Genomic DNA, 144,179 nt, shown 5'->3' on the forward strand with positions numbered 1-144,179 from the left:
ACAGAAGCCGAGTCATTTGCAGAGAACTGATGTTGTAACTTCTCTGAGTACAAACGTTTGGCTTTTCTCACCTCCTTTTCAAACGTGTACTTCGACTCTCTGTACCTGGCTCTGTCTCCACTCCTGAAAGCGACCTCTTTGTCTGCCCTCAGCCCTCTGAGCTTAGCTGTGAACCAGGGTTTGTCATTGTTATAACTCACCCTGGTCTTTGATGGAATGCAGCTGTCCTCACAGAAGCTGATGTAGGACGTCACAGCGTCTGTAAACTCATCCAGAGAACTGTTCGCAGACCTGAAAACATCCCAGTCAGTACAGTCCAAACACTCCTGGAGTTTCTCCACTGCTTCACTGGTCCATTGTTTAGATTCCTTCACCACAGGTTTACAGAGCTTCAGCCTCTGTCTGTATGAAGGAATCAGATGGACCATCAAATGGTCCGATTGGCCCAGTGCAGCACGGGAAACGGCGTGATAAGCACTGCTTAGTGTGGTGTAACAGTGATCCAGTGTCTTCTCCTCTCTGGTCGGACATTTAATTAATTGTCTATATTTGGGGAGCTGGTGTGAGAGGTCCCCTTTATTAAAGTCACCAAGCACAATGATAAAAGAGTCCGGGTAGGTCCGCTCCATGCACAGGATCTGGTCGGCGAGTGTGCGCTTATAATGTTTACTGTCCAAGCTGGTAATATTACCATTTAAAGGAGCATAAGGCAGGATAAAAAACATAAGGCTCCATAGTGACACGAAGGCCGTTAACACTAGAAGTCCCAGGGATTTCTATATCCCCCCAGAAGTCCCAGAGCAGGGTCAAATGAACTCTAGGACCAAACTGACGACTCTGATGGCTACAATTTGCATCTATTCATTTGTAAATGAATCACCTGAGAAATCAGCAGGGGGGAGAGCCTGACTCTAACAATGGAAGTCTGGAATGTTAGGGGGAAGTGCCCTGGAAGCTAAAGTCACAATGCCCCGTTTATTAACTCGTTCTGCTTGATGCTGGGGGAGAACAAACACAGACTACAAACATTGAAAGAAACTGAATCACCTCTTCCAACACACCTGATTCAAATGATTATCAGGCTTCTGCAGAGCTGGATGATCATTTGAATAAGGTGTGCTGATTAGTGGCCCTCGAGGACCGGAATTGGACACCCCTGGAATAGCCTATTGTCATGCAGCCTTTTGTGCTGTGGGGAATAAATAGCTGGCTGCTTCCACCTGCTGACACTCCACACTTATTCTACTCAAAATGCAGAGAAGACTTACCACTCAAGAAGCGTTGGAATTGATCCTGAACAAGGCAAACCCTTGTGACTCAGATGGAGAGGACATAAACCTTCAGCCAAATTCGGATTCGGACTCTGAGCTGTCTTCAGGTCAGATTTCCCAAACATCCTATTTTCATTTCCTGACTTTATTTTTTATTTAAAACCAAACAAAAGAATAATTTGAATTTGTTCACATTGCAGATGACGAGACTGCTCCTCATCTGGAAAAGAGAGCTCGATTGGAGAGTGAGCCAACAGAGACGGCGAAAGATGGCACAGTGTGGCATGAAGAACATGTGGGTACAATTCTCCGTTTCACTCCAATGGAACCGTACGCTGCAGATGGAGAGCCAACAGCAAAGGCCAGAAGAAGAATCAGGAGTCGCCTTCAGAGCTTCCTCTGTTTCATTACTGTTGGCATGCTTCGTACCATTCAAGAATGGACTATTCAGCATGCACGGCAAACGGAGCAGACGGACTGGTTCATGATCCTCCATGAACTAATGGCATTTATTTCTGTTATTATTTTGAGGGGGGTGACCAAGGTTCCATCTCTGCGTGACAGCTGGTCAGCATGCCTGGGAAACCCATTTATCACTGGAATTATGTCACGAAACCGTTTCCAAGACATCATGCGTCACCTACGATTTAATGACATGTTTACGCGCAGTGAGCGAGTGCAGACAGATAAGTTTGCAGCAATTTCGGATGTGTGGGGATCGTTTGTTACCAACTGCATCACATGCTACAACCCTGGTCGACACATCACAATTGATGAACAGCTTTTCCCATCGAAGACTCGCTGCTGTTTCCTGCAGTACATTGCAACAAAACCCGACAAATTTGGCATAAAGTTTTGGGTGGCTTGTGATTTGAAAACAAAGTACATCTGCAATGTCCTCCCATATCTTGGAAAGGACCCCAGTCATCCCAGTGAGGAGAGACTTTCTGAGAGTGTGGTGATGAAGCTGATGGAACCATTTATGGACAAAGGCAGGACTGTCACCACGGACAATTTCTTTACATCACTGACACTTGCACGACGACTGCTCAGCCGGAAAACCACCATCCTCGGGACAGTCAACAAGATTCGCCGGGAAATTCCTCAGTCAACTAGAAAGATGGACCGCAAGGAATTCACCACTCAGGTATGTTGTTGGTCTTTTTATTCCATCAACACCTCTGAGTGTGTCATTGTGTTTAAAACCGCTATAATAACAACAATTTTTTCTTTTTTAGGTGTTTTCCACCACTGGTGCCACGCTGACGGTGTATGCGCCCAAACAAAAAAAGACCGTCTACATTCTCAGCAGCATGCACAGCGTGGTTGAGACTGAGGAAACCATCAAAAGGAAGCCAAACACCATCACCCAATACAACACCACAAAGTGCGGAGTGGATGTGATGGACCAGATGGTGCGGGAGTACAGTGTGCGCACAGGAACACGGCGATGGCCAGTCGCCGTGTTCTACAACATGATCGACATGGCGGCACTCAATGCACATCTGCTTTATCAAGCATGCACCGGGGTGCAGGAGAGACGGGTGGACTTCCTGGTTCAGCTAGCAAGAGAGTTGGCTAACTCTCATGTGAGTGAAAAGAAGGCACTCAAAGAGCAACTGTGCCAACAACAACCGCCTACACCTGGCCCTGGGAAAAGGGCTAAGTGTCAGATCAACCATTGCTGCAAGAGCAATCGCGCAACTGTGCGATGTGTTCATTGCCACAAATACACATGTGGCAAATGTAGGAGAGAGATACCGTGGCAGTGCCAAGTATGTCACGAGTCTCAATAAGAGGATGAAGGAGATTCTTCTAAATATGTGCACAGTTGCTTTGTTATTATCATTATTTTTATTTATTTATTTATTTTTTTTTACACAAATAAAAACCATTGAAAACAAATCACAGTTGTTCTTTTGCACATTTCTCACACCACACTGTCATTAAAAATAAGTAATTTTTGTGTTCTCTTTGGGTCAAATGACACCTCTCTGGGTTTTATAGGTAAAAAGTTCATTTGACACCTCTGTGGGACTTCTAGTGTTAAGGTAGCTGGAGCCATCAGCCAAGCTTGGAAGCAAAAGTGTGAACCGTCCCCATGTGTGCTGTTCTGTCTCTTGTCTGTTCCCAGCGTGTGAAGCTTTACTCTGCGCGTCTATGTGCACCGGCGGCGGATCAGTGATTAGCAGCCTTTATCAGTCCACGACTGACAGGCGGAGGTGTTGGTTTGTTTTCAGTGCTGCGGCCAGTTCTTGCTCAGAAGTTTAAGTTCTTGTCAGTTAGTCAGCCTTTTCATTTAACCTGTGCTGTGTGGAGTGTGTCTGCATCCACGGTTTGAGAAAGTCACCAGAGTGACGTCAGAGAGACTGCTGCCAGTTTTGCCTGGTCGTGACACCGATACTGTGACACGGTTATTTGTTTGCGCGCCGTTCACGTGACTGTCTACTGCAAGACCTTTGCGTATCAGAGTGTGCCACGTGTGGATTTGCTTTCTTGTACAGAAAAACTGACAAAGCTGTAACCTGACTAGTTATTGCTTCCTTTTGATGAATAAACACGGCCCATCATGCCCAATACAGCTTCAGGAACACATGACCAAATCATTGAGGGCAGGGGAGAGTAATTACTTACAGTGATGATGAGATCCTGCACTCCATTCATTAAAAATGCAAATACAACCAGGGTGGCCATTTTCTGTGTGACCTTTAAGCAACCTCTCCGTTTACAATACACAAGAATTATGCTATACAGTGGGGCAAAAAAGTATTTAGTCAGCCACCAATTGTGCAAGTTCTCCCACTTAAAAAGATGAAATGCCTGTAATTTTCATTGTAGGTGTACCTCAACTATGAGAGACAAAATGAGAAAAAAAAAATTACATTGTGGGATTTTTAATGAATTTTTTTGCAAATTACGGTGGAAAATAAGTATTTGGTCAATAACAAAAGTTAATGTAAACTTGTAACGCTTTACCGCCCCAACGTCACTTGACAGTAACTAGTACTGTAGCGCAATATTTCTCTAAAGAAATAACGCCGTTACCGTTACAATATGGTGTGTTTGTAAAAAACAGTAGAAGAAGAAGCATTGTCAGCATGTTTCTGTTTACATCACGTGCACCAATCATGGCGAATCAATGCAAGAGGAGCACGAGCTTCTCAGAGTGGAAATACGCGCATTATTTTTGTCTCCAAAAGTTGCATCAGTGAAGTTAAGCTAACGCTGCAGCTGGATTTTAACGGACTGGTCAGTCAAACTATTGCACGGTATGTTGTTGTAAATAAGAAGCCTGTTGCTGCTGCTGAGTCACTGCTAACATAAGCTCATTAGCCTGATATGTTTAGCATTGTGTAGCTGAGAAAAATGCTGTGAATTAGTTTTTCCACATTTATTTTTATAAGCATTTTCAGCAGCAGAATGTGCCGTGGAATACGCACAGCTTACTTTACATTACTGCGCTATGGCTGAAAAATTACTGTTTTAATTTTGGAGCAGCTGTTTTGTGCTTTACTGTATATGGTGCATTTATGGTTGTTTTATAGCAGTTGATCAACAGTGGATTATTATATTATTACAGCACTAATATGAAGCTGTATGGACACAAATGACCCAAAATAAACAATGCATTCTTTAATTCTAAGTAACTCAAAAGTTACTTTTTTCAGTAACGCATTACTTTTTGGTGTAAGTAATCAAAATAGTAACTGAGTTACTTTATGAAAGAAGTAACTAGTAATGGTAACTAGTTACTTTTTTCAGTAACTAGCACAACACTGGTCTTCACAAGGTTTTCACACACTGTTGCTGGTATTTTGGCCCATTCCTCCATACAGATCTCCTCTAGAGAAGTGATGTTTTGGGGCTGTCTATTGGGTTGAGATCTGGACACTGGCTAGGCCACTCCAGGACCTTGAATAGCTTCTTACGAAGCCACTCCTTTGTTGCCCAGGCGGTGTGTTTGGATCATTGTCGTGCTGAAAGACAAAGCCACGTTTCATCTTCAATGCCCTTGCTGATGGAAGGAGGTTTTCCCTCAAAATGTCACGATACATGGCCCCATTTATTTTTTCCTTTAAACGGATCAGTCGTCCTGGTCCCTTTGCAAAGAAACAGCCCCAAAGCATGATGTTACTACCCCCATGCTTTACAGTAGGTATGGTGTTCTTTGGATGCAACTCAGCATTTTTTCTCCAGTTGAGTTTTTACCAAAAAGTTCTATTTTTGTTTCATCTGACCATACGACATTTGCCCAATCCTCTTCTGGATCATCCAAATGCTCTCAAGCAAACTTCAGATGGGCCCGGACATATACTGGCTTAAGCAGGACACGTCTGGCACTGCAGGATTTGAGTCCCTGGCGGCGTAGTGTGTTACTGATGGTAGCCTTTGTTTCTTTGGTCCCGGCTCTCTGCAGGTCATTCACTAGGTCCCCCCGTGTGGTTCTAGGATTTTTGCTCACCGTTCTTGAGATCATTTTGACCTCACGGGGTGAGATCTTGCGTTGAGCTCCAGATCGAGGGAAATAATCAGTGGTCTTGTATATCTTCCATTTTCTAATAATTGCTCCCACAGTTGATTTCTTCACATCAAGCTGCTTACCTATTGCAGATTCAGTCTTCACAGCCTGGTGCAGGTATACAATTTTGTTTCTGGTGTCCTTTGACAGCTCTTTGGTGTTGCCCATAGTGGAGTTTGGAGTGTGACTGTTTGAGGTTGTGGACAGGTGTCTTTTATACTGATAACAAGTTCAAACAGGTGCCATTAATACAGGTAACCAGTGGAGGACAGAGGAGCCTCTTAAAGAAGTTACAGGTCTGTGAGAGCCAGAAATCTTGCTTGTTTGTAGGTGACCAAATACATTTTACAGAGGGATATACCAATTAATTCATTAAAAATTGATGTTTTTTTCTGATTTTGACTCATAGTTGAGGTATACCTATAATGAAAATTACAGGCCTCTCTCATGTTTTTATGTGGGAATACATGCACAATTGGTGGCTGACGAAATACTTTTTTTCCCCACTGTATGTACCTCACTATAGCGCTTTTCACTGCATGAGTGGAGTGTTATGTATTGTGTTGTGTATTGAATTAGTAAGAAAGCCCATTGGCGTATTTTGCACAAACAACTGGACTGCTTAATATATATACTTTACCACATCTGCTAAATCTTTTAAACCACGTGGTATCACTTCACAGCACATCGTAAGGATAGACTCATCTTCCTCCACCCACTGCCATCAGTATCTCACCAGCTCAGATACACATCAATTAAGTGGCCAAGTTGAGGTTTATTTATGGCTGTAATTGGGAAACACCTCTTTAAATTGTTTGTTCCAGAATAGGGCCTCCTATGGTGGTACAGTTTGGCAAGATCTGGGCATTTTTTGGCCCATGTTTTGGATGCCGGATGCTGGCACCAAAATAACTGTAATTTTTTACTGTATGTGGGTCAAGTGCAAGTGGGTTGTGTGGCCCACAACAATTTTACTACTTTTGGGCTATTAAAAGTAACACAAAGTGCACACACACATCTATGTATCAGCTCTCAGTGTAAGAGGTTTAAGGTTTATCGGCTGTATAGTACAGTAGTAAAGACATTGACCTGTCAAACAGTAGGTTTGAATCCCACCTGGGGCAACCACCATCCGGTAATGGTCCTTACCCACCAGGGCCTGTATTCACAAAGCTTCATGGTCCTCGCAGAGAGCTTCTAACTTAGCCTACTATTTCATAGCAAGGAATCATAGCTTAAGAGTGATTTTGGGAGTTTCTGAGAGCAACTCTAAGCAAGGAGGGGACAGAAAATGTTACCTTACTGAGGAGGTGTGGTTGGCCCATTTGCTAGGCATGATGCAGTTATCTAAAAGCTGTGATTGGTTGTTCAAAAAACAAAAAAACAGAAAAAAAAAACATTGCACTCCGTGCTCCTAGATGCATGGACAGTAAAATCAACTGACCAAAGACCCCAGGGAGGCTTGAGCCCTAATGTCACCCCCAAACAACTACACACAATAGAGTAAGTGCAGAGTAGTTCATTGTCAAACAGCAGAAAATTCTAAACAGCCACTCGCTACACAAAGAACAGTGGTTTAAATAATGTTCACCCATTTTCCCAAAGACTAACACGAGTGGTACATCATTTTACAAAACAGTGTACACCCACATCCAGACATCGCTTAAAGAAATCCATATACAGCATTACTCCATCACAACCTAAATCACACCCAAACACACACAAAGTAGCATCAACAAAACAAATCATTCCATGCACCTTATTGCATTCAGAGAACATGTTTGCTGTAAAGCATGTGGCGAGTGATCCAACAGAAATTGGACCCCATCCATAGAAAAGAAGCTTCACTGCATGCTTCATCTAAAATACCGTACAAAGTGCAGCAATTCAGCAACAATCTACCTGCATACACTAAAATTGCAACAAGAAAAACCTTTACAAACCTTTGATGTGGAAGACAAGTTTTTCTGTACAAGTTCAAAACACATTAAAAAGTGACAGTGAGGAAAACTATAATCTTTTGACTAAAAATAGTTTTAGGTTCGAGTAGACAAACTTTTGCATCATTAGCAATTTTTCACATAAACCTTTCAGCATGAATACCTTCTACAGGCAGCATGTTTCAAAGAATGGGGTTTATCCTAAAAACAATAGGAGTGTGACGCTATTTGGAATAGAAACAATCAAATTCCATTTTACACAATAAAAAAGGAGTCCGCTTATGGAGCATGTGAACAGGCTGATGGTACATTCTATTCAGACACCTTAGAGGATGTGGCGTTACAGACAAGATGAATGTCAATGAATGTGCACAGAAATCCTGACCTCCTCCCAAAGATAGTATTAGTGGAATATGTTCAGTATAAAAATATATACTCTGACTTTTGGTGAACGTTTGCGGTGACTTCAATGATCAATCAATCATATTTCACAGGATGTTTTTGTTGAGAACAATTTCTAATGGAGGTAATGACAGCATGTGAATCTTTTAAGATCTAGGGCCATCCCCTTCCGCAGGTATGGGTTTCCATAGTTACAAAACCTCATGTTTGAGGAAAAAGTAAGCAAAGAAAACTAAAATCTGATCACATCCAGTCAGCCAATTCAAGCTACTGTAATGAACACACCATTTACATTCAGTTTGAGTGACAGCATTTTTGATTTCATGGAAAATGTTTCTCTGTATAAAGCCTTCAGGTTGAATCGTGGTGGCAACAGCAAGCTGGACACCACCTAACCACAGCAGAAGCAATATATGTTTTCCTTTAGGGTGTGACTATAGGAACAGGAAAAACTATCCTGACAGAAAAGTGTCCTTTCGGCATTCTGTTACCTGAAATGGTTTTTTTTTTAAATGGTAGTTCAGGGAAAATACCTCTTTATGGGATATTGATCATGTTGTTTGCCACTACAATCATTCTTCAAACTAAAAAGCAAGCCATTCAATGGTTTAACTGGTTAATTGTCATTGTTGGAAAACCTCAATTTCCATTTGGGCTGTCCAGAACAAAAAACTTATTACCACACTAAAACTCCACTTGAACACGTTGATTGCTTGACCACTTCTTCCTTTTGCATATTTTCTACAGTCGTGTTGTGGGACGGCCTTTAGGGGCCACATTCGGATGATATTCGAATAAACTTGAAAATCAATTCTACTTGATTTACTGAAACGTATTGTATGCAAAATTCTGTATTTGACTTACTAGTTGTCTGAAGATATTCTCTCAGTTAAATATTGCCAAAATAACTAAGAGTTGATCATTTGAAAGGTTTCTCTCAAAGCCATTGAATGTGGGCAGTATAGATACCCTGACTTCAATCCTCAAACACACAACGAGCTGTAGGCTTGACTGTACCAAGCTCTGCCCACACCCCTTAAAGTGCTGAAAGTATCTAAAGATGCACACATCACTGTGAATGTAACAAGACCTTTGTGGAGTCCAACAAAATGTGATTTTGTCATATTAATGCTTTTTAACAAGCAAATCTTCAGAATGTATAAATGTACAACTTGTAAGTAACAAAAGGTGACATGACAGCGAAATTTAGCAAAAACATTCAGCAAACAGTCTTTGGTTTCAGTGAACACTCTGATCGAGCTCCTTTAGGAAACAAAACATTGAGATAGAATCCCTGACAAGCACCATCATGATTTAATGCAACCTTTAAGTCGTTAAGTCAGCAAAAAGGAAAACAATTGGGTAATCTGGTTTGGAATTTTAAATGGGAGTCAGGTCTGACAGACTGATCCTGAGTCACTGCGAAGGAATGTAAATGATGCTAGTATTGGAAATAAAGACATCAAACTTCCTCCTTTTATGCAAAAGAAAATAATACTCAAATCCCATTTCAGTAGGAGATGGAAAAAGAAGTAAAGAGTAAAAAAGCATGTACCCTCGGAAGCATCAGAGTAAAGCCCTGCGGTAATTAAGGCAGTTCCTATGGTAGAAATGGAAGAAAAGGGCGACACTGATCCCTGCTATTCACAGAGAGCTGTGTGACAAAAACTCCTCGTCACTCAGTTTGTGTTTCAGTCCTTTGACAGCAGAGGTTCCTGATACAGCACACAATCTGATCACTTCCTGGGAGGTTAAAAAAAAAGAAAAAAGAAGTAATTGTGCAGCTGTTCATTTCTTCCCAGACTTCATGTAGGATGGTATAGCTCCTCGAGCTGTCAGGCCCTCGAAACGTTTGTAGGTGTAGTTGATGAAGACCCAGTCTTTGTTTTTTAAATCAGCCTCTGTCTGATTGGACACCTGAGTGGCTGCACAGACAAAAAAAACAAGACGCCCATTTAAATCCCTTTAGTTCCGTCTTCACAGACACTACACCAAATATAAGAGAATGTGGTAACATACATGCTGGTGTGAGGATATCCGAGTCAGGGAATTCATCAAAGTTTGAAGTGTCATCAATGCTCTTGATGTTTATGGGAATGGCAGCAGGTCTCTCTCTGGACGATGTCAATGACAGTAAAAATGAAAAGGCTTCAGTCAGTCACTATGGCGGCATATAATAATTTCACAAATAAACTGTTAAAAAGTCAGAACATCAGTCTAATATGTGCAATTAAAAGTATATCATGCTGATTAAGAAATGTCCAACCTGATATGGTCGTAGTCCACCCCCTCAAAGAAAGGATTAGATTTGATCTCTTCCACTGCTGTAGCACCAATCCGGTGTTCTTCCTCACAGCAGAACCTGAACACAACATTTTCTTTTTAGTATGCAGAATGTTTTCACACAAACAATCAAAGTGAGTAATCTATACTAAACAGATTACCGGCATTTTGTTCCTTATTTGAAGTTTTACATAAGCATTTTATTTAATGTTGAGGGAGGACATCATGCTGCTTGAAATAAGTGTGTACATAAAACTTTGAAGTAGAGCCCGACCAATATGGGATTTTTAGGGCCGATGTCAAAACCAATATTGTATTTATTTATTTATTTTTTTTGAAAGAAGAAAATCAAATATATACAGTTGTGTGCGAAAGTCAGGGCACCCCTTTAAAAACAGCATATTTTATATATTAAAGTTATATTCATATTTACTGTCTCTCTGGTATATGGGAAAAAAAGACAATATTGTCAGGAAACATTAATGCATAGTTACATTTTATTTTATAAATTGAACAAAATTACAAAAATGAAAAACATAATTTTGGCATGTGCAAAAGTCGGGGCACCCTGAGAGTTTCAAAGTGTCATTCTTTTTACAAGCTCAGACCTCTACCAGCTCATTGGTCCTGAAGCATGTGTCAACAATTGTCATTAGGGAGTGCCAGCTGGTGCCAATTGGAGGGTTTCTTAAATACGGCGACTCCACAAACCTTGTACAAACACTCAGCAACCATGGGTTCCTCTAAGAAGCTGTGTAAGACAGAAAAAATGAAAGTAATTGATGCCCACAATGCCGGGGAGGGCTACAAGAAGATAGCAAAGCGTTTTCAGCTTGCAGTTTCCACAGTGCGAGGCATAATTAAGAGATGGCAGGTGAGGGGAACTGTGGAGGTCAAGAAGAAATCTGGAAGACCAAGGAAACTCTCGGAGAGAACAGCTCGTAGTCTGGTCAGAAAGGTAAACCAAAACCCACATTTGACTTCAAAAGACCTCCAGGAAGATTTAGCAGACTCAGGAGTGGTGGTGCACCCTTCCACTGTGCGCCAATACTTGCACAAACAAGACCTTCATGGAAGAGTCTGTAGAAAAAAACCTTATCTACGACCTCATCATAAAATACAACGTCAATAATATGCAACAGAACATCTACAGAAGCCTGATGACTTTTGGAAACAAGTGCTGTGGACTGATGAAGTTAAAATAGAACTCTTTGGCCACAATAAGCAAAGGTATGTTTGGAGAAAAAAAGGAGAAGCATTTCATGAAAAGAACACCTTGCCAACTGTTAAATATGGGGGTGGATCCATCATGCTTTGGGGTTGTGTTGCAGCCAGTGGGACAGGAAACAAACTCGGGTGGAGGGAAGAATGGATTCAATTAAATACCAGCAAATTCTGGAGGCAAATATCACAGCATCTGTAAAAAAGCTAAAGCTGAAAAGAGGATGGCTTCTACAACAGGATAATGATCCTAAACATACCTCCAAATCCACCATGGACTACTTCAAGAAACGCAAGCTGAAGGATTTGGAATGGCCTTCACAGTCTCCCGACTTAAACATTATCGAAAATCTGTGGGTAGATCTTAAAAGAGCTGTGCATGCAAGACGTCCTAGGAATATTGCAGAACTGGAAGCCTTTTGCAAGGAAGAATGGGGAAAAATCCCAAATAATAGAATCCAGAGACTTGTTGTTGGCTATAAGAAGCGTTTACAAGCTGTGATATCTGCCAGAGGGGGTGTTACTAAGTACTGAAGGTACTGATGCTGTAGGGTGCCCCGACTTTTGCACATGCCAAAATTATGTTTTTCATTTTTGTAATTTTGTTCAATTTATAAAATAAAATGTAACTATGCATTAATGTTTCCTGACAATATTGTCTTTTTTTCCCATATACCAGAGAGACAGTAAATATGAATATAAATTTTTAAATATATAAAATATGCTGTTTTTAAAGGGGTGCCCTGACTTTCGCACACAACTGTATCTGATGTATCTGCCGATAACTGATGTGATATGATACTGATATGATTCAAGACAAGGAATCAAAATGCTTTAATCAGCACCACTGTCAACATAAGATATTAAACGGATAAATCAAGAGACAAAATGTACAGTAAATAAATACAATCAACTTGTCCAATTCTACCAGTGTTCTAATGTTGGGTGTCCATGGCTAGGATGGTAGGGGGGTTGTCTTCTGATGGAGAGGTTGGGGGTTCGATCTCAGTGCTATTCCTGTCTGTGTCGAAGTGTTCTTGGGCAAAATACTGAACCCCAATTGTTCCCAATGTTTCACTAGTGCCTTGCATGGCAGCACTGTCCCATTGGTGTGCTAATGAGTGAATGAGCTGATATTGTGAAGCACTTTGGGACTACCTCGGTGGTAATAAAGCGCTATAAAAATGAACTCCATCGACCATTTGTAATTAATACTTCAGATTCAAAAGTGGCAGGTTATAATGCAGAATGACAGAATTTTTATGCAGCAAAAGAGTTGATACATTAAATACAATAGCCCATTTGACTGATGTCGATTAATCTGCTAAAATGGACCTGATTAATTCTCTTCACCAATTAATGGTTTAGGTTCTACTGTGGTGTGTTCTTGCCTGAGGATTAGGTCTTTGGCCTTCTCTGATATAGGCACTTCTGGAGGGAAGATAAGAGTCTCTCTCCAGTTCATCACTTTCCTGTAGGTCTCCTGAGGCGTCTCTGAACAGAACGGTGGGTAACCTGCAACCACATACCATTGAAAAGTCATTACTTACCATTTATGGCCCAGCTGAAGCATGTCTGATTTGTTAGAGAGCCTGTACCTATTAGCATTTCATACATGATGACACCAAGGCTCCACCAGTCACAGAGCTTGTTATACCCGTTCTGCATGAAGACCTCAGGAGCAATATAATCTGGTGTTCCTACTGTAGAAAAAGCCTGTGTGAGAAGGAGACAAGCTTTTTAAACTTCACTAATGGGATACAGTTCAAAGTTAAAGATAACCTAAATAAATCCAAATCAAATCTCTATTATTTTAACAGGATTTGATTATTCATACTTTAAACAGAGGTACATTGCTAGAAAAAAATGTATAGTACAAAAATAAATAAATCCACATGTTTAGATCTGTGTGGTTTACCATCGGATGTCTTCATTTTGTTTACATTGGGTTAAAGTCTCTTTTTGTATGACACAAAATCATCCCATAAATACAATACATTCAACAGATTCTGCTTTGATAATGCTAGTCAGATAGAGCTGTGGCAGCTTTAGTTGAATTTAAATATAGTCATACAGGGTCCTCAGCAAAGCTCAAAAATAATATGAGCCCGTTTTGACCGTTGAGTTTAAGAGGTGGGTATACCCAGTCCCATCTCGCAGCTTTCCTGCATGTTGTGAATGCATTCTTGCTCCTATACCGATAAAAGTTAGTAAATCTTTAAGAGCGAGTCTCATATTGAGTATCTAACTACATTCAGGTATGTCGATGGTAACAGGGGCCTCATGTACAAGAGGTACATACACCCAAAACTGTGCGTACGTCATAATCCTCTCCAAAATCCTGAAACTGGAGTGGGCGTGGAAATGTGTGGTCTTTCACGTCAAGTCCTGAGGTGGCGTACGTACGTTTCTCCATAGTTGATGCTTTAAATTCTAATTACTTCTTAGGCACACTACCAAAATAATACAATACATTCACACATTAACCTCTGAGCTGCTGTTGACATGCATCATTTACACATATTTTGTGAGTTAGTTTAAATTTTTTTTATCTGTCTAACGTGAGTCAGACACATGTTGTTCACTACCTGTCAGAGCTCTGTGAGCTGATCTAGTACAGGTGGTCAGACGTCCTCAGAATAACAGACACTTACATCCGAACACTTTAACGCTTTCAGTCCAGCCATCATTAGCAGCCACACATACGCACACACACTCCAGACTGATCACTGCGACCGACCGGTGCGGTGTGTGCTCAAGTGTGTGTTTGTGTCACGGGGGAGTCGTATCGAGCAGAGGGGGCGGTGGGGTTGGCGATTGATGTAAAGGTAAGCGGAATTCACTTTTATGGATCGCTTTAATACCAAAGAGTTTTACACAAGTCATATTTATCTGTTACACATCCATAGCCTGTTGGATGATCGGGATGTCACATTAACACATTAGACACATATTAAGCCTGATGTGTGCGATCAGAAAGTCATATTTTGCAAATATTATTTCTTATTATTATTAGTAGCAGTAGAGCATATTACGTGTCTTCCTTAATCCGCTATCCACTTCTTAACACAGACAAGCATTCAGTGAACAGTGTGTGTCTGATGAAGGGCGGTCAGCCTGAAACGTCACGTTTTTTGGTGTTTATTAAAAACTGAAAATGGGAGCCAACTACGCAGTGGTGCGAACCTTCGTTTCTTCTTAGCATTTTTGGACCTTTTTGATCCAGCACACTGCCTCAAGAAAAAGGGAAGTGTGTGTTTTTTGTTGTGCTACATGATCTAAAAAGTTTTAAAATCTCTTTCCTGTGTCACTGGTGGTAAGAACGCAGCTTTTTCTGATTGACCCAGAGGGGAATCCCCGTGACGATCTCATTTCAATATGATTTTCATATGTAAATGTGGGAGTGGACAGGGAGGGGACACGTGTGCTCACATTTGCGTTGATTCAGACATTCAAATGATAGGTGCGTGAATCCAGTCGTACTCACAGATTTAAACATCTGAATTTTTAAGAGCATACGCCTGTTTCTGGATTGAGACGTACACTTTTTTCACACCATTTTATAAGCAAGTCTTTGTACATGAGGCCCCAGGTCCTTAAAACTTGCAGAGGCAGTATTCCACTACAGTATAGTCTTGGTGACCTCCCTTTAGTCAACCTTTGAGACGGAAGAGCAAGTCGAGTACTAATTGTGGCACGTATATGCAAACCATTGTTGAAGTGGACAAACTACTAGTGTGCTTGGGTCAAAGAGATGCCATTCCTAAGCTCTGAAAGGCCTTGCACCAATCAGTGCACTAAAGTGTCTTTGTTTTTGTCTCAGTCCTGGATAAAATTGCAGATGACAAAGTACAAAAAAGCCTAGTGGAAGCAGAAAAGCTGAATAGTGTCGACTACAACTGTACCATTACCACAAGGTGGGAATGCACCACAAGTAAGAACACTTACTTTTCTTTTGCCACATTCTATAAATGTATACTCATCATAATGCCGTGGTCTGGCAGGTTTTAGATCTGTGCAACCATTCAGGCCAGGTTTTGACTCCCCTCGTGTCGCGGGTGTTAGAGAAAAAAAAACTGACATTGCTATTATTTTTAACTTTGCAATATACATTGCGATGAGAAAAAATACAGGAATTTTCACTGCATGACTTAAATTGCACTGCATGTTGCACTGCACTGCTGCCATCTTGTGGGACAATTAACCTGCACTAATTTCTCTTAACTTTGAGTGCCTGAATGCATCACTCTTCCATACAACCTTCAAAGGTTTTTTTTTTTTTTTTAACGTTTGGTTCACAATGTCCAGTGACTGTGCCAGTTCAGTTATTAGGGGATGTTACCAGGGATGGTCAGTGCACAGTTCTGCCACCCGACTGCCGCTTGTACTGGACACACACATACATTGTAATGAAGATGTTCAAACGATATATTGTGCAGCCTTAACGGGTGGCAATGTTTAAGTTGAAATGTGACACAAACACTGTTATTGTGTTGTTTGGTACAGCCAAAAATAATGTTAATACCAGCTGCCTCCTGTTCCTCTTCCAGGTCTCTGCTTTTCTCTTGGAGTTCATGTTCTGGAAGGCTGCAGAGATATAAAATATGTAGGATTTTTTTAATAACAATTATAGAAGAACATTAGGTGAAAACTAATCCTGACAATCGTGAAACTTCTAGATGTTTAAAAATAATTGGAAAATGGAAAGCAACTCATGTAGTTGGATAAAGGTTGTAAAGGTAAAAATGACAGACTGAAGTTTCCATGAAATTATGGTTAAAAGTAAATTACAGATGCATCATGAAAAACTGGAAAAAGGTTTGACCTACTTTGTTTACTGAGGTCACTGGGGAGGCTGTGGTTCAAATTCTTGTAGAACTCTGTCCGATGAGCCCTCTTTAGTCCCGTGCACAGACCAAAATCAGACAGCTTCACATGCCCCTGACAACATAAAGAGCTCGAATTACACACTCAAATTGCAGCACACACAGAAGTTTAATAAAGAAAGATAATAAAATAAATTAAACTGTAATTTCAGTTTAAATTGGCACTGAGTGAAATGTGTCCAAATAGGAAACACAGAGTAGACCATATGAGAATGATATAATTGGTCAATATGAGGTGTAGGTGGTGTTGTTCCCCCATACGGTAACAGCAGTAGAAAAATAAAACCAACAGTTTCCACATTTCAGGCACAGGAAAAAGATAACACAGTTAGCAACATTTGGATAGGAACCAACAGGTTTTTTTTTTTTAATTGCCACAATGGTTCACTGATTGGATGTGCTCTGGATCCTGGGCCTATTTCCCCCTTTATTCTAGGGCTGCTAGTTTTGGTAGTTTAGTCGACGAAATTGGTCGATGCCGGTGACAACGACGGCATCGACCAAATAATTTAAAAGAAAAAAAACTTATATAGGTGATAAGAATTAAAGATCAATATAATGTATTTAATGCCTAAACATGATTCTATGTCCAGCAACAGCTCTGTGAGTGCATGCTGCTCTGCAAAAAAAAAAAAAAAAAAGCAAATTGGCACCACAAAAAGCCAAAACTAAATATTTATCTCTCTTTTTTCTTTCTCCTCGTCCTCCAATGCACCTGCTCATTCATTCTACATTTTTTTTTTGTCGACTAATCGCTACGTGTGCCATAGTCTTGGTCGACCAACCATATCCTTGGTTGACTACAGCCCTACTTTCTTCATATTTTTCTCTTCCTAAGATTTGCAATACATTGGACAAGACAAGCTTACACAATGGCTGCAACGTTGTCTTAAGTTTCTTTGAAAAGGGACTCTGTAACAGAGTGCTGCGACATCCGCCCAAGCACTGAAGCCGAACGTGGGGCTTGTCGCTGGTATGAAGTTTCTTCAAGTCTTAGAGGAAAACAGCTTAGCTGTCTCTAATATATGTAAAGCAAAGATTTCCATCCACTTTCAGACCGGCTTTGTCCTATTTCAGGGTCATGGGGGTCTTCTGGTGCCTATCTTTCTGGTTCACACTGGGCGCTAGGCAGGGGGCAAAGATTCCCAGAAACAGGAAATTATCTTCAAGTTTCACACCTGAAGTCAAAATTTTAAAAATGTCAAAAGTGGAGGTGACATTTTCTGGTTTCAAAGAACTGTCATTTTTTTATGTCTTTGTTATATTTGTGCTACATAACTTGAAGTCGTATTAGTGCCATTAATCGTTATATACAATATAGTTATATAAATATAAATGTAAACAAAAACAAGGTCAATTAACTAACATCGTGAAAAATACAGTAGCAGTTGTACAGGTTGAAATGCAATGTAATTGCCGGCCTATAGGCCTCTATTTTTTTATTTAACATTGAAAGAGTGGCTAATATGGCAGAGTGGTCTCTGTGTGGATGTTTCAGTGGGAACACATTTATCCAATGGAGCCAGCTGTCTGGAGGCAGAACTGTGTACCGTCCCTCAACTGGCATAGCCACTGGACACCTCTGTGAACCACATGTTTAAGAATGAGCTTTGGAAGTTACACTCGGAGCTTTAGTAACACAGGACGGGTGTGATGTACCCAAGTGTCTGAGAGGGAGGAAATTGCATGGGAGCGAGTGACTACAGATGTCAAATATTTGTTTTCATTCTGTGAGAATAAAATAAAAATATACCGGTAAGAAATTAAAGTTTCTGGACCAGGGTTGAGGGCTGGTATGTATTTACGGCAGGATGGCGGTTAGAAAAGTGAACGGGAAGGAGATCAGACGAACAGAGAGCAGAGCGGGAGCTTTGTTAAAATGACCATAAAAAACTACATAATGAGGGGGAGTGATATGCAGACATAGGACAGTGAGGAGGTGATTCCACGTGTAGATGGCAACTTAACAGTTGAAACTCAGCAGAACACAGTGAATCTCTGTTATTCTGAACCTACCTGTATGTTCTGATTGGCTGAGTCGTTTGAAAGGCACCCTCATTGGCCAATAGTGTGCCAGATAATAAAAGAGCCGCTCTATTGCCTTAAGAAGGTAACAAGCATCATTGCATCGAGCCAATTGGAGGCTGTGGTTTATGTGACAGAGCGGCCTATTTATGGATTTTGCTTTTACCTGAAAACAATGGCATGCAGGCCCTAAACTCACCCTAGAGTCTAACAACAAGTTGTCTGGCTTGATGTCTCTGTGGATGAAGCCCAGCTGGTGGATGGAGTCGATGGCCAGCACTGTCTCTGCTATGTAGAACTGAGTTGCCTCCTCTGTCAGTGTGTCCTTCTTCATTAACAAGGTCATCATGTCTCCTGAAGCATAAAAGCAGACCTAATGGTTCAAAAAGTGTGATGAAGTTTGAGAAGCTGTTTCAAAAGGACCAATGTGAAATCTTGCAGCTGCTTCATATTGTGATCCATTTCATTTTTAAATCCATCCACATTTAATTTAAACTGAAACTGTTCTTTGATCTGTGGCATAAAAAGAGCAACGGGAGAGACTTAATAAATTCTCAGGGCATGCCATGAGAGTGCCAAATGAGTCTTCTATGCAACATAAGCTTGAACTGGCATAAAAAGATGCATGCATCTGTGAGCGAATTCTGGAAGTAAAATGTCTGAACAAACTTTTGGGCAAATTTTTCCCGGAATAAATTCTTACCAAAAATATTCTGGATCAAAGTCACTGGTGCGACTTGTTGATATAAGTTGTGCCACTTTGGGCTTTTTCTCTCATAAGGGACAGCTTGTGTATTGCTAGTGCTACCAATACACAAGCTGTTTTTACATTTTTGCTCACTAAGAAACATGTGCTAACATTAAAAAGGTTATCGTGACAATTTCATAATGCTTACACACCTTCTTGTTTGATATCCATTAGTTTACCCTTTGGAAATACATAGCACTGATAATGTACCTCCAGGTAGAAACTCCATGATGAGGTAGAGGTTCATCTTATCCTGGAAGCTGTAGAACATTTTGACCACCCACAAGCTGTCTGCCTCTACGAGGATGTCGCGCTCAGCACGGATGTGACCAACCTACAAAAACAAACAAGGCCAGGCATATCCTTGAAATATTATTCTTAATAAATCAGCAGAGCTTTTGTTTGTCACTCACTTGCTCCTTCTCCAGCATGTCAGCTTTGCGGAGGATTTTCATGGCATACACATGGCCCGTGTCTTTTTTTTGCACAAGTCGAACCTAAAAGCAAACAGAGACGCTCCTTAAAACACGTGAAAAAAACTTTATTCATTTAAAGTTAATATAGAGTCTTTATTTGGAATTATGTTTCCACAAAAAATTACTGTTTCTAAGTCCGATGATAGTTAAATAAGCTCTGTTGGGCACAAATTAAGAATGTCACTGGCTCAACCTAACAAAATATTGCTCTACTATGAGTCAATCATTTTACTTTTTAGGGCCATGTACACACGTAGCCAGGTTTTTGTAGAACTGAATCCTCCCCCTTCATTTGGAAAAAGCTTGAGGCCACACTACCTCGTTTTTAAAAACATTTCCATCCATACCTAACTGCATGAGTTTGTATTAAACGCATTCATAAGCATACCAAACCTCTAGGCAGCAGTAGTTCCCCAAATCCTATCCAATCAGAATAACTTTCCGTCTTCATCTGACTTCTCCCACCAGCTGGTAGTGTGTCCAGGTCTGATCCAAAATTGGCATTGGCGTCTTTGACAAGGGACATGCTTTGGATGTGGAATAATTATCTGGTGGAAAATAGCCGAACCTAAGTGCTCCTTCGCCTGTGAAGCACGCAAAAAGTGCCTGGACAACTGTTCTCAGCAACACAGTATTTAGGGCATCCATGCTGTTTCTGAACATAAACACGGGTCTCACATATGTAAAGCCAGAACAGTTTTTGTCGCAGGCAGTGACATTTTAAAACTAAAACCCCAGTTATATTTAGCCACACGCAAACAAATAAACATAGTTTCCGCAAATCTTCACCTTAATAGGTTTTTAAAATGATTGTTTTTAATGATGTAAATCTGCAGTTTCATGTGGATTATAGGCCCAATTAGGGCTGGGCGATATGACCTTTTTTTAAATATGTCAATATTTTCAAGCTATATCGCGAAACACAATATACTGTATGTCTCAATATTTTGCCCTTGCCTTGAGATGATGCTTTGATGCATACAATCGAACCAGAAAGGCAATACTCAATATATATTGATGTTTTCTCTGTGATGTAATTGGGGTTTCCCCTAACTCAGGGGTCTGCAAATTGTGGCTATGAAGCCTCATGTGGCTCTTTGACTCTTTTGCAATGGCTCCCTATAACCTTAAAAAAATATACTCTGCCACCGTACTACTTCACCTCCTTGCACCTGTGGCTAACCTTAAGTTTTAAATCCCTGGTAAGATAACTAAAAAAAAAAGTATTTTGGAAGAAAATAGAGATTGTAATTGTGTGGGGACAGATTCATTAACATGCATGCTTGATATGTGGCGAAAAATGAGCAATTAGCATGTGTTGACAGACATGATCATGTGTTATCAAATTCAAGTTATTATTTGTAGGCCTACAAAGATATTAACTAAAAAAAATAATGTTGTTCAGATAGTATTACTTGATTTAATTTTAACTATGTATCAAATTTAATACACTGTATTGCCTTCATTGAGAAGGTATTTTATCGGCTCCGAGAGGACTTTAATCCAGATGAGATGAGGCAAAATGGCTCCATGGAGAGTAAAGGTTGCAGCCTGCTGCCCTAACTATTATAGATTAGCGTACCTCTTTTTTCAGAGGCAAACCCTTAAATGAAGGTAAATCAGTTAAAGCCACATGCCAAATGTCACACAGGGACCTTTATTAACAGAGATGTAGAGAACAATATCAGCATTTATAAAATAAATGGTGTGCATTTGTGCACATTTTAAAAACAACTTCGGCTGACCGAAGTGCTGTACAGTTTTTATATAATAATTAGCCATCAATTGTTTACTTATTACTGACAATTGTGAATTTATCAGATACTATTATCCAACGTGGCATACAGAATTTATAAACAGTTACAACTACTAACACGCACACATACACGCGCAGACACACGCGGCGCGCTGTAATGATGGCCTTCTGAGGACTGTCCCTTTAAGGCCCAAGGTAACGTAAGGTCAGATTTGAGTCAGACCCGCCTTCTTCCTGATTTGTACTGAGCGCATTGAAGGAGCTTTATGTTACTCTTCTGTTACCGTCCCATTTGAACAACATATAAGCAGTGTTTGAGCATCCCCTGCACACAATAAATGTGCAGTGTGACGGTAATTAGTTGTTTGAGTCCTGTTTATAATGTTATCAACCCCACGGAGACCTCCAGATCTCTACAGCGCACACATACTTCTGCACAGTATTTTACTGAGCATGTCATAGACTTTCTTATTATGGGAACCATGTTTTTAGCGATATGGTAAGCCACAGCTTTGGTAATATTATGCCACTTTTCACTCGTTTTTTCGTAGGGTACACCATGGGCCAGTGAGGCTTGCAGCAGGGTTTGTTTTGGCACAGCAGGCTGAGGAGGATTTATGGTCTGGGTCACAAGTGTTACACGTCATCTGACACACTCCTCGTAGTGCACTTTATAGAGGGTTTGTTGTGCTCAAACCTTTTAGTTGAAACTGGTTTTCAACATTCCTTACACAGCACACTTTGCTGCAGGCCAAACCATTTCCAAATTATTGAACCATAATTCTTTTTTTTACTAACCAACTCTTCGGTGGCGCGTGTGAGAGACACGGACACGGGAAAAGGAGAGGAAGAAGAGGTACGGACTTGCGGCAAATGGAAATAAATGTATTGCTATTTTAATGCAAAATTAACTATCGATAAAAACAATATTGTCCCGTGTAATATCGCACTTATAAATATATCGATATAAATTAAAATATCAATATATCGCCCAGCATTAGGCCCAATCGTAGAAAAATATCTGTGTTTTGCGAGATCCACTGATACGTAAAGAGAAAAAGGCAGTAGTGATGATCACACACACCTTTGTATACTCAGAGCATACAAGAGACAAATCAAATATGCAAAAACTAAACTGATTGTGATCTATACTGAAAAAAAATAATAAACTCACTAACAAAGGCAAACCAATTAAACACATACATTACTTGTGTGGCAAAAAAGACAATGTTTTACCTCCCCAAAAGCTCCTCGACCAATCACCTTCAGCGACTCAAAATCTTCCAGACCCAGCCGAGTGCGTTTCAAACGTAGAAACTCTGTTTCCTTCCTGGCATGCTCGGAACGCCGGATACGTTTCTATTCAACACAGACACCAATCAATGTGGTTTTTTCTTTCCTTTCTCGTTATTTTCGGTCTATAAGGCGCACTTAAAATCCTTTAATTTTCTCAAAAATCGACAGTGCGCCTTATAATCAGGTGCACCTTATGTATGAAATTAATATGTCGAAATGTTTTAGTACAACTTTGGGAAACTATGAAGCTGCACTGCTTGATGGATTTTTGGCGCTTCAGGGCTACCGTAGTCAGACGCCTCATGGAGTGATATGTACAGTACCTGTACTGTGCTTCAACATACTGAACTGAAAAAGTGAGTGTATTGTTCTATATTTTGAGTGTTAAACCTGAACAATGTTGAGAGTTATTGTTAATGAGTTGAATAAAGTTTGACTTATCAGACTATTTTGTTTTGCTTAATGCGTCTTAATAATAACAACAACAACAACAAACCGGTGCGCCTTATGTATGAAAATAGACCCAGTCAGACCCATTCATTGATAGTGCGCCTTATAGTCCGAAAAACACGGTACTTTATCCTCAATAAATAAAAGAATAAAATTGTATACTTAAGATAAGAGAGCACACAATAGCCTAATGACCAAAAAACTAAAAGCCATAACTTGTGGAATTCTTATGCATTATCCATAAATATTACAGGGGCCAGATCATGACAGGGAAATAAAGTGAAGTTTTAGTGCTTACCTCTTCATCAGCCAAGCCCTCATGATCCATCACTTTCTCCAGCTTCTGTTGCCTGATACACATGGACACATTTCAACATTATTGCTGCCTGTTGCCACTAACAATTTAATTGCATTTTTAATTGCAATTTTCAATAAAACTGCATATCTTTGTAATTTAACGCTCTGGGGCCGACGGACGCGGTGTCGTGTACTGATCACATGATCACCAAAAGAGCAGTGTCCTTGGATCTCCTTTTCAACCCGTGTTGAAAGTGCGGGTGTCAAACTACAAACCAGTCTTTAAATCATGTTGATAGGCCAAATAAAAGTGGAGTTATGAGGAAAAACATGCATGTGATTTTTTTGAGCTGCAGGAAGACCGCTGCAGAGCGCTTCTAAAACGAAAGCGAAAGTGTTGTGCAGCAAGCAAGAACAATGCTGAAACGTCACATTACAGCTTTTTCCTATTGGTTGAGATGAAGAATGCCATTGTCCAATCAAAGTGTCCACATATAGCGGGCATTTTGTTTTCAAATGACAGGTAAACAGAGACGCACAGAGACAAAGAAAGAGAGGGTGAGTTGAGAGATTTGAGTAAATAGCGATTATTAGTGTGATTTGACTGTTTAGTTAGTGTGTAGTGAGTGAGACTGGAGTGTAGTGTAGTGTAATATATTTGTTTATTGTTTTATATCAACACAATGGGGCACAAATAATTGGTCTCTCTCTATATTTGTTATTCATACTTTTTTGTAAATAGTTGTACAAAAATGCCTGAGACATTGCTTCCATTTCACTGTAAATAGCTATAACTGTGTTTTTTTATTCATCTGTATATAAGTTTTTGAAATATATAGTTTAGATTTGCTACACAAGCAATAAAAATGATTCGTTAAAAATGTTTGTAAAAAAAACCTAACTTTTCCCACTCAAATTTGAGCTTTTATAGTGGTTTTAGATCCACTGTGATAATATTGTATGCCATATTAAAGAAAATGCTTCAGACATTTGGGAGGTTTTCCTGAAAGAAATGATATCAAACAAGCAAGGTTTATGTATTTCCTTATATGAAATATAGAGGTAAAATCAAACAGTGAAAAATCAGCAAAAACGCCTTAGGCTCCAGAGGGATAAGAAAAAGCTACTTGCATATATAAGCAAAACCATCTAATTAGTGTTTTCTGATGTCCGTTGACATCAGAATACTAAGATTAGTGCTTGTGTGACAGGTTGAAAAGATGTTACATTTTCAGTTTGTAATAGGTAGAATATGATTGTTTTAACTAAAATGTGTTCAAATGCTTGTGAATATTTATATTTAAACAATAGAGGAAAGCAGAAGAAATTATAATTTAAAAATATCAGTAAATATACCAAATATTATTAATATTGTTTCTGGTTTGTTTTCAGTAGTTTTCTAGTGAGAGAAGCATGAAAAACTTGTTCATCAGAAGGAAAACTAGAGGTGATGTCAACACCTCCTTTGCGGTTTGGCTGCTGAACTATACAGCATTGCTTTATTAAATAATCATATGCAGTCACAACATGTAGCCATGTGTGGAAGTTACCTCATCTCTCTCTCTTCGTGCTGGGCTATGAGGTTACTGTAGAAGTTCTCCAGGGTCACTTTAGCCATGGTGACCCGTTCCTTGGTGTGGTTACTCATGGATGAGCATGAGCTCTGTCCAGTCATCGCCATGCTTTGGCTGGAAAAACAAGATATTATGCCACAAATATTAAAGGCATGTCAAATACTTTCTACTGTGCCAGTCTGACCAATGCATTTTTGTACTCAAAAATAAAGTCACGGTTTGAAGAAATTAGCTTTAACTATGTATGAATTAGGGATGTCCCGATACAACTTTTTCACTTCCCGATACGATACCGATATTGCAGCCTTGAATATTGGCCGATACCGATCCAATATCAGCACGAATCATACATACTTTTATTACTGATTATGTAGTGTGGAATGTTAGAAAAATCTTGATTAAGTGATGTTACTCAAACAGAGAACAATAGTCAGCAACAGTAGGTATGAGGAAAAACTGACCCATTTATAACCAATATGTAACCAATATATTCGACTGAATATTGCAAAAATGAAACATGTCAATTGGCCTTTGTTTTGGGGAGTTCAAAGCAAGGCTGAATAGTAGCATGTGACGCAATGACGCAACCAAACAACGTGCAGTGATTTAGAGTCAGAAAAGTGTGCGCGCGTTGCTGCAGAACCAGAGAAACAGGAGCAGCAGCTCCTCCTTTCCGCACACAAACACAGCCAGACTCTTTCCTTTCCACTTACCGCTCTCCGTAACCGCGTAAAAGTTGGAAACCATCCAATCCCAGAACCGAGTCTGTTGCTAGTGCTGTGAGCCACAATTCCATAAAACATCCCCATTGTTTCCTCCTCAGTTCACAAGCGATGTCGAGTGTCGCTGCATAGGCTGGTGTAGCATTAGCCAGGGCTCTACACTGGTCGCACCAGCACAGAATTTGGTCGCACCCTTTCTTTGAGCGGGGTGGGGGGGTGGGTGTACACCATAGTCATGCATGCTGATGAATACAAAAATGTCTTCTCAATGAATCTGTTCCCACACAATTAAAATCTCTATTTTCTTCCAGAATAGTGTTTTTGTTGGTTTAATTATCTTACCAGGGATTTAAAACTTAAGGTTAGCCACAGGAAAGTTGATGGTCTGTAGATGTTGCAGGAGATGAAGTAGGAAGGTGCTGAGTCATTGTACAACGTGATTTATTTTAGGTTAACAAATTGTTATATCTTGATTTTATTTGTCATTAATAACCTCTGTAAAAAAATAACTCTATTTCAATAATTGTTTTTTTTAAGCTATAGGGAGCCATTGCATAAGAGTCAAAGGGCCACATCAGGCCCCAGAGAAGGGAGGGTTCTCCAGCTCTGGTTACTCGCAAGCATTAGCCATGATGTACACGGGCTGCACATGTAGCTTCAGGCAGATGTAAACACACGCAACTTCCGTTCCGTTCCGGGAACTCACCCGGGCACAACCCTGTACCCTAACCAAACGTCCTGTACCAAAATATATAAATATAAATACATGTACTGTTACACCCTTACTAAAAATATATTCTAGACTATTTATGCACTATTAGAAAAAACTAGTAAAAAACTTAACAACTGAATTCAATATTTGATATTATGCGGTCAAGCGTTTATATTTAATTCGGCTTCGGCCACAAATTTTCATTTCAGTGCATCCTTACATTTTAACCTTCAACATAATATCTACAGTATTCTACAATTGAATAAATATAATGTAATATATATCGTAGATTTTAGATGCAGTCCGATAAAATCCGATATTCGTTTTCTGGCTGATGTCGGACCGATATCAATATTGGATCGAGGCACCCCTAGTATGAATAAAAAAGTTATATATAGTAACAAGAAGATAACAACTCCATTTTGTTTTACAAATATGATTTATAAAATCTTAAGTACCGTACATCTTCTATACTTTACCCAACAAATATAATGTGTTGCAAACAGACAATGTCTTTAGTACAAATAGACCTAGAGGGAAATATTCAGCCAAAAGCACTAAGCAGGTTTTACTGTTTGAAATGACAGCATTTTATCCCACTGTGCAAATACCCTCAGAAAAAACAAATATTAATGATTATTCTATGAATCAGCTGAGGAGAACGTTTGCTCTTTAAAACATTTTTAAAAATCAGCATGTCAAATATGTCATATGATACAATGTCACTCAACTGAGTTCCAAAAAAGAGGAAACTATTATGGGACCAATTTAGGCACAAAAGAGGAAGGAGAGCTGCTGCAAAACATTTATTGTGACAGAGCTGTTAGGACGTTGGGGAATTCTACCTTGAGCAAACAGTGATGTACAAATGCTCTGTGTAACTCAATTACAAGATGGGCTTCATTTCTGAATTATGTTTTTAGGCTTTGACAAAAATAATAACTTAAGCATGTGCCGTTAATTTAATGTGTTTGATAGAGTAAGAAATTAGCGAGGGCCACGAGTCATTTGGCCCTCAGTTTAGCCATAAATGGCCACAAAAACCTGGTTCCACTTCAGTTAGCTATTGTAGCTTTTTAATGAAGAATATTGTAGTGTTCATGTATTCAATTTCATTTGTGTTTGTAAGGAACCTGTATACACTTTAAGTTGGGAATTTTAGTAACACTTTATTTGAAATTTTATACATGAGGCTGACATTACGCTGTCATTATTATGAATAATGTGTCATAAATACTGTTATTAAGTGTCATTTGTTACCCTAACCTTATCCCCCTGGATCCATCTATCTAACCCAAAAAAATGCCAACATAGCTCCAAAGGTGTCCTGATTTAGTGAAAGGTGTCATAATTTAGTGAACGACACTTAATGACAGCCTTCAGGACACCTTATTCATGCTAATGACAGATAATGACAGCGTAATGTCAACCTTATGTATAAAACTTCAAGTCTTTGCAGGATTTTTTTCTATACATCTTACTTTAGTTTCTTTAGAAACTGTAGGTATATTAAACTTCCATTATACTTTTGTTTGCATTGCTGTTTTTAAAGGTTTTGTTTTGTGCAATATTTACAGGCGGTTAAGAGCTAAATAAACCCATAGTTTCACTACACCTGTCTTCTTTCTCTGATAGCTATCGTTCTACCTACAAACTTCCCTCTGAAAAAAGGGTGTGCTTTTCATTTATTTGCATTGGCAGAAGCTACTGTGCATTTTAATCTATAAAAGTATCCAAGCTGTAACCCGACCAGATACATTTATCAGCAGCATCGTCAGACAACCTGTGTGTGTGTGGAAGCTATTGAAGTTATTTTAAAGAACAAAGTCAGCTACAATTACCAAAACGCTCTGTGTAGTACCGACAGCAAGTGAAATGTCAGTTTAGTGAAAATCAGGTTTGGACTATTACAGCTAGGGGTGTCCTGATTCAATATTGATATCGGTCCGATATCAGCCAGAAAATTAATATTGTATTTTATCGGACTGCATCTAAAATCTCCAATATATATTATATTTATTTAATTGTAGAATACTGTAGATATTATAATGAAGGTAAAATGTATGTAACCAATTGGTTAATAATAAATAGGCCAGTTTTTCTCATACCTACTGTTGTTGACTATTGTTCTCTGTTTGAGTGACATCACTTGATGAAGCCTGTTCTAACATTCCAAACTACAAACTAAGTAATAAAAGTATGTATGAACTGTGCTGATATTGTATTGTATTGTATTGTATGGTATCAATATCGCCATCATATCGGAAGTGAAAAAGTTGTATCGGGACATCCCTAATTGCAGCACAATAACCATATTTGCCTGTATAATAACTCCATAACCACTTTAATATTGTAAACAGGGACATCGGCAAGCAGCACTGCAAATTTAGATCCAAAAATTAATTTTACATTATGCTGAATATAATCGGATATTGTTGCACAATAGATGTGATAATTTATCCTGTATCAGCCTCTTAATGATGTAAAATTTCAGTAAACAGTAAAAACAAACAGTTTATTTAGCAGCCATACAGTGTTCACACAATAAGCTGCTGTGAATGATATTTAGATATTCCTTTTATAATAATTTAGACAAATGGTTGGTCACACATTGTGCATTTGCCGTGTCTAATATGGTTGCAAACGTTTTTCCATTTCCCACAACTTACCTTAATGATAGTGACAGTGTTGTCAGTTTTATATCTGTGTAATTTGAATAAAAAAGTAGTAAACACACCAGGCATGGAGCAGTTAGTTATCCTATAGTTAATGGCGACTTTAAGAGGAAGTCATCATCAAAACAATAAAATGATTACACATCTCACAACTGAGTAGATGTAAATATCCTCAAATGTAGTTGGAAGCTTAAACGTCTCAAGTCACACCTTGACATAAATAAATAATAGAGAAACTGTTGCTCAGTTATTGTTATGCACCGAATTCAAACATGAGAAACATCTCAGACGGCCACAGAGCCATCGTACAAACACCAAACTAACTACACCTGAGCCACAGAGAGAAAACACATTACTTTTATTCTTCATAATACGAGTTTGGATCCACAGCTGCTGATAGCATTCAGCTAGCGAACAAACCATTAAAGTTAAAGAATGCGTCAAGTTCGACTACAAACCCATAAACTAGCTCTCACAATGACAACTATCACTACAGTGACAACAACCATTCTTTCCGCAGTCAGTAAACGTACATTGAAATGAAAACGTCCGGAATATCTCTATGTTTGAAGTTCTCCAAAGCAGGCTGCTAAGTGAAAGTTAGCTCATACTTAGCCACATTGGTGCTAAAACAACGCGAGTTGTTTAATTTTAACAGAAATAACATCCAACTACGAACTTCCACACTCTGTCTCGTATAAAACTACACCAGTAAAGACTTTGGTCGGGACATTTTCCAGTACTTTTCTTCCTAGTTTATAAGTTAATCTTTGTTCGCTCACCTTGATCGTAGGTGCGGTATGTGTCGTCTCTTCCTCTGCTTTACACAAACACTGTGTATGTCACCTTCACTGTGGACTCAGTACCTCCCCTAGTGGCAGGGTCCCCTAACTGCTACTACAACCACATCTTTTTTATTTTCCCCTCTTCTTTAATGGTAAATACTCATTGTAAAACAACAATGGCAACAACATGAATATATGTCTATATTACAAACGCTCAAAGGGTCAGAATAGACAAAAAAATATTTGTTAAATGGACATAAACAAGAAAGAGATATGTGTCAAATAATAAAAAAAAATACATTAATAATTCAAATTCATTTTGAAAAAAGTTTCTGCGATGCTGAAAAAATGAGCAAGCAGGTCAGAAAATGGATGCATGAATGGACGGATAAAAAAGAAGACTAAAAACAATAAATAAAAAAACCCCCCAAAAAAACCTAAACACTAGGGGGTTTACATTCATCTCAGTTCATCAATGATATTCCGTGAAGTTCAATTAAAGAAGGAAAAAAGGGACAATTCATTGTGATAAGTATGGAATGACGGTTTGGTTTTTAGAAATAATTTGTGCATAAAAAAAATTCCCATCATAATAACATTTAAGATATTGTGCATTTGTTTTTTGTTTCAGATAAATCCAAATATAATCTCTTTACTGGGGAAGTCCTGGAGATTGGGAATCCTGGGGAAAAGAAAAACCAGTAATTCCCACAAAGCTTTAGAATAATCACCATCAAAGAGGTGTTCTGTAGTTTAAATATTTACAAGACAAAAATAACAACTGTTATCTTCTATTCTAAAACGGTGTCTATAAGAAATCATTTTTAAGAGTAAATGCTAGTGAAGGTTTTAAAGTGAACTTCCTTTGCTTTTGGTGGAATAGGAAGTTATAGTTAGTTATGTTTTTGTTTTTTTTATTTCATCAAATGAGACTAGAGATGATATAGAATTTGGACGGGTTTTTAAAAGGAATTGTGACATTAAAAAAAAAGTGTCTTATTTTACTTTTTGGAAATTTGCATTTTTTGAGGAAAATAATTTAATTTAATAATTTGATGATTAAATACTTTTAGTGAATTCTTTATTTTGTATTTGCTGTTCTAGGAATAACATATTACCATTATCATTAAGTAAATGCATCAAAGACCAAACACCCTTTTGAAACCATGTTTGAGTAACTGATATATTGACGATTCCACAGAGAAGTGTTATGTGTGCTGTAGTTGTGTTTGGAGATTAGTTGTCAGTAAAGCAAAACTTGATTGAAGGAGGAAAGATGTATTGGTAATTTTTTTTCACATTAAAGTCACAGGCAAGTAAGTGATAAGGGTGCAGTTGTCAAAGTCAATGGCATTTAACCCACCATCCTTAAGTTGTTTGATTAAATTACCTTATAGTGTTTTCTTATTCCATATTAAAATGAAATTTAATTGATAGATAGACTTTATAGCTGGTATTCACAAATCTCTAATTACATTTTAGTAATTTGTCCCTAATAATGCATTTTTCTCTATTATATTTTTTTTGTCATTTGTATGCCTCAGTATTTTACAGTATTATATTATACAGATTGAGTGTATTGCAAGTTTTTAAGAGCAAGATCTCACATTTATTTATATTCAGTCGAAGACTTCAAGCCTTGGACAATGTCTCAATAATTTGGAGGATTTTATCTAAGTTATTTAAAAATAATTGTGTCGTCAGCTAACTGGCTAATCAATAGCTCTGTACTTGCAATTGAGAGTTTACCTAAATCAGCATTTTTTGATCAGAATCAGAATGTTTTATTGCCAGTGTTGATGAACAGAATTCACAACTAGGAATTTGCTTTGGCTTACAGGTGCTTAAAAAAGGTGCAATAGCAAACAATAGAATAGAATAGAATAGAATAGATTAAATAAAAATAAGGCATGCAATAATACATTCTTGATAATAATATAATATATATACTAAACAAATATAATATAATAATATATACAATAAACATGTCATCAGTGCAGGTTATTAAGGACATGATTTATAAAGTGAAAGGGAGAAAAGCATGGGGGAAAGAACACAGCCCTGCGGAGCTCCGGTGTTTATAATCCGAGTGTTCGAGACGTTCTTCCCCAGCCGCACGCACTGCCTTCGGTCCGTCAGGATGTAAGTGATCCACCTGCAGGTGGAGTCAGGCACGTTGAGCTGGGAGAGCTCGTCATGGAGCAGGGATGGGAGGATGGTGTTGAAAACAGAGCTGAAGTCCATGAACAGGATCCTGGCGTAGGTTCTCAGGGAGTCCAGATGCTGCAGAATGGAGTGGAGGGCCAGGTTGATAGTGTCGTCCACAGACCTGTTGGTCTAGATGTATGGAGGTGAGGGACTTGAGGTGGGAGAGGACCAGGCGCTCAAATGACTTCTTGACTACAGATGTGAGAGCCACAGGTCTGTAGTCATTAAGTCCAGTGATTTGGGTCTTCTTTGGGACAGGGATGATGGTGGAAGATTTTAAGCAGGCTGGGACATGGCATGACTCCAGTGAGATGGTAAAAATGTCTGTGAAGACTGGAGCCAGTTCAATAGCACAGTGCCTCGGGGTGGCAGGTGAGACACCATCTGGGCCACTGGCCATTTTCACGTGAAGTCCTTTGATCAGCCTGCAGACGGCTTAAATAAAGATGGACAGCATTTTTTTTGCAGCTATGGAGAGAAGAGCAGAAATTTAACACCCTTGTTTGATACCTTTGTCTATTTAAAATATTTGCGATGTGCCATGGGGTAAGCAGACTAAACTGCATGTATCATTGTACAGAATTTTAGTGATGTTAATACATTTAATTCTAAAGCCAAAACACTTAAAAGCCTGGAACATAAAATTGTTATAGCATATCAAAAGTCCTATAAAAGTCAAACAGTAAAATAAAACCTTCATTTTCAGTTAGAAAATTATAATCAATCAAATCTAGAACAAGACAAAGCGGTCTTTTAAGATACCAGACTGGGTGTCAGAAATTATTTGGGTTTTCCCAATTTTAATCTATTTGCAAAAATGTAATAGTCGTTATTTAGGAAAACTATGGGCCTTAAATTATCAACGTGAGCGTGGGTCTTTTCAGGTTTGGGAATCATTGGGAATCAAGAGTAATCATTCCTTGTTTCATAGTTTGCGTGAGAGAGTCATTCTGTATTACTTTTCAATGAATTTCTATCACAAACTATTTAATGTAAAACCAAAATAATTGATAGAAGTTACAGGTTAGGCCATCACAGCAAGCCTTTGTCCAATTCTGCTATGATCTCTGCCTCTCATATAAATGACAAGGTTTTTGTCATTTATAGGGATTAAATGTTATTAGATAGGTTTGGAGTATGATGATATGTACAGTTTATTATAGAAAGAAGAGATTTTTCAAGAAATTAATCGAGGATCAGAGCAGAGTTGACCATTAATATATAGACTGCAGTTTATTGCATTTTTTTTGTTGTCTTTCTTGGCTGAACTTTTTTCACCAAATTCAACCCATTTGACTCACAATCGAAGGTAAGCTCATTTTGCCTTTTTCCTGTATAGTTTATCAAGAGAGCATTGAAGAATGCTTTTTTGTTGTTTGTCATTATCTTCTGTAAGATGTTTGGAGAAAATCTGATTAATTTCTCTTACAATTTCAGTTTTTTTTTCACTTTGATTGGTTAATATCTTACTGTGCTTAATAGAAATCCCTTTTATCAATATAACTTCTTAAATTCTTAATGGCTTACTAATTGTTCGAGAATGGCATTGCAATGGCTGAAGCAGCTTGTGTTTACGCATACTCATGCATATGCATGAAGTCACAAAAAACCAGCCTGTTTTTAGGAACGGTCGGAAACTGCCTTTTCAGTGGCAAAAACTCAAGAAAATGGGTGAGTTTGAGAAAATAAACCTGAAATACTATGTAGTTGGGCTTCTTAGAACAAATGGAGATGGGTGAAAAATAGCATAACCTTTATGCACACAGATAATACAGTGGCCATTGTACATCCATCATATGAATGATTATTTTGTCCTGAATTTTTTTGAAAAATATACCTGCACCAGCTGATTTGTTTGGAGAATGTGAAGGATAATTCTGATTATACCAAAAAATGTAATCTGCTTCAACAGTGTGTTTCTTGCAGCAAAATGCAATTGGTTTTGTAATTTTTGCAGAACAAAAATAAAGATTTTCTTTTAACATTATCTCTTAGTCCCCAAGTTTTCAAAGATACACAACTGAAATTTAAGGGCAAAAAACATATTAATTAAAATGAAATAAATAATATTAAAAGCAAACAAGAAACTGTACTTTTGGTACTGTAAGAGTTTTTAAAAGTGCTAGGGAACACAAAACCCCTTCAACTGTATCACAAAAACACACAATTCTTCTTTATGAACATGAGGCACCAACAATATAAACTTGTGGGTTGATGCTACCATATAAGGTTACATTGCTAAACACTTAGCAAAAAAATAGAATGGTTCACTATACCTTTAATGATCACAAGTTTTAAACAGTCAACCTGGGAACACTTGCAGGTTCTGGAATCCTTGGTCATCCTCCAGAAGGCATCATGGTGATGTCGCATGGAGAACTGGATATTATCAAACGCTGCTTCCCGACTTCTTTCTTTCCTGGACGATGCATTGTCTACTGTGATGTCCAGGGATGAAGCACAATGTTCAGCGATTTTTGCATTGTATAGCAAGGACTTCTCTTCAGGTGACCTCATCATTTTTTTCCTTCAAGCCTTGAATTTTCAAATTTCAATGGCATTTGTAGAGCTTGATTTCCAAAACTCTCTCCTTCAGATCAGCATTCTCTTTGGCAAGAGCCAGGACCTCCTTCTAAACTAGCTTAGCTTTAGCAACATAGTTTTCTCTTCTCCATTTCCAATGGGTTAGAGTAGAATTAAAAGTCTTAGAAAGTGTGTTCTGTAGTTGGAGAGCAGAGACAAAGACGTCACCAAGCTCAAAACTGAGGTCTAAGTTAATATTTTGGGAATTGTGAATTATAGCTAAGGAAAAGCTGTTGTCCCGACTGCCATCTTACCGGAACTGCTATTAACCAGAAGTTTTTTAATTGAGAATAGAGAAGCTCATCACTTGAGCAAGAATGAGCGTTACGCCTGTAAAATCAAGGTCACTAGAGCTCAAGAGAGGAAAAGTAGTAGGTTTGACTACCATCACATTTTTAGTCCTTTTTACAATGTCCTACTAACCACCACGTCTGGGCCAAAACAGAGATAACCTCCTGTCTCCAGTGTCCAGAATGAGGATCCCTGGAACAAATCCTCAGCAGATGCCCTAAAGCCCTTGGAGAAGGGCTCTATCGCTGACGTAACGACCAGGTGCTTAGGGCAGTTGTTGACAGAAAGTTCCTAACCAGAATTACATCTATGCGTCTCCAACTAAATATGATCATCATGTAAATTTCCACCAATTAGGTGATTATTCTGGAGCTCACAGTGTCCTGGGAAGAGCGTATGGAGGAGGCCAATGAAAGGAAGTGGCCCACCAGTAGCTGGTGAATAAGTGCAGGATGCAAGGCTGAAAGACTCGCTGTGAACCTCTGGAGGTGGGCTGCACAGGATTTTCAGGGCAGCTCCACTGCAAAGCTGCAGAGAAAGCCACAAGATGGCTTTGGATCAAGAGAGCAGATCTGTGGGCAAACGCTGCTGGGACACAGGCCGTAGTGGGGTCGCCTGGGTGAGGGTGTCTGATGTTGCAAGACCCAAAACACCCAATGACCACAGGTTACAGCACTGATGATGTGTCCCAGCGCATCTGCAAGAAGTATCTTTCACCCAAACTTTGTTTAAATTCAAACAAAACGGGCATATTCCGATATCAAGTTTTAAAAATATAGACATTATTCCCAGAAAAATCTAAGTGCTTAGGACAAGCTCCAAGTTTCCATCACGACCAAAAATATTAAACTTAGTATCTTTCAATGACAATGGTAAAATCCCGGAAGTTACCTTGACAAAAAAAAAAATTCCAGCTTCTTAGCATAGGAAAATGGACTGAAAACATCAGTCCATCATTGGTGACAACTGTGTTTGATGCAAAAACGAACAATTAAAACCTATAAAAAAAGTCCCCATTTTTCATTGATTCTGTTTACTGTAAAATATTTTTAAATGTTTGCATCCATGCTAGGACTTAAACTAAATAGGTCTTAAACATCTATAAGCATCTACAGATTGTCATTAATTTATGAACCTCACATCTTGCTCACACAAACTTTATATATGCAGTTAGGTCGGTGTCATTGGTCAGCTAAAGTTGGCCTCAAAATGACATACTGACAAGTGTGGTTCAGTCTTTCAGTAGTGCATTGTTCATCAAGCTCGACATAATTTGATGTAAATTCAAAGCCAAACTAATTAAAAATGTGGTATTTAGCTACAAGGTTTTAAAAAACAATTTATTTGAAATGATTCTTCCTGCTTATCGACAGACTGAGGATCAGGATGAGAACCGATACAAGTTTAAAACCCTGTCATTTCATTAGTGAGGCAGAGACTGTCAGTAGCCCAGACACAGTAAATTACACAGTTGTACCTAAAACAAACTAAACCAAAGTGTCACAGAAAAGAAAAAGAGTGACATTCAAATCAGTTCCAATGTACTTATAGAGCAAAAATCCTAATGCTGACCCAGAAGTCTAATGTCTCTTTTTCTCCCTCTTCTTCCTCTCCTGATGTTCCAAGATTTTTTGGTGAAACACTCCTGCAGAGAAGAAAACTGTTTGAATCATTACGGTATAAAAAAAAAACAAACAGACAATCTCTTGATTGTATGAGCCATGTTGATTGAATTTGCAAATATAGGCATACATCAAATTAAAAGTGCAATTCAACTAGGCCTCTGGACTTAATACAGAGTGATGTAGCGACTAGCTCACCCTGCTGTGGTCCAGGCTGCTGCTGCTCCACCTCCTGGATGAACAGGTCAAACATCTGCGTCTGGATGAAGTTCTTAACAAAGTGCCGTGTGGTCTTTGATTCAATGGCTTTGTAGAAACGTCTCTTTTCAAACACGCCTGGCTCTCCAGTGCGACTGTATTTCACATACGAGGAAAAATGGCCCACGGTTTTCACAAAGAAAAGCAAGAAGGCCTCCGACACCACTCGGTTCAGCTCCTCCTCCGCTAACAAGTGAAAAAGAAATAAACATGGTAATGCATTCATGTTCATTTTCAGTGGAAAATCACTCATAAAACCTAATCAGCTAAAGCCCAAAAATAAGTTGTATCACAGTGTGCACTTACAATAGGTGAAGTAGTTACGCTGAATATTCATTTTGTTGACAAATAATTTTTTATCATAGTTTCTGGTAAAATCCAATTTCTCCCTTAAGAATATCATTAATACAAAGAAAGGCAGGGTCAATTAAACCGTAAGCAAGTCAAATTACATTCTCAACAAATTAATCCGAGGAAAAATGGTCTTTGGCTCTCATCAAAAGTAAGTTCATCCTATCATTTGTTAATTAAGAGGTCGGGGCAAGTTATTGTCAAAAGTCTTGACAAGATCGTAACCGATCAAATCAGAAGTAGCATCATGTAGTCTGTGGCGCTCCTAGAGCACTTTAAAAACAACAGTTGTTCAAAGTACTTTACAACAAAAAATACCAAGCAAGTATTTATCATGAAGTCACACCCACCGAAAGGTGACTAGAAGATGAAATGAGTGAAGTTTTGCAGGACTGAGATAGAAAAAATATTCAAATTTCAAAGTCAATTTTCCTTTAAGTGTATGTACACCCTAAACCATTTTTTTTCTGCTGAATACATCTATGATTAGGCATGAAGTTATGTCACTCCACATTTTAGTCTAAGTATCTAAATTTATAATTTTTAGTTGTAAAATACGAGAGACTGCCCTCTATGGGATGAACACTGCTATGGCAATTCAATTTTACCACTGACGTGATTAGATCAGTGACATCACTACCTGTCACTGTTGGCCCCGCCCCTCCTATAAAAGATGGAAGGAGGGAGTAGTTTCCTCTTTTCACAGCCCCCAGTGAGCATTGATTAACAGCTCCATGTGGAACTGTGCAGCGCTGTGAGGCGGGGCTGCTGTGACTGGGTGTGTCTTAACTACTCTATGTCCCCTTAGTGAAAGGTCAGCACTTAAAGGGGTGGATTCACTAAAATCTGAAAGGGTAGTAAACCAGGTACGTCCCTAAATCCTTTGGTGGAGCCGTTTGCTCACCTGCTGTGTGGAATTCATTAACATTGCGGCGCAAATAGGTACGCTTGTAGACGTGGTTGAGGCCGCCCTATTTAAATCAACATTTTGCTTGTTCAATGTGGAGAGGTGAGTACACAGAAGCACAAAATGACATTTGAAGAAGTTAAATTTGAGGCAGGTGGACTCCTCTGTCTGCCACACTACTAGTCATGTCACACATCAAGTCCATCCGTCCCACAAACCTAGACCCGTTTCAGTTTGCATACCTAGCCAACCGATCCACTGAGGATGCAATCTGTTCTGCTCTCCACCTGGCTCTTACCCACCTAGATACCAAGAAGTCTTATATCAGAATGCTGTTCATACACTTTAGCTCAGCATTCAATTTGATCGTACCACAACAGCTGATCAGGAAACTGGAACAATTGGTCCTCAACTCATCCTTCTGTAATTGGTTGCTGGACTTCCTTAGTGAGAGGCCATAAGCAGTATGTGTCGGCAACAACATCACGAGCACCATCACACTAAGCACAGTGGGCCCCCCAAAGATGTGTGCCTCCTTTTTAAATTAATTACATAAGACCGCCCATTTATGCACGGTGGGCGTGTCAGTTGTCTGGATGGGAAAATATGCGTAAGAGAAACATGTTTAACTGTAAAAAAAAAAAAAAACGCTTAAGCGCAAACGGGAGAACAGGACCAATGGAGCCTTGTGACAGCTTATAGGAGGCTTTTTCACTATTTAGATGAGAATGGCACTTTGAATATTTATGCTTACTTGATGCTTTTCGTTTTGATTGAAGTGCCTCCAATATTTCACTTTGAAGCTTTGAGGGCAGGATAGAATCTTCATCACCAATCTGGAAAAATAAAATACAATCGATTATTATAACATAGTGTTTTATTTCCAACTAAAAGACTAAAACATGTTTGTTGTGAAAGGAATTGCTTCTTACTGAAACAATGAAGGTCTTCCTTTTATTCTTAGAAAGATCAACCACCAGCAGCTGTTTTAGACAAAATAATCCACATTAGTGCTACCATTTTTAATGCAAGCACTTTGTTTGCTAGCCCACACTAACTTACATCTCCCTGGTCAGTGACCTGGTCTAATAGCTGCTTCTGGACTCCCAGCAGGTAGGGGGTGGGTGCCATCACAACATCTATCAGAATTTTAGGAACAATAGAGATGAAGGTGTGCTGCCAGGTGAAAGGGTAAAGGAGGGCTGCCACAGCATGAATCACTTGAGACAAAGTCCTGGTGGAAATAAAAAACACTAATGATTTAATCATAAATGTAAAATTATCCATACAGCATGTCATAGTTGAAGGCTGCAGGCCATTAGAGCATCTGATAAGCCCATCGAATGATTTCGCTCAATGTGAAAAGTTTCAGGAGAAATGTTCCTATGCAAAATTTTCATGAGATTCTAAATTAAAATTCACCTTTACTTTGAAATGACCTGTTGACCTTAATAAAAAGAAGGGATTTATTAATTAAATAATGTGGTTTACCCTAGTTCTTCTGCAATGAAAATGATGCGTCTTTCCAGGACAGCAGCAGCAAACACCAACAGCACTTCCTCATCTGTCAGGCAGCCAAAGAGCTTGGCAAAGTTGACGTGTTCCAGCCAGGAATCTAATGGCCGAGTCAGTCTGATGATCTGGTGGAGAGTCACCACTGTCACAATATGTCAACAGTGATACCAGTAGCTCATCACTATAGTGACAATCAGTTTCAACTCTTAATGATTTAATCCTACAAGTAGGGCCTCCGGATATTACAGAATTCACTTCCTTAAATGGCAATATCGTTATTTTTCTTTCTTGCTTCATAATCTTTTTAAAAAAAACAAATCAAGTATAAAATTACACAACTTTTGGAAGTTCAATAGCCAGTAATGACACCCAATAAATCAGAAACAACATGGGTATACTGAGGCGGAAATGACACAGAAACGGGTATATTAGTGTATGAAATGAAATTTGGGAAAATTTGAAATGGAAAATCTCAGGCTAAATACAAGTTACAACACCTTTACTCTTTAATGACTAGTTACCTAAACTTTACAATACAAGGCCACCATCTTACTGTGTATTAGGAACAAGAGCTTCAAGGAATAGAAGTATTTGTCCTGCCTTTATCTAAGGGCCTTTCACTTTACTGAGTGCAATAGCTAGCATAACTGAATACCTATGATGATGAATAGGAGCTGTTGCAACATGGTGCATGATTCTAAAGGGGGAAGAGCTTTGTTGTCTGCCAAAGGGGCAGGTTCAGACAACTCCACATAACCACACCCATGTAAGGGATCTCATTATAGATCTACAGAGGAAATCCAAACAGGTTTCAATCTAAATGAAACAAAACAAAGCCTACAATACTACATCTGGTGATCATAAACAGTTCAACCTGAATGGTTCACATTGTGAGGGGACGTTTGATGATTGGCTGCACACTGACATAGATCCACAATATCTTGACTATCTGCATAAAAACAACCCATGTAATGTGTAGATTATCATATCCCTTGCTAAAACTAGACTTGTGAGGCTCTAAAGTGTCACTGATACCTGGTATAAGGTGTAAGCGGAAAATCAATGATTGATCAGGTAAACATTTCCTATAAAACAAGCAAATCTTTAAATTGAGATGTGAAATTTAAAGACCAAGTCAACAGCTTCAACTTATGAACCATTTTTAATTAACAAGTTTCTGTTCAAAATGTGGCCTTACGGTCTTTATAAATACAGATTATGAATAAAATTAATTAATAAATGTTAACATTTTCCTGCTGAAAGAGGCAACTCGGATCAAGGATAAGCTACATAGTTTGAAATAATTGTTAGGTGAATGGTACGAATCAAATATATGGTGCAAGGTGGTAATGGACCTAAAATGATCTAGCACTAAAGGCCACATCTTTCATCTGCTTGTTCAGAAGCTAATGTGCTTCATCAATATTTCTGTTGGACGACAATTTATGGCGAGCACTTTGTGCTGGCTGGATTCTGTTAATGCCATTTACCAAAATCTGTAATTCATTCTGCAATGTATCAACGCCTGTCGATCAGAAAAAGCAGTGGCCTTTCCAGCAATTTTTGTGTTTTTAGGCGCACTCTCAAATTAGGAGGCCCAAATGAGACCAACATCAACTATTATGCTGTGTATTCTGGGCAGGAGGTAGGATTTGGCGCTGACCTCAGTGCCTGACTCAGGAATGAAGCTTTTAATCTCTACTGTGTTTCCTGGAGCTGGGAATGGAGCCTCCCTCAGCTTCTGCATGAATGGATGGATCATGGCCATAGAGATTTGTCGTCGCTTCTCCACCTCGTCAAATATCTGCACCCACAGTAGCACAAAAACAGAACAAAGACAAGGAAAAGGCGGGAAAATAAAGGTCAGGAGAGATTGCAAAGTAGTAACTTTATTACCAGAAACAAAGATTGATACATGCTCTTCTGCTTTCCTGACTCCTCCTGACCCTATAATTCATGTGTACCAAAGTTGCTGTTGATTCAAACGATGCTTCAAGTCGCAGACATGGGTTATTATTGGACATCCCTCAATTAACAATAGACACTTGTCATCAAATGATACAGTTCAAATTTTTTTTTTACATCTTGACACTGTCAGTGTTAACTTTGACAGCACATTTTACTGTACATTAGTCTTTGTTTTGTTCTGATGATAATGTAGTTTAATTTTAGTATTTTAGTCATTGGAATTCCCTTTTCTTATTAGTCTATTTTCAACCAACTATATTAAAAATAATCATGTTTTAGGGCTAAACAATAAGGCTGTTTTAGGACTAAATAATACCCTGTATTATTATCAAACTGATATTATTTTCTCAAAGAGAGATTATTTCTGATGGCTCATTTCAAGTCCCACCAGTTCAATTTTTTTGGCCTTGCCTCAAAGTCAGCTATTGGTTGGACAAAATAATTACTAATTATTAAACTTATTTTAGTCTGTTAGACCATGTTCTTCAAATTTTTCCCTTTTTTGACCAAAACATCATGCAGTTATTGATAGTTTTAGTCGTTAGTTGTAGTCAAGTTACTTAAAGTCAATACAGAAATATAGTTGAGGAAAACTACCAACATTTTTATTTAAACACCAGACAACAAACTACGCTATAAATTAATTATAAAATAACTTTTATTTATGCTAATAGATAATGCATCGACTCAAAAATGCTATGTTTTCAGGACCCAACATCAAGTTGAAATAACAAACCATGACCCAAACTCAGGTAAAAGTGAAACTTTAATACTAATAAATGAAAAATATGGAGATGTTTATACCTGAGATAATACAGGATATAACTTCAGAGAGACAGAAGAAAAATTCACACTCTATTTACAATAGTCAAAACTCATTTTCCTCAATTTATGACACCTAACTATAAACCAAAAAAAAAAAAACAAATTAGGCAAAAAGTGCAATTTATAGAGGAAAAGCTATTTAAAAAGTGAATAAAATCAAAATATTTCATTAATTTGCAAAACTGAACTTTTACTGACAGAACTGTGAAGAGAGAGTACACCTTCAAAAAAAGAGTAAAAGCCTTTTTTTCTTTAACTGTTGAGAAACACTGCACCAAACCAAACCAAAATGCTTACAAAAGAGGTAAAGTGATTTAGAAGTTGGATCTTTTTTACTGGGGTTAATTAAAATGATAAATTCATTGTAAAACAAATGTACTATCATCTCTTATTTGCAGTTAGTTAATATGATGACTGGTTATAACTAAAAAGCTCTGTGAAGACTTCGTAACCTCTTGCAGTCTTATTCTAACTTGATAAGACATAATTTAGCTTGTGAATTTCCCCTCTGGGGATCAATAAAGGTCTGTTCTATTCTATATGAACTCTGTATAATTAGTCATCTATTTATGTGTATTTTATTGTACAATAACAGAAGAAACACAAAGGTTACATTTTGTATACAAGGTGATTTGGTTAAACTGACCTTGGAAAAGAGGCCGAAACATGCCAACTTACTAATGATACAGTAAGCTTCAGGTGGGCGGGCTCCTCTCCCTCCCGGCTGTGAATTGAAAAAAAAAAATGAAAACAAAATATAAAGCATTTTTAAAAAGCAGAGAACCCTGGAGAGTTACAGAATCATAGTATTATTACATTTATGCCAATTATTCATTGGGGCTTCAATATGAATGAGGACCAGAAAAATGAAACTATCAATGGCCACGTTTACATGGGAGCTTTAACTCCCCTTTAATTCAGAATTAAACTTAAATCTTTTTTAAAATGACCTTGTAAACACTTAATTCCGAATGAAAATATAATTAAAAATTAAATCCAAATTAGGTAGCTGGTTTATTCCGATTTTAATTCAGAATTAAATAATTCAGAGCCGAGACAATTTATTTAATAACAGCCTTAGAAGACAGGGATATAACGAAAAGAGTGGCTCGGCGGACATTCACGCAAACTAATTACACGAACACAGACATCGGGAAACAAAACAGGCTCCATCGGGGGACATGCCTTGCATCAGACCCACAGAGCTGACACGCAGATCTTAATAAAGTTATTTTTTACACTCAATATCCTGTACAGTGGAGATAGAGCAGCTGTTGCATTAACCACTGGCTTTGATTGACCAAAGTACGGTGATCTCCCTCCCTTCTCCGCTACTCTGTCTCCTTCTGCTGCTCAGCAGATGAAAGTGAAACAGTATGTTTTTGTCAAGCTGCTGCTTCAAAACTATTGTCAAAATAAAAGTGGTCTTCTTTATTGTAGCCAAAAAAGAATAGGTTTGCTGTGTGTTTTTTCTTGGTAGACATGATACGTCTAAAGCGGAATTGAATAAAGCCAAATATAACTGTTTTCAGAATCAGAAAGGATTCTATTCGCCAGGTACAGTTTAAAAACCGTACAAGGAATTTAACACGGTAGTTGGAGTGAAGGACACACATCAACACACCAGGGCGCCATTTGCTGTGCCCACATATTTAGATGAAAGGTGGGACAAAAACGGGAGGAGAAGTGTTGGGGAAAAGGCAAGTTTGAAACTGAATTCCCTTTCGAAGAAGACAGTGTTAAACTAAAAAAAACCCACCTTGGCCACATGTACTTAAGCAAAAACACAGTCGAAAAACACGAGACATGGCACGTAGGTAGGATGGGATGAGTGGTTGGCTGGGGGAGGGGATCAGGGCGGGTAGGAGAAGTGGATTCCAGCCGTTTGGGGATGCGGGTATACAACCTTAGGCGCTTCACCACGCCACCACGTGTCACGGAGGGGCTTTGAAATATGAACCCTTAAAACACGTAACCGTGGCCACTGTAGGGATGTGGGAGACTGTCCCATCACTTATGTCATACAAAGCAAGGAAAACAGCAACAGAACATGTAAACAAAACAGAGTAGTCAGCAGCAAGGTATCTCCCAAGCATTTCCCTTTTAAACCAGAAAATGTCTATTGTCCACCCCCGCCTTCATCTTACAACTGGCAGAAACCATTGGCCCAAAGGTAAATCTAAAAATTTCAGCCAAAAAGGTGTACATCCAATATGCAAACAAAGCCAGTTCATTTCATGTTGGCTGAACACAGAGAAACATGTGATAAGAAATAAACTGATAATTGATTGTATACAGTATATTATGGGTGCAATGGTACGATTTCGGTTCAGTTTCAGTACGCGTTCTGTGCATTCAGGGCCCAATTCTCTGGTCAGCACTTACTGTAAAAGGAACTGGAAGTCTCTTTTACAATATTAGGAGTTTGTGTTGCGTAAATTGTGACTGGGTCATTCCATTTCAAATGGTCCACGCTCTTCGATTTTAAAAAAAATCAGAAATGCTTACTAATTGTTACTTGATTATTCACTATCAATACTATAAATTTCTAGTTTGATCCAATTAACACTTTTTGAGATATGTCCAATTTAGTGAGGGCTTATGGGTCGAGTCCTTATTTCTCTTCAATTTTCAGCTTCCAGTATCTCAGGAACTACATCACATGGGAAACTGAATGTTGGTATAGTAAAACAGCTCCACCTACTCTCTCAGAATAGACAAAAAAATCTGCTATATCTGGTGGACGTGCCAGCCCCTCAAAATTGGAAAAAAGTTTTTCAGGGTTTTGGGCTCGAGCATGTTTAGGCCTTTAGTAAACAACTTTGCATATGCCTCAGCTCCCTGTCATTTTAGCAGCTTTGAGCTATGTACATCCAAAGGAACAATTTGCAAGGCTCGCAGCCATAATGATATCTTGACAAACACAGAGGTCAAAACTGACTAAAATATATATGCATTTTATAAATGACCATATTTCTCCAACTGATGAGCACTCCTTTCCATGAACTGTATTTACTTATTAAAAGCGTAGAATGGATTCCCGCAAAATAAAAATTCCTTTATACACCAAAACTCCCTGGTAGAAGCCCCGAGCTTAAAACGAAGAGTTACGAATGTAACTATGGTTCTATGAATCCCGAATGACCGCCAGAGGTGGTGCTTTAAGCACTGAATATTCCCCTACAGAATCTTCTCGCGAGCACACGAGGGTTCTGAGTGACAAAGAGCTCTGGTGGTCATTCGGGATTCATAGAACCATAGTTGCATTTGTAACTCTGCCACTCCCCTGATGGAGGCCTGCAGCTGCGTGGAGGAGTGGTTGCAGCGCCCATTGGCAGCACGCCCATGTCCCCAAACGGCTGAAATCCTGCTGTTCTTCATCACATCGACAATCCAGTTGGACAGGCGCTGCTTGGAGACAGCACCACCCCTGTTAGGGCCACCATAACAGAGAAAGAGCTGATCAGACCCCCGAAAACCTACAGTAGCTGCAATGTAGTCTTCCAGGGCGCACACTGGGCACAACAGGTCAGCCTGAACCTCTGGCTCCCCGGAAGTAGGGTTGAACCGTGCCAGCCGAATGGGCTGGTTGAAGTAAGCGCGGGACAGCACTTTAGGGAGAAAAGCTGTGTTCGGCCACAGCGTGACTCCCGAGCCGTCTGAATTCCACCTCAGACATGTGTCGCTGATTGACAGGGCGTGTAGCTCACTGACACGCTTCGCGGAGGAAATGGCCAGAAGGAACGCAGTCTTAACTCACTCAGTGCCCCCAACGAGATATCTCGTCATTTCAAATCCGAACGCTGAGCACCATTGACGAGAAACTCGTCATTTGCGTTTTTTCACGGGGATTACTAGAAAACACCCTGGCGGAGGTCCCTCATCAATATCTAAGCTGTGGGGTGTTGTAGTGACCAACAGTGCCCTGACGATGGCAGCGGTGCACCTTTAGATGAGAGATTAGCCACTGATGCTACTATTAGCTGGGTGGGAGAAAGAGGAACGAGTGAGAATATGGTGCTACAACGTGATATTGTGACGTATCCAGCAGCTCACAGCACCACATACTAACACAGAACATGTGTGGACCTGAGTGGATTATTGATAATGTTGTGATCGTGAGATAAAACCATCAACTAACCGGGCTAAACGGGTCATTGCTGCATGTCGGGAGGAAGAGGAAGTTACGTCTGTGTGCAGAGTGACGGGAGGAAAAGTTGGAGGAATGCCAAAATACAGTAAGAAATCTATTCAACTCTGAGCAAAATAATAATAATTTTGCCATCAAAAGCCCAGTCTCAGTGCTTTTTTAATGTTTTATATAAGGAAACAATGTTCAGATGTTAGAGTTGTCACTAAAGCAAAAAAAAAAAATAGCTTTAAGGTCACTGACAGGGTTTTTTTTTTTACAAAAAGGCTGTTTTCTCAGCTTTTTGCTCTGAAATTGAAAATTTGTGTAAAACTTGCTCTATTCAATGGCTAATTACAAAAGAACGGAACAAGCCAGAAACAAATGGGCTTTTTTTCATGACAGTAGAGGCTTTAATCTTTCCGAATCTGGTGTAAGATTTCAGATAGTCATAGTAGAAAATATTCTGTGGGTCTTTAAAATCAGTCAAAATGCTCAAAAATGGCTGGCACTGAGGGGGTAGAAAATTTGAAAATGGCTGGCACTGAATGAGTTAGTGTAACCCACTTCAGCGCTGCTTGTGCCAAGGGCTCAAACGGTGGAAGGTGCAATGCCTCCAGCACCAGGGGAAGATCCTCTCAAGAAAAGGGACACCAGCTTGTGGCTACCAATCGTGCCAATGTCGACCATTACATGTCGGCAAGAAATTGTTGCGACATAGACTCTCAGCGTTGAATGAGAAAGTCCTTTGTCCAGAAGGGACTGGAGGAAGTCCAGAATAGTTGGCACAGGGCAGTGCACAGGGTCCACCTCCCGCCTTGTACACCAGTCGGAAAACAGTTTCCATCTGTTCTCATACTGGAGGCGAGTAGACGGCGCCCTTGCATTCATTATAGTATATCTAACTGGGTCGGCACAGACGCTCAGGAGCGTCTCGGGCCCCCCAAGTGGCCAAACGCACAGTTGAAGGACTTGCAGATTGGGGTGCCAAATCCGCCCGGCCAGTTGGGACAGGAGATCCCTCCAGTCGGGAAGGCGCCACAGAGGCTGTGCAGCAGCGGGAACCAACTCCTTCCTGGCCAGAAGGGAGCTACAAGCAGGATCCTGTGGCCCTCCTGAAGGACCCTGTGGAGTACCAGCTGAATCAGAGGAAACGGAAGGAAGGCATACAAGAGGCCATCGGGCCAAGGATGATCCAATGCATCCTGGCCGAGAGGACTGGTTGTCTCGGCCAAGGAGAACCACAGAGGCCAGTGGGTCGACTGCTCCGAAGCAAAGAGGTCCACCTCTGCCCTGCCGAACATGCTCCATATAATGTTCGTTACCTCCGGGTGGAGGTGCCATTCCCCTGACAGAGGTTTCCGACGGGAGAGGAAGTCCGCCAAGTGGCTCTGCTCTCCCGGTATATGCATTGCTCGTATACTGATCAAGCGGGGGGCTGCCCATGTGAGGAGCTCCCTTGCCACTTCCAGCAGCCATGCAGACTTGGTACCGCCCTGGTGGTTTATGTGATACACTGTAGACGTGTTGTCTGACCGCACAAGGACATGCTTGTCCCTCAGATGCGGCAAGAAGTGCTTCAGAGCTAGGTGAACCGCACACAGCTCCAACACATTGATGTGTGCACCTTGGTCTTCCACAGGCCAACGCCCTTGGGCCATCCTGCTCTGCCACACCGCACCCCATCCTGAGGGGCATGCGTCTGTGGTAACGGTCTCCCTGCGAGATGGAACGGAGCCTATAGGAACGCCTCTGAGTAAGTAAGCCCTGTCCCTCTACAGAGCCAGGGCGCAAAGACACTGTTGTGAGACCTTGAGCCTCCTGCTCCTGTGCCGCTTGGCATCCAAGTGAAAGCTGTTCAGCCACCTCTGCAGCGGACGCAGCAACAGCAAGCCCAGAGGAACTACCCCCGAGACTGACGTTAGCTTGCCCAAAAGACGGAGGAAAGAAACATAGATCAGCCAGCGGCCCTCCCTGAATAAGGCGAGCTGGCGAAAAATACCGCCCACACGGTGGGGAGAGGGTTTTGCGGTCAAAGTTACACTGTTCACTAAAACCCCAATGAAAGTCGTGACCCATGATGGCACCAGGCACCTTTTTCCCACATTCACCTTGAGTCCAATTCGAGCCACATGGGACAGGAGACACTCTGTGTCTTGTGACGCCTGGACCCGGGATGGAGCACAGATCAGCCAGTCGTCCAGGTATGGGAGAACCTTCAAGCCCCGAGACTGTAGAGGTGCTAGGGCCGCAGACACACACCTTGTGAAGACCCTTAGGGAGAGAGAGAGGCCGAAGGGCAGCACCCTGAACTGTGAGCGGCGGCCGCGGTATGTGAAGCGCAGAAACTGCCTGTGTTGCTGAGCAATTGGGACGATGAGCTTGGACTAAGATGACATTATTCGCCCAAGCTCTCTGGACATGAGCCCAAAAGCCTCCAATGAGCCATCACAGAAGGTGACCGCATTGGCATGCACACCGCCCTCCTTTAGTGAGGCTGAGAGGGCCGACATGAGGTGTGATAGGGAGTTTCCCATGCGACCACCACGTGCTCCAGCATCATAAGCCCTCGTGAGAAGGCCATCGGTTATTCGAGGGTCGAGGACACCTACATCCCTTCGAAGTGCTTCATCTGGGGACACAATAAGAGAAGCGATTGGCAGGCTCGATGGGTGGAGTGCGATCCAGGCCGGCCCCCGCTGCATCATGCATGGCTGCCAGGGTTCGCCCATCTGCAGAGAGACGGGAGCAAGCCTTACTGTCCCTCCAACAGGACTGCAACTCCTTCAGATAATCCACTGAATGTGGAATAGCGAAAGCTGTGGGGGCAGGCCTGCGCCTGAAGAAGGCGCTTGCAGATGCTGCCTCTGCCTGTTGTGGGACAGCTGTGTGCAGCCGCTGTAGAGCCAGGCGCATGACAGCGCGCATGGAGTTGTCTTCCACCTCGGCCCCTGAACTCTGATCCGCGGAGTGGGAGCCCTGCTTAGACACCTGGGATTCGACATCCAAATTCTCCCCATAATCACAGAAATGGCTAGCCGAAGCAGCCAAAGAGAGTGTATCCTCCTTGGGCAGCAGCGTTGGCATTGGGGGAGAGAGTGCCGCATCAGCCACTAGGGGAATAACCGGCTGACTGTCGGCCAGCAGGGATCTCATCTGAGCCAATTCAGCAGACAGCTGCTCGACTTTAAATGATAACCCACTGTGGTCAGACTTCGTTCTCTTCCTGAAAGGGGCAGCTGCCACAGCCTCTGCCCGCCTCTTGGAGCGTGTCTGACGGGTCGGAGGTGGCTGGCCTGGGGGGATGTCGACAACGACTACTGAGCCTTCCACCCCCACCAACCTGGCAACCCTGGCCGAACGAGGCAAGTAGCTGCAGTTCATGCAGGGATTGCCTGACAGCGCCTCCCTCAGGTGCTCAGGGCCAAGGCATGCGGGGCATAGGTCGTGGCCATCCTCTGGCTATAAAGAAACCCCACAGGATGTGCAGACATGTGAGCCATCCATCGTAGCTTCACTGAGAAGTCACTGATTTCAACACAGGTATTCTAGCCCAACAAAGGGAGGAGGCACGCACGCCGCCTGTCCAGTATCACCCCGCACTCCTCGGCTTAGCCTGAGCGCGGACGCCGTAGATTGGCCGAGTATAGGGACCATATACTGGGGAAGGGAGCGCACACGCTGCCTGCACAGTAGAGGCCCAAATATACTAAACAAAAAACAACCACTGTACTGTAGTCCTCACCCGAACCGGGCTCTTTAACAGAAGATGACACTAGCTTAGCCGGTGAAGCTAATGTAAACAAATCCACGCTGGACTCCGGGCGCGCGCACACGACCCACCAGCAAACAAATAAAGTCGGTTAACTTAAATTTCTGGAGTAGGCTGCTCAAACGCAGCCATCACCGACATCTCTTTCATTTTTATTTTATGAAGACAACCGTTGATCTGCCGAATAAGCGGCTACTTACCTTGTCAGCGTGTGTCGCCGGGACCAAACAAACACTCACCGTCGCAGCTCCTGGAGGGCCAATGCACGCTGCTCCAACCTACCACGGTCACGGAGCTACTAGCGACGGCAGCTGTATGCACAATATTCCAGCAACTGCGCGCGAGAAGAAAAAAGGGAAGTACCCTGAAGTGATACCGGAAGATATAAACTTCCTCTGGGTCATCCAGGGGTCACGGGTGACATTGTTGGTATACATACTCGCACTGCGCATGCACGAAGGGGAATATTCAGTGCTTAAAGCACCGCCTCTGGCTGTCAGCAGGGATGAAATAGAACAGGGGTGGTTCTAATCCATTTTGGGCCATCACTGTGGGATGTTGAGCGAGTCCCTTAAAGCTGCAGTATCTAAGTTTTTTTGGCATCATTTGTTAAAAATCTTTATTCAACTTTCAGCACATTGTAATCCAAAGTGTTCTGAGTGGACAGTAAATCTCTTCTCCTTCTCTTGGCCCTATAAATAAAGTTTATAAATCCAGGAGCGTGAGGCTGGATGTCAGCCAATTAGAGATCTTTCTACAAACACGTGTGCTCCATGGGCTGTTTTAGGCATTTCTATTGGCTGCTCGACTAAAGTCAGGCGCGTTCACGTACCATCAGTAGTAAAAGTGTAATGACGGACGTTCCAGCAGAAGTCTTCATTGCAACGTTAGGCACAACAGTTACACAGCAAATCAAGAGGACCAAGGCAGACCGAGGTGTAGAAGCAACAGTTTAAAGTCACAAACTGGAGGAATGGACCACTTTGAATAAGGGAGGCTAGGTTTCGGTTTTGAAAGGGAGCGGAAAGAGAATTCTACATACTGCAGCTTTAACTCTAACTGCTCGTGTTATACATTGCTTTGGATAAAAGCTTCTGCTAAATTAAATTCTAATCTTGTAAAAACATAAAATAGTTGAATAAGGTGGGAATTAATACTTAATGAATGGATGCATGCAGTATGTGACACATTAAAAAATGTCTACATACTGACCAATAACCTCCTACAGTATCCATTTCTTCTGCTCCCGTCAATCTCAGTCAGAACAAAAGAGAAGGTTTCACTGAGAGGACAAAGAAAAAGAAAGTCAGCCTGAGTAATGCAGACAAAAAGCAGCATTGTTAAACCAACTCTACAGTGACCAAGAAAGTAGGTTGATAAATGACATGCAGTACCTGTGGTATTCCGTTAAAGGCTCCCAGTTGATGCCCTCAGGAAAACAAAAAAGAGTGATGGCTTTTAGAATTTTCGCTTCCTCCTCCCTCTGACATTTTGCCATTATATCTTTCTGTAAGTGAACACACATCAGCGTATCAGTCTTGGCAATCTTTTCAAACATTGTCCAAATGGGACAGTTAAAAACACTGACAACTTTCTAAGTTAAATGTTTTCCAAAAAGGCAATTAAGGGTGTATTTAAGCTTACGGGCAATTTATACTGAATAATGGGATTTTTATTTTTTAAATTTTAATTATGATTTCTAGTGATGGTACATACGTTCATAAAGTTTGAGCTGTAAACGGGCCAAATAATTTGAATGGACCAGGCCCGGGCCCCACAGAAAACAGCCCAAACCTGTAAGAACCCGAAAGAAGCCCGTCTCTCTTTAAGCCCGAACCTGTTACAGTCCGACACTATTCAAATCTGTGCGCAAATGCAGGATGGTCCGTGGTGATTTTCTTTAATAACTTGTTCTGCATACATCTATAAACCGCTACACGGTACGTACCAGTTTACTTAAAGCTCCTCTTTGTTACTGCTGTAACAAACAAAATTCAGCAAGCTGCTCTCTACCTATGCACATATGTGACATCACACAGCTCAAGAACGAGTCGTTTATTCGTCTTTTAACTAAAGATGCACCGAAAATAAAAATTTGTGGCCGAGGTCGAAGCCGACTAGAATAAATTTTTAGACATGTTGTTTTAAAGAAAGTAAATGTTTATTGAATATTCTGACATTTTTTAAATATTCCAGTAGCCTTTGCTTTTCAAAAAAAGTACAACAAAGTTTTTCATTTATATTAGCCCTTCAAATAAAACAAAACATGCATTTAAAAAAAAAAAAAAAAAACTGCATTAAAGGGGGGAGGTATGATGAAAAAAATCACTTTATAATGGTTTTGCTACAATGATAAACATCCCTTTAGCCTCATTCAGAGGGCCAAAGTGGAAAAAGTTCTGTTTCCTCCCTCCCTTGTTATTCCACATTTTATAAAAAGTCAGCTCAAAAAGGCCGAGTTGGATTTTGCACCACAATGGCAGGTGACGTCACCTAACACGCCTCCTCGAATGTGAGCTCCTCCCTCTCCAACTATCTAACAGCTAAAATAAACACTGCGGTTTAATATAGAATATATAATATACTTTATTGCCATACATGTAATTGCAAAGTGCACTAGTGAATGCCCAAACTGCAATACTTTTTCTGCTGCCGTTTGTGTTGGGAGTCACTGCTTGGAGCCACGGCCATTGTTCACACACATCAGCTGATAGCACTCCGTGCTAATGCTACACCAGCCTATGCAGCGACACCCGACATCACTTGTGAAATGAGGAGGAAACAATGGGGATGTTTACGGATTTGTGGCTCACAGCGCTAACAACGGACTCGGTTGTGGAACTGGACGGCTTCCAACTTTTACGCGGTGACAGACGAAGGAGAGCGGTAAGCAGAAACGAGAGTCTGGCTGTGTTTGTGTGTGGAAAGGAGGAGCTGCTGCTGCTCGCACACACACTTTTCTGACTCTAAATCACTGCACGTTGTTTGATTGCGTCACACTCACTAAATCGAATGCAGCTTTTTTTGCAATATTCGATACGAGTAAAACGTTAAAATGTTTAAATTTTTTATTCCCCGTTTTCTCTTCCTTGTTATTAGACTCGACTATGAAAGTGAAATGTTACCACCACTGACTTTAAAGACTGCACTGCTCCTCAATGCTAACCATGCTAACCAAGCTAAAAGTAAATAATGTTGTCAGTGTTGTCAAACTTTTGCGCATTGTGATTGCCTTATTAACTCACGTGGCAGGGTTTCATAATCCCTGCACTGAGTCAGGCACACAAGCAAAAGAGAGGCTATACGCCAAACCTTAAAAATTGCGATTTACAAGTCAGTATTGAACAGTGGATGCTGTACCGTATGGTTCAATATATTATTGAGGATTGTGGCATGCCCACTATATACCTACACTTATGCACTGACCTTGGGATGCTGATAGGTGATCTGTGGTTCGTAGATGCTGCCATCGTTTTTCTTAAGACTGACGACCACCAGGTACTCAAAGAAATACTGACCACTGACATAGCGGGGCTGTCTGGACGTGCTTTCAGCTACTGCTGGGACCGGCAGCTCTGCAGATTCAGTGTCTTTGATTTCTACACAGATGGGTACACATTAAATCTTAATTTTTATTATACAAAGGTGCCATGCTACTTGACAGTAGGCACAAAAAGTCTACCTAATAACTACAACGGGACTCACTGTCTTTTTTGCCTTTGCGAAAGGAAGACCACATTGCGCTGAATCTCTTGAGAGGCCCTTGTCGTCCATCCTCTTCTCCTGATGGGATCGCATCTATTAGAGAACACAGCATGAGCTCAAGATATTTCAGCCAATTCAAAGACCATTCATTTTATGCAAGTGTATGTTGGTACATATTTAAGTGACAATGATTTAAAACACTTTCTCAAGTCAAGGAATCTGATCAAAATTCAACTGAATTTGCTGAGCTAAATTACAAATAATCAATAACTTGTATTAGATTAATTTCAATGCAATGGTCATATAACAAATGCAGTATGGTACATGATAAGTTAGGCAACTGCCTCCAAGCGTCTTCTGTAAGAGTTTGAGACAAATTATGATGAACAAGTGCTAAAATGTTATGTGAAAAAATATTTCTCAACTAATGATGTGATGACAAAGACTTGGAAGAAAGAGATAGGGCCGTGTGAATGTACACAGAGCGCTGAAAGCTGCAGCAGTAAGGCTCAAACAGAGCAAGTTTATGGTTTTACAGAAAAGAAAGAAATGTACTGTTTCAGCAGTGTTTCTCAGTGCTTTCAATACACATAACAGAGAGTAACGATGGACAACCAGACATCTTTACTGTGCCTCCTCCAGCCACTCACAGAGAGAAAGCTCACTGCAATTCCTCTTCTCTACACAGGGAGGTAGATGGAGTCAGTGAGTGAGGGCGGAGTGAGTCACAGCAGCGAACAAAGCAAAATGCAAAATAATCTTTTCAATAAAATCATATCAATTTTGGTGATGTTTTCTCTCTTGCCTAAAATAGAAAACTCGATATATCGCCAAACTTGATATTGACCAGGCCTTTTTTTTAAAATTAAAAACCAGTGCACACTGGTGTACAATAACAAATGTAATCTGAGGCCTGTGTTTGAGTCGAGGTATAGAGTTACTAGATGCAAGATTTGTTTAAAAAATGATATATTTGAATATTGCGTCTCTTTGTTTATTACCTTAATATCCAAGTGTTACTTACAATCTGAAAGGCTTTAACGAACCAGTTCAGAGGTTTCTGCTTCACATGCAATTGAAGCAGATTTGAGGTGACTTAACCAAAATAAATTTACAAAAAGAGCAGGGAAAACAGACGATCCTGGCTGGATTAAAAGTAGGATTCAAACAGGCTATCAAATACTTTCATACCCTTTCATTTCTATAGTTAAGGCGGGCATACACTGTGTGATTTTATTTTAATCGCACTCAGCTCCAGCTCAAATTGTGCGACTCAATTGCAGAATCCGAATGTTCTCAGCTCACGATACATGTTCTCCTACTATACGGACCGACACTCTGACAGAATCTAAGTAAGTAAGTAAGAATCTGACTGCTCACACTGCACATCCATACATGATTCATCAAGGTCTTGTTTCCGGAAATGCAACATCAAATTACAAGAAGAAGAACTCTGAAGTGTCGCAATTAAAACAGAAGAAATATAACCCGTAAGTACAGAGACACTCACAAAAAGAGCTTTAAAAAAGAAAAGGCGGCGATGTGATGGACCAAGACCTGACTGGACAAACGTGGGCAGTACGGTCTGTCAATTTTACAGCGGTCCTACGGTGTTCTTTCATGCGCAGTGTAAAAGTTTAAGGTAAGCCGGTCCGTGGCACTACCTCAACAGTGCAATACCCTCACGAGGGGCGACCAGAATTTCAAACATGTTTGATATTCTTACAACCATACGATTGCTGATCGAGAGCTGGTCGTGAGGTGTTAATCACTTCTCGTTACCCAATGTACTGTATACTACACAATGCACGACACTTGATTTAGCCGAGACTCAGCCCGCTTCCAAAAACAGACGCACGAGTGAAAAATCAGCTCAAAATGAGCCAAGAATCACACAGCATATGCCCGCCTTTAGATGCTGCATTGGTCCTAATATGTGTTTTTGAGCTGTGGGAGAATATTGGTGTGTCCAGAGAAAAAAGCCAGGTATTAGTAAATTAACCAATGAGCTACAGATTTGCAACTTTCACCAAAATGTAGCCCAAAATACTGAAGAAACGTTTGTGAATTTAAACCTATTGCAATTTAAGAAGTCCATTTTTCAAAAACTGTGAAACTTATTAAACTAAATCTCCTTCCACCAAACTTGCTACAGCACATCTTCAGACTGTCCTACTCTAAAGAGCCACACAGATTTTACATTTATCAAAAACTGAGCCTACAATGCATCAAAATGATTGACTGTAAATTGCATTGTAGACCTATACTTGCAGATGACATAAATGATGTTTGGAAAATTCTTGTAAATGATTGGAGTCAATGCAAAAATGGCATAACTAAGCATTATTTTTGTTAAAAAATAATATACCAATATATCCACGGTGTCTATATGCAATTTGTGTATTTTTGGAATTTTGCCTGAACAGAATTTTTGACAGCCGAAATCTGCCAAAGCTAACAGTTGCTGTCTTGCACACAGGTGACGGACTTACACTGGATTTCTACTGCTCCGTTTTCCGTCAATTCCCACCGCCTCCGTCTGTGATGTATAAACTGTTGCGGCAAGAAATCGGGAGTTCATTGTGTCCTTTGAGAGGAGCAGAAGGAAATCAACTCGGTCCTGCCCTGCAGATCTCCGATTTTTGTGGATATTATTGTGATTAAACCATGGATAAGTGCAATATTTATATGTGAAATACAATGCATTGCTGCCCTCTCCAGGGTGTCGTCCTGCCTAGAGCATGAAGGAAGCTGGATGTAGGCACTAGCAGACCCCCACCACCCTGAAAAGGAGCAAGCGAGTCAGAAAATGGATCAGCCTTTTACACGGAGTATTTTATTTTGAAAATAAACCAGATGTTTTTTTTAAGTTGCTCCAGCATTCGTCAAAAAGGGCTGCGTATCGGTTAGGTAGGGCTCCGGACTGACAGAGTATTACACAGTAATGAAGGACTGCATACGCATGCGGTGGATATTGACACTTTGACTCGAACAGAAACATATCAGCTCTGTTGCTGATACACAGCAGATATGCAGCAGTTAGGCACCAGTGGAAATTCGGGGTTAGTCAATTAGTGAGGCTCGATGTGACGTAGATGATGTCCCATCATGAAATAGTTGTGAACTAATGATGTGTTTGATTAATTATATGTCCCTCCAGGAATTTGCGATGTTGCAATCGCAGCTAGTAATGTCAGGATTAGTCTCCATCCTTGGTTCTGGTTGCCTGATTTGTTGCTGAGTGTCTCATGGTGTGCGTTTCTGTCTCGTCTGTTGACGTCTGGTGTGTGGGGCTTCCTGTTTGTCTAAGTCTCGTGGTCTGTCTGTCTTTTATGTGTGTATTCTGTCTTTGCCACGTGCCTTGTTTGTGTAGATGTTGTCAGGTTTATGTCGTGTGGCTGAGGTTATGCTTTTGAGTTTGTTTTCTCGGATTCACAGCAAAGCAGTGCTTACTGTGCACTCCTTAGTGAGATGTTTTGCATTTCGAGGTTTGTGGGTGTGAGTGAGCAGCAGCTCATGCGTGTGTGTGCAGGGATTGTATGTCAGAAAGCTAAGAGTCTCCTGTATGTTTGAGTTAGTTTTCGTTAGGCTTGATATGGGATTGCGCTTGGTCTGTGTCGTAGGATTGCACAGCCAGGCGGAGCCTCAGCTGTGTGCACCTAGGGCGACCGTGGCTCAGGTGGTAGAGGGTTGTCTTCTGATCGAGAGGTTTGGGGTTCGATCCCAGTACCTGACTATGTGTCGAAGTGTCCTTGGGCAAGACACTGAACCCTAAGTTGCTCCCAGTGGTCGACTAGCGCCTTGCATGGCAGTCCTGTCTCACTGGTGTGTGAATGTGAGAGTGATTGGGTGAATGAGCTGATATGTAATGCACTTTGAGACTGCTTCAGTGTGGTGATAAAGCGCAATATAAATCAAGTCCATTTACCATTTACCTGATTCTTGTTTGTTTAGCATTTATTGGTAACATGTCAGAACTTCTTATGTAACACCTGGGTTTGTTAGTCATGTCTTTGTTTCTGCAGTAATGTCCAGTTTCTGTCAAGTTTAGTTACTCTAGTGACTAGAGTCAGTCAGTCCACTGCGTTCAGTGGTAGCTTCTGTTTTGTTATGCTGCCTTTCTCCGGAGAAGCCTGCTGGTGCGCATCTGAGCTTTCAACGTCGACTCTTCGGGCGGCGGGTCTCTGTGGACTTGAGTCCCTCCCCTCAAGAGAGGACTTTTACTTTTAAAGACAAGTCCAGCCTCAAATAAAAACTGTATTACCCTAATTTCTGTGTCTGCCTGAGTCCCTGAATCTGGATCTTGCTGCCTGTCTTGCCAGGTTGTGGCAATTAATGAAAATTCAACCAATCCCTGACAGTTTTGCGCTGCTCAGTAATTGTTCAATCACATTTCCGCAATTTTGACCAATCTAACTGAGTCAAGAGTGTAGCACAACAGTCACTCCGACTCTGTGGACAGGTGACAAATTCCATGACCCAAATTCCATGGTTCTGGTCTATCCGGTGGGACAATGTGGCTGAAGTCCTAAAGCAGACTCTGGCCGCCTTGTGTCAGCAACCATCAGCTGCCGAAGCCGGTGGCTGACATGAGCGTTCGAAAACCAACATTTTATCCATCACAACATGACACCATGACTTTTCAAGTATCATGTCTCTTGAATGGGCATGTTTAATTATCTCCTGTTGCTCCCAAAAGACTTTTAAAGAAAATAACCTGACTTATAGCGGTGTGCCATCTAAGAAACCTCACGATTTGATTCGATTACGATTCAGGGTGCTATGATTTGATTAATCAAAGATTATTACAATATTTACGATTATCAAAATTTTTGATGCACCCCCTTTTTCAGGGTTTTGTTTCTCCTCACTTTGTGGCTATTTCAAACTTTTAAACAAGGTATATGTCTCAGTATCAATTAATGAAAGTAACTAAATCAGATGTATCACCATTATCTTTATGTCAAATTACCAAATCCAACAGTAATTATATTACAAAAGAAATGTGTATATGTCTGTATCCTTTATATATTAAGTTTTCTATCTATATTTTTCTATTTCTATTTATATATAGCTTCTATTATGGTATTGTTTATTTTATCTACTGCACTAATATACAGGTGCCTTTTGGATTTTTCTGTTTTTTTCCTACTGTTGTCTTTTTTATTGCAACTTTTTTTTATTGAGCTGTCATGACAGCAAATTTCCCCACTGCTGGATTAATAAAGAATACTCTACTCTAAATAACTAAAATTACATTATTATACAGCTAATTCAATCTGAATCCACACAAAAGCAAGCTTATTCAGTAAAATAAAGACTTTTTCAAGAGCTGCATAAATCCCACAAGAAACTAAACATTTAGCTATGCACATTCAAAGCAGCTTTAAAAACGTACCATCATATACAGTTAATTGAAAACAACTATGACTGTTTCATGTTCGACTTCAGTTGCCAATCATACTTCTCCATTTCTGCCTGTCTAACGCATTCTCCTTTCCAGTTCTATATCTTTCCATTTCATATTTCTTTGAGTCACGTCCTTAAATCTAAGCCTCGGTCTTCCTTGGTTTTTCATGCCTTCTCTCAACTGAGAGTAGAGCAGCTGTCTTGGCAAACGCTCATGATCCATTCGTTCTACATGGCCTAACCACCTTAAGTTTTTCTTTATTAGCAAGTCTGCCATAGATGGTAGCCGAGTCTTTGTTAGTTACTCTATCCTGCCATGAGATATTCATGATATGTCTTAGCTGCTGCGTCATGCATCCGTGTAGTTTGATGACTAGAGTGTCTTGTATGTAGTCCAGGGTTTCTGCACCATATAAAAGTATAACACCTACATTATCATCTCTTGAGGAATTTGGGTTTAAAAAAAAAAAAGGTGGATTGATAAAAGAATACAATACAATTATCAAGTTATCAATTATAAAATCCTGCCAGGGACTCGTCATCAATGCTGTCATCATACTAACGATTTTAAACTGTGTAAGAAAAGGAGCTGATCAACAAAAACCGAAGTAAGTGTGCTCCGCTGTGTTGGTTTTAAGACGGGTCGGGTTGGTGGCCGACATGGAAGCTAGAGTTTAGATTGTTGGTCCGAGTCCGTGTTCGGGCCCGGCTCGGGCCTCATTTTCCCGCTCAGCTGTCGGGCCGGGCCTGGCTCGGGATTCATTTTTAACTTTTTTTTTTTTTTAATTCATATTACATTAATATTATTTTGAATAAACACAAAAACACTTCTATATTGTCGTGGTATCATTTCTGATTTCTGCTAGTAGTGGGACGGGATATTGACGGTGTTGCGTTTTGTTGTTCAGCGTTCACATTCACTGATTTTGCTCATTCCTCACTTGCTGTTGGAGCGCAGGGAATAAATATGATTGTATGCTTCAGTCAGGTCTGTGCTCCATGCACAGGCTGCCCGGTCTGGTCTGCAATGCTGTAACGGACTGGTTTCTATGTTGTGATTATGTTCCACTTGTGTGTATTCAGTCGTTAACTGATGCTGAGACTTCCCATGGCTGAGAAGGCATCATGGTTACGTGAAGCTTTCTCTGCCAATGTGCGTCTTTGTTTACATGTGTTCTGAGTTTTGACTGGTTGGGTGTAAGCGGGGAAAAGACTAGTGAACAATCCTGTTCCCACGGTAGTGTGAGTGTATGACGGTGTAAGACGGTTCTTTGTGTGTTTGTTTATTTTTGGCGTGTTACTACGACCTCCATAAAAGGTCATAGTAACACGCCTGTAAAACTGTGATAATGGCTCGAGTCACATCATTACAATACCTTTTTGGGCCGCGGTGAGTGTGTGCGCGGCCCACCTCTCTCCCCCTCACTGAGTGAGGCACCGCCCACCAGCCTACCGGCAGCAATACGTTCAATAAAAAAATTATTTACGTCGGGTTTGCTTCGGGCTCGGGCCTACAATTTAAGTTAATAGGTCGGGCTCGGCTCGGATTGGGTCGGGCTGGATTTTTTGGGCCCGATCTAAACTCTAATTGCCGCAGAGCGGAGAGGGGGTACAGCGATGTAACCTAGTCCATGGCCTTGAAAAGCTGCGAGTTGGGAGTGGGGTAGTGCTGTAAAGCTTGCAGCCCATAATCCACCTCCGCCGCTGGGCCCTTCCAGGCCAAAACGGAGCCGGACGAGGTGTATCGTCATGGTGAGAAGACACTGGTGCCAGGAATGCACAGATACCTAATGGCCAACTTTAAAATCATAGGATACAGCACTAACAAATGCTAGTTTTTAATTTGGACGAGTGAATCTCCCACTCAGTAATTACAGCTAAAGAGTTAGCTGCTGCTGCTATCGCCTCCTTCACCTGGTCCATTCCTTCAGGTGCTCGGGCGGCATGTGTGACTTTAGCTTTTGTTTCGTCAGTCATGTTCCTGTCATTTTGATAAACAATGGATTTAAACATTTAGGAATTGGTATCGAATCGTCGTGTGTCTAATCACAATTAATCTAATAATCAATGTTGGCCCACTTCTACTGATTAAATTTCTACTATTATAAATTTTCTTTTGATAGAGATTGCAACTAAAATGCACTACAGGTACCATCTGAAACGGTCGCAGTGGCCAATTTCTGCAAGAATGCAGGAAAAGTCAGAGATTGAACTCATACAACTGATCATCTTAAATGTGTAAACTGGTCTGTTTTTGGAAGCAAATAATCAGTTATTATTTATAAAACATGCTATCTATTTTTTAACAGATCTGCGAGGAATGGGTTGTTACCCGCAGTAAACATTCCATTTTCAGTTTCATTTCTGCTCTAGCGAGATTCTTACAGAAAAATGTGTTTATTTATTTTAGAATTTTTTGTTTTGGATTTGTCTCTTGCTAATTAACTCAGTGAGATAGAGCTTCGTCTCATTGGCCAGAAAATAGTTCAAGCCTCAAATGATGTAAAATGCAAGTGAATACAACATTTTTCGCCATCTTCCTCCACTCTTCTTGTTGCTACGAATGGCTTCAAATTTCCTGGCCCTGACCATTGCTGTACAGCAGCTATAAGTACTTACTCTGTTTACCACTTCCATCAGAGAGAAGGTTTCCTTTGGGCTGTTCACCTGGATAATAAAGAGAAAAATGGGTTCATTAACCACCACTGAAGGGAATGGGAAAATTATCTTTAAACACACATTTTAAGGCGGTTTCTTTAGTCGATTATTCCATAAACATGTATTCAATGTGGAAATCAAAGTCTATAGTCAAAGCCTAATAAACCTCTCAAAATACAATTTGACAAAAACAGGGTACAGTAAAAAGGCATTTTACTATTGTTTCCATCATACATATTCTTGTATGCGATGATATTTAATGCAGATATTTATGAAAAGAAAGTAGCAACATCTTAATAAAATACATACACACAAATGCTCAGATGTAAATTTAATTTGTGCAGGTTTGCAGATAAGACAAACTTGTGTACATGTGTTTCTCTTACACATCTTTAGAAAGTCAAAGAGAAAACATTTTTGCTCTTTTTCTCATTTGTGCCAGGAGTTCTTCAGCAAAACAGGTCATAGAACGCCAATAAGTAAAGTTCAATAAATTGAAAGAGCAATATACGGATGTTCACAACTAGGAGGACAATAGGACAATACTCAAAAATGGATACAGGCTCAGTTTTTAGTAGGTTGCAGGAAAATGTTAAAGAGTTTAAAAAAAAACTAACAAAAACTACAATAGATGGTAATTGACAAAAAAAAAAAATGGATCTTTTATTTTGAAAATAACTTTTCTAAGCAGTTGTCCCTAATGGTGTGTCTCATGTGTCGTCTCGACTCAGTCAGTAAATCAAAAGTGGTTGAAGTTGATAGTTTGTTGATGTGAATAAATTATAAAAATAAATAAAATCTCTCCAACTCGACTATTGATGTGTTGTTGCAATAGTCTTGGCTGAAATAAACCCAAAATAGTGCCCATTTGTAAATAGCTGTCTGTGTGTGTGTGTGTGTGTGCGTGTGTGTGTGTAAGAATGTTTTATAATCTCTGTATTGTGAGTGGTTGACTGTATTCACTGTAATGTAAAACAGGCCCAACCAGGGACAGAAGTTGTAAACTAGCGCTAGCTTTAAACTTTTATGTGCATCACATCAGCTGCAAACTTATTTTGTATCTATGTTGAATTGCACCGTCCCTGTCAAATAAATAAATAAATAAATAAATGTTGACAACGAGGACTTTAAAAGGTTAGTGGATACTTTAAATGCTCAGAGATTACTCCTAACCTCAAATGTTGACATGTTGATCTTTCTCAAGAAAAACCTAAAATGAAATTAAACACAGAATAAAGAAGTTTGCACTACTTTGATTTGTTTGGCTGTTTTTTCATTATTATTATATTTAGTGTTACTAGAGCTGTGTTGACTTTAAGATTGTTCCTGACTAGATTACATTTTTTTGTACTTGAGCTAAATAATCTGTATGTGTTAGTAGGCAGTATTAAGTTTATAATGTCATAAATCTAAAGTATGACAATACATACAGTCAAAAAAAGTCAGTTAGCTTTGCTGATAACTGTGTGGAATCCTGTAAAACCATGAACTTTCCCACAATATTGCAATAATTATCGTACCGTGAGGTTACTACTGTGATTATACCAAACGTAGGGTTTAGATAATTGTTACATCCCTAGTTGTGAGTGATTATGTGCCTCATGTTTTCCACCCAGATGTGGCCCATTCCCAAACAGGCCTCCTGCACTATTTAGCTGAGTGCTTGGACACAGAATGGCTGCTGGTTTGTTGTGAATGTCAATGTTACCCTTGTCACCCTCCTTGTGTCCTGCTGCTTTTTGTTCCCTGCTCCCTGGTTTCCTCGTGCCTCTCTGGATTTTAGTTTTTTGTTGGTGAACTGGTATTACCAACTTTATCCCTGCCTGCTGCCTCCATCTGTCTCTGCATTTAGGTCAACGTCCCCACCCCATGACACAATAAGTTTTAATTAAGCAAATACATCAGTTTATGCAAAGTTATCGGTAGTTATTATGATAAAGCCTTAAAATGCCGCAACTTTTGCCATAATTGTTTTGAAAAAAATAAATAAAAATGCTGCAAAATAAGGCGTTTTAGGCCGCAGCAAAGTACTGTAGGTACTGAATTATGTAACAAGAACTGTTTTATCAATTTCTTCTAAGCACAGCTGTTAAAGCACACCGAAGTTTGATTTAGTTTTCAGTCATGGTCTTTTGACAGAAACACAATGTAGTTTTAGTCAAAGTTTAGTCATCAGGACAAATTTAGTTATAGTCTAGTTTTAGTCAACTAAATGACATCAACATTTTAGTCGACTAAAATATAAGCTTATATCAATTTTTTTAAAGATTCAATTACCATTTATCAACCTGATATGGGACGGTATTATTGTTTATAAATACACACAGACAGATTTGATGTCAATGCGTAAAACCATATGATCACAAGTTCTGATTGGATTTCGTACCATCTATCCACTGATCCGCTTAGTCCTGTTTCAGAGTCAGAGGGGTCTACTGGTGCGTATCTACAGCTCACATTGGGAACTAGGTGGGGTACACCCTGGACTGGGCACCAGTCCCATTCACTCCAATAGACAATCTCGGAACTCCAATAAAATGAACAGTAATGTTTTTGGATTGTGGGAGGAAAGTGAAGTTCTTGTAGGAAACCCAAGCAAGCATGGGGAGAACATGCAAGCTCCACACAGAAAAGATTCAAGTGTTGTGAGGCAGATGTGCTAACCACTAAGGTATCGTACCGTGCGCCCTGATTTGGCAGATCTTCGTCACATTTTAATTATTCTCCATCTAGCACTCCCCGAACCTCCAGTAATGCACAAACCTGATTGTTGTGGTTGCATTATGTTTAAAGAAGTGGGCCTGTAATCGAAAGGTAAACCTGGTCCATCACTGTGGAATGTTGAGCAAGTTCTCGTGTTGTACGTGACTTTGGATCAAAGCATCTGTTAAATTAAATTGTAATCGATTGGTGGAGCCGTATCACGTGGCCTTCTCTGCTGGAAGGCTGCCGTAAAGACTGCAAAAGCTACGCAGGCTAAAAACAGAACCGCTACATACAATTTTAATTTATAACCTTTTTAGTCTTTAGGTCCAGTCTGCAGGGCACCCCTAGTGGGTCCGGACCAGGGTCGGCCATTTGGTGACCCTTGCACAAAACAGTTTTAGCAAAATTATTCACAATTAACTCACAAAATTGGATTAATCGTGATAAAAATTGTAATCGTTTGACAACACCAATATACATACAGTATATCATATTTGTGGGTGTGTGGGTGTAAATGTAATTATAAATGTGCTAAATTTATGTATACATTTGTCAGACATACTTTGTTAATTTTCTTTTTTTGTGTTCCTTAGGCAGATGACAGGGCACACATGCTGGCAACACATGTAGCAGCAATGGAAAGGTATGCTTAAATAAAAAGGGAATTCACCCACAGACTGGTTTGCATTTTAGATGAATATAGACAATCATATGATAGTTTTGTTTAGTTTTCATGTAAAGTTGACGATAACAACTTAAAAAGGAGGAATTTGAGTAAAAGTGATTATGTAAGCTTAACAGCATCTATCTTATGTCATCAAACTCTATACGCCTACACCAACTTTAAAAGTCAGTCAACTAATTTATGAAACCTGCTAATTAAGAAACATTGGTTTTCTAAAATCAACGTTTAAAAAAACAAAAACATTGTACTTGACATTTTATTGGTTTCTCTTAAAGTCTGGCTCACCACCTCTGCTGCTGTAGGAACTATCTCCAAAACTACAACACATGGTATGTTCGCTCTAGGCTGCACTATGTCTATGGTAATGCATAATTACTGGTGCCTTTTAGTTTTACAAATTTGAACAACTAATCATAGAAAAAAAACATCAAGATAAAGAGGGGAAGACCTTACCAAAGATCCATGTATTAATTACACAAGTTGCGCATGTGCTTTTCACAGGTGATGGTATAAATAACAGCTCTGGTTAATAGCCTCAAGCTTTAAGGCTCTGGAACGTGTTACAACACAGTGCTGTCAAGTATCTATGCAACAGGAATCACAAAGGCCTTTACAAATATTGCCAAAGTCCTGCTGAGGGACTCTGGTTTGTTTTACCAGCAGACTTCATAAATTTATCCTCTTTCAAAAATAGCTTTCTTTCATTTTAGTACATTGATCAGTGTTCTGATGTGGCAGCTTCAATCCACAGAGTGCAGCAAAGAGTCACAACAGTATCTGTGCAAAGGTGGTTTTTAAATATCTCAATATCGGACTGATATCCGATATCAATATCGGATCGGGACACCCCTATTTCCCTCACATTTAGGTTAAATATTAAAAAAAAATATTTTACAAAACTATTCTGTGACTTCATGGACCTTATGTGAAATAGATTATTAAATAAATAGTAAAGGTATATTAATAATTAGAAATTAAGTAATATATCCATGTACTAACAATTTCCCTACATTTTAACTTTTACATGTATTATTGGCAGGTGACTTGAGGGAATTTAGTAATTCATGGAGCTTTACATGGCACACCTGATTACTTATTGGGGCACCACACATCATTCAATTTTGTGTTTTGGAAAACATTGTGTATACTATTTAGGGGTGTCCCAATCCGATATTGATATCGGATACTGGTCCGATACTGTAGATATTATGTTGAAGGTTAAAATGTATGTAACCAATTGGTTAATAATAAATGGGTCAGTTTTTCACTTAATCAAGCCTTTTCTAACATTCCACTACAAAGTATGTCATAAAAGTATGTATGATTCGTGCTGATATTTTATCAGTTCGATATCGGTATCGGGCAAATACGGCAATAACGATATCGGAAGTGAAAAAGTTGTATCGGTACATCCCTAATACTATTCTCTTGGCAGCTTTACCACTAACTACATGATATCAACTCAACTACAAACTCTAAATTGATACATTGTTGGTATTTGTTACAGTAGGGTTGTTTGGGTACAACAAATTCATAAAATACTTTGTCTTGAACAAACACCGTTTTGGAAACGCTAAACAAAGCAAACAACCTTCAAAAACATTATTTTAAATAGATGATTGTAGCCCTCTGCATTTAAGTAGGAATAAATAAGGTGATTACATAACTCATAACACCTCCATGAATCAAACTTAAAAAAAAAAAAAAAAAAAAACAAGAGAGCGAGGTGAAACATCAGGGTATATTAACCCTTGGTGCATCTTTGTGAGACCAAAGTGACATTTTGGGTGTTTTTATTTGTTTGCCTCTAAATATTCTGGTCATTTTTAAGGCTCGCTGTAAGAAATTTTGCCACTATTGTTTTTGTCATTTTTATTTGCGTGATTCCAAAAGCCTGTGTATTGAAAGTGTATAGAAAAGGAGATATGCATCATACTGACACAGTAATCTCGTGACCAAATTTCCTTATTGACGCCCACTGTAACCACATGTTTTTCATGCACTGTAGTCATGACAATGACAATTAAATCAATACCTAATAGATCAAAGCATCTACCTTCAAAATAAAGGGAAAATATGTGTTAGGTGTAAAGGCTCCCTACCAACAAAACACCATTGCATAAAGTTTTAGGGAAATTTCAGTGAAGGCCTGGATTTCTTATCTTGCAAAATATAGTGTAATAAGTGTACATTTTTCTTTAAAACTGTCCTTGTAGGGCTAGGAGAAAAAAAAGAAAAGATTTAATCGATTAATCAAATTTGTAAATAAAAAAAAATATTTTTATTTTGCAAACTTGAGTTTCAAAAGATTAGATAAATACGTTTTCTAAAATTTTTAAAATGTACTTATTTATTTATGTTTCCCATCACAGTTTTTTCAGACTTTTTTGCGTTCCGTCCTTGTGGGTTATCATAGCGTGATGTGAGCCAGCCCCCTCTTTGTTTACATTTGTTATCCTTTGAGTAGGTTATATGTGTGCCACAGGCATGTTTCATTTTTTATTCGCACGATGCTGAGATGCTAAGGCAGGGGTCTGCAACCTTTACTCTACAAGGAGCCATTTAATAATAGTTATCTGATTTCTTAATCAGAAAATGTAAGCTACCGTGAAGTTGCTGTCGCACTTTTGCTTAAACCTGGGTTAAAACTTGAAATAGTTGAATGATAGAGCCTCATTTACTTTTTATTTTAGGATTGTTCTATGCATTTTACCTCTTGAGGACAATCACAGCAATAAAGTGGCACTTTTGACAATATATCTGATGTCTGCAGTCATTTTAAGTGCATTAAAAAAAAAAAAAAATCAAAAATGGAATCGAAACTTAAGTTTTTTTTAAAAAAAATCTGAGATTTTTTTTTTTTTTTTTTAGAGGCAAAATTGCCAAGCCCTGCGTCCTTGTGCCAAACAGAATAACGCATTAAAATCAATTCTGCTACCAATTAATGACAGTCATGGCTGTAAAATTTTCATTAAAAAAAATTTCACTTTGGCTCTAATTTTTTGTAAATACTGCATATTTAGTGTTTCCTGCTGAAAATATTAGAGGTTCTCATGATAATAAAAAAAGGCAGTACAAACATTAAAAGGGTTTAAAAATGATAATACATTTTCTGTCTATGGACAGGTCTGACGTAGTAAATCTGATGCGGTGGAAGTAAAAAACAAAACAAAAACAAAAAGTAATGGAGTGCATTTGTATTGCACTTTAATGAGACGGACCGTTTGTGTACACAAAGTGTACAAGTGTATGTACATTTAAAGTAGTGTACAAAGGTAACATGTACTTTAGCAGCTGTTACTCAGTCAGGTCTGATTACAGACACACGGCCTCCATGCAGCAGCAGCAGCAGCTGAGACCAGCTCCATGCACTTGACACTGCCGTGCGCCGCACTTTAGAACTACTCTGTTTTATCAGGCTACAGCTGAGGTATCAGGCCCCAACCTACTCCCTTAACACAGAGATAGCACTTGGACCGCGAAACAAAACTCGCTCCGACCAGAAACGTTGCACAACTTTACAAACTTTGACGGGTGTCGGCTACGTCCTGGTTAACAGGTACACACGGTAGCTCTCCAGTCAGCCCGGGCCGCAGAACTATCCGGTACTCACTCCATCTCCCCCTCCAGTCCTTCAGCCGCGGTCCTTTCTTCCTCCTAGACACCGGCTCACTCATAGCTGCTCCACCTCACCGTCACACTGGCACTTATCGGAACACTCGGTACAGTCACAACTGCGCCGCACCGTCCCCATCTCCGCACACACAGCGCATCCTGACGGGCCCAGACACACCGCTGAGCGAGCGCTTCCGTGCTGCGTTCAAGTGGCGAGGAAAGGTAATACAAAGTTTACTTTGGCGTAACTCAGCTACTGTCTGAGGCGTTAAAATGATAGGTGAAAACAAGCGGACACATCTACCATTAGAAGTCCTCCACAGAGACAGGAGAAACATTAGTATTTGGTCAATAACTTCATTTATTCACTTCTAATTCCTCTGTGTTGTTCTCAACCTGTCGGTCGATACCACTGATCTCTAATATACCACTAGTTAGTGCATTTGTCGATAGCAGTGAAGCCATCCGCTGCCATGTTGGTATACTGAAAACATCCTGGATGCTCAGTTATAATGCTAGGCCAGGGGTCTGCAACCTGCGGCTCTGGAGCCACATGTGGCTCTTTGACTCTTTTGCAATGGCTCCTTGTAGCGTTTAAAAAAATATGGTATTGATGATTAATGACAATAACTTAAAATAAAATTATGATAAAAGAATTGGTTTCCCTAAAAATGAATCACATTGTGCAATAACTTTGCCACCATCCTACTTCACCTCCTGCAACATCTACAGATCGTCAACTTTCCTGCACCTGCGGCTAACCTTAAGTTTTAAATCCCTGGTAAGAAACTAAACCAACAAAAACACTATTTTGGAAGAAAATAGAGATTTTAATTGTGTGGGAAAAGATTTATTTAATTGCCAACATGTCAGCTTAATATGCATAATGCATGCTTGATTTGTTGCAAGAAATTAGCTATTAGCATGTGTTGACCGACATGATCTCTCACATGTCATCAAATTCAAGTTATTTTTTTGTATCCCTTCAAATCCATTAACTCATACAAGTATTTGATATTATATTAACTGTATAGAATAATAACACTGTATTGTCTTTATTGCGAATGTTTTTTTTTTTTTTGGCTCCAGGAAGACTTTAATCCAGGCGAGATTAGGCAAAATGGCTCTTTTGAGAGTAAAGGTTGCAGACCCCTTAGGCCATTGGTGCATCATGCTGTGAGCAATCTGTGTCACATTTTGCTGCTCAGTCATCATTTTGTTGCTGTATTCACAAGTAAAATATTTTTTTCTTTCTCTCCAATATCTATTTAAATTGATTTTTTTTTTTTTTTTTTTTTAAATAAAAAGTGCCACTGCCAAATAGACAATTAATGCTAGCTGAAAAGAACCACACAGCAATGGGCATTATTTTAAGAAGAAAGAAAGATCTACACCATGGGGTATCAAGTCATTTTATTTCAGTGCCTAATATGGAGTAGTTTGATCCTAATTTTGCAGCATATTTTATGTGGGGAAAAATAGCAAATTTCACATTATAGTGCCCTAGTTTGCGCTTCCACACATACTGTACATGATATGAGTTAATAAGATAATGAGTTCCTTCTAAGGTTGGGTACGTTCTTATTTATTCAAGTTCAATTACAATTTTAATAACTTTTATGTCATACTAAAAACAACCCACAAGGGAGCAAAGGTCCTTTACTAATGATCTCATGTAGTATGTATTTTTGTGTATGCTTGTCCTTTATAGGCCTGTTGTCATGATTGTATATGTATGGTGTTGTTTTAGCATCTGTAAATAATATATTTTAGTGCATTGATTATAATATAATCTTATGTTAAAGCCCAACTAGGGACAAGAGTCGGCATTTAGCAATAGCTTGCTATAAACTCATTGTACAAAACATCAGTTACATTTACACTATTTTTACTGTGTGAAATTGTAGCGTCCATATTTAGATACATTTCTATTATGCTAAGGTTTCATTTATTATTTTGTCTCAAAAAAGAAGACAAAATGAACTTTCTGGGAATAAAATTGTATTATATCTTAAAGAAGGCCTGTACCAGTTGTCTGTAGCTGTGTGATGGTTTGTTTTATTGAATTTACAGTGCAGAGCACTTTATTATTTAACTGTTATGGAGTATTTTGTTGAAAATATTTGGAAATAAAGTGTGTACTAATTGGAGGATGTGTGACATTTATTTTTATTTTACACTACATTGCACTTATTGTTGAAATATTTAGTAGTGAAGAAAAAAGACTTGAATTAGGGCCAACAGTATGTCTACCCGCTCTGGTTTGAGGTCAAATAAATAATACATTAAATTAAGCTGTTATCTATGTTTGTGAAACCTGATCAAAACATCTTTTACATTATTAAAGGTTTTTCAAAAAAGTAACAAAAAATTACTTTCCTTGGTAACTGCATTTAAGAAGTAAATGCAGTTATTCAGCTACTAATTCAATAACTTTTTTTTTATAATAAGCAGTATTTATAACTAACTACTTTTTCAACATAACTGGCCCAACACTGGTGTCACACAATGACCCATTTAATTCTATTACTGAACTATATGGTAAATTAACAAGATTTTCTGCTTATTTTATTGTTGTCGACCATAGATTTTGAGGCCCTGTTTCAACACCCAGCATCGCTTTCCCATCCTGCAGCACCCTTGTTTCATCTACATCCCATTTTTCTCTTTATGATCTCAGACCAAATCGAGTGGATTCATTCACACTACACAGTCATTAATACAAGCAATGTTATCTTTCGGCCCATTCTAAAATCTCAATATGCATCATTTACTTGAAGTTAAATGTGTTTAAGAATAAAGAAAACGATTAGTAACAACTAATATTTGGAAACCTTTAATGCAGGAAAAAGGAAGGGTGATGCTAACATGGTTTTTATTCCATGGAGCGGTCCGAGGCAAGAGTTATGGAACAGAACCAGCTGGACCAAGACCTGCCCACTGCTATGCACCACAACCTCACACCTGAACCCCATAGAGAATATATTGGAAATTGCGAAGAAAAAGATGAGACATGAGACCAAACAATTTGGAAGAGCTGAAAGCTGCTATTGAAGCATCTTCCAGAACACCTCAGCAGCCCAAGAGGCTGACAGCATCCATGCCGTGCTGCGTTGAAGCACTAATTCAAGCAAAAGTGGCCCAAACCAAGTACTGAGTACATACATATGCATGAATACATTTTTTTCAGAGGGCCAATATTTTTGTATTTAAAATCCTTTTTTTGAGATTATGAATTTGGGGTTTTCATGAACTGTAATCATCAAAATTATTAAAAAAAAATAAAGGCTTGGGATATCTCACTTTGTGTATGCAATAAGTCTATATAATGTATTAGTTTCACCTTTTAAGTTGAATTACTGAAATGAATGAACTTTTGCACGATATTCACATTTTTCAAGGTTCACCTGTATTTCCAGCTGTCATCGGGCGCTAGGCAAGGGTGCACCCTGGATAGGGCGCCAGTCCATCACAGGGCAACACACACACAGACAACCACTAATGGTACACTTCCAATCACTCCTATGGACAATCTACACATCAACTTAACAGTCATGTTTTTGGATTGTGGACGGAAGCCGGAGTACTCGGACAAAACCCACACAAGCACATGGAGAACATGCAAACTCCACACAGAAAGGACCCAAATGGCCACCCCAGGGCTTGAACCCAAGACCTTGCTGTGAGGCAGATGTGCTGACCACTACACCACTGTGCACTTGGACGCCAGTTATTAAAATGAAACTTGCTATTGGCTGAGAAAGGTGATTTGTGACATCTTGGTTGCTTCTTACATAACAAACCGCGACTGTTGGCCCCACCCCTTCTATAAAACCTAGCACCTGCTGACTCCGCAATCTGTAGCGTTTAGTATTGAGATAATTGTGAATAGAGAGGTATAGTTAGTATTGGCCTTGGGTATGTAGTTTACATAGCATAGATTGTTCTTTGGAAATGTTGTAGTATAAACTGGTCGTGTCGTAATGGCTACGGTAGCTCCGCACATAATCGAGGCATTTTTGGGCATTTTTAGATGCACATAAGTCAAAACCTCTGGGTTTATTTACTTTGATGTGATGATGTGTCAAAATCTTTGCTGTCGGCCTAATTGTTGCATGTCTAGAAATTGTCCAGTTGTGTTGTTTTGGCGTGAGAGTGCACATGGGCCTCCCACAAAGGAATCAGGAGAACATGCCGTGACACAAAAACACCAAGCTAGAAACTGAATGTGAAACTTTTGCAGCAATGCTGTTAACTTCTGTTTGACTACGCTTAACCTGTACTGCGATTATACGTACCAGGTTCCTTCACCAATGGCTGAATGTTCGCTCCTTCATCTTTAGTGGATTCTAGGATTTAAAAAAAAAAAAAAAAGATTAAATAAGATTGGCACAGTATGTAAATTGCGTGTACTCAGAAAATGTTGGAATTTTATATTCCACAAATATTCCAAAACATGTCAAGAAAATAGTGTCAATTCTTCACAAATGTCCCATGCTCTTGGGTCTCAACAAATTCTGAATTTTTTTTTACCAATTGTTCTGTGATTATTTATTAAGCACACACACATTTTTTGTTTGATCGGATAAATACTTTTTGAGACATGGCCAATTTAGTGAGGGGGTAAGTCGATTTTCGGTCGTCCATATTTTTTTTCCATTTTCATTCAAGTCAAGTTTGTTTTGCAGTTTTCATGTACAGGACAATTCAAAGCACATCACAGTAGCGCTAGCACACCATAAAAATTACATTTCAAAATGAGAAAATCCAAACATTTAAAACAATATCAATCAATAAACAGTTCCAGATTTGATTAATTGCATTGCGACCACTGCATTAATTTATTTGCATTTCCCCCTCCCATTTTTTTTGTTCCCCTTATGTGATCCGCCTACATTACACATTCATCAGAGGGAAATGCGCTAAATGGGTTGCGGGCGCATTGTGACACGCTCAACACACGCAGTCCTGATTCCCTGGGGTTTGTACCCCTTATCAGAGCGTGGAGTAACGTGGAGCACATGTTTTAATACCCAGAAACCTTTAGTGAATCCATCCCTATGAGTGGTACTGCAGAGGGAGTGAAGGCGTCAGTTTATACAGTAGTAACCCTTTAGTGATCAGTAGGACAACAGCTTTGGGTACAAAGGTCGCCCTTCTTCTCCGGGTCTTACAGGCTGGACAGTGGAACCTGCGTCCAGAAGGCAGCAGCTCAATTTCTGAGAACAGTGTGTGATGCGTCACTGAGAATGCGACAAGCTAGGCCACATGCCTGTTCATACATAGTGCTCAAGTGGTGGGCAGGAAGTCCAATAATCCTCGAACACACTTTTACATTGTTGTGCAGGCGGTTCCTGTCCTGTAGGGTGATGTAGTCATTCCAGCAGCAGATGGGGAACGCTATAACACTTTCAATGAATGAATAGTAAAATGTCAGTAAGATGTACTTGCTGACAGAAAAAAATAATCCAGTTTCCTGGGAAGGAAACTGGACTATTTTTTTCAGTTAAATCCTCTTCTGTTATTATACTGGTACATACACAGGAGCATCAAGCAGCTCCATCACTTTACGGCTGTTTAAAACGTTGTTGGTTTCATTTTTAGCAGCTTTCAGTGACATCTGCTTTGATCTGCCACTTTTGTTCTCTAGATGCACATCAAAATACTACAAATTCATGCTCTCACTTCCCAGTAAATGTCAGGCCTCTTTCCCACAATGCAGCGTGCAGCTGATATGTCGGAAAGGTCTATTAAACAAAACAGAAACCAGTGATGTGAAAGTGAATGTGCCACTTGAAGCTTCAAACCTCTGCCAAGTTTAGAGGTGCAAAGTCACCAGCAGGTGGTGCTGTAGAACAGCACACAATCTACATTATGCTCCAAAACCCATTCTGGATACTGTATCCTCAATACCAGCCCGATCATCTCCAAAATTGAACTTATTCTTACTTTTGACATTGTCTATCAGCTCATCTAATTTCATTCAAACCCATTCATAACTTTTTGAGATATCCTACTAACAGACAGATGGACAGACAAACACCGGTGAAAATATTACATCCTTGGCAGAGGTAAAAAAAAAAAAAAAAACCCATGTGTTTCAATTGGCTATTTTAAAAGACTGACCAAGGGACAATGATTAGTGGATACCTTTCTTTAATGACTCTCGAGCTGATAAGAAATTCGTCAAATTCCTCCGGCCTGCAAAACCACTCTCATCATGACTGTGATGTCTTTCTGTAAGAAAACATACAATGATGTGTAATATGTGAACTTACACTTCAATATTCATCAGTATGTGGATCAAATTTTTTGTTTTTAGTTCTTACTTTTGATACGTAGTGATGCGAAGTTAAAACTCCCCCTTGAAGTTGGGGACAGCCTTTGATCCATATTCTGAGAATGAAGAAAACACTTAATACAAAAAATAAAAATTCATATCACCCATTTGGCTCTATAGAGTCAAAAAAGTGTGTAAAAATATTGACAGTGAAAATGGAAATCTTTGCCTTAAGCAGTCCGTGTTATTTCAATTGGGTAGTAGTACACAAGTGCTTGATTTTTTATCTTAACAAAATGTTTAACTGTCTGGGAAGAACTTTGTTCCAATGCTGTTGCAGAACAGAGAGACTGGTGAGACGACTGACCGGATCCAAGCAACTGCCATTTGAGCCTGTTAACCGTACAGCTCCAGAGAGTCACCCCAAAAAGATCTCCATGCAGTATTCCAACAATCCAGTTCCAATCTGACCGTAAGTAATTAAACTTACATAGTTTATACTGTATACATCCATACCTTCATCTACACCCATTTCATACATGCACGCACACACACACCCTGTTAAAAATGTTCTTTTGTTGATTTTATTTTATTTTTTCATTAGTCTTAATTTTTCTCTTTTATCTTAATTTTTCCTGTCTATCCTTTCTTCATCTTTATAATAATTATATATAATTAATAATTTTAATTACATTAATGTGAGCTTGAAGTGCATCGTTTATTTGTTCACCTCTCATGTGTGTTGATTTTTTTAAAATAGTAAATGGTAAACCTTATTCTTGGTCTGTGGTTAGTGTTATTGATTTTGTTTGGTCACAGTTTTTTTTATAGCGAAAAAGCATTGGTCCAAACTGAAGTCACATGTTCAAAACTCTCAACAGTTGCTTTCATCCCCGAAAGTGTATCACACCAACAAAACACTTCATACACGCCTCAAAAGAAGCTCGTTCAACCACAACACTAACAAATAGTTTGGAAACACTTTCACTCTCAACACACTGAACTACAAAGTACTAACAACAAAGAGCATAACATGAAATACATCATATCTTTCAAGTTTTAATGGTTATTGTCAGGTCAATCAGTATTTTATTATAAAATAAGATATTTGTACTTTGATGGTTCTAAATGATTGCATATGCTGTGATATATTTGTGACTACCGTAAAGTGAAACTTCTCCAGGCATTCTCCAGGTCACATGACCGGTGAAAGACGGTCCGTCGCCTCCAAACTTACATAGTCGGTATTTCAAGAGGGAAGCCCCGCTCGGAGCATTGATAGTGTCAAGTGCTGTACATTGACCTGAGGAATCATTTAAAATAACTCATATGGGTCACCTCTTTAGGTCAAAAAGTCCACGGTGTGCCTTTATTTACAGTAAATCCTAACCTTTCACTTTCACTTACATCACTAGGCAAACAGGCCCTGATCAAAGTCTAAAAATACACTCAATATGTTAAATTAACAAATAATTCAAAATGATCTCTAATGTCAGACTATCACACTGTTTTATTGCATAATGGCAGCATCACCATGTCAACAAAGAACTTACCAAGTTAAATTGAGGTAAAATACGTAATGTTTTTGCTTCAGGAGGCAGTAAATCAGGTAAAGTGTGTTTCACAAAGCTCACAGTTTGTCCAATATAATAATATGACTGTATGAATGAATTTGATAGCATTGGTCAGATTGGCCACCGTGAGCTGTCAGAGCTTTGGCTACAAACATAGTTTATCATCATCAGTATGACTGATGAGAATCATTACTACTTTCTATTTGTGAATATACTTTCTGCATAGAATACAATGCTCAATATGAATAATATTCATATTTAGTTTTCATTTTTTGCCATGAAAAAAGGATCCTCACTTTGACTTCAGTGTAATGAACTGGTATTGTCATGACATTACCTTTTCAAGATTGTACTTTGACTTGAGTACATGTTATGTGATGTTTTGTGTTGTTAAGCATATTGGTAAAGCTGTTAGTCGGCATAAATGTAAAAATAACCATTCAACACATTTATATAACATAATGCTTTCCTATGTATAGTTGTGGAAAATTGCACTGTACGAGCAATAGCACTGTTATCAGAAGGCACTGCTTAAACATAAAACAACAAACTAATCTTTTTTTTATGTAAATTGGAATATAGCCTGAGAAAAGACCTGATCATAATTACGGTACAATACTTTGTACGTTTTATATACAAAATGATAATAATACAAAGACACTTATGTTTGCCAGAAGTGAATCAACTTTTCCAGGCTAGTGAAAGCTAAATCTTCACGGGTATTGTGATACATTGGCTTAACAGAAAGGGAAATTGTATCAGAAGTGGTTTTACAGCCAAGCTAAATTCCTTGTGCTGTTTTTAAACTGTACTTGGCGAATTAAATCATTTCTGATTCTGACTTCTGAGGCACTTCTAACTAAAGAGAATAAAACTAAAAGCTCTGATATTTGCTTATTTTAAAAAAGCTCATGACAGAACAAACTCACCACCTGGACTTGTTGTGACCTCTTGTAAGATGTCGTGGCTGAGAGGAGAAAAGGCTGGATTTGTATGTCCTCATCGATAAACACAATCTGAGAACATTCAAATTCACTGCACATGTAGCTGGAGCGTCTCAAGCAGCAAGGGTATACGTACGTATGAGGAAGTGCAGGTGATGGACTTTAGTCAGAGGCTGTAAAACCGGTTCATCAGCTTGTAAAACCTGATCTGAACCGGATCTTTTTTGCCACTGAAAAACAACTCTCTCGGCAAGAGAGGCCACCTGTAGTTGGGTGTTTAGTCGGGAAGCCACACAAGATTTGCATCCCATCTCTTCAGCTTGTGTGTTTGTGGCTCTCTTTCTATCCCAGTACAATACTCATCCACTTGTTCATTTTGCCTGTTCAGAGTCGCTAGGCAGGGATGCATCCTGGACAGGGCGCCAGTCCATTGCAGGGAAGCATACGCACACATAACTCACACTCATATTCACTCCTACGGACAATTTATAAACTCGGATCAACCTAACACTCATGTTTTTGAATTGTAGGAGGAATATTAATATTATCTCTGTCTACTCATGGCAGTGTTATTGAGATGGCAGGAGCTGTTTCACCATAGCAGATGCATATTTAAAACTGAAATCGTGTGTGAACACGTAAATCTTTAGTATAGAAGATCCTGTTGAAATAAACATTATACATTTACCTTACATGTACAAACCAAAACAATGTTTTAGATGTGAATGTTTTATGTGACATTAAACAAGATGAATAAGAGTCATTTTCTTTTTTCTTCTCCAATCTTTATTTCTCAACTTGAAGCACTTGGACCAAACAGATGATACAGCTCACTCAAACATATGCATGAAAAGCAGGTTGGTCTTCCTGTGACTCCTGACAGTACCTGTGCATAAGCCGCGCTGTGATTGATGGGTGATACTACTAGTAAAAATGTGCATTAATTCCAACGTACCTGACTTCCACAACTTTGAGCATGGGTACTGGCCCATGTTGGTGTAAAGGCTCAAACATACTCGGACGTACATCAGCGGGGGGGAGTCCACACGCACTACGCCAGGCCAATTAACTGCAAAGCTCAGATTTTACGGAAGTTGTCCGCGTACCTGGTGTCACACAAAACACTGCTCGACATGTATCGACCCACATTAAATGTAACACCAACGTCCTTGAAAGAATACAAGGACTTCCAGGGAAGCAGCAACTCTTGGAAAGTGATTGCATCCACACTGAATGAGGCAGTGTGCAGAGGGGGATGGAAGTATATGAGCGACAGATTTGTTAAAGCCAAACTAAAAATGAAAGAGGAAAGTGGAGATGGGGCGAATGCAACTGGCATTCCCCCAATATATACACTCCTTTCATGGCTTGACTGCTCCATGAATTGTTGGTAGACAGAGTGTAATGTTCCCAGTGAGGTAAGTCACATATGTTACTAGCAATGTTTGTAATTTGTGTGTTTCCTGTATACGCGGCGATTTGGAGATACACAAATGTAAACATTAGATTGAACTGCACGTCAAAACAATCTTTTACACAAAAACATCTTTGATGCACAAATGCACAAAAACGACTACATGATGAGCCTGTGATTTTGGCGCTCAATATCCTCGTCATCCTGCCGGAGCTTTACAGCCACAATCGCCTTTTTCGAACAATTGTTTGCACTCCTCTCCGTGATTTGAAATAATTTTTCGTATTACATAAGGTTTTTCTTGGTCTGTATAGCTGAAATGCGACAATAATAATATAACAATAAACCTAAATATGTGCTAGCTAATTAATTTCTGTTGTAACAGTGTCTCCAAAATGGCTGATGTCCGGGTTGCTGACGCAACGTAAAAATACGCTATGACAGTTTTTTGTTATAGTCACCAAAAAGCGAGGTTTGATGGTCACAGCATGATTTATCCTACACAAATATGTTTCACATTTAATTACACATTGTGATTTACGAATTTACTGTGTACTTGGAACTAATTAGTTTGCTGTTTTTAGGTATTTGGCAACAGTTCCAGTTGGACTGCCATCCAATCGTCTTCACCAGCCGACTCTTGTATGTGCTAGTCAACCCCATAATCCTGCTCTTCACCAGGTTTTGCTGCCATAAGTGACACCTCAGGCAGCATCACCCCAGAACATGCAGCCCAAGGACCAGCAGTGAGCAGGGGAAGAAGAGGCAGAGAGAGACAGACGGGGATCTCATAAAACTGAAACTGGAAGCCTTTGACAGGCGCAGAGAGGACAGGGACAAACAGAACACTGAGGCACCCATTGTGCCAACACCATTGCTGCCATGTTGGTCAAATTTCCTCCCCAACTGAAGTCTCAGGCCAAATTCCAGGTTCATGAGCTTCTTTTTAACATGAAGCAGGAGTTTTTCAATCAGACACTGAGCTTGCAGATTTACAAGTCTTTGTAAATATTGTGATATTAAAACGTTGATGTACAGTGTGTTATTTTGTGTTGTTTTTAAATATTCTGTACTTGTGTTGCATGGACATTTTTATTATAATATTGTATTTGCAAATCTGCTCAATTCAGTGTTTTGAATACATGATCAGAGGTGAAAGTAACTGATTCCAAGTACTCACGTTACTGTAATTGAGTTGCTTTTACGGATACTCATACTTTTTTTGAGAATAATTCTAAATCTGTAATTTTACTTAAGTATGTTTTAAAAGAAGTAAAGTAGTTCATTACATTTCTACACTCAACTGTTATGTACATTTTTATTTTATTTTTAAAATGATCAATGGACATTGTGAAATTACAAAAAATGGAATGACCAGACAACAAGCAATGCATCACATCATAGCCAACCAATCAGAATAAACGTAATGCGTGGGGGGGGGGGTGAAAGTAACTATCTTTGAGTGCTATTTAATTGTGCTACCTTTTTACTTGTACTCCAATATTTTATGTAGGACTTACTTGTACACTAATACAATTCCAATCAAGTAACAGTATTTCTACTGTGGCCATACCAGATATCGTTAGATCTCTGAAGCTATGCAGGTCTGGGCCTGGTTTGTAGTTGGATGGGAGACCACTGAGAATTCCAGGTGCCACAGTGGGGGCCAGTCGCTCCAGTGGTGTTTGAGTGAGTGTTGGTCGGAGGGGCCGATGGCACACTATGGCAGCCTCACTTCCGTCAGTCTGCCCCAGGGCAGCTGTGTCTACAATAGTAGTTTACCACCACTAAGTAGTGTTGTAGTAGTCGAAACCATGAGACCGGTCTTGAGACCTAATTTTAAAGGTCTCGTCTCGGACTCGGCAGCATTTTGACTCGGTCTTGTCTCGGACTCGGGCTGCCCGGACTCTGGATTTTCCCTCAAGACCGTTCGAGACCAGCACTAATTCCTGCTATTTTTAAACTTTTTTATAATGTGATAATAACAAGGAGAAGAACGGGATAAAACTATCCTTTATTCATTCTTTAATCCACCCCGTGTAATGACCGCAACCTTCCTTAACTCATTCAGTGCCAGCCATTCTGAGATTTTCTAACCCCTCAGTGCCAGCCATTTTTGAGCATTTTGACTGATTTTTATAGACCCACAGAATATTTTCTACTATGACTATCTGAAATCTGACACCAGATTCTGAAAGATTGAAGCCTCTACTTTCATCAAAAAAAAAAGTTTCTGGCTTGTTTCGTTCTTTTGTAATCAGCCGTTGAATACAGCAAGTTTTACACAAATCTTCAGTTTCAGAGCAAAAAGCTGAGAAAAAAGCCTTTTTGTAAAAAAAAAACCCTGTCAGTGACTTTAAAGCTTTTTTTTTTGGTTTAGTGACAACTCTAACATCTGAACATTGTTTCCTTATATAAAACTAAAAAGAAATAGTTTCAGTAGCCTCCCATGAAGCGGAGCAGACGAGTCAGAGGAGCAGGCATCCGGCGGCCTCCCACGAGGTGGAGCAGACGGGCCCAAAGGGCAGGAGTTTGGCGGCCTCCCACAAGGGCAAGACAGACGGGGACTCCCCTGGCAAGACAGACGAAGAGGGTGCGGGGAGCAGGAACTGGCGGCAGAGTTGGCCTAGCCTGGAAGCTAGGAGAATGTGGATGTTTTCTCTTCAGTCTCCTATGATGAGTCCCTGGAACATAGTGGCACTTCACTTCATTGCTCCAGTGACATGACGACGAGGTAATAGTGTTTATCGGCAAAGCCGGAGGCAGCCCTGAGAGGGCTGCTCACTTCTTCTTCGGCCGTAGATTTACAGCACTTATAACTAGAGGTTGATCGATATATGATTTTCAAAGGCCGATGCAGATACTGATTCTTTAAAAAAAATTCAGCCGATGGTCAATGTCTTAAGCTAATTTTGGAAGCCAATATTTGAGGCCAATATACTTTTTTTTTTAAAGTACATTGATTATGAAAGACAATTGAAACACTTATATGATATAAATGTATATATCAGAAATTAAATTAAATACACCAATAAAACTCTTAATATTTATTTAACTTTAAATATACTCATACACAACCAAGTAAAACAAAAATCCTTATCCAATTAAGGATATAATAGGATAAGGATATTTGATCAGGCCCTATTATATCATACCCTTATTCTATTATATTGACTTTTTATTTGTAAGCCTATTGGCTTCTACCTCTTCCATGCACATGCTATTAATATTATTACTTTTTTTTTTGTATATTCATATATCCGAATGGATCAGACAGCTCCACTTGTTTAAATTATCAACTTATGGAGTTACTAAAGGATGAGTTCACTCAAAATATACTTAAAATGATAATAATTTAAAAGGCTTATTCAAGGAGTATGCAACTTTTATTTGGCCCCAGTAAGTTTTTGGACAGTGAGAAAAAGGTTAGTGCTCAGCTACAACTCAACTGAATACTGGTAAGGCAAGACAAGGCAAATGTATATGTATAGAGCATTTCATACACAAGGCAACTCAATGCGCTTTACATGATCAAAAACTGCAACAGAAAACATTCATCAGCTTAAAATCAATAAGAATATTTAAAATCATTTAAAAGTTGATCACAGCTGGCCTGAGAAGAAGAGTGATCCTGAACCTGGTGTTGTCAAGGAGGGACAATACCAGGCACCAGTGGAGAAGATAAGATGGACCATGGTGGGGTAAAGGGTGGGGTGTCAGTCTTATGCCAGCAGGAACCAGCTCGTTCAACTGGGCAGTTAATTCCAAAAAGGCAGGGGTAGGAGAGATGCTGGATGAGGTGGAAGTAGGTGAATTTTGGGGTGAAGCAGGTGGGTCCTGAGATGTGGGGGGTGAGTTGACCTCTTCATTTTGGCGATTTTGATTTTGATTTCTTGATGGAAGCTCATTGACTCCATGTCCTTTCCTTGTTGTTTTGTTCTCCGATGGTACATGTTGTCCTCTGTCTTTATCAGAACTGATAGCAGTGTGACTGGTGAAGTAAAATAAGTTGGATGTGAAAAGTTTCACTCCAGCCTTGTTTAGACACAGTCCATCTGCTTTAAAAAGATGACGACGTACCCAAAAAATTAGAAAATTTTCTATAAAATTTAGTGAAAGGGCAGCACAAGCCAAAGATAAAAATTTATTCAAAGAGTAAATCCTTGAGAATTTCAGATCTCCTTTGCGGACTGGAGGTATCGGGCCACTGATGAACACTTTAGGCTGTAAACAGCTCACAGTTTTTAGCAGATGGGTGAAATCCTGCTTTAACACCTCAGACTCCTCCTTGGCTAAATCATTTAATCCAAAATGAATCGCAACATTTTTCAAATGTGGGTAATCTGCAACAATATGCTAAATTTTGTAAGCCAGGTGTGATACTGTGTCATTAGGTAACCAGATCACTTTCACGTTGCTGCTAAACATCTTCTGAGCATCTTTAACAGAAACGTCTCCCACTATCAGTGTGTGAGGTTGTTGCTTTGGCCGACCATGTCTCTTTTGTAAAGATAAGATAAGATATCTTTATTGTCACTGTATAAGTACAACAAAATACTGTTAGAGAAATCCAGTAGCGGCCATATATATATATATATATATAAGATATACAAATATACAAAACACTAAAACCAAATTTACTAAAAAGTAGAATGTGATCAGTGATCATGTGGATCAATAATGCAGTGTAAGTAGACAGTATACAGTTAAAATATACAATACATTGATAGTGATGTGCTGAATAAATATATTGCACTTAGTTGTAGGTATTGATGTCTCTGAGTCCTCACTGACAGAGAATGTCAGTGAGGGGTGGGGAGTTGCTTTTGTGTGTTCATGAGTGAGACAGTTCTGTGGTAGAATCTGTTCCGGAGTCTCGTTGTGTGCGGAAACAGCGCCCAGTAGCGCTTCCTTGAGGGTCGTTGGGTGAACATAGTGTGTCCGGGGTGTGTGATGTCACGGATAATGGCTGTTGCCTTACGGGTGCACCGTGACCAGTGAATGTCGTCTAGCCTGGGGAGTTGGGAGCCGATGGTCCTCTCTGCAGTCCTTATGATGCACTGGAGAGACTTCCTTTTTTCAATGGTACAGCCAGAGTACCACGCGGTGATGTCGTAGGTGATGACGGACTCGATGGCTGACCTGTAGAAGTTCACCAGCAGATGTTGTGGAAGTCATGCTTTCTTCAGGCACCTCAGTAAGTGGAGCCTTTGGAGTCCTTTCTTGGCTATCACTGTGGTGTTGATGGACCAAGTTGTGTCCTGGCTGATGTGGACACCGAGGTACTTGAAGCTCTGCACGACCTCCACTCTCGATGTTGATGTTGTGGACATTGGGCTTCATCCTCCTGAAGTCAAGGATCATCTCCTTCGTCTTTGCTGCGTGGAGGATTAAGTAGTTGTCACGGCTCCAGCTCGCCAGGTTCTCAACCACTGCTCTGTAGGCTGACCCATTGTTATTGCTGATTCTGCCAACCATGATGGTGTCTTCAGCAAACTTGATGATGGAGGTAGTTTAAGGGTTTGGAGTTGTGTGTGTACAGGGAGAACAGTAAGGGCCTCAGCGCACAGCCTTGCAAAGCACCTATGCTTAATACAATGTGGCTGGAGACATGTTTCCTCATTTGCACAGGTGTGTGTTAAAGCCCAGGTGGATCAGTTTTGTGGCCAGATTGTGTGGGGTGTGGTGTTGAAAGTGGAGCTGTAGTCGATGAACAGCATCCGCATGTAGCTGTTCTGCTGATCCACGTGTGTCATGGCAGTGTAGAGGGCTAGTGACACCGCGTTCCCAGTTGACCTGTTTTCCCTGTAGGCAAAATTATTGTTCTTGATGTGTTCCAGAAAGAGTCGTTCAAAGCACTTCATCAAAGAGGTTTTAACACATTCTTTTCAAATACTCCAGGCACATGCATTTTCTTTTGTTTCATGAAACTGTCAGTAGAACAGAACAATAAGAACACACACAAGTAATGAATCTTCCCTTAGGCAAAACACACACACACACACACACACACCCTACACACTTCACACATGCACGCAAATGTCACACACACATGCACGCACACACACACACACACACACACACACACACACACACACACACACACACACACACACACACACACACACACCCTACACACTACACACAGACACAGACACACAAACGTCACACACACAGAAGCTGGACCGGGCGATACCCGTCACTAAGAGCCGAAGCCGTGGCAGCCGAGTGCGAGCCGGGCACCGGCTTCGATTAAGGCAGCCGAAGCTACCGATGCCTCGGGGTGTAAGCGTTCCCGTGGACACTCAGTAGGCGAAGCAGCAGTGTTCCTTGTTTTACTTAGCTTTCTCCAGCAGGTCCCGTGTCCCGATAGCCGGCAGCCCTCCCCCACTAGCAGAGCCTCCGTCCTGTGCGGCTCGTGTGTTCCGGTTCTGCTTAACACAGACACGTTATCGCAACAGCTAATGGTAGCCTACACATTAGCCACAATCAATGCCTACCCGCTGCAGGGCGAGGTCAGGTTTGGGGAGGCTGATGATTGCCACAGTCTGTCGGTATTGAATGACCCTACAATGCGTAATCACCACGAGTCCATCATTAAGATCAGGTAATCAAACATTGAAAATGAGCGAGTCGCACACCTACCGATCCAAGAATCACTGAGAGCACGCAGGTCCGGTAGCGTGCAACATGAGTGCCCGAGTCAGGTATTGGGAGGAGCAAAAGCCAGGGAGGAGCGAGTGGTTGGAGGAAGAAACTCAATCCCTTTTATTCTCCCACCCCGTTAATAGGCCAGATTAACTTGCTAGCAGCAATACTGCTACATCTGGAAAAAAAACTCTGTAGTAGTGACCATATCCAAAAGGCAATTAACATCGACCCCGGCAAGATTCACCTCCTCCTCCAAACACTCACCAACTAATTTAACTGCCAAAGATTTAGGCCAAAGGTTTGAGGAGTGTCTTCCTTTTATAAATCCGGTTTGATCTGGATGTGTTATGGCTGGAATTACTTTTTCTAAACGGTGGGATAATGTTTTGGTAATTATTTTGAGGTCAACGTTGATAAGCGATATGGCTTGATGGTATAGTTGGATCTGTATTAGATTTAAGAAGAAGTTAAATTATGGCAGAATTTACGTGAATAGGTCATCTTGATTTTTTTTTTATTTCAATTATAAGACTTTGGAAGAGTGGAGTGAAAATAGGCCAGAAATAGTTTTAGAACTCAGCAGGGAAGTCATCTGGTCCGGGTGCTTTATTGTTTGGCATGAATTTAAAAACATCTTAAAGTTCTTTATCAGATATTGGTGATTCAAGCATTATTCGTTGATTCTTAGTAACTTTTGGTAGTTCAATATTATTAAGAAATGTGTTTATGTCTGTTTGGGATGAGTCATTTTCAGAAGCATATGGTTTTGCATAAAAATCTTTGAATATGCCATTAATCCCTGGTGGTAATTGTGTTGGCTTCCCTGCTGAGTTCTTCACACTAACAATGGTTGTTTTTTCATGATTTTGTTCAAGACACATTACATATTTTACAAATATCCCCAATATTAGATTCATGATATATAACAGTGAATATATTAATTTATATATAAAATATATAAACCTACTTTTCATAAACACAACATACTGTATATAATGACTTTTTGCATGTGATTCTGCATATCGTAAATTATTTGTCCTGTAATTTTAATGCATGTGTATGAATTATGAGCACGATTGACACCATCTTGGTTAAATGCTAAACTTACAGGGTGACCACTATTTTTATGATAAGAGAATGCACAAAGCATGAACACAAATTGCACCTGCCTGCCAAACGTAAAACAATGTCTTCAACATTTAGATATCATGGCAGAAAACAATCAGCTTTGTTGTAAGAATCACTTTAATCACCATCATTTACTTGTGTTGAATATAATATTAAAGTATTCATTATGTTGTGAATCTTAAGACGTTGTTATTTCTTACCCTTATATTATATATTTACACTAGAAAACAGTTTATTGATTAGGGATGTCCCGTTACAACTTTGATGATACCGATATTGCAGCCTTGCGTATTGACCGATACCGATAATGATCCGATGTCAGCACAAATCATACACACTTTTTTTTTCTATAATAAAAAACAAAAAATCACCAGGAGGTATGAGAAAATGAGAAAAACTGACCCATTTACTATTAACCAATTGGTTACTTTAATTTCAACCTTAAACATAATATCTACAGTATTCTACAATTGAATAAAATAAATAAATAATGAATTAGGAAAAATAAAATGAAAAATCGGAAATTCGAAAATTTGAATCCGGCTGATATCGGACCAATATCCAATATCGATATCGAATCGGGACACCCCTATTATTGATGAGCTGGTCACGTGATCACCGACATTGTGATTGGTTGACAATAAACTGAGAAAAAAAAAACACTGGGGCAAAACAAATCAATTGTGCTAGCCGGGCTAACTTTGAAGGCAATACTATCGATTTAATTTTGTATTTTTTTTACTTCATATTCTGACGTCACTTCATTGACTATTGAGGTTACCTCAGAGTGGAGGTCTGCAGCTGGACTGTCTTGGAACGTGAAGGCGATGTTTCTCAAAAAGATGAGAATGTCATCCAGGTAGATAAACACAAATTTATCAATCATATCCATGAATATAACATTCATAAGATTCTGGAAAACTGGGGGACCATTAGTGAGGACTAAGGGCATAACTAGGTATTTCACATTTGCAACTTTTACCAAAATGTAGCCTCAATACCAAAACGTTGGTACATTTAAATTTATTGCAAACTATGAAGTCTGTCACTCTGATTTTATAAAAAAAAACCTGTAAAACTTTTTAAACCTATCTCCGACCACAGTTTTTTGCTCAATTGACACAACTTACTACAGCACATCTTCAGACCGTCCTACACAGATTTTTGATTTATCAGAAAGAACTGTTTGACTGTAAAATTAGAAGGTAAACATATTCTGTATTTCCAAATTCTTGCTAAAGTTGAATGTCACCTTATGAAGCCAGTAAATCATTGTTAAAAAAAATGCCAACATCTTTCTGCTTTCTAGATTCAATATATGTATTTTTGTTTTTTTGTCTTGGTGAAATCTGCCTTTAAACACTATCAGCTGCTGTCTTGCATGCAGGTGACTGGCTTAGCCAATTAGTGAAGTGACAGGTGACATTTCATGTACTACTTAGCTCAGTGACATAGAGGATGCTCATCATAAAATAGTTGGGGATTATTTATGTGTTTGACTTTTGGATTTGCACAGGAGCAGCAATGACCCACAATGGGGATCCAACCAGCAACCCTCCAGTTTTTCTGCTTCCTTAATCATTAGGCCACCACTGCCCTTTATAATATTAATAACAATACTAATAATAATTTGCAATGTTTACCCTATAATAATCTCTGAATAAAGTCTAGAATTCACTAGTTTTATGCATTTCTGTCATGTCTTGCATTTGTTATAAACAACCTGCATGAAAATATATTGACAATTGAGCTTTTTATGATCACTTTAATAATACGCAAAAGTACATACAATTAATTTTTTTTGTAGACTTGCGTTGTAGGAGTGAGTGGCCAAGAAGACTGCCACATAGGCACATCGCTCCCAAACAACAGCTGCAGTCATTAGGGCGTCTACATATCTGTGGTTAAGTTATGACGTACCTTGTTAAAAGGTACCTGTACTAGTCATGTATAATACATCAAATTGTATGTATGTAACACAAAATGTGTGGTTGGTTTGTCCCAGCAGGTAAGGAGAGTCGATCAACTGGTGGCCTACATTAGTGGGGGCAGGTACATCACCATTAAGAAGGAGTGTCCAGTGTGCAGTCGACCTATTAGCACTATTATGTACTGGGACGCCGTTTTACCCTCTGTTCAGACTATCAAGCCCCTCCAATGGCTCCAGTTAATGAAGCATACCAACGCACAAATCACTCTGTGGTATATGGCTTTACGGCCATTGCCATTCACTTTAAAGAGCCGGTTCTTCGTGCTGGTTGGTTTATGACTGACGCATCATTATTTGGCTCACAGATACTGAATGATGCGGTTCAAAGTGGGTATACGCAATGCTGACTAAAAAATGAGCATGCATATGCCATATACCCGAATATAACATCTTGCATGTGTTTGTGGAGCAAATTTCTCCTCGACGCGGTGTCTGTTCAACCTCAAACTTTGTCAACGGCTTTTACATACCCCGAGTGTGTGCATCCATTATTTTGGACTTATTTGGTGATTTAAAAACTTTTATTTAAATTTTATTTTGCCCGGACAGCACATTCATGTTCACCCAGAAGTGAAACCTATTCAGCTTTTGACCTCAGTATGTGGTCACTGCACAGCTCCGCTTCATTGCGTGCCAGAGCCAATCACAGTGGCAAGCTAGAGTCACGTGTGCGGCCAAAGCCAATCACTGAAAACCTGGAGTGACCTGCACGCACAGCCAAGCAGACGCACCAGTGAGAGAGAGGAAGATAGTTTAAGGCTCTTTCACAAATGTTGAGCTCCTGTGGACTTCTTTTTAAAGGAAACGTACTTTTTGGTGATTCTGTTTCAAAACGTTTATTTTCATTTTATTTTTAAATCACTGTGGAGTCAACGCGGGTTACATCGGACGGTGACCGGTCTGAGCAGCCACACCCACACTGATATACTAGCAAAGCTCTCAAGTCTCAAGTATTGGGCGTGAGACACACGCATTTCAACCTGATGTGAGTCACGTGTGCGGCCAAAGCCAATCACTGAAAACCTGGAGTGACCTGCACGCACAGCCAAGCAGACACACCAGTGAGAGAGAGGAAGATAGTTTAAGGCTCTTTCACAAATGTTGAGCTCCTGTGGACTTCTTTTTAAAGGAAACGTACTTTTTGGTGATTCTGTTTCAAAACGTTTATTTTCATTTTATTTTTAAATCACTGTGGAGTCAACGCGGGTTACATCAGACGGTGACCGGTCTGAGCAGCCACACCCACACTGATATACTAGCAAAGCTCTCAAGTCTCAAGTATTGGGCGTGAGACACACGCATTTCAACCTGATGTGAGTCGCTGAGTGTGTGCATGTGCGCGGCTGAAGAGGGCGCGCGCACACACACACACACACACACACACACACACACACACACACACACACACACACACACCATGTTTTCTCTGGAAGTGTGAGCCACACACGATTTATAGATGAAGTTATTCTCAGTCTGCTCGCTAAGTTACATCTGTTTATATATCAATTACTAACCTTGGATGATCATCACCCCTGCACTAAGCAATTATAAATGCTAAATAAATAGTTTTATTTGTACAAATGTATGTGTCTTTTATCAGATTCTACCTAAACTACCTACCTTATTTTCATGTTTGTTTGACTGTTCACTGTTTAGACCGGACGAACGGGACCCAAAAGTTATTGGCGGGCAATGCCAAAAGCGAACAGCAAAAAATGCACATTTTTTTGAGGACACAACATTATATATATATAATGCGCACCTTTGATGTAGATGCTGAAAGCACACAGAGCCGTTTAGAGAGAGAGTTGCGACACACAGAAGAGTTCCCGGAAGTTTCAAATAATTCCCGGAAGTTGTTGGAAACTGTTGATAACACTGTACTCTGAGGCTGATGGAGACGCTTCCTAGGAGGCTGGACAGACGGAGCGGAAATAGTTCTTGGTAAGAAGAACGGACGAAGCGGTGTAACTGATTCCAGTAAGTGACCATAAAAAACTGTAAATGGAATGATATGTATAGACGTGGAGCAGTGAGGAAGTGACTTTGTGTATTAAAGGAAACTTATCAGTTGAAACACGGACATTTCCGTGCAGCCTCATTTGTGTGTGTATGTGTAACGATAAGCACCCCTGCACTAAAAAATGTCAAATGCTATCTAAATAGTTTTATTTTTACAGATGCATGTCTTTTATCAGATTCTACCTGAACCGCCGCTGTAGCCAAAGTCTCAAAACTTGAGAGCCCTGTACTACTATTACTACTATAATGTACAGGGAAAGATTATAAATGCTGATATTTTCACCACGTGTTTATAACCTAATGCGCACCTTACATAAATAAGTAAAAGCAAAACAAAAGCATGTGGGGAACAGCGTGAGGCTGTTACATTGCACGCTCCATCGTTGCCACTGGCAGAATATGAGAAGAATCTCCTGAGGGGCGCCTTTGGTGTAAAACCCACCTGTTTTCTGTCTTTTCTCTATGGTAGTATGTAGGCCTGGGCCGATAACAGATTTTGCTGGATGATATATTGTCCCACAATTTATTGCTGATAAACAATATTATTGTCATATTTTTTTTAGATCAAATTAACCACTAATGTAATGATAACATATCATAAAAATGCAAGTACACCCTTTCAAATGCAATCAACTTGCATTTCTCATTAGTATTTTTTACCATTGTATCCCAGATAGCAACATTTTTCTGGGCCACATCCGGCCCACATCCGGCCCACATCCAACACGTTCATCCGGCCCACTTTTGGCATGGAATGATGGCATACAGGCACTCCACATTGGTTTTCAAGAACTCAGCCACAACCGAGCCATCACAATGCCAGATGTCAGGCAAGAACAGGCCAAATAAACCAGCATTGGCCCGCATGTGGGTCACTGAACGAGGTTATTCTGGCCCAAATCTGGCGTACGCTCAGTGTTCTGGTCTGGCCCATATACTGTGTGTAATGATGGCACTATAGTGGCTCACACCTGTTTGCCAGATCTGGGCACAATGAAGCCACAGCAATACCAGATGTCAACCAAATACACCAGCACTCACCCAAATGTGGGCACAATGCATTTTTATTCTGGCCTACATGTTTCATCCGGCCCATATTTGGCATGGAATGATGGCATACAGGCGCTCCACGCCCGTTTGCCAAAACTGGGCCACGACCAAGCCATCACAAAGCCAGGTGTCAGCCATAAACAGACCAAATTAACCAGCACTGGCCTAAATGCGGGCCACTGTGCTTTCTTATTCTGGTCCACATCTGGCATACACTCAGTTTTCTGGTCTGGCCCATATACTACATGTATTGATGGCACTATAGTGGCCCACACTTGTTTGCCAGATCTTGACCAAAAAAACCCAAAGCAATACTATTGTGTCTCACATCTCAGACAGGGATATGGTACAGATTGCGAACACCATCTTCTGTGGAGCAAAGTGCCTGTTTTCATATCTCTTATTGTAGCGTGTGGTGCTCTGTGCTGTTCTCCAACTGGACTACGCTGCAAAAACACTCCACCAAGCGAGATTTTTAGGGACACGCCGACAACAGTGCAAAGGGCAAAATGCTACTCTGAGAAATATCTGGCATACATTCCGTTTTCTGTTAGGGCGCATATACCAAAATTGTTTATTCTAATTTGCCAAAATTCCACTATAACTGGCCCAAATAAGTTTTGAGATAGCTGGGCCACGTCTGGTACTTTGTATGTGGGCTACTTTAGGCTCACATTCAGATTAGTGGATGCTAACTTTCCATAATTAAGCAAAAACTAGCCCAATTATGTATTAAGACACAGTAGCTGGGCCACGTTTGGTTATATGTGGGCCAGTATTGATTCACATCCGGATTAGTTGATGTTATTGTGCCATAATTCAGCCAAAACTGGCCCAAATATGTTTTGAGACAACTGGCCCACATTTGCAGCATCATATGTGGGCCAATTTTGGTTTATTAACAGACTGACCACTGTCACTTTGCCATATATTTACCCGCTGTGGGCCATATTTGTTTTGTAGTATTTGGCCAAAATTCAGCATTCCCCACATGGGCCACATAAGGCTCACATCCGTTTTGTACGGCCAAAAGTGCCGGACCATTGCCAGACGTGGCCCACTTCCGTATGCTATCTGGGAATTGAACTGTCAAGAACTTTTAAATATTTTAAACAAATAAAATGGACTCTCAGCATAAAAAAAGAACTTTAATAAATATCACAAACAAAAACAATAAAATAGACCCTGTCTCTGTTAAAAAAAAAAAAACACCTCAAATGCAAAACCACACACAACCAAAGCAATAAATAAAATGGTTTATCAAGTCTCTCTCAAAAAACTAAATTGCACTAAATATCAAATATTGAGACACAGAGGTATATAGTTTTACATTTCTTAACAGGTAACACTTCCAATCCAGTTTGAACTTTTTAAACCAAAATGCTAGCGGCCCCGCCTCCCCCTGTTTCATTCTGTTCCATTTTCATTCAGTCTTAAACCATACAGAATGGACCAAATAGTTTCTAGTTTACCCCGTTCATTACGCTATGGAACAAACATGCTCAGGAGCTGAAGGTGAACCCCCTTATCATCCAGCCTGTTTTGAGACGAAAGACGAGGAAAACAAAATACTTAGACTTAGCTTGGTTGCTATCCCCGCTCGGCATCCCCGCTTCTGCTTCCGATCACACCACTTACGTCTCCTCCGCTAATGGACACCGCGGGCAAGAGGCTCCGCTGCCTCACAGGCCGCCGAATGTAGCCGGTGTAGCAATCCAAAGCTTCATCTACTGGACTATAACTGTTTGATTTACCTATATCGAAGATTGCCTGGCAGTGGTACACTATTTTAATAGAGTAATTACGCTGCAGGTTCACTGAGAAATTATTAGAACTGACTGTTATCTGCTGTTTAATATCCTTTGCTAACACTAGCCTCTGCAGCCGACAGGCGCGCCGCCAAATATGCATGAATATGGCAATATACCGAGGCCAGAAAACGTATCTATTCATTCATTATATTTACTATCCGGTTAATTAATTTATCGATTATCGGCCCAGGCCTAGTAGTATGTTGGATGTACTGTACATGACATGTTCGTGTATAATTAATTAAGTTTTTCCTTGTCAAAGGAGGGTCTCAGGACAGGTGATGCTCCTGGACATTTATTATCCATTTGCTTAAGTCCAGCAAACATTGGTGCAAACTTTATTTACCAATTTATCATGCACATGTCCCATAGAATTAAACTACAGGAATTGCACACGCTATTTTATTTTGCACCTGCAAATATACCCCTTTATAACACTACAGAGTACAGAGTATCTACACCTCTTTTTACATCCATCCATCCATCCATTTTCAGACCCACTTATTCCTGTGTGTCAGGGTTGCGGGAGAGCCGGAGATTGGCACCGGCAGATCCCACTTCCTCTTTGTACATCCAACCTTCAAACACATACTCATTTGGCCAAAATTGCTAACTCTACTTAAGCCCCCACTATATGAATACATACTTTCGATGAGCACTGTACTAGTGGACTAAACTTTACATGAAAAAGCCTTAAAAAAAAATGGGTTTTAATGGTTGGGAACCAAATGTAGTTTGCAATACAGCACCTGTTCTAATGAGTCCACGCATCGAATAGTTCGCAACACTACTCTATGCATAGTACGCAATACAGAAAACATTAAGTTTTCACACACACACACACACACACACACACACACACACACACACACACACACACACACACACACACACAGTCGGAATGCTGGAAAACACACAAGGAAGCAAAGCCCCGCAAAACACTAGTTAATCGAAAACTTAGTCCAGAGATAAAGTTTGAACCTGAAAACTAAATAATGAGCTGCAACAAATTCTGAATGTTAAATTAATTCTTGTTTGGAAGATAGAAAGTCATCATTTTATTAACCATTGCTTTGAATTGGGGCATTTTGGAAAGACTACTAAAAGCCTGTTATAGGTTATAAAGTCATGCAGATAAGAATAAGGAAATCCAAACACTGTTATCTCCTGAGACATACTGTATGTCTTCTATTCAGTCAGTTTACCCAGGCTATTAGATGTGATATTGCAGAGGATCAGCACGTCACATGTTGTACATCCACACTATCTGCGTGTCTACAGAAGCAGGTCAGAGGCAAGGAGTTAATCGTTTTACATGTCAGATATTCATCATGTTTCTACAGCACTGCATATATTGCACACACTAACACACATCCAAAGAAACCAAAGATGTTACATTACTTATGGAATGGCATAAAGAGGACAATAAGCTACACCAAGCATGATTTTATCTTACTTGTTTGAACTGATTTCATGCTTCAACACACCTGAATGTGATGAGTGGCTTGTTATTATTAATCACATATTTGTTAGTCAGTAATTTAAGTGCATGAAGGATGATAAACAGTGCTGACCTAAATATGAGACTCTTTTGAACATTATCTATATATTATCTGTTGCTCCCCTTGTTGTACTGATTCCGTTGTGCATATTTAAGTTACAGCTTTTATCCAACCATATTTAAGGCATGTGTTGCAAAGGTTGGAGAAATCTGCACGAGGCTTCACAATTAGACGTGCAGATCTGTGTTGGCCAAAAACAATGACAGTCACCCTTTTGCTTTCAGATTTTGAGTTGCACTTTTAAAACAAACCAGCAGGCCTAACACAACATCTACGTGAAGCATCCTTATGAATGAAATGACATCTCCATATTTTGTGCTGATATCACAAGTTTTTTTCAGTACAAATATATTGACTTAATTTACTTCACTGTGCTTTTGATGATAATAATATTAACAGTAAACACTTTTGTTCTGATTGACAAAAGAAGTGCCGTCATAGTACTGATGAGAAGTAAAAGACCTGCGCTCTCACAAAGTGAGCGAGGCTCAGTGCAGTGGAACTCACAACCTCACTGGGGAAAATTAATGTTTGTCACACACCTACATAGACAGCAAGGTCCATCACAGTCCTAACACACAGACATAGAAAACATACTGTACATGTTTTTAGGCTGAATAAAAACTGGATTGTCTGCTGGAAGCCAACATGCTTTCAAAAGGGGTTCCTTTTACTTGTTGGTGAATTTACCAAAGCCGTCACAAACGCCTTTAGAAAGTCTGACAGGAGTAAAGCAGAAAAAAGCGGTACTGTTTTAGAGAGGGTGGGTTTGCACCTGGTAGATCCCAATTCTTGTCCTTGGCTTCATGTGCAGCCTTGAAGCTATTGTTCGTCCCTGTCGTAAAAACTCCATCTGTGTCTGTTCTCACTACAATTTGTGATGAGATGAAGAAAGACGCAAACAGGACTGTGACAGGTTCTGTATGTTTACCAAAACTGCAACAATGTGTGACATTTTGTTGCTTTTCTCTAAACACTGTCACAAAATAGAAGTGACATTTTAGTATATGTATAGTATATATATAACCAGTGTTGGGAGGAACGCGTTACAAAAGTAACGCAATTACAGGAATGTATTACTTTTTGCTGTAACGCAGTAATGTAACGCATTACTTATAAAATTTAGGTAATATTATACCCGTTACAAATCTCAGTAACACGCGTTACACTGCATTTTAACCTGAGATGTGAAAAACAGCACCAGTAACTTGAAAAAACACCGGACCGGTGTCACACTAACACCAAGTTGACAGAGAGAGATGCAGGCACGGCAAAGAGAAAGAAAGCAGATTATGAAAGTGCGGGAAATGAGTGAGAAAAAAGCACCAGAAATGAAGTTTCGCTTATTCTACCGTGCTGCTTGAACCAAGAGAAGTGAGGAGACTGGTGGCAGAGTATGTGGTGGAGGATATGCAGCCAGCTTTTAAAAAGCTTGTTGGCAAAATCCCCACCAACACCAGCAATGACAAGGAAAGATACAGAGTGGTACCATACCATACAGTATGGTTACTGGGTCATGCGGCTATCTAGTGTGTTATTATTACCAGTGACGTGCCATGAGCACTAGGGTAGGGAAGGCAGGGCGTTCCAAATTGAGACCACTAATGTCAACACCAATGACAATTTCATATGTTTCTGCTGGCAAGTATTAATTCAATTCAATTCAGTTAAATTCAACTTTATTTGTATAGCGCAATTTACAACAAAGTCATTTCAATGCGCTTATCAAAATATAAAATTCATAATAAGAAAGAAAAAACTCAACAAGATCCACATGAACAAGCATTTAGCCACTTAACAAAATCAAATCGTAAAACACCATTAAAGAAACATAAACAATTATTTAATATAGCCTCCATACTTTCCCAACAAGATATATCTCATGACACGGCAGCACATTCGTTGTTTGTGTTGGAAACACAGAAACACGGAGAAAATGACAACAACAACAACTCAGAACAGCCTCAGTGAGGAGCATCGACAAAGCCAATCCTACCATTCACTGTAGAAAATACGAACAATTTTCTGACCTTACCTTTGCTGAAGGTCTGGTTACTCAGGTGTTGGTCTCCCATCTTTTAAAAGCTGTCGTTTTTCCTCAAAAAAAGTTTCTTTATCGTCTCTAGAGCTGTCATCCTGACTTTAGTGTTATCCCGCCCACTAGCTAGAGAACGTAGCAGCAGCGGTCACGTGATATTAATTCACTAATACACTCTGAACGTACGTATAGCATTTAGCATAGCACAGTTACATCCAAAGGCAGCGTAGAGAGCTGCCGTTTTACGTAAATGGTTTTCATCTTGGGGAACTGACTGCGCATGCGCAAACACATAAAAACACGCTATGGTAACAGAGGCAGAGCAGCAATGTGCTTTTGAGAGGGGGTGTGGCCTCCTCCTGCCTTACAACGGTTAGGAAATAGCGATGTTTAGCGATTTGGGCTATGAAAAGCACCAAATGCTGACACTTTCAAACTTATAGGTACTGTAGGCTATCGGAAATTGAAAAATAAATAATTTATAATCATATATTTAAAACAAATAATCAAAATATCAATTCGCCCTTGGGTAGGCACTGCCTACCTTGCCAATCCTGACTGCACGTCACCGTTTATTACAGACAGACTCATACACATCAGATTCCTGCTCTTAAATGTGCGGTGTAGAAGTTTTTGGTTTAGAAGTGATTTTTATAGAGACAGTGACAGTAGAAACGCCGCTAGTTGGCAGCTAAAAACAATAGCAGAGCTGACCGGAGCCGCCGCAGCCATCATCATTTTTACTGGTAGTCATGTTATCTCGCGACTGGTTTGTATTGAGTGCTCATAGAAAATAGTGTAACATTTTGACTGGTCACCATGTTAGCAGCAGTAAAAAAGCCGACAAATATTGTAATGCGACAAAAGATTACCAATCCCAGTGCATGCCAGCTTTGAGCTGTGGGCTTTAATTAAAAGAGAATAAAAGAATAGAAATAAAAAGAGAGAGATTGTGCCCCCCTTTTTAGGCAATTTCCATTAAAGTCGTTTTCTCATTGCTTTGAGTCAAATATTGCAACAGTTGGTGGTCCAGAATCATTGACACATACCAATATATGAATGAGGCCCATTACTCTGTATATGCCGAACGCCAGAGGGCCCCCGAGGGCCCCATTTTTCAAATGACTACTCCTCCGTTAATGCTTGTTGAATCGGGCTGTAATTTGACATGGACATTCTATGAGTGGATGTCAGGAGCCTCTCTGAGACCTTTTTGAAAGGGGGAAGGGGGACGGGGGCCCATCCCCTTTTCCAGTAATTTCTAAATTTATCGGAACATAGTCGTGTGATATATTGTTTCAAAGGCAATTTGACGTAGATAACCATTTTACATCGCACAATTTCATGTGTTTTACTCGGTGAAGACATTCACCGAGTAAAACAAATAAATTTCTGCAGGCGCCAGCCGTAGTTCATCAGAACTTGTTCAATTAAAACAAAGACACAAAGCATTCAAGCAAACCCTTTACTTTACTAATGTCTTGCAATTTTACTTTAAAAAGTGGTTGAATACCTCAGGAGGCTCAAATTATATACTAGACTTCACTACACACATCACTACAGTGATAAGCTGTATGACTCCATTAAAAATATAGCTAAAATATCTGAGTATCCAAAGACTATAGTGTGATTATGTGTCCATACACTCTTATAATTACACAAATGATAACAAAAGCAAATAAATGGATTAAAACTTCACCTTTATCACTGTTATCAGCATGTTTCCTTGAAATAAAATTGAGCCTTTATCACACTTTTGTAAAATTTGTGAAATTATACAGCACAAAAATTGCACCAAGTTAAAGAAGAACATTCATGGTCATGAGAAGCACATCTGAGTTTATTAGAATAGTTCCGCATGAGAAGAGACTGGTGTGAATGTCACTATCTGGCTATGACGCAAGCAGCCACAAGGAGAAAATCTCTCCCCTCTGGCCTTATCAAGACAGTCAGAAACAGCTGTTACTGTGTTGTGAAGTCAGAAGCCCCAAAACAGCTTTTTGCTGAATTGTCACTGTTTCAAAGAGGTATGTGACTTGAGCTAACAGGTGCTCTGTACAGTTTTTGTGAAAGAATCTCCTCACTGAATCGAGACAGAAAACCCAATATTAAAGACATAATAAATAAGAATAAACAACTTCATTGTTTTCAGTAACACTCTACTACTGACTATGTCCAGTTATAAAAAGGAAAAAAAACACAAGTATTAGTGTTGGTACTGTATCAGACTTTGGTATTTCTCTGCTCTCCTAAGCAATAGTAACTAAAATCAGTGACCTAAGATGTAATAAAAGTAGGGGTGCATCGATTTGTTTTTAGCAACGATCAAATTCCAATCACGATTCGCTGTTGCTGATTCGATTCAAGGACAATATTAATTCATTTAGAACAATTTGTTTCAAAAGGATGTCGGCTTCTGATACAGAGGTTGGGGGTTCAATTCCAGTCTATGCCTGTCAAAGTGTGACCAGCTTTTAGGCAGAAATGCTAACCACTACACCACCATGTTGGCCTGTTGGGGTTTCATTTATTTCATTAGCCACAGGAGCATTATGGGAGGTTTGTGTTGTAAATACATGAAATGGAACAGTATTGTTAGTGTCAAGATTATCAAAACATCTTTAAGTACTGGTAAGTCAGAAAAACTGTCTTTTGTTCAATGTTGTAAAGAAAATGATTAAGGTATCCACATTTTTTAAAATTTATTTATAATTTCTTGACTTACGGTGTTTTCTACCTAAACAAGGACTGCTTTACCGCTCTAATCTCCAGTAAAAGAATAATAGGCATAAGGCCATTTACTTTATCAGGATGTTCTACAGTGAAGTCACAGATGGCCTTCAGAGCACCAGGAAAGACATGATAATGCATCATGTCAAAGTAAAATACATCATCTGTTTACAGCCACACATTAGCTGAATGTCACTTCAACTTGTGTCGAATAACACAAGTGGTCTTCCGGGTGTCAACTCTTTGGTCTTGTATTGAAATACATTCAGGTGAACATTAACGAAAGAAATCCAAAATATATTCAAAATACTTCTTTATATTTATTCTAGTCCAACAATATCAGTTTGAAATAAATATACAAAACAAATGGAGTCTTTTGTACAACATATATACATACATACATATACATATAGTATTTTATTAGTATACAAAAGGTAGTTTGTTTGGTTATTACAAGTGAGCAAATCTGCACTATAGTTTAACAGCAATGACATTTACTCTTCATTAAAAAAGCACCAAAAAGCTTTGTTTTGTTCCAACAACACTGTTTAACAAGAGATGTAGACATTGCATCAAAATGTCACATAACACAGCAAGTGAACTAATTTTGAGCGAATCTCTGTCTACTTTGGTGTTACATACTTTTTTGCACATTATAGTGTTTGCACGGAAGTGAATTCTTCTTCTACATCTTCTGTTTTAAATGGCAGATCACATCCAGCATTTTCATGTATTACCAGCACCACTGGCCGAAACTTAAAATGCAGTATTTGCGTTGCAGATTAATTGACACAATGCCTTTGACTTCATGACATATTTTTGACATTTATCATTTCAGATCTGTATCCACAGGTATGAGATTTGTATCCACGGGGAAAAAAATAACAAATGCAACTGTCACTGTAAAATAACAAATGCAACTGTCATAACCCATACTTATTTCCATTTACTTAGCACACGCAGGGAACGCACTGGACAGGACAGTCTAAAGCAGGGCTAACACACACATGGAGTCACATGTGCGGCTGGAACCAACTGTATCTGTAGTCTTTAGCATCCATTTAATAATAATAATAATAATAATAATAATAATAATAATGCATTGGATTTATATAGCACCATTCATAGACACTCAAAGTGCTTTACATTGTATTATTCTTTCGCTCCACACACAGTGGTGGTAAGATGCTATTGTATTGTACTAGTTTGACTAAACAATAATCAACTTTCATTATGAAAAGAATGATTCAGGCAAAGCTATAGAATGCTTGATAATAAACACTTAACACTTAAAAATAAACAAGGCAGCTAATATTCTCAGTAAAATAGTTTTATCAGCAATTGCAAATGAACAATAAATAGATTACAAAAACATTAGGTCCAACTTTTTGAATGTTAATATAAATTATAGTCTAGTTGAGTCAGCATTATGTGTAATGAAAACTAAATGTCCAGGACAGTGACATGATAAATGTGTGATGAAAGTCTTTGTTCAAACACAACCGTCATTTAAAACGGACTCTGCAAAGCTGAGCGAGGCTGTTTAGTTGGTTTCCTTCTCGTCCTCTTGTATGCTGTTGAAGATTTATTCTTTCTTTTAGGTTGGGCCGATTTCTTCTTTCTGTACTCTTCCCTCTGAGGGCTGTCAGGAGGGCCCAGGTGCTCTAAAAGTCTCTTCTGAAATACAGCTTCAAACTGCAAGACAAAGATAAAGTAGAGGAGTTTGTTCAAGGACACGTTTACCAGGTCAACTTGGCCTTCGGCCAGACATGCTAATCAGCCGGGAGTGAACCTCAGAGTTTGTGGTCTGTTCCATTGTGAACTAATTCAATCATTCCACCCTTAATCCACTAAATATTTATATATTTATACTCATTTATACTCATAGAAAATGTTTAAAATATGGCTTTGTCCATACGGATCTAATGATATGAATGAAAATTTCAAACACAAACTTTACTTTTATTAAGTTAGATTCAACTTTATAATCCAGAATCCTGACCAAAAATCCAACCTTGAAATCCAAAATATTTTTGTTTAGTTACATGTTAAAAGAAAAAACAAAAAGCGCTTTTCTCCCCCATACATCTTATTATGTAGGAAGCCAATGGGCCTGTTTCACTAGACGCAAACAACATCTCAGTGTCTCTGCTAATAAAGCAGGGCGCTTTGTGGGATCACAGACACTGTCAAAGTCCACCTCGCATTATTTCCCTCAAGCCTGCAGCACTGCTCATTTATGCAGGCTTTAGAGCTCATAGGCCATTGATGACACATGATGAATGGTGCGCTCATCTTTTCTGAATTCAGGAATATAGGAAGTTCCTACAGTAGCTTAATACAATTGTATTTTCCACACAAACACGTAAATGTGTCATTAGTATGAGAGGGTAAAAACAAGATTTTAACTGTGGCTTGGACAGAAAAATGTGGCTGATAAACACACTGCAATAATCTCATTTAACAAAATGGTCACGTGGTTCTTCAACGAATAAGGCCTTCTCAAACTAAAAATGTGCTTCATCTTTTTCATGGATTTCAATAACATTTACAATATAAGTGTGGGGAAAACTCCATGTTCCATGATTTCCTGACAGCCCAAAAACAATTCAAATGTGGCCCAGTCCACCTCCTGCTAAATAAACCACATTAGACTGCCTTCATTCACAGCCTTATGCGAGTTGGGTGGAAAATGCACCTAAGATATACGGGAGTAACTGCATGAGCATAAAGAAAATGCTTAAAGGCACACTGTGTAACTTTTGGCCACTAGGGGTGATAGACCAATAACTTTCACGCAAGCGCCCCTACTGGCCACAAGCACCGCAGCACTGTCGCAAAAATCAACAAACAGTCAGTCGGACCCTTCGTCTTTTGATTGTGTATGCAGACAGTAGTTGACCTGTAACTTCGGGTTAAGGATTTGGTCTAAGGGCTGGGGTGCGAAGCAGGGCTGGGCTTGTTCCACGGCTACAGTCTATGGGCTAGAGTATGGGCTACAGTATGGGCTGGAGGAGCAGCCGCCACCGCCGCCCTCCTCTCCCCGTCCCGGCGCTCGGCCTTCCTCGCTGCGTCGGTGGCACTCCTCTCCACTCCTTGGCCTCGCCGCAGTCGTTGGCCCCCTTTGCCGAGGGTCAGCCCGGCGATCGGGGTCACGGCGAACAAGCACTGTGTCTCCAGCGGCGGGGAGAAGAGTGCGGCGACTCCTCCAGCCCATAGACTGTAGCCGCGGCACGAGCCCAGCCCTGAGATCCAATCCTTATACCGAAGTTATGGATCTGACATGCCGACCTCCCTTACTAAATAATCCACATTTAACTGAACTATCACGGCGATTAGTGCACTATTAACCCAACATAAAATTACCATATTGTGCTCTTTTAGCTGTAAACAGAGGCTAACTCGTTTCAGCTGCCCACAGGAGCATTGATAGTGAGGAATCATTTAAAATAACTCATATGGGTCACCTCTTTAGGTCAAAAAGTCCACGGTGTGCCTTTAAACTGGTTGGCTAAGCCTGGAGATTTGAGTTGTGCAGTTCCTGAAGCCATATCTGCATCGTGATAGTCCTATAAACAAGTCCCGACTCTGAATATTTGCTGAATAATTTCCTTAACCATACAATTTCATTATTTATTAATTCATTAACTAAGCCATATTATGATGTGGCATATACATGTAAAGCAAATTCCATATTTGATTGATATGTTCATATGCATTTCTTTTTTATAAAAACATTTTTCTGGTGAAGTCATATATATTAAGTTTTGCCCACATAGTCAGCAATTAAGCTAAAATGTCAATGGGTTCTGGTACATGTTTATCAATTTTTCAGCATGTAGTTTGGTCTAGACTGTTGATAAACAAATGAAGGTAAAGTGTGAAAAGCAAAGAATATAAATGAATGTGTTCTAGCAGAGGGGTCTTACCATGTCACCTGGAGTGGGTGTGTGTGGTCTTGATGTTGTCGAGGAAACGGTCATGGCCTCCGGAAACTTGGGTTCAGCACAGTACATCTCAAGATGCTGCAGGTCACAGCCACCTGATCTGCAACACTTATCCACAATGCCCTTCCCTCTAGGTCGAGGACCATAACCAGACCATGAACCTTTGCCTGCAGAGAGAGAGACATTCAACAACTCTTTAACCTTTAAACCACCTATGGATACCACTATTAGCCATCTTCTATCTTTTACCTGTTGTAGTCGTTCAGTTAAACTAGCTTTGTAATTTCGGTTATGTAACCGATGAGCAAGATGATAAGAACTATTTGAACAAATGACTGCAAATACTCATCAGCCTCAGCTGAGCTGGCACAAATGGATGAGTAGCAAATCAGATCAAAAAATGAATCATCAGGAAAAAAAAAAAACTAATTAGGTTGCACTCTGGACCGGTTAGCCACCCAGATAGCGTTCACATGTGAACCACATCAGGCAATGATCAGGCATTTGTGGCATTTTTCTGGTCCGTACAAAACAGACGTAAGCCCTATTGGCCCATATGGTGAATGCTGAATGTGGCTCAAATATCACAAAACAAATATGGCCAACATATTGTTGGTAAATATTTGGCAAAGTGACAGTGGTCGGTCCGTGAATGAACAAAAACTGGCCCACATATGATGCTGCAAATGTGGGCCAGTTGTCGTAAAACATAATTGGGCCAGTTATGGCTGAATTATGCAAGTTAGAAACAACAACAGTGTATGCCAGATATGGGCCAGAATAACAATGCACTTTTGGCCCGTGTTTGGGTGAATTCTTGTTTATTTGGTCGGTTTGTGGTTGACATCTGGTATTGCTATGGCTGTATTGTGACCCAGTTCTGGCAAACGGGCGTGGAGCGCCTGTGTGCTGTCATTCCATGCAGTATGTAGTTTGGACGAACGTGTCAGTTGTGGGCCGGATGGTCCAGAATAGATTATCTGGGCATGAGGAGTGCACCTGTACATGCATCTAAAGTGAGGTGAAGATGCTCAGCAACAGCAACCTGAACCTGCACCTCTGTATCTCTCTCTCTCTCTCTCTGATAAGTGTTTGAACAATAAGGCTATTCCACACACTGAGGCTCTGTGTTCAGATAACAGATGCAGCAGTGGCCTTGGTCAGAACAGGAGAAGTGTAATCCGGTGAAAGGTTGTATGGGTAACTGCGGACAGCTGGAGAGAATACAGTCTAATCACTATCAACTATCTTTGCTGGTGAATGCTCTGCACCACTGACTGCAGTGTTTGGCCATTTTTGAAGCAGCGCTACACGCAACTGCAGGGTGAAACATAAGACCAAATCTAGGATTCTTCAGTAGGATAGGATGATGTCGCTGCTGAGACTATTGTTGTGACTAGCTTCTATGTAAATAAGTGCACAGATTGTTTATTATGTTGACAGACTGATTACTTGCTAAGAGTTTTGGATGACCATGGCCATATCTGGGCCATATCATGTCAGTGTACATGCAGCACATAATAGCCTTTATAAAAATGATTCTTATCAGATTTCATCCAAATAAAGCTACAGAACAAACGCGATTGAGACCAAGCCAATATGTAGATGAGCTACATATTGGCTTGGTCTCAATCTTGTTTGTTCAGTGTATTGTCAGGACAAATTCAGAATTTTCGCATCTACACTAGATGTGAAAATTCTGAATTTGTCCTGACAATACACTGACTTACATCGCATTACTGTAAATGGGCTGCTGAAACCTATCAAACCTTCCTGGAACTGCACATTCTGGACAGGGCACTCATTCATCAGTGTGCTAAAACCAGAGACCATCAGCATCTACACATTTCATACTTGTATTGGTATGGACATATTATCAGGGTTCGTACAGAGCCTTGAAAGTCTGGAAAATGCTTCATTTTCAATATAGCGTTTTTCAAGGTTTGAAATGTGCTTGAAATTTAAACGCTGTGCTAGAAAATGCTGGATTTACTCTATGATGGCCAGTGTCATAATTTAACACGAAAAAAACATGAAAATGTTAAATATAAAGATTGGCAGAAACGAGGCCCAGATGCACAGCAGGCTAATTGTATTGTCTGCAAAAAGGACTAAAACGTGATGGGGGAATTGGCACTAACAAGTCATGCCAAAGGTAAATCAGTGGAGACAAAGTTTTTGTTTAATTTTTTAGGACAATGTCACTTTGGATTATTGTTCATTCATGTTCTCCTTGGTAAGTTACACCAATTAGCTAGTTTTCATTTATCCACTGCATCAAATGCATGTTGTTAGCTTGATAACGTTAGCTCAGGGGGTACTTCATCCTAACGTCACATGACGTTTCACCTAGCTGGGTGATAACTAGGGATCGGTACGATAATTCAAGTACACAAGTACTCAATGTTGACCCCATTATAGGAGTAATATTTTGTCCCCTTCGGCTGTGTGCATCCAGCTGCGTTTTGTGTTTGCAGCCCAGAGGGCATAGCCGTCAGCTACCACGGCAATTAGACAAAGTAAGCAGTGAATGTGCAAAGTATTACGATGTAAGTGTTATAAAACTTATGAACAAACTTTTTAATTTTTCTGAACTGTTAAAACAATGTTTTATTTTGGAAAATTTGCCGGTTTTTTATTGCTGTATCAGTGTTTGACTTCCGGTCCCGCTTGTTTTTTCTGTGCTGAATTGACGCGGCCGGCTTTGGCATCTGCTCAGGTCTGCGGACATTTCGGAGCTCAGACGGAGCTGAAATGCAACACTTTTAGGAATGTTTGGTCATACACAAAGTCCTATTTTAAATAGTTAAAAAACAAAACAATACTTTATTTAAATATATAGGCACATATGTGTAAAATATATATATATATACATATATATATATGCATATATATACATACACATATATACATATATACATATATATGTGTACATATGTATATATGTGTAAAATATATATATATACATATATATATATGCATATATATACATACACATATATACATATATACATATATGTGTACATATGTATATATGTGTAAAATATATATATATACACATATACACACATATATGTGTATATATGTATATATGTGTAAAATATATATATATACATATATATATATATACATATATATATATGTGTATGTATATATATATATATATATATACACATATATATGTATATATGTGTAAAATATATACATATACATATATATATACATACACATATATACATATATACACATATATATATATACATACACATATATACACATATACACACACACACACACATATATATATATATATATATATGTTTATATGTTGTTATATGTTTTTCATGTAAATAATCAGCTGGGGTAAAAAGGACTGTGCAAAGGCTGTATTTGCCCAATTATTCCAAGTTTCCTTAAAATATTTGGAAACGTGTGTGTGTGTGTCTGTGAGAGAGAGAGAGAGAGAGAGAGAGAGAAAAAAAAGTTATGAATTAGGAACTAGTGCCTACATCTAGATGATTAGTATATGAGTATAGCATAGGTATAGTGACGTTGTTATTAACCTGACAGATGGTTATTTTGCTTATATTGCTTCTCTCAGTAACCATTGATTTGTTTCCCCCTTTTTCAGGCCGGAAATATTTTTGTGTAAATGTTTGCCAAATGTGCACGCGAATGTACATTGGTTAGAACTTTGCATTAGTTTGCACGTAAAGTACATTGAATGTTCATGTTTATTACGTGTTTGAACGTAAAGATTCAATGAAATTAAAGTTTTTGTTTTTGTTTATCATTCATAGAGGATTGTTCCTTTGGTATGTAAATTGGGTTTTCATTTCTGCAAAAGAGCAACAGTAAAACAGAAATTAAGGTAAACAGTGAGGATTATTTGTCATATATATGCATATACAGTCTATTTAAAGCTTCGGCTTCCTTGAAAAAGTTTACATTTTATCTTGAAAGTGCTTGAAAAGTGCTTGAATTCTACTCTTAAAATGCTATACAAACCCTTTATTATGGGCGTATAAATGTTTATTTCTTACAACTTTGTCAGTTTGTTTACACTGTACACTTGACTGTTTGCTACTGTGTTTCTGCAAATTCCTTGTTGTGGGATGAACAAAGGATGATCTCAGCTTAGAAAATACTTTTCAATGGGATACAAATGTATTAAGACCGGTGAACTTCTCTGTCTGCTGCACAAACGTTCAATAATATAGTAAACAAAAAAAACAAATAAAAATGCTGTTTAATAAACTTTAAAACCAATAATATTTTTTCCCCCTAAATTTAATGTGTCTTTATTTCAATGACGTCATTATTGACTATTGTCTTATTTATTTGTGACCATACCAGCCTGTCATTGCCCGATCTTGCTAGATCTCTGAAGCTAAGCAGGTCTGGGCCACCTGTCAAGTATTCCTGTTTTGGCCGTGAAACGTCTGTATTTTACCCCTCTTTCCCGCCATCTTCCCGTATTAGTGTTTTCCCGTAAATATCCCGTATTTTAATGTAATAAATAAAAGATGCCTCACTAAACTGAACGCCGTCACTAGCCTCGCAAGAACTTCCACCTGAAATGGCCTGGCTTGGTGGCAGTTCTCACGAGATTAGTGTCGACGGCGGCAACAAACCCAGCAACAACTCAGAAAAGAGATGATGAATGAAGACGTCCTGGTGAAAAAAACAAAGAACTCGTGTAAATACGTTGTGAAATGTGACAGAGAGTTTACCTTCCTAAACAGCAGCAGGATGGGACACATTTACACATTCTGTTAGATTAATAACTGAGATTTTAACGTCTCCCACAGCGGAAGGAACCACGTGAGTCACCATGAAAAATTAGCCAATCACAAGCACCACAAATATACACTGCTTTAAAATGTGTTGAAGGATGTAAAGTCTGTAATAAATGTGTTTAATAAGTCATTAGTGAATACCACAGAACCACATGAGTGAGCATGAGAAATTATAAGAAAATATATAATGAAAATAAAATGTTGATGTTGTATTAATGATATATATATATTATAGCTTATTATGTATCAAAATACTAGTTTTAGGAGTCGCTGCTTTTACTTCTCAGAGCAGAATGTAAAGCTATGTAAAGTTAGATGGAGTGCACATATTGTGCAGCTGTTTGTTGATAAATGTCCCTGTGTGGTATTTTGCATCAGCAAATTTAACCCAGAATAGTTTTTCTGGTCAGACTTTATTTGATAATATTATCAAGATTTAATTCTGTAAAGCGCTTTGAGTGCTTTGATAAAGCGCGATATAAAATCCAATGCTTTTTAATTATTTAAAATATATTTTCTTATACTAGAACGGACTACCAACCCAACACTAAACAAAAACAATAATTGAACAAAAACAAAAACTTTACAGAAAATCAGCCATCAAGGACTTAAACATGCAAACCTAAATTATTACCTCTGATTCACCATCAAAGTGTTGATTAAACTATGCTTGGATTTGCATTTTGATAATTCCAGAGGTAAACTAAGGGGGGATAGACGGACCGTCTAACTTCTTTTTTTTCCTGCAAGTAACAGAGGAAGCTCTGGTCATACTAGTGTATTGCATATAGATGGGAAGCCCTGACCCGTCTTTGAGTTCCTGATCTTTTCACCCAAGCAGTCAAACCCCCATTTTAATAGAACAAACCAGGAGAAAAACACAAAGTTATACATACCCAAATAGATTCCACGCTCCCCACACACAAACTGGAGGTCACTGAGGAGGTCAGAACCACAACGTAGCCTTGCTGCTTCTGAGGAAAGCGTCCAGCCTGCTAGACACATGCTAATGTAGAGCATCCACATCCTACCACACAAAGCCTTAAAACACAAGAGGAGAGACAAATTTCAATACACGACAGATCAAAAACATGGCTATTGATATATGTACAGTATATACACTCTACAATCAAATAAAACATGGCTGCATTTATTTACGAGGTGTGTTCTGATTTTAGTCTTCTCTATAAAGGGGTGGGCTGGCCATATGGCATACCGGGTTTCGTCCCGGTGGTCCGGTCCGCTACATTTTTCCTTTTTTTGATGAGCGGGTGAAGGCAGACATGGTAACAGGTGGCAAAAAATAGTGGCAAAACACTGCAATAAAACAGTGAAAAGTGGCCAAAAATGGGCAAATAAAGAGGAACAAAATGGTATGAAATGGCAAAGGGTTGCTGAAATGGGGAAAATGTGGCAAACATCAGTGAAAATGGGCAACATGTTGCAAATAACAGTGAAAAAGGGCAAAAATATGGAACAAAAAAAGGCAAAATGTATGGAAAAAGGGAAACAAGTGGTATTTATTAGACAAAAGTTCGCTTACTTGGGTAAAAAGTGGCCAAAACAAATTAAAAAAAGGACATAAATTAGATTAAAGTGTCGCAAAAGGAAAAAAAAGGGACATTTATTGGCAAAATGTAGCTGAAGTCTGAAAAAAGTGTCTTTTTGTAAAGGGCCAAAAAGGGACAACAAAGGAAGTTGCAAAATGCCCAAAAGAAAAAGGTAAAAAAAAAGAAAAAAGAAAAAGGGCCAAAAGCTTTCCCCCTTTTAAGGTTTTCTGTGGGAATAATGAATTAAAATGAAGACATAAAGAGCCACATGTTGAACATCTTTGACTAAATAACAGCTTCTATGGTGTCCGCAGTGATAATGTCGTGGGCTGGTCTGGACAGAAAAGGCCAGGAGTGAATTTTCCTCCCAGTCCACCCCTGTCTCTATACCAATGTTGCATCCTCTAAATAAACAATAAAGCATTACATCTCCTGCGCTTCAGTGAAGAATCAAGACATCACAATGTTTTTTTCAGTATCTTAAAGTGCAGTTGTAAATGCAGCAGTGTTAAAGTCTGAAGTGTATCTATGCATTTGTGTCTGTTATCCCTGTGATGTTTATTATTAATGTGCACCGATACAGAGTTTTTAATGCCTGTATAAAAATGTAAAACAATACCAGTCTATTTTTTTTTGCTACACAGAATATGAATTTATCATTGTTGCCCAACAAAAGAAGATTTAAAGTGTTGGGCAACCGTAGCTCAGTGATAGAGTGAGTCATGTAATAATGGAAGGGTTAGCGGTTCCAATTCTGCTCTATCCTAGTAATTGTCGTTGTGTCCTTTACCCACATTGCCTCGTATGAATGGGTATGAATGGGTATGAATGTTGGTGACGGTCAGAGAGGCCAGGAAGGTGTGAAATGGCTGCTACGCTTCTGTCAGAATTGCAAAGAGCACCTGTATGACTGATGTGAATAAATAATGATTTCTGTAATGCGCTTTGAGTCTCATAGAGAAAAGCCTTAAATAAATCCACGCTATTACTATTATTATTCCTAAGCTGTGTCCATGCACTACTGATAAAGTGTGGAAACCTCTAAAACATGATTTTGTATATTTGCACTGTAGTTGGCTGGCGTCCTGTCCAAGGTGTGCCCTACACTGAGCTCCAACATAGCCCTGCAACTCTGAATATAATGAGGCAGGTATAAAAAGTTCATATGTTGCATTATTGACCCTGATGTAGGGTCTCAAACTCAATTCCTGAAGGGCCACAGTCGGGTATGTTGTAGATGTATCATGATAGAAAATCAAGAATCTGAAGCTGTGTCATAAGCCTGCGCTGCAGAAAGTTTGATAATAAACTTTACAATCAGGTTTGTTAGAACAGGAACGCATCCAAAACATGTAGGACTGCAGCCTTTGAGTTCTAGAGTTTGAAACTACTGCTGAGTCGCAAATACAAGCTCTTTGTTCAGCATTTCAATGTTTTAATGGGAAACGTTTTAATGTTAGAATTCTGCTGTATTTTTTGAAGTCATTCTATTCCATCCTACCAGCTTCTGTGGATAATGACAAAGATTAACATGTCTACTTTTTCCTTTTATTATTACTTGAAGTCTTCTTAAATTGGTCTTACCTCAACCATTTTGTTGTGCTTAGTGGCAGCCAGTAATTTACTTTCAAAAGATTTCACTATTTGTGAGCTTAGAGTATTAAGATAATGATACATCCTTTAATAGCTACACGCCAAGTGTTACTATAAAACCATTAGATGGCAAAAACATGCAGGTTTTGATCAGTTAAATTACCCAATGAGAGTCAAATGTATTTATTACAATATATATATATATATATATATATATATATATATATATATATATATATATATATATATATATATATTATACATTATTCTTACAAAAAAAAAGTTAGCAGTTTGTCTGAAAGGTTCATATTTTCAGTAAAGAAAACCCACAAAAAGACACAAAGGTTCTTACCTTGAGTGTTAGTGCTCTGGTTGGAAAGCAGTACGTCTGCATCCTGCCTGTGTGGACCAGACTCTGATAGGCTTCATATGGAGTCAACTGGATGGGAGGACGAGGCAGATCCCTGCCCATGCACTTTGCACTCATTTAGAACTCCAATCACAAACTTTTCTTACTATCTGTGTGAGTTGTTCTGCCCCAACAAGGGTGATCCATTCAACAGGACCATTTTAGTCTAAGAACAAGGGAATTAAAGGGAACATTGGCTCCATCTGCCTGAAACACATGGTAAAGGCTTTAGTGGTTTGGATGAGATGGTTTCAGGTTGGAAAATTTAGAGCAGTGTACATGATATTTTGCCAACATTACTATCAGGTTTATCACAAAAGATTATTTTGTAGAGATGTTTTTTTCAGATACACAAAATAACATCATATGTATTAAATTGTATTTCCACAATAAGCTTTTTATTTATAATCAAACATGTCGCTCCAGGATATTTAGTGTAAGAGCAGTCCCAAAATATATGGGTAACTGATTGACAGTGTTATGACAAAAAGAGCATAGAGCATATACATTTAGGTGAAATTTTGAAATAGCGCTGTTTAGAGGGTAACATTGATGGAAAATGGTCAGGCAATCCTCTCAATTCTTACTGGTTACATAACATTTCCTATAGACCCATGCCACATGACCTCACAGGTCACGTGATGCACGGCCCTCCGCCATGATGGAAGAACAAGCCACCGCAGGAACCGTTTAAGCGAAGCAGAGAGCCCAACGCGATGTGTTTGGGTGTTTTAACACGGCTGGGACTGGAGTACACAAGTCTTTCTTCAGGAAATTAAAATGTGCAGATCTATTTTTCAAACAAATTTATGTCATCAATAAAATATCTCAGATTCTGAAAAACCAGCTATGCAGCAAATCACAGATGAATTATGAAAAATTAGCCTTCCTACCCTGGATTTAACCACGAATAAAAGCAGCTTCTTCACAAATACAGCCACAAACAAACTGGTTGTAAGCTTCCAGTCCCTTGAAACGTTTCATGTAGTCCATTGTGTATGAGCTAGATGGTAGTTCACAATGTCAGGATAAGTCACTCCTGGGAAATAAGAGACGTCTTCATTCCATTTATCAACAGGAACGTTGTAGGGGTCATTCCAGCTGATCAGACCCAGTTTCTCTTTGTACCAACTTCTCTCAGCTTCTGGTAGAGTGTCAGCATAATCCGTGGCCTCCGACATATTGAGGCCAAACGGAGACGACCTTCGACAATTGTTTAGCACATGGGCTGCTTTCAACAAGTCAAAAAATAACACTATTATTCAAGTAAACACTCCCACACAGGTGCATCCGTATGGGGTCTATTAGGCAATAGCCAAACATAGCTCCAATTTATGTGTCCATAAATGCATTGTTTCATAAAAAAATAGATGCTGATTCACTGATGGATTCCCATATGATAAGCTCTCATACATTTATTATTTATTTTGAAACTAAAAAAGGATCAGAGTTACCAATTAACACCTCGTGACAAATCATTAGCCGTGTGTCCAAAGGCGGAAGTCAGCATTTTCACACAGGAGGGGATTGCATCTATCACAATTGCAAGTTCTTTTAGCAATACTTAAATTCACTGTGGTCCCTACTCTCCCATTACGCCCCTATCTCTTAAGCATATTCTCCCATCCAGACCCCTGACATGCCCACTGCTCGTAAAAAGCCCCCTGTTCTGATGCGATTCATTTAAAAGTAGGCAGACTGGGCCATTTTTTTGGCTTTCTGGAAATGCACTTGTCTTATCGAATAACTCTGTTACAAATTCCTTTAAAAGATAAGGCCGTTACAAATTAAAGATGTGGTTCATATTTTCAAGTTTTTTGAAAGCTGCATGTTCCATGATTTTCAGAAAGCCAAAAAAATGACATCAATGGCAGCTCCGTCTCATTGGTGTGTGTGAATGAGCTGATAATGTGAAGTGCTTTGGGACTACCTCGGTGATACTAAAGCACTATATAAATCAAGTCCATTTACTATTTCATCATTTAGGATTATCAGGTATTTACTCTCTTCTGTGTATCCCTCAGTAACATGACCTGCACACGCGGGGACACGCATACCTACACAAATCACAGTCCACCTGTAATTACTCTTACTTATTTGAAATTTACTTTTTTTTATTACAATGAATCATTTTTATAATTGTTCATTCTCTCTAACCTTTTCTCATGAGATAATGTGACACTATCATGAAAATTAGACAATGTATTGTTTCATGTCTTGCAACGTTTGTCACGTTGCACGTTCGTTTTTTTTTGGGAGATGAAACACAATTTGTTTTTGTGCTGTTTGCAAGAAAACTCAAGATGAAATCAGAACTTATTCCCCTAACCATAACCCTATAACCAACCGCAGATTGGTCAAAAACCCAGTAGTGTAAATGTTGTAGTGATTGGATATACCGGTAATTGCACAGCAATTCAGGAGGTGCCGCGCCACCTTGGGCGGGGTGGGGCTGGTGGCTGGGGCCCGCTGTCCTCCGGGCTGTGCTGGTGTCGGGGGTGTCTCATGTCGGTGCGTGGGTGATTGGGGGTGGCCTCCGTGGGAGGGGGGTGCTCTGCTGGCGACGTTGGTGTGGGGTTGCGGTGCCTGGCTGGGGGTGCATGGGTTCGCCTGCCTGTCGGTCCGTGGCTGGCGGGGTGGCAGGTGGTGTCCTCTCTCGTCGGGGGGGCCTGTGGAGGGTGCTATGTCGTGGTGTCGTGCGGGCCTGCGCTGGCCCTGGTGTGGGGGCTGGCCTCTCTCCTGCTCGGCCTCCGCCTGCTTTGGCAGGGTGGGTCACTCTCCTCCCTGCTCCCTTTCCCCTCCCCCTCCACTTAGGTGTAACACTGCTCTCCCTTTTTATATCCTCCCTCTAATAAATTATTTCTTACCCTTCCTTAGGGAGGGCTAAAAAAAAAAAAAAGAAAAAAGGAGGAACTGAGTCTATAATATAGATAAAGGTAATTGAAAGCTGCAAAACAAAATAAAATGCTATGCAAAGATAACAATAAACTATTAAATATTCATCAAACATATTAAATGTATTTTTGTCATAACTCTTACATTACTGTATCGAGCAAATAGACAAGCAAAAAACAAAGCTGCTATTAGTGTTTGTTTATTGCAAAATGCATTTTTCCAACACCTGTTTTGATACAATCTAAACAGAAATTGCATTAAAAAAAAAAGGTAATCCCATAAACAGCCTAAGTAGTCAGTAATGCAGTGGGCCAGCAACAGTCCTTTTATCAAACACAATGCAAACAAAATAACTTCAAAGCAACAAGGTTGAGGCTTGTTGCTTTAAAGCCTTACCTATGGTTGCTCATGGATGCAGCAACATTATCTATTGTTCATTAAAAAGTGAATAAGTCTTGGTAAGGCCAAAAGAAAACTCCTTTCCAAGTTATGGAGGGTACAACGAAAACCTGCCTATAAGAAAATTAGCTGAAAGATACTCCCCTTTGTAACAAATGAAACAAACACGTTCACCTCGAGCTGGTATTTATGATCGTGTAAAGGCAGTGCTGTGCTTTTTCAGGCACAAAGTACCATTCTATAGCATACTCAAATAACAATGCTACCCAATTTTTTTTGGAAAAATGCAGCAAATATAAAAAAGAACTTAAAAGAAATTCAAATAAGCTCTTGTTTTAAAGCAGTCATCTAAAAAGTGCCTGGAACAAACATAGCAGATCTTTTAGGGACGAGGGCCGCTTCCAAAGATAAACTCTAAAAATTGCTGACCAATTGTTTCATCCAAAAGAGGGCTGTTTTCTTCACATGCAAAAATACATTTTCTTGCTAAAGGCATTTTTAAAACTAAAGGCCGGCAGCTACGACGATGAGCAGAGTAGACCCATCGACATGCCGTTATCTCCCAGGTGTTTGCTGTGACTGCAGCTGTTTTGATGGAGCTGGAAGGGGTGGGGAGGGCTGCAAGTTTTATTTTCATTTTTATTTTTTATATTTTAATGAGTACATTGAGTACAGACAACATAAGCCATGGGTTTCTTACAAAAGTATTTAAAATAAGTAAATTAAAAGCTAAATCTGCGGAGGCGGGTGCTGTGGGCTGAACTAAGGAAGAGAACATAGGAAGGGGAGGGGCGTCATCGCCAAGGCGGAGCCTTGTCCCCTCGAGCATAACAGCAGGAAAATGGCTGCTTGCAGGAGATTTAAAGATTACTCAAAAATTCATAAATCAATCTGAGAAACACTTTACTTATGTATTTCAGGAGGAAATAACACGCTAACATGATATAAAGCTTGAAAAAGAGATTTTTATATAATACTCCCCCCTTTAACATGCAACCTCTACAACAGAAAAGTACTATGTGAAGTTTCATGTACTATTTAATAAAAAAAGAAGATATTTCTTAGGTTTTTTTTAGACATATTTATGTTTCAATCCCTGGGTAAGCAAAGGGCAGTGAAACCATTAAATTGTGTTTGCAGCCAACAGTGTTAAATGTTTCCTTCTATTTAACATGAGAACCGTCAAAAACTCTCCTCCTGTTGTTCTCCCACTTTTCATCTAAATACTGGGCGCCGCCCATGGCGACCCACAGTTCTCCCGTTCCTATCCTCCCATGTTATATGTGATTGTTTTTTCATGTTTCTTTGGACGGGATGAAACTGAAATGAAATTTTGTTGCTCTGTAACATAAGCAATGATAAAAACCTGATTTGGATTCTGTCTTCTCTTTATAGGAGGATCAATTTAAACAGTGCAAAGTTACATATTTAATTACACAACTGAAAGAAGATGCATCAGCACTAAGGGATGTCATCCGTTTTTTGTTAGAAGCCATTTCTGTTGAATAGTACAGAATAAAGGAACATTTGATAGAACACACTATATTGTACAATAGTTTTGTAACTAGAGTCAGTTCATTTTATTCACAAACACTAATTCTTTAAGTTCAGAATTGCAACAATGAGTCTCCATCAACTGAAGACCCTTCTTGTAAACTAAATAAAGTACTCAAACTGATTTTATCTTAAGTGTAACAATGTATATTTTGCTATAGTTAATTTCATTTTCACAAATTGGATTGATACACATTAATGTAGAACTTTTCCTATAAGTAGAATCCAGTATAATGTTGATGTGATAAAAGAAAATTGGGTTGCAAGGTTTTAAGTCACAAAAGCCAATACAAACAAATGCTTGCATAATAATTTACATCAAATAAACTTAATTCATTTGCAAAACTTCACAAATGTGTTCATTGTAAATAACTGATTAATCCAAATAATTGCTCACTAAAATGCACGTACAGAAATCACATGTATAAATGAAAAAGTAAAGCCTGAATTACTACGCAGGAGACTTTTCTGTAGAATATTTAGTCAAGCATTTGTAAAGAATGACGAACAATTTTAACAGCTGTCACTTTGACGAAGTTAGGCTTTTTAGTGCAGCTTGACTCTGTTGAAGCCTAGCCTTCATTTCAGCAATTTTCTCCTCTTGTGCCAATGCATTGAAGTCAAATTCTGACTGTTGTAACTTGAAGGAAACGTCTGCGCACAGGGACTCCCTCCTACCTCTACTCTGGTCATGGCAGATCACTGAGCTGCTTTCCTTAAGGTCCATGTTTTCAGCAACTTCACTGCCTTCATCCAGCAAGTTGAAGTCACTACTGTCAAAATGAATTCTATCCTCCTGCACATGGAGCTGACAGTGAGCTGGAGTGGCAGGATTTTCCACTACAATCTGCTCTTCTGAAGCTTTGGCCTGTTGCTCACTGTTGACTCTGTCCACTCCACCTGCAAACTGATGAACATGATGTCCAACCTTGGCTGATGATACGTTGTCCTCTCCATCCTGATATGTCACATCCTGTTTGTTTTCCAAGTGTTTTACTTTTCTCTTGGCCTTTTTCCCTTTGGTTTGCAATTCCTGAAAAACAATAATAAATAATATACAGTATCATACAACATTTCTTTAAATATTTGAGTGAGCACTTGAGTTAAGGCTTATGTTCAGCTCTCAGTAACAGTCCAGGAAAAGCTTTACCCAATGACCTTTTTCTAATCTGAAAGTCACATGAAAAGTGGGGGTCCTTAGCAACTAATCCTGCAGATTTCTACATACAGGAGTTATTAACATCCACTGACAGCGTTTTATTTTGGATTAACACTCTTGTAATGGTTTCCTACAGGAATCCCCAAGAACAAGAGCATCAAACAGCCACTGCTGGTTCAGAAAGCTGCAGCTCGAGTCCTAACTAGAACAAAGATGTCAGAACACATTGCTCCAGTTTGAGAGTCTTCACACTGGTTCCCAGTTAGGCCTGGGATCATAATAAATTAATTGTACATTAAATGAAAATGAGCAAGGTAAATTTTCCGGCCTATATTGCCATATTCATAAGACTACTATCACTCTTTGCATCTACTCACAGTAAAATCTCACAAAAATAAATACCCTCCAATTTCTGCAAATATTGAATTATATCTTTTCATGGGACAACACTGAAGAAATTACACTTTGATACAATGTTGTCAGCGTACAGCTTGTGTAACAATGTACATTTACTGTCCCCTCACAATAACTCAACACAGCTATTAATATTTAAACCGCTGGCAACAAAAGTGAGTACACACTTAAAGGGCCCATGTTGTAGTAAATCAACTTTTCTGTGCTATAATCATCATAAAAGTGCTATTTGGGCTTCATACACATGCGTAAAGTGTTTTTTTCATTGATTCCCTCAATCGTTAGTTAGAGGGTGATTTGCTCCTTTCTTACTGCAGGGTGAGCCCAAACCCCTCGCTCCAATTTGAAGACACGTTCCCACTTGGACAACGAATTTGACGCGGCACTGAGCTGGAGAAGCTGCGCCTCCAGGAAGCTTTCTGCCGTGATTGACATGTAAACACACATGGTGAGCTTTTCAGCGTTCTTCGTGCAGTGCGAGGTATGTATTTTCTAGTCTATGTACTGTATGTACCGGCGAACAACCAGCACCCACGCTCTGTCTCATGTTTATAAAGCAGCATGATCTCGGCTACGAAGTGGGTGGGAGGAGGGCGGGCCGATCTTTGGCCCTACGTCACGGTGCGGGTAGGAGGAAGTCAGTCTATAGACACGCCCACTCATGAATGTGCATAAATAGGACGCAAATCAGACCGTTTGTGTGGAGTTGCTCAGAAAGTGACTTTTCAGAGGCTAAAACTCTGGAAAACAGGTGAGTTTGGGAAAATATACCTCAAATACTATGTTTTTGGGGTTCTTAGAACAAATGGAGATGGACAGGCTAAGTTCACACTACAGGCAAATATGACCCAAATCCGATCTTTTTGCCCATATGTGACCTGTATCCGATCTGTTAAAGACTGAACAGCACAATTCCAATTTTAATGAACTGCACATCATTGCAGCCGCAGACATCCCATTCCTACCACTGTTGACTCCAACTCTGCATCTATACACTCCGCTGTAAAGATGTAGCAGCCGTCACAGAAAATGGTTAGAGCGATAAACCTGGCTTTCTTCTTTTTTGGTCTCCTTAAAGTTATTTATTTATTTATTTATTTATTCAGTTTATTTCCGACATGGTTACATTCACTTTTTTTTTTTTTTTTTTTTTTTTTTTTTTTACATTTTTTGTACATGCCGAAAAAGGAGACGAGAGAAGCAGTTTGCTTATCCGGGTCCCGTCCCCTGTTTTACCATCGCAGATTTACATGGGTTTACATGTCTCTCTGGTCAAAACATTCTTGATTTCTTCTTTTTTGTGTATTCTCATTTGTTGGCCTTGTTCCCTGCCAGACGTTGTTAGCATTCCTCCAGTTCAAGAATAGTTCCTCTTTCGAAGGTGTTTGGAAGATTCTTCCCTTTTCATCCACAATGTCACCTTGTTTTGTCTCTACATCAAGGGTAATCCAGCTGTTGTTAGTTCTATTGGCAGTGTTGTATTTTCCACTGTCTGATGATGGGATCAGATCCAACTTGTATAAACACATCACCACATCCCAGTTCACAAGCAAAGTAGTATTTTAATGTAATATATCTTAGTTCATAAGCGTGTTTCTAACTGCTGTTGTTAGTTTTATTGGCAGTGTTGTATTTTCCACTGTTAGATTTAACTTGTATAAACACATTATTATATCTTAGTTCATAAGCAAGGCAGTAATTTCATTGTATATAAAAAAAAATCGTGTTTCTAACTGCACATATGACAATAAACACTTTGAATTTAAATTTAATGTAATCCTTAATCACCCCACCACCTAGCAATTAAAATGAATAAATGACAGACCTTTTTTACTCTTGGTTTCCACATTTAATTCGGTCTCCGTAAAATAATCACAGTCTGAGTTTTGTTTCCAGTGTTTATATAGATCTGGGTCCATATCCATGATTACCATCAGTAGTGTTGTTGTTTAGGTGGATCCTTCGTATTTTCCCAAGTTGTCCATCGTCTTGATAAGAACTGGTTTTCCGTCCTCTTCTTCCAGGATGTAAATCCTGCAGTTTTTTGACCACGTCTTCAAAATCTTTCCTTCTTTTTTTATTTGGCGTGCTTTCCATGCAATGCTTGCATTTTGTTTCGTCAGGTTTTCATTGATGTACACCTTCGTTCCCTTGAGTTTGTTTCGTTGCTTGATTATTTCTCCTTTGAATTTTATATTCGTGAAGGTTATTTTTACAGCTCTGGTATCATTTCTCTTTGGCAGGAGATGGCAGGAGTTGATGTTGTCAGGGTTCAGGACAATGTCCTTTGACTTCAGGTAGTCAATGACCTGTTGTTCAATCGATTTTGTTTCTTCGTCACTCCTGGGTTTTATCTTTAGGCCTGTGATGATGACATCTTTCTCTCTTTCCTTTTGTTCCAGCTGTTCAACCCTCGCGTTCAACAATTTTATCTCTTCAGCATTTCTTTCATTCTTTTCTTTCAGTACCTTTGTTTCGCTTTGTAGTCTTTCCAGTGAATTTTCCAGCGTCTTTTCCAACGACTTTATCTCGGCAGATAGGTTTTGTAGACCCTCGCGTATCATCTCCTTGACCTCTTCCAAACCCGAATTGGGTTCTGAAGGGCCTCCCTGCGGTTTTTTCACCATTTTCCTTCAGTCTTGGGCCCAGTTTTTCAGGCTGTTCAGGCTGTTCAGCTGTAGCCAGCTGTAGCCAAGGTCGTGTTATCGGAGCAAAGAAAAACACGTCTGCTCTCACCAAAGACCAGGGAGACCAGGGATAAAGTGCTGATTTCAGTTGGAAAGAACATTTCTCAGCACAACACACAGTCCTACACTGGACGCCTCCATATTTACTTCCATGAACACAGCAGGGTCATGGGTCACCTTAGGACCTCTTCCGCACATGCGCATCACTTCAGGGTCAGATCCTGTTCATACTCCAAAGTGACTGAAGATGCATTTAATATGTAATATAAACAATCAGGAAAATCTGAGTTTTTGAAAAAATCTGAATTGTGCGTTAAGACCTTCAGTGTGACATAGTGACAGTGTACTGCGGTGTGTAGTCCATGATGTAACTGTATTTAGATCAGCTGTACAGTGGCGTGATATGATCCGTTGGAAGTCCCAGAGCGTTGTTGCTAGTGGTGCAACGGATCATCGTTGATCCATGTTCCGCACGGATCTCTCTCCACGGTTCGGCATGCACGTGGTCAGCGGATTGGTTGACGCAAAAAAAAAAAAACAGAGCGTATCCGCGCATGTTTGGTTCGTGCTCCTTAAATGTGATAGCGTGAGAGTTGAAGAAAGAGAGACACACACAGGGAGAAAGGAACCGCTCTGTGTGCGTGCGTGTGTGCGTACTAAGTCCGTGTGAATGTCGTCATGTTTATGCCTCCATCCATCCATGTCTTTTAAGGCTCTTATTAAATAAATATTGGCTCTTGTCCGGATGGCCATCCTTGACTATTGTAAGAATTTGAAATTATAAACTAAGATCTGCTTTCTTTTCCTTCTTTTATTCTTTTTTGATGATGTGGGCATAGGCTAGTTTTTAAATTTGCTCTCCATGTTTAAAAGAAGGTGTCATGCCTTAATTTTTTTTCATATACTTACTGTTTAAAGGATGGAGGTGTCATGCCTTATATTGCACTTTAATTTGTTTTTATATGATTCAACATTTTATTTAAGCATTGGATTGACACCTCAAGTTAAATGTTATTTGTATTTAATGAGCAGAAAAATGTTGCACTAAGTGTTTTACAAAATAAATGGAGAGCAAAGTTTTAGTCTTTTCTTTTTCTTTCTGCTGATCCGAAAAATGATCCGATCAGTGACTCGTGATACGATCTGAACCGTGAGTTTTTTGACCCGTTGCACCACTAGTTGTTGCCCAATATCAGCACTCTTGGAATGTCTGCTGTCCAATCAAAACACTTGGTAGGAACTAAATGTTGTATAATACACTACATACAGGACTGTGAATTAATTTTGTTTTGCTTCAAAGTAAAATTAAATGGTTTAAAATGAAAAAATGTCGCTATCTTTCTTAATCCCTTGCTGCTCTTTAAAATTTACTTAAAACACTGGAAACATTTTAACGGAACGGGCCATCACACCCAAACCGTGAACTGTAACTAAGAAAACGAGGTACGTATTGAACAGTGGGCTGACTATTGTTGCATCCCTACTTTCAACACACTGGTATTGGGGTGATCGTAACTAGGATTGCTTTGCTGAGTTATTTGGAATAGATCAAGATCAAACACTACAGATTCTGGGAACAGTTATATAATACATATTTATATAAATGTAAACACAAATTACTGTATATTGTGTTTAAATATGGGCATGATCTATAATAGTTTCCAAAAGAAGATGGTTCCTGTATTTCATTGAAGTATCCAACAGCATTTAGCATTTATTGCTAACTACTGTAGTGCGATAAGTTACAGTAAATGTCATACCTGTGACTGGTTGCTAGATGACACAGCTGAGACAGCAGGACAGACGGACTGATGGCTTGGCTTTGATTTTTTGGTGGCCTGTTGACAGTGGTCTTGGTTTTGATTCTTGACGGACAGGAAAACACACTCTCTGTAGATGATTACAGCATTTTGGTATCCCTTCGGAGAGCCCTCAGGTATTTGGGAATTAGATGAGCTGCATCTTCCATGCATGATGTTCTTTAGCACATGGTAGGCTTCAGGGTTAGAGGAAACAAAAGCCATATGAAGGAGCCCAGGCTTGTTTCGAATGTGGTTGCCTAGCATTGATGAAACGTTCTTCATTTCACTGGTTCCTGTACAGGGTGTCAAGGTTTGGCCTTTATTTCGAAGGATTACTGGACAAATCCATGTGCCCTGTGAAGGGTCTGCAAGTGTCCCAAAGGCCTCAGAGCCAGATATGTGATGGCATATCTGTCTGAGTACATTTTTTGGCAAGCTCTGTAATGGGACACATTTTACCTCTGCATTCTTGGGGATGTAGATTTCCAGTTTGTTACTTAAATCCATGACAGCTTAGTTACCTGTGTACAAAGAAAATATTTGTTATCCAAACCATGCCAATGAAAACACAGCATTAACATTTAGTCATAGAAATGAAAAAAGCAATTAACAATAAAGTAGAGCAGCAACTAACAATGATATGATTTTGTTGTCAACTAATCTCTTGATTATTTTTTTAAATATTTTTCTAATTTTAAACACATTTCATGGGCTGCAATTTTAACATGCCTGTTTATATCTTCACACCTGTTTTACTCTGACAGCATGTTCTACGGAAAAGCCCTGAATAAACAGTGGGGTACATCACATGCTGCGTGCTCGCTCTGCAGCATTTATCTGGCAATGAGACTGAGTACACACAGGTGGGAAGTACAGACTGAGAAGGGCCATTACAGCTGCCAAGAGACAGTACAGGGAGACGCTGGATGGCTTCTACTTCACTGGTGACTCCATGGGCATGTGTGGCAGGGCTTGCTGCAAATCACAGACTATAGGAGCAGCTCCAGCACCATCAGTAGGGATGGGCATTGTTTGGATTTTAACAATTCTGATTCCGATTCTCAATTTCGATTCCTAATCTAAACGATTCTCGATTCTGATTCTTTGAGTTGTGCAGGTCAACAGGTCACAGATTTCACAAGAGAATTTCTTCATTTGAAAAAGCCTTTACACAGGCCATTTTTATTCATTCACTTAGTTGATACGGTTTAATTTGATTACTGTACTGTAATTAAGGTATTCAATTACAAAGGTCCCCAACCAACTGTAACTGTAAAACTGAAACTTGCTGAAATAACACTACAAACAAGTTGGCAGCAGTCTAAAAAACAAAGAGTAGCAGCCCAGGTAGATGTGAAACAAAATACACCCTGGAGCAGTCATGTGACAAAACAATCAACAGTTCTAGTTGAGAAAGATTATTATTATTCTGGATACAGTGGAAACAAAAACTATACATAATAATTACGGTATATTTTAAACTTGTTTATATTGTAGGGAAAATATTATATACATAAATGTAATTGGAGTCTAAAGCCACAAAAATGTCACCACTTTAAAAAAAATTAAAAAAAATAGACAAATAGAAGACCTCTTTACATGGAGTATAAGACAAAAGAGCAGTGGAAACTTTGGACATTTTTGAATCCTTATATCTGTTGATTAATGTAAAAGCACCCCAAGTATTTTTTTTCTTTATGTACATATGTAAATTGTATATGACTGTAATAATTTAGATGTTTAAATAAATGGGTAAATGAGTGAATAGTATATATTTTTAATAGTTGTATGGAGTGCACGTATCAATACATTTTTTTTTTTAGAAAAAAGCAACAACTGGCCGTCACTGTCTGCCCTGTCAGCCCTGATTAATTGCCGTTTTTAAAAAACATAGCAACTGCATTCAAAAAGGAGACAAATTTGCCTTTTATCAAACCAGCAGAAGACATCTGTAAACTGTTGAGTTAAAAATCTGCATGGTAATGTGCCAAAGTAGCAGCATCCTTGCTTGTAACATATACAATAAACAAAAAGGCCTGTTCTTTCTTATCTTTATTATATAAATAAGCAGCTCAAGTACTATAGTGCTTTTAAAATATCAGTTATGAGATTAAAATATCCTTGTAAAACATAACTTACCATTTGAATAAAGGATTATTGGAAGTATATGCATTGACTATCGTTTACTAAGTCTGACGGAAGATTGATTGATTCTTTCTCCCACTCATACCAGTACTATTGCTCAAATAATTATCCCTGGGCCAAAGAAATTGCCATAATATTCTCAAATTATGATTCAAGTTATGTTTACAAAATTAAATTACAGTATCATTTAAATTCCTTAAACAGAAGATAATTTTAGATTTCCAAAAACAATGGAAAAATGACATATACACAAAACCATTTTAAAGAGGAGTTTCAAACAGTACCATATATACTTTTAAATTTATCTAGAAAGCAGCGACTCTGTATTGTGTGTGATTTGGAGTTGGTGGAAGACGAGTCTCATTTTGTCCTTTATTGTCCACTTTGTTTTGATTTCCAAAATGTTTTATTTGATCGTGTACATTTGTCTAACCCAGATGTTTTTTGGATGCCTGAGGAGAAGATTATGAGTTGGCTTTTAAGAAAAGAGACTTTTGCTTTTGTTTGTTTTATTTGTAACGCGTGGGCTAGGCACGCTTGTGCATCACACTTGAATAAAATCAATCAATCACTACTAGTGGGATTTTGAGTGTCCAAGTAATACTAGTAAACAAACAAAAATTAACAGTAAACATCTTTCGTGCACTAGTCAGGGAGTAGACTCTATTAGTAAAGCAAAATATACTAACAGACAATTTTGTGTTAAAGTAGGTTGTAGTTTCAGAAAAGTTGGTGACCCTGTCTTTGATGGTATCTCATAACAACTGAAGCCTTCACCCACAAAAAAGCGGGGTCTGGGTAAAAGCTGGAATTTCACTTCAGGCGGATAATTAAAAAGGAGCAGTCAGAATAATCCATGTCACTACAACTTATATCTACCTTTTCATTGTATGTTACTGTATTTTTGACATACATTTTTGTTAAATTATGGGTTTTTAATTCATTAGTATGTATTTTGTTTCCTTACAGGAGTTAAAAACCAATATATTTAAAAAAAAAATATTAATATTTCTTTTAAAAAAGAAATACTGTTGAAAACACGGAAGTTGGGAAAAAATAAAACGGAATTTGGAAAAGAAATAAAACTGATTTTATAGGGCCTTAATTATTGCAATATACAACTACACAAAAAATAATTATTTTTTAATTTACTACTTTGTATGCACTCATTTCATGATACAGAGGCATAGTCTGTACCTAAAATTTGGTTTGAAATATTCCGTTAATAAATAATTCAGTAATATAATTATCTGTCACATTTTATTTGGCATTACTAAATTATTATTAAAAATATTTACAGATATTGTACATGCAGAGTCGGTGCCAGCCAGTATTAAATGGTGCACAGTGTGCAGGGGTGAAATAAAGAAGATAAATTGAAATGAGCATTTAACGACAACCTAATGCTATATAAACACTGCCACAAAAACAAAGTTAGCTCGCTATTGCTAACATACATATCTGACCAAGTGGTCGCTACAAACACGGGCTTTAGCGGACTCGGCTCCTCCCGACCGCGGAAGTAGGTTTAAAATCCACTTTTTATGGCGTTGATCTGAGAGCTTTTTACATTTCTCACCTTTGAGAACGACAATCTTCGGTACTCTATAATTCCGCCTGTGTCTCTGTGTGTTTGGGGCTCGAAATTCTGCCGGACCACAAAAAACAAAAGCGGATGATAATAAAACCCGGAAACATTTCGGAGCTACGATCTTTACCAGGGAGCAAATATCTATTCCTGGTTATTGTTTTCCACAGTTTTATTGGGCTTTATTAACCGGAGAGTTGTTCCTACTACATCAGCAGCACTGCTCGGAAACACTTAGAAACCAGTTTGTTTGTTTGTTTTTTTTAAATTTTTTGATTAAAATCATATACACGTGGAGATCATTCATAACAACATATTTTAATATAAACATAATAATAACAGACATAACTACTAATACACATGAATGCAGTAGAAACTAGTCTCCGGTATGTCTCCAGGTTTTAGTTTCACTCCCAAAAAGCGGACACTTTATTCTCGTAAAATTTCAGTGTTGTGTATCAGCTGTTATGCTTGTTTTATGTTTACTTCTGCCTCAAAACCATCGCTCAGCTTTTAAATTCGATGTGTATTATGCGTTTTACTTGTGATGTTGTATCATACTCTGTTATAAATGACCCCCCAATTAAAAACGAAACAAAGCATCTATTGTTCAGTACTTTACAAAAGCTTAATTTGCCCTGCAGTCCATCACCACTTGACAGTATCGGAAACTGGCCATCTGACGATATAATAAACGGTTTCACTTACTAATGAAGGGTGGAACATCTCCTGATTGCTGTCATGACTGAAGTTAAAGTTACGCAATGACGAATGGAAAGTATTTCAAAATGCAAAGACTGGAGTGCTTTTCCTTCCGCTGCACATGACCACCACATCCGCTACGTCATCATTAACTAGCCACGTGCACCGCTCCCAGTCTTCAAAATAAAAGCATTTGATACGTCTTTCAACAACCGATGTTTTTTTCTTTTCTTCTTCCTTTATTAATGAACCTTATACACAAACATAGGCACATATTTCTAAACATCTGAAGCATGCCATCTTTACAGGTTGAACATACATTATCGAAAAGAGGTAGAGAATTAAATAAAAATAAAATAACATTTAAAGTAGTATAATATATTTTCCAAAATAAGAAACTAGGATTTCTTTTTTTTATCCGACTAATTAAAAAAAATAGTTGGATAAAAAAAATAATAATATTATAGTTACATGGCCAGCTTCAAAATCTCTCAATATATATTGCATTTTAGTCTGATTAGGGAAAAACTATTTTGTTAGTAATTGTCTGATTCATTTGTTTTTTGTTTTTTTTGTTTTTTTATCACAAAAATAAATATTGTCAATGTGGAGCTGCCTAGGTTCAAGGGAAGTTTTAGAATATAATAAATCCTCTCTCACCATTATTTTACCAGGTAGGGGAATTGCTTTTGTCAATTGTCCATACATTCTGAGGGGACAAGTTGTCACATATGGTAATATGTAGCGAGCAGATCCAGGTGTGTGTGGGGATTGCAGCAGTGTTAAGACCCTGCTTCACTGGAGTGAACATGTGTAGAGAGCTGTATGCTAGGAGAGTAAGCAGCAAAGTGGTTCATCTTACATGGTGTCAGAAGTGGCCGGTGTCTTGGAAAAGTGAGCCATAGTCTGCTGACGAGATGGCGAAGTTGAATCCACGAACAGACTTTCCTTTTGATAAGCCGACGGAATGGCCGGACTGGAGACAGCGCTTTGAGCGGTACAGGATTGCCACAAAGCTGGACAGAGTTGAAGGAATGATCTTAGTGAGCTGCCTGATATACGCCATGGGCAACAAGGCAGATAATATATTCAAATCATTTGCTGACAAGGGGCACAGGAAAGACTTTGGAATAGTGGCGAGAAAGTTTTCCGCGTGTTTCCACCAGCACGTCCAGCGGCCGGGGGAGAAGGTAGAGTGCTTCATCCATGCACTGTATAGCCCTGTCGGAGTGCTGAAGGTTTGGTGCGCGCCGTTAGGAAAACATCCGTGACCGTATCGTCATCGGGATAGTGGACAAAGAACTCTCACGCCGACTGCAGCTGAGGCCAGACCTAACGCTCGCACTGATGATACAGACCGTCAGACAGTATGATGAGGTGGCAACTCAAAAAAGCCAGCAGGGAGACTCGGCAGGATCAGTACAACACTGGATCCGTACTTCCGGCAGCTGAGCTGACAGCAGCAAAAGAGCAGAGCGGAGCTCACAGAGGAATTTATTTACTAGACATGAACTTTTTCTTCTGAGAAAGGATACAATACTTCAGCATCAAACTCTATCATTTACCATCTGACTCTGGCTCTGAGGTAATCATCTACTGCTTTTTTATTTGCTGGCTCAACTGGAAAGCTAAGTAGCAAGCTAGCTAGCTACAAGTAGCAAGCTAACGAGCAGAAGAATGGCTCTGTCCACAACAGAATACAGCAGTCTTCTCCAAAAGATTACTGAACTGGAGACTACAGTGCGAGGAATACAAGTAAACACTGAGGTTAATGGACACTATGGATATGATAATGATACGACTGTGCCGCTGTTTCAAAACAGCGGAGTGGATGAAGCTAACTCGCTACCAGCCCGTGCTAACAAAGCTATCAGACCTAGGGAGGATACTGTTCCCGTTGATAAGCCAACAGGTGCGAGTCCTCCCTGGAATACTCTGGGAGCTAAGCCTAAGAAAAAGTCATATCCACTTCAAAGGCTAACGGGCCGAGCAAAGCGCCCTGATATCAATAATGAGACGGACTGGCCTGCACTGGCTTCGCAGACTGCAGCCTCAACATCAACTCCCTTGTCTGCCCAGGCACAAAAGTGGACATCTGTTAAAGGCAGGAGTATCACCAAGTCACAAACCCAGTTTCATGTAGAACTGGGCAATTGATTCGCACCACTGCTGAATGACCTAGGATCTGGCTCTAATGAGGTCAACACACAACCTTCTGGAACTGCGAAGACTGAAAGTGCTTCAGGAAAACAAAAGAGACATGGTCGGCCAAAGCAACAACCTCACACACTGATAGTGGGAAATGTTTCTGTTAAAAATGCTCAGAAGATGTTGAGCAGCAACGTGGAAGTGATCTGCTTACCTAATGACACAGTATCAGACCTGGCTGACAAAATCTTGCATATTGTTGCAGATTACCCACATTTGAAAAATGTTGCGATTCATTTTGGATTAAATGATTTAGCCAAGGAGGAGTCTGAGGTGTTAAAGCAGGATTTCACCCATCTGCTAAAAACTGTGAGCTGTTTACAGCCTAAAGTGTTCATCAGTGGCCCGATACCTCCACTCCGCAAAGGAGATGTGAAATTCTCAAGGATTTACTCTTTGAATAAACTTTTGTCTTCGGCTTGTGCTGTCCTTTCACCAAATTTTATAGAAAATGTTCCTATTTATTGTGAACGTCGTTATTTTTTTAGAGCAGATGGACTGTGTGTAACAAGGCTGGAGTAAAACTTTGTACAACATGTACCATCGGAGAACAAAACAACAAGGAATGTACATGGAGTCGATGAGCTTCCAGCAAGAAATCAAAATCGCCAAAATGAAGAGGTCAACCCAACCCCCACATCTCAGGACCCACCTGCTTCACCCCAAAATTCACCTACTTCCACCTCATCCAGCATCTCTCCTACCCCTGCCCAGATGAACGAGCTGGTTCTGGCTGGCACAAGACTGACACCCCACCCTTTACCCCACCACTGTCCCATCTTATCTCCTCTAAAGAACCAATCTGCACCACCCATCCCTCCTCAACGATACCAGATACCAGGCCCTGGATCACTCTTCTACTCAGGCCAGCTGTGTTCAAATTACAGCAACACAGGCCTGATATGTGCTGGGTCCGGACTGCAATAGCTCTATTTTTAGGAACAACCAGAAAAAGTCAGGGCCCTATGGAGTTAATGCAGCTTCTTTAATTCCTGTGGTGACAGGTAACACAGGTAAAATTGTGAAATTAAAGAAAAGGAAAAAGCTTAATAGAGATAAAAAAATTTGACTCCTATAACATGTCATCCAAAAAGTCCACCAGTGTCTCGGGTAAAGTCTTTAAAATTAGCTCTTGTTAATGTTAGATCTCTTGCTAACATTTATAGACCCCCAAAATATTCTGGAGAATTCATGGATGAGTTTGCTGAACTGCTGTCAGTTGTTTGCACTGAATACAACTTTTTAATAATAACAGGTGACTTAAATATTCATGTAGACAATAACATGGACAATACTGCTAAAGAACTGTATGCTTTAATGGACACTTTTGGTCTTATACAACATGTGACTGGTCCGACACACACTCATGGTCACACTTTGGATCTGGCTATCTCTCAAGGTGTTGATTTCTCTGCTGTTGATGTAAGAGACTTTGCTCTATCTGATCATTTCTGTCTTTTTTGACCATGAGACTGTAACATCTGTTCCCCCTACTTCTGTGTGTTTAAAGAAAAGGTACATAAATGACAACACAAGTGCACAGTTTATGGAAGCCATAGCAATGACACCAACACTGAGTGCTGAGACAGTTGATGATCTTCTGGATGAGTTTAATACAAAAGTCTGTAATGTCATAGATGTGGTGGCTCCAATCAAAACTAAGAGAAAACCAAACACACAGAAAACACCTTGGAGGAGGACTAAGAGAATGCAGAATTTGAAATCTGATTGTAGAAGAGCTGAGCGTAAATGGAGATCAACAAAACTCCAAATTCATCTAGAACTATACAAAATAAGTCTGCAAAAATTCAATGATGGCTTGTTCAAAGCAAGGCGGCAATACTCTTCTGAAATTATTGCCAAAAATGTCAACAACTCTCGCACGTTGTTTTCTGTAATTGAAAAGCTCACAACCCCCCCAGATCAGATAGCCCCTGAATTACTGTCAGCTGGAAAATGCAATGAATTTGCTGTATATTTCAATGAAAAAATACAATCAATAAGGTCAAACATCAGAACAAACCAGCAAAATAACAAACAGCTTGAACAGTTTCAACTACTGAGGGATGAGTCAACAACAATGTTAAGAGTTTATTACAGTGAACCCAAAAACAATAGAGGAATCTGTTCAGCAGCTGAATCCATCAACGTGTTGCCTTGACACAATACCCTCAAACTTGTTTAAAACTGTTATAAAGTCAATTGTCACTGATTTGTGTCAGATAATTAACTGCTCATTCCAATCAGGCACCGTACCAAAATCCCTGAAAGAAAAAGAGAACACTGGATGCCCCTATCCTGGCAAACTATAAACCAATCAGCAACCTTTCATTCATGGTCAAGATCATTGAGAAGGTGGTCTTCAACCAACTGAGTAAATTCTTAACATTCAACAAAATATTTGATAAATTTCAGTCAGGTTTTCGTTCTCATCACAGCACTGAAACTGCTCTTATCAAAGTGATCAATGACATAAGGTTGAACACTGATTCCGGAAAAGTATCTGTTCTCATTCTATTGGATCTAAGTGCTGCATTTGACACTGTAGATCATACAATTTTGTTGCACAGATTGGAAACATGGGTTGGACTAAATGGAAAAGTAATGCAATGGTTTGTCCTACTTGGAGGAGCGAAGTTATTTTGTAAGCATTGGAAACTTTGAATCTGACAGATTACCAATGTCCTGTGGGGTTCCTCAGGGCTCTGTTCTTGGACCCCTTCTGTTTAGCCTATATACTGTATGCTTCTTTTAGGACAAATTTTACAGAACTGTAAGGTTGATTATCAGAGCTACACAGATGACACACAACTATATCTATCACTGAACCCAGATGACTATGGTCCCATAGAGGTATTGTGTGACTGCTTAGAAAAAGTAAACTGCTGGATGAGTGAAAACTTCCTTCAACTAAACCATGACAAGATGGAGGTGATTGTCTTTGGTAACAAGGAAAAGAGGACAGCTGTCAGCAAGTATCTTGAGTCTCGATCTTTAAAAGCAAAAGACCAGGTCAAAAACCTTGGTTTTCTGATTGACTCAGATCTTGCATTCGACCACCTAAAGAACATCTCCAGAATGAAAGGTTTAATGGCTAAGAAAGATCAGGAGAAACTGGTCCATGCTTTTATATCCAGCAGACTGGACTATTGTAATGGTCTTCTGACAGGAATCCCCCAAAAGAGCATCAAACAGCTACAGCTGGTTCAGAACGCTGCAGCTCGGGTCTTAACCAGAACAAAGAGGTCAGAGCACATTACTCCAGTTTTACACTGGCTCCCAGTCAGCCTCAGGATAGACTTTAAAGTTCTGCTGCTGGTGTATAAATCTGTGAATGGGTTTGGTCCAGAATACATCAGTGACATGTTAGTCAGGTATGAACCCAGCAGGTCTCTGAGATCTATGGACACAGGTCAGATAGTGGAGCCCAGAATTCACAGTAAACATGGTGATGCTGCGTTTAGTTGTTATGCTGCAAAGAAGTGAAACAATCTGCCAGCAGAGCTGAAGTCAGCATCCAATGTGAACATTTTTAAATCAAAGTTAAAGGCACTTTTTTTTCTCTACTGCGTATGATTGAGAGAGAGATTTTTGGTCATGCTGTTGATGTCATGTGTTTGTTGATGATTTGAATTGATTTTACTGATGATTTTAAATGTTCTTATTGATTTTAAACAATTGAATGTTTTGTCATGTAAAGCACATTGAGTTGCCTTGTGTATGAAATGCGCTATACAAATAAATTTGCCTTGCCTTGCCTTGCCTTACAAGAGGTACAACAAAAATGGAATAAAAATGGCGGGAGACAGCAACAACAAAGCAAATTTAAAGCCAGAGGGGGTGTAAAGGACAATAAATGTGGAAAAGCACAACACAGCAAAAATGAAAGATATCCTGCGGGCAGATCCATATGCAATCATTGCCATAAAATGGGACACTGGGCCAGAGTGTGCCACAGCAGCAACAGGTCAGTGAACGAAATCACAGAGACTTTGGTCTCAAGACCAAATTTTAAAGGTCTTGGTCTTGTCTCGGACTCTGAAGCATTTTGACTCGGTCTTGTCTCGGACTCGGGCTGCCCAAACTCCGGATTTTCCGTCAAGACCGTTCGAGACCAGCACTAATTCCTGCTATTTTTAAACTTTTTTATAATGTGATAACACGGAGAAGAACGGGATAAAACAATCCTTTATTCATTATTTAATCCACCCCGTATAATGACCACAACCTTCCTTAATGTGACTGAGTGACACACTCATACGTGTGTGGCTAGTGTGTTTGGACCGCGGAGCGCAAGGGAGATATGAACTGATCACCGGTAAAAATCCAAGTAAAACTCCAGAAAACAATCACCAGTAATAAATATAATCTCCCTGGTAAAGACAGTAGCTCTAAGAACTGGTAAAATGATAAACTGATATTACAGCCTGTGAAGGCTGGATAGGAGATGCACTTACTCTGCTTCTGGGTCCTAGTGCCAGCCGAGCGGTGAAGCCTGTTCCGTTTACCGTGTGTACTGAGGTCCGTGTGTGTTTAATAAGTTCGTGTGTCCGAGGGAAGGGCCCAGAGAGCCCCCCGCCCGAGACCCCAGCAGAGGAGCCAAGGCCCCCGCCCAGCAGACGGCCAGAGCCGCACGGAACGGGCAGCCGGCGGGCCCAGAGCCAGCAGGGTCCGGACCCCAGGCCAGAAGGACCCGGAACGGAAGCAGCGCCCCCAAGGACGACAACCACGCCCATAGTCGCCGAGGGCACCAAGGGGATGCTGCAAGCTGCCCCGCCGGCCCCCAGGTGCACCGACCAAGCACCCCAGAGTGCGCCAGATCGCCTTTCCTTGATGCCGCCCATGCGATGCGCCCCAGACACCCCCACCCCCACCAAAGGGCCCAGCCACACCGCAGAGCCCGGCTCACAGGGCGCCGCCCAAGCCGGGGCCACCGGGGGCCGCACCCGCAGGTATGGCAGGGCACGGCCCGTACCACCCGCCCCGGCAGACCCCCGCCAGGACCGGCCCAGCCAGCCGGCCAGACCCGCCGGACCCAAAGGGCACCACCGCAGGACAGGGGACCCCCAAGGGCGAGACCTCCGTGGGGGGCACCCCCCCACCCCCCAGCCCACAAACAGGCCACAACCCAGCAAGACCGCGCAGCCCCAGACGGCACAAAGACAGCTGCCCAGGTCCCGCCCCCCACCGCATAGCGCAGGCCACGGGGCAATGCCCCCCCCCCGGCGCAAGAGCGACCGGCGGCCGCCACCACAGGAGAGAGGGACCCCAATTATGACTCTTTTGGGCTTTCCATACTGTGCGAGTGTGTATGGGTGACCTTATTTTAGCTTGAGTGATTCATTGTGAGTGAGGGAGTGGGTGCATGCGTGTGGCCGATGCGCGTGTGTGTTAAGACCTGGGTTCAGTCCAACACGGTAACCGTGACAGGTAGCGAGGTTTATGTTTACAGTGCAGGTTGTTAATAAAGTACAGCTCTTCAAAACCAACACAACCTGTTGTCTCTGCACAGTTCCATTTTTATCTGAAGATTTAACACCGGAGGAGGAGCTACATTCAGCTCTGGAGAGTAAGGACCTCCCCTGTGTCCCCCAACCACGGTTAGGGGATGAAAACAGTAAAGGTTTTAACAAGAGAATTACAACATTACTCAGTCTGTGAATGGATAGTTATCTGCTTTTGGCTTGCAATTTTTTGGTGTCAAAGTTTGTCATAGCAATTATGGTAGAATGTACGTTTTAATGAAAAAACTACCTATCGTTTACATAAACCGAATGGATATTATGAAATTTAAGGGTACATTTCTCACTAGAAATGTCATCAAAAACATTTCTAAAGCCACAATCTATCTTGAAATAAGGCAATTTGCTATTAAAATATACGTGTCCGCCATGTTTTTCATTGCCTGTGGGTGGAACACGGACCCTCAGCGTTGAAAATAAACCCCAAAGGGGTACCCTGTGTGTCGAACACTGACGCTAAGGGGTCCTGACTGATGGTCAATATGTGACGAGTTGAGAATGAGATTGTGTTACTCTAACGTGATGCACTCATGGCGCTCAGGCTTCTCAGCATTAGTGGTAAGTCTCCACGAATCGATACTGCAAGTGTTGCTGCTCATGTCTGTGTAAAGAATCAGCCAATCACTTCACTGGCTCCGCCTTATGTTCTTTGATTGACAGACCGAAGTCATTCTGCTGAAAAACGACATTATGAAATAAAAAGGCCATAGTGAAAAAGGACATTACGAAATAAAAAAAGAACCATTGTGGGAATAGTTATTTAAGAATAATAAAACGTATTTCATAATAATATTACCTTATTGAACAATTTAATGGCCATATTATATATTTGTTATTTATCAAAATGGTACTTATTTCAAAATGTTTTTATTTATTTAATTATGACTCTTTTGGGCTTCCATACATTACATATGCGACCATTTTGGTCGCAGTCTCGAGCCCTGAACTAGTATTAATTTATTCCACAATTTGTGAGATTACAACATTGATAAGAAACAGGAAATTCATAACATTTGGCATTAAGTTTTAAGATAAACCTCAGCCTCAGATGAGGGGCTGATCATAAGCTTCTTATTTTTCAATTTTCAATTATTCAATCTAGCAGTCACCATCATCATTGACATGGTCATTGTTTTTAGGTTATATTTATCATCCATGCTCCTAGTTGTACATACACCCCACATTGTATTTACCAGGAAATGCAAAATGTGAACGATTCGATAAGTAATCACGCAGCTCGATAAAAATGTTAATCACAAAAAAAACCTTGAATAAAGGAAAATGTCTTGAAATGAAATACTACAAATTCTATCAACTCTAAACAATATTTTATTGTTTTTTCTCTTCAAAAGCCTTGTTTGTAACAACAATAAAAACAATGTTTTAAAAGGCACAACATGACATTATATAAACAAACTCGATGAAAATTCAGTCAAATGTGCAACACAGTTTGTCAGATATCAGAACACTTGTATGTGCACATTACTTCTTGCCCATTTTACTGTTCTAATTTAATGACATATCTGAATACCCAAGGGCTATCAAAAAGTAAATGAAAGTGCATTGAAGCTTGTCGAATTTTTTTCTGTCCTGGTTAATGTGTATAACACGCTTAACTTTAAACAATTTCCAAACACAAATTTCATCTCAACTTAAACAGTTCTCAGTTGTTATACAGCTGCTTCCTTTTCTTTCAGGAGATTTTTCAGTCTGCTGATTTCTTCCTGTTATTGAAGTTCCTCTGACTCCGTACATTGAGTAGCTCCAGCTGGAAAACTATTTTCAAGTACATTACATTCTTGATTGTTCCATGATGTTGGACAGCTAATCTTTTTAGATGCACCTCTATCTTTCTGAACAGTTTTTGTTTTCCTGTTTTTTTTTACATTTCTTCTCTGGAAACAGAGCTCCCTTCTTAGCAGGATCCTGTGTAAAATGGCTGCAGCATAAACACATGGTTCGCTTCCTTGTCCGGACCATTCTTCTTGGGCTTAAACTCATTTCAGTCTGTGGCAGAGCATGTGGTTTCTCTGACCTGACTTGGACTATTTCATCAGCTCCTAGGAAGTCCTGATGTAATGGTTCCGGGCAACCAATCAAAATTCCTGTTTCAGTATGATATTGTGTACCATCGCATGAAATTCGACCTGGATGGCATTTCTGTGTTGATGCAGAAAGAGGGTTGATATTTTGTCCTGAATGTGACCCTTTCCAAAATGGGATTTCTGAAGGACGAGTAGTCGACAGATTCTGTTTAATTGGGAATGCCATTTTTTTAACATTAGGCAATCGACCAGGTTCCACTGAATGGGGAAGTTTCATCATCTGACCCGTCTTTGGTTCAAAATGACACTCCGATGTCACTGAGAACTGGGTGAGTGAGTGTTGTGCAGGAAGAGAATGGGAAGTTCTTTCATCAATCCTTTGCAGGCAAATTTTCACATCAGCCTTGATCTGAAATAGTTGCTTCAGGAGACGGGGAGTTAATTCAGGGGATAATGGTGGCAAGGTTGGTGTCGGAACATTTCCAGGATTGGTAACGTTCTGCAGGTATGAAACCACATGGCATGATTAGTTAATAACGACCACCCAAAGAAGATGAGTCACAATTTACTGAACAGATAAAAAAATGAAGACAATTATACTACCCCAAGTGGGTGAAAAGAAGACAAACTTTGTTAAAAGACCTTGGCTTGATGATGACAAACGACACCATGAAAAAGTTTTCTTTTCTTTTAAAGTGTGTATATACTAATAATTGGCTTTTAAGTTAATCTTTAGGAAAACATAAAAGGTTCATGCAACAGTGATGGTATCATTAAAGGAGGGCATTTAATTTTTACAGCCATGGTTCAAAAGTGTTGTATACCACAACAAAAAATGTCAATGTCTTGATAACTTGTCAAGAACACAATGAGCATACATCACAACTTTACACAACAATCTCTTGTGCTGTTTACAAGTCGGCTCATCGCTTGCTGTGCAACGGCATCCCACTCTTCTTGAAGGGTCGCCCTCAGGTCATTGGGGTTCTGAGCTACAGGGTTACAAGCCTCTATACAGCAATTCAGCTCATCCCATAACTTTTATATGACAGGGATTCTCAAACTTTTTAGATCCAGTGACCTTACAGGGTAGAAAAAAAATGCAAGGACCACCTCATAATCCTCAGATTGATTAAACAAAATGTACTCTTCCTTTGTACCCAAAATGCCATCGTAATAATCTATTCTATTGTTATAGTAGAAATTAGTACAAATTTTTGATGCAACATTATTGGTAATACATTAAACTTTAATGTATTACCAATTAAACATTAAAGCTAGGGTTGGCGATTTTCTCCAGATACACTTAAGTTTTTGGTTGAAATTGTTTTAATGTCCTGACAGAAATGAATGAAGAAAATCTGTCATCTGTAGCAGCTGTAAATCTGTAATAACTTCGTCCAATGGAAAAAAACAAGCCATTTTTTTTAACCAATCACGTCTCCCTGCTCGTTCTCGATTCCTCGCATGCACAAGCTCACACTGAAAGCGCGTCACCGATGACAGAGATGTTTTTAACATATATGATGGTAAAGTTTATTGTTTACTTACTGCTGAATGAGACATGAGACAACAAAGTTTCTACACAATACAAGCTGTGCGCATGCATATGAGTGAGACGGAGCACAGGGGGTAAAGGCGGAGCCGTCGGGGAGGCTACATTCAAAATCATGCTAGCTTTTGAAAATGGCCTACCCTACCTTTAAAGTTTAATGTATTACCAATAGTGATGCACCAAAAAAATCTGACACAAAAATGCACTTTTGGGCCATTTTCAAACGACAATATTTGGTGTCCTTAAAGACTTGATGTTGTAATGACACGAGCAAACACCGCAGTCAGCATGTGGTGGTCTGGATAGGGGCTAACGTGTCCGTATTTAAATACATCTGGGCACTAAAGCGTCTTCTAAGCAGAGGTTGAGACATTGTGTGAATGTGGTTACAAAGGTCCTAACTGGATTGTCAGTGTTACCTGTTAAGTTATTAACAACTACTGTATATTCCTCTGTGCCTAAATGTTCAATATTTATTGAAGTGCAGTTTTGTTTGTTGAGAATTGATAAGCCATTTTATTTATTATTTAGGTTGTGTGTGGTTTTATAATGGAGTGTTTCTTTACAGACTGGAGCAACATCAACCATAAGGATGAAATTAGGCAAGTGGAGTTCATGCAGGGGCACAATGACTAAAATATTGGTTGATTTATAGATCTTCCACCTGATGTTAATTCTGTTGTTAAGCTTCTTATTAAAGAACAGTAAGACACTTATTTTCAGAGCGTGCGTAAAATACTAAAACAATGTACAGTTGGGCATGTAGATTCAAAGGCTTAGAGAATGTCCAATTAAATTCGACTGTTAAGGTTAAAGTGCATTTTAAAACCCGCCTGAAATTTCACCCGAAGGCCAAATATCCCTGACTTTTTGTAAATAGTTCATGATCTCCTGTGAAACTTTTTAGCACTCATTGAGTTATCGTGTTCTGAACTTCAAGTCTATTACTCCTCTTGTCAGTTTGCATGATACTGTGAGAAACAGTTTTTTTGTTTTTAAAAATTCAAACAAACATTTTTATACTTTTAAACACCCCTATGGATGACGTCATCAGCTGCAAGAACATTTTGAGCATTTGATTGAAATGTATTCCATTAAAACCATCACCATTAAAAAAAAAAGGAGCTTTAGAAGTTTACTTACTTCTGTTTTGTTATTTAATTGCTCTCCTCCACTGCTGCTGCTCAAAACAGCTGGCTTCCCTGATTGAACATCAGCTCCCATCCTGCTTATCTGTTGGTTATCAGATCCCTGCTGACTCTTCCTGTTGGACCTTTCATTTGTTGCATCACCAATACTTGGATTGCTTTCAATGTGTGAGATGTGTCCAGGTTCTACTCTTGGAGTGGATATATCTGGACCAGAGCAACTAGTAGAATCACTCTGGGATTCGGAATTCAATGTTATCACTTGGTTTTGTGCAATTGGCATCTGAGGTGAGCAGGTCAGGGATTTAGGTGGGCTATATGAGACAAAAATGACACTGTCTTCATCCAGATAAGAGACCAATGATGTCTTGGTTGCTACCCTATCTTGAGGAGCATCATCATCGTCACAAAGATCAATAACTTCATTTGGCACAGTGGTAATTCTTACTTCCTGCATTGTGTGAGCGGTTTCTGACTCAAAGGGCTGTAGGCATTGAGAAGTAGTGGTCATTTGGCTGACTTCTGTGCTATTTGTTGCATTAGTGTTTGATGCCAAGTGAAACTTTTTACCAACAAAAAACACTTTACCATTGCACATAACCAAAGCATTGCTCTGATCCTGTACACAGTTTTTTTGGATAGAGTCAGAAACAGCCTTTTTATCATCTTCACACCTGCAGCTGACATGTTCTTGACTTGCCACATTCTGAAGAAGCTTTGATATGTCACTGCGAGGATCAGGAGGTTTAAGATTCAGTACAGCTGAGCTGTCCACTTTCTCAATGACCCATCTCATTGGGCTGTCCAGTCCTTGTACACTGCCCTCCTTAATTGACTGATCAGCATTTGCACAAACTTTCCATTGCTTGTTAACATTGGCCATTCCTGCCAGAGCTTGGAAACTTTTAGAAGTACCAGACAGGGAGTCTTGATGTATATCCGTACTATTCAGAGTAGCTGAGTGGTCCACTTCTTCAACCACCCACCTTGTGGGACTGTTGGGTCTATGCGAATCCTTTGGAACTAGTTTTAAATTTGATTTAACTCCTTCTGGAAGAGGCCTCTCTGAATTAGGTTTAGTTGTCTTGGTAAAAAGCTGGAGAGGGTTAAGAGCCGATTCACCTGAAGTGGCATTTTGAATGACAGTGGTCACAGGTGACACGTAAACAACACTTTGCAAAGACGAGCTTGCAGAGGAGTTGGCTTGTGAATTAAAGATCTGTTTTTTTATACGTGAGGGGAGTTCAGATGCTGGGACTGTCCGTACTTGTGCATTGGGAGGGATTTGGAGGTACTGCCCTCTTGGAAGGGCAGGGGATTTCAGTAAGAGATGAGAATTATTCTGTAATGTCCCACAATTTGTTATTTGTGTAGCCAGCAGTGGAAGTTCATGCTGTGGCATGAGGCTGCTTTGGTCAGACAAAGAGGAAGCCAGAGCTGCATTAAGAACCTCTTTAACAGGTGCCTTGAATGTATTTACAGGGACAGATTTTTGTGTAGTTGGATATTTTTGCGGTTTCTGAATCGGAGCTTGAAAAAAATGTCCATTGACCTTCTGGACTGGAATAAGTTTCATTATTTTCTTTCCATCCACTCCAGTAAAAGGCATTGCCTGATAGAAGACACCGGATCCACTGAAACAAAACAAAACAAAAAGTGTCAAGTCTTATTGTATTAAAGAAAAATTATAAATTATGTATGATGCAAATTATTGTAAACAGTAGGGCTGTAACGATTCACTCAACTCCCGAAACGATTTGATTCACGATACTAGGTTAACGATACGATTCTCTCACGATTTATTTTACAAAATGACACTGTAGACATATGATGACTGAAAAATATTAAGTTTTTTTCTTTGAAAATAAAAATACTGTACTATTTTCTTTTATCTTTTGTTGTCAAAAAAAATCCCTTGAGAAACTTTGCAAAACAATGAAATTTAATTAAAAATAAATTGTACAAATGAAGAAGAAGCTTGTTTATTTAAATTCTGGCTCTACAGTAAACTATGCAAAAAAAGTTCCTTTTCTTTTTAAAAGTGCAACTAAAAATGTATTCTGTACCTTAACAATTGGAGTTTAAACCAAATCCCATATCAAAGAAATAATATAAATAAACAAATTATGGCTTTCATTCTCTCTCTTGTTTCTCCTTTTCCTCTCTGTGCCCCTCTTACCTTGGATTTCATGTTCTTTCTTTCTCACTTCTTTCATTTTGTCTTGGGAAAGCTAAAATGCTTCCACACTTCTGATTTAAAACACGGTGGTGCGTCCTGAATTTAAAATTCTAAATACAGTATATTGTGCCCTTTGCTGTAAAATAATAATAAAAAAATGGAAAAAAAAATTTCTCTAAAAGTACTGCGATTCAATTTCAGAGTATCGATCTGAACCGTGACACCTTTGAATCGATTTTAACTGCCTCACGATTAATCTTTACATCCCTAGTAAACAGCCATGAAGCTTCAAAAGTGTACAAGTTTAAACAAACCAAAAAGAGCCACATACAGTATGTACTGCATTCTCAGAAATATAGAGCACACCACTATTGGATTGGCCAATTTCCTAGAAATGTACAATATTTCTGCAGTAATCCACAAACAGGGCGCTCCTTCACATATAAGCCACACTATTGGCTGATGTGGGTTCCCTTCAAACGATTCATCAGAACATGCAGGTAGACACCATGTGCTACTCTGTGTATTCTGATGAGTTTCAATCTACACATGAACTCCCCTGCTCACTGCTTTACCATTTACCATCAGTCCATTTGCAGCTTTTTATGGTCATCTTATATTGTAACCAGGCTAATACACCACTCGGTCCATCACTCCTTTCCGGTGTGCGATCGCTCTTGAACAAACTTAATGTAGTAATTGGGTAACTTTATGCTTTTTTTAAATTATTTTCTACCAGTATAAACTGGCTGAGATATCTTACATTTTTAACCGTATTATTTTTTGTTTTTACTACCGATGCCAATACAGAAACTGATCACCCATTAAAAACCTATATTTTGCCCCGAAAACATATCCTCAAAATCGTTTAGATGCCTCATAATTATGATGACATGAATTGATGAGCATCAAACAAAATACTGTAAAAATATATTTATCTTTTTAATTTGTTCCAAATAAATGCTTTGACAGTAAATATATATACAAACTTAAAAAAAATAAAGTGAAAACATCAAATAAAGTGCATTAATTCACAATTTGGCTTTACATTATCAGAATTTTTGGTCAGATCAAAAAAACCATCACCGATCTGATCACATTTATTCAGGTTGTTTTTTTAGGTAACAACCAAATTCCTTCGATACTACCAGATACAGATTCATGGAAAATTAAACGGTACCATTTTTCAGGACCTAAACGCAGCCTTGTGACTGTGATGGAGTGGAAGAGATAGCTATTTCCATGCCGGACCTGAACATAACACTGCACGCACAAGAGCAGCATGGCTCCGCTTTTAAAAATGCAAAGCAGACAGAGCATTTGCAAGTGTAAATATGAGCTAAACCATTTAATTTAGTGCCTGAACAGCAGTTGGAGATTAAGCTGCAGAGGAAGGCCACACTGGAACTACGTGAAGCCTCCATCATTGTTAGCAGAGCA

At 39.4% G+C, this 144,179-nt stretch overlaps 5 protein-coding genes across 12 annotated transcripts in view; all 5 read right to left on the minus strand.

The window, feature by feature from the left end:
• Window positions 1–7,294: 7,294 nt before the first annotated feature.
• Window positions 7,295–30,133, minus strand: stk38a (serine/threonine kinase 38a). The gene is made up of 14 exons (XM_028453140.1): window positions 30,036–30,133; window positions 25,121–25,258; window positions 23,572–23,623; window positions 22,764–22,886; window positions 19,709–19,792; window positions 19,506–19,629; window positions 18,747–18,901; window positions 16,466–16,577; window positions 16,162–16,223; window positions 13,235–13,352; window positions 13,028–13,151; window positions 10,399–10,494; window positions 10,152–10,246; window positions 7,295–10,057 (listed from the first exon to the last, which is right to left on the minus strand). Exons 2-14 carry the CDS (start codon window positions 25,249–25,251, stop codon window positions 9,921–9,923), a joined length of 1,413 nt encoding a protein of 470 aa, XP_028308941.1. The 5' UTR covers window positions 25,252–25,258; window positions 30,036–30,133; the 3' UTR covers window positions 7,295–9,920.
• A 1,665-nt stretch (window positions 30,134–31,798) lies between these two features.
• On the minus strand, window positions 31,799–78,180 carry LOC114467089 (DENN domain-containing protein 2D-like). Of its 6 annotated transcripts, XR_003674490.1 has the most exons (19): window positions 78,029–78,180; window positions 75,575–75,641; window positions 75,396–75,482; window positions 73,544–73,594; window positions 62,201–62,248; window positions 54,173–54,265; window positions 53,894–54,066; window positions 51,862–51,974; window positions 51,680–51,749; window positions 43,213–43,290; window positions 41,437–41,577; window positions 39,750–39,898; window positions 39,321–39,492; window positions 39,191–39,241; window positions 39,013–39,094; window positions 36,941–37,186; window positions 36,693–36,765; window positions 34,523–34,684; window positions 31,799–32,714 (listed from the first exon to the last, which is right to left on the minus strand). XR_003674490.1 is itself a non-coding variant. In XM_028453129.1 (18 exons), exons 1-17 carry the CDS (start codon window positions 78,140–78,142, stop codon window positions 36,701–36,703), a joined length of 1,800 nt encoding a protein of 599 aa, XP_028308930.1. In that variant the 5' UTR covers window positions 78,143–78,180; the 3' UTR covers window positions 31,799–32,714; window positions 36,693–36,700. The 6 variants fall into 6 exon arrangements, 5 of the variants coding, with proteins under 5 accessions (XP_028308930.1, XP_028308929.1, XP_028308931.1 ...); XM_028453129.1 differs by lacking the exon at window positions 34,523–34,684; XM_028453128.1 differs by having other exon boundaries at window positions 31,799–34,684.
• A 23,768-nt stretch (window positions 78,181–101,948) lies between these two features.
• LOC114466686 (insulin-like growth factor I) lies at window positions 101,949–112,815 on the minus strand. The gene is made up of 5 exons (XM_028452323.1): window positions 112,681–112,815; window positions 110,082–110,226; window positions 104,369–104,553; window positions 103,069–103,074; window positions 101,949–102,134 (listed from the first exon to the last, which is right to left on the minus strand). The coding sequence occupies exons 1-5, from the start codon at window positions 112,813–112,815 to the stop codon at window positions 101,949–101,951; spliced, it is 657 nt and encodes a 218-aa protein (XP_028308124.1).
• A 4,772-nt stretch (window positions 112,816–117,587) lies between these two features.
• LOC114467102 (uncharacterized) lies at window positions 117,588–128,216 on the minus strand. Of its 2 annotated transcripts, none has more exons than XM_028453150.1 (3): window positions 128,089–128,216; window positions 123,606–124,168; window positions 117,588–118,618 (listed from the first exon to the last, which is right to left on the minus strand). In XM_028453150.1, exons 2-3 carry the CDS (start codon window positions 124,152–124,154, stop codon window positions 118,109–118,111), a joined length of 1,059 nt encoding a protein of 352 aa, XP_028308951.1. In that variant the 5' UTR covers window positions 124,155–124,168; window positions 128,089–128,216; the 3' UTR covers window positions 117,588–118,108. The 2 variants fall into 2 exon arrangements, with proteins under 2 accessions (XP_028308951.1, XP_028308953.1); XM_028453152.1 differs by lacking the exon at window positions 128,089–128,216 and adding an exon at window positions 127,372–127,498.
• A 9,093-nt stretch (window positions 128,217–137,309) lies between these two features.
• The window catches only part of lrif1 (ligand dependent nuclear receptor interacting factor 1), a 14,610-nt gene continuing 7,740 nt past the window's right edge, over window positions 137,310–144,179 (minus strand). For both annotated transcript variants that reach the window (XM_028453123.1, XM_028453124.1), the window contains exons 2-3: window positions 140,556–142,194; window positions 137,310–138,356 (exon numbers count right to left, since the gene is read on the minus strand). In XM_028453123.1, coding sequence (XP_028308924.1) covers window positions 137,658–138,356; window positions 140,556–142,194 — 2,338 coding nt within the window. In that variant the 3' untranslated portion in view covers window positions 137,310–137,657. The remainder of the gene's footprint in view (window positions 138,357–140,555; window positions 142,195–144,179) is intronic.

Source organism: Gouania willdenowi, chromosome 7 (assembly GCF_900634775.1).
Source record: "Gouania willdenowi chromosome 7, fGouWil2.1, whole genome shotgun sequence".
Taxonomy (NCBI): Eukaryota; Metazoa; Chordata; class Actinopteri; order Blenniiformes; family Gobiesocidae; genus Gouania; species Gouania willdenowi.

Bases quoted from the DNA above. Each gene is read 5' to 3' on its own strand.
- stk38a (XM_028453140.1), bottom strand. From the start codon at position 25,251: ATGGCGATGACTGGACAGAGCTCATGCTCATCCATGAGTAACCACACC. The intron at 13,353-16,161 runs GTATTAACATTA...CTTCTCACACAG, and splicing joins AGAGGAACAGGAGGCAGCTG to GCTTTTTCTACAGTAGGAAC. The intron at 10,247-10,398 runs GTTGGACATTTC...GACATCGTCCAG, and splicing joins GTGGACTACGACCATATCAG to AGAGAGACCTGCTGCCATTC.
- LOC114467089 (XM_028453129.1), bottom strand. From the start codon at position 78,142: ATGTGCAGTGAATTTGAATGTTCTCAGATTGTGTTTATCGATGAGGAC. The intron at 54,067-54,172 runs GTGAGTCCCGTT...CCATCTGTGTAG, and splicing joins TCGCAAAGGCAAAAAAGACA to AAATCAAAGACACTGAATCT. The intron at 41,578-43,212 runs GTCAGTTTAACC...CTGTGGGTGCAG, and splicing joins GTTTCGGCCTCTTTTCCAAG to ATATTTGACGAGGTGGAGAA.
- LOC114466686 (XM_028452323.1), bottom strand. From the start codon at position 112,815: ATGAGTGCAAAGTGCATGGGCAGGGATCTGCCTCGTCCTCCCATCCAG. The intron at 110,227-112,680 runs GTAAGAACCTTT...TTGTGTTTTAAG, and splicing joins CCAGAGCACTAACACTCAAG to GCTTTGTGTGGTAGGATGTG. The intron at 104,554-110,081 runs GTATGTATAACT...CTCTCTCTGCAG, and splicing joins GGAGCGTGGAATCTATTTGG to GCAAAGGTTCATGGTCTGGT.
- LOC114467102 (XM_028453150.1), bottom strand. From the start codon at position 124,154: ATGGATTTAAGTAACAAACTGGAAATCTACATCCCCAAGAATGCAGAG. The intron at 118,619-123,605 runs GTATGACATTTA...ATTGTTTTTCAG, and splicing joins CATCTAGCAACCAGTCACAG to GAATTGCAAACCAAAGGGAA.